Below are 144179 nucleotides of genomic sequence, written 5' to 3'. Positions count from 1 at the left end.
AGCTGCCCAGAGAGGTTGTGGATGCCCCGTGCATCCCTGGAGGTGTTCAAGGCCAGGCTGGATGGGGCCCTGGGCAGCCTGGGCTGGTAATAAATGTGCAGGTTGGTGGCCCTGCCTGTGGCAGGGGGTTGGAGCTTGGTGATCCTTAAGGTCCCTTCCAAACCTGGCCATTCTGTGTGATTCTGTGTAAGACGGCTAAACTCGGCTGTACGTTTTAGTAAAGACATTAAAATCAGCTGAACATTTTCCTTTAATAAATTGACATTGACATAAAGCTTTACGGAGCTACAGATTGCAAAAGAAAACAAAGTTGAAATGATCATTGCCATTTTCTAAGGCTGCAAATGGCAAGTATAACAAGTATCTCTCGATGCAACACACTACCATTACCTCTGAAGTGATCCAGGGAGCTTTCCTGAAAAAAATCGAACAAGAAAAGAGTCCTGATGACTAGTTCAGAAGCATGGACTGTCCTTTCTCATTCACAATTTCAAAAAAATCCCTTTCACTTCATTGCGGATCAGGATTTTGAGCTCTAATTATGGAATATCATCGGCAGAATATTTTAAAGGATTTTTCACTGTGATTTTCTTTCATTCCAAACAGCTTTGTTGCAAGCCAGCTATTTACAGCACATGTTCAGAACAGCAGTTTTGTCATTAAAGCAGTGGTAAATAAACAAATGTAGACACAGAAGTGTAATGAAGTGTAGCCGTAGTCTTTTATTAGATTAGCTAGAAATTAGGCCATATATAAAAGATCTTTGTTTTAAAAAAAGTGTTTTTTCCCTACCACTTGCCACTGATGTTTACTAATGATTCAATTCAAATATAAGCTGCTTTGGTTGACAAAACAACCAAGCTGGCCTGCATTCTTGGTCTGTTTAGACTACTGACAATCACAGGGAAGGAGATTCAGCCAGCTCTGTTTGTTGCTGATTTCTAGTAAAAGATGATTCCTAGCTCTACTTCTGCTTCCTTCCTCCGTCCCAATGGCAGGCCACACAAAATCAAGCTGTTTACTTTGCTTTGGGACAGAATTGCAATACTTATATATCCCAGCAGTGAATTCAGCTTATAAGTGAGATGAGGTTTTGCTATTTCCTGGATAAATTTGAATCCTGAATAATGATCTACTCTAGACAGTAAAGAAAAAAAAGGAAAAAAAAAGCAATAAAAAAGGAGAAAAAGGGAAAAAATGAAGGAAAATGGAAGACAAGAAAAATAAAGGAAAAAGAAAAAATCCTTTAAACAAAGGATTCTAACATTTAAATGAACTCTGTATACATGCTCATTTTCCATTTGATTTGACATCTGTGGCTGTCCATACTAAGTGGGAAGAGAGACTCAGGTCCCTGGAAATCTTACCTTTCCTGTAATATTCACACATACTTTTGATACATTTCCATAAATCTGGTTTAGATCTCCATTTATGTGCGTGGACTTTTCTGAGATTTGGATTTCTCTGCTGGGCTGATTCAAACTGGAACCATTCGTCAGATATGTTCTTCACTGGCTGAAGATCTGATCTTATCTCAAGGGACACAAGAGCTGCAAGACTCTAACGGTGAGTGCAAGGCAAATCCAACCCCTCTGGTGCAGTAACTCACAAATGTGCAGCCATTCTTCCCCCAGAGCAAAATGGTCATTTTGAATTAACTTCATGTAAGCCACTTACTGTCAGTAGAAGAAAATAACAGTTCTTTATATGCTCTTCCCTCGACTGTGGGATAGGAGTAATCTATTAGAATTCTACCACAGCTAATGGCTTTCTCTTCCAAGTTAGTGTACTACAGTGACTGATATGTTGGGAATATAATCCCAATCTTTGTGAACACTTTTATTTTTCTCCTGATGGATAACTAAGAGACACATCATGCTTTTCCAGCAGTGTTAGTCAGTAAGAAAAACATGAACACGCACAGACACTAGCTTCATTTTGAATTAATTTTCAGCAGATTTGTTTGTTTGGAATTCGTATTAAAGTTGTGAAAGTCTGTGTTTCTGCTCTATAAAAGATTTTATCCTTTCTAGTTTATATAGAAACTGTTACTACCCTAACACCAAACTCATTTTTCTTAATGGGCTGAATCCACTGTCAGTGAAATCAACGAAGTGCATTTTTCATCAGCCTTAATGGGATCTGGACAAGGGCCTATGTTTCTAAATAAAGCCAAATTCTGGGCAGATTCTATATTCAGTTATATCCATGTAAACTGAAAATCAACCGGTTGTCGATTTCTTTCTTTCTTTCTCTTTTGTGTTTTGTTGTAGAAAAAAAATCCCACTTCATTGGGGTGAAAAGGGTAGAATAGCAAGATTACAGGGATGAAACTTGCAGACTTCTTTATAAGTGATGTTACACTTGATCTGTATGCTACAGCTCAAAAGGAACTTTATAAATTATCCTGAGTTCAGCATCTTGAATAATTTACAGCAGCCTTAGGCTTGATATGACTTAAATTCAGCTGCCCACATATTAGAAGAGACTTCTCTGTTACTGACTATTGACTAAGTATAACAACATTCAAACTATACGTCTTACGTGGCACCTATGTAGGAGGCAGGGAATGTGAAGTAAAGCTATCACATCTGTTCTACTCACCCCTTACCCTCAGGGGTTCCCTTCATTTATTTGCTTTGGCAAAGCAAAGACGTTTTTGCAGTCTCTGGCATCTCTATATATCTGAAGATATAACACAATTCCTGATCTTGACATACGGGTGGATTATGACAATGGTTTATACAGCAGACAGCTTTAAAAGCAATGACAATATGTTTAGTTTTCAAATAGTGGCAGTTTTCTATGCAACTCCTTACACATACAAATGAGAGGGGAAAAAAAAGAGGAGAGGAGAGGAAAAAGGAAAGGAAGGAGGAAAAAGGAAAGGAAGGAGGAAAAGGAAAAAGAAAAAAAAGAAAGGAAAAAGCAAAGGAAAAAGAAAAAAAAAGAAAGGAAAAAGCAAAGGAAAAAGAAAAAAAAGAAAAAAAAAAAAGAAAAAAAAAAACCTGTGACAATGTGAGAACACATTGCCAGTCACCTCAATTCAGCTACCTCAAAAAATTGAAAAGGCAGTCCAGTGCCTGGTGAAATTTGTTTTCTCCTTTACTCTCTGCCAAAATTGCTTCTCATCTTTTTCAAATGTTTAGTCATCCCCCATTGCATCTAGAAAGCCCGATAGTAGGTTTCCTTGCTTTATGAAATTATCTCAATGAGATTAAATCATTAGCAATAGACTGATAAGCTGTAGTTTCATTAACTCCCCTTCATCCTTTGAGTTCTTCCTTGAAAAATGATGGTTGTCACAAAAGATCTCATGTCTCACAGGGAAACCATGGCCTTTATGCACTCCATATTGTTAACCCTTTCCAATGTATGCAGATACAAAGACCAGTTTTGACTGTCTCCTGCATAACGTGCAGCTTATAAAATAGGAAAAGTTGAAGAATTTAAAGAAATGACTACTTACATGAAAGAGGATATAACAGAAATTGCATTTAAGGTGAAAACTGGTGAAGGAGATGGGGGAGCAAAGAGGAGGAGGCCTCCCAGGCTGGCAGGCACTGATTAATCCTGTAATCCTTCCGCTCAGCAGAGGGCCAGGAAGAAATATTTTTTTTACTACCCTTAAGACCCCTATCTCCCACAGCAGATTCTCTCTGTATTGTTCTGCATTTATCCATTAAAATGTTAACAAAGCACAATATGCTAAGGTCTTTTTTTTTTTTTTTTTTCCTCCAAACAGGGCTAAATAAAGTAAGATAACAACTAGCCCCTGAAGTATTCCCTTTCTGCACTGTTCCTTGCTCCTGAGCTGACAGGGAACTGCTGTTGGTTTCCATGGAAGTTGTAATCATTGGTAGAACAGCCAGAAATAGCGTGCGCAGAGGAAACGACCTTTTCTTCACCACTTTCCACAGCTTCAGTCTTTTCTGTGGGCACAGGGACCCATCTGCTTACAGGCCCATAGCTGTGCCTGCCTTAACCTCCACTTGGCCCCACTCACTGCCAGTACCCATCACCTCCATGTGCCCCGTGCTCCAACCCAGCCCAGGGAAGGGCTTCATTCTAATCTGTCTGGCTCCAGAAGATCAGGTTCTGACATTCTGGCAGCAAACACAACCTCGTTTTAATTATTTGAAGAAGGAGCTGCACTAGGGACTCTGCTGCAACGCTTACTGGTGACTTAGAGAGTTGAGAGCATGTTTGACAAAGCTCTTGGAAAAATTTTTTAGTTGTGTTTCAAAGGATTATAATAATCAAAAAAGTGACAGAAACATCAGTATGAAAAAATCAGTCTTTTTTTCCCCCTCAGATGTTAATCACTATTTGGATAAACCCAGAGGAATAAAGAGCACATACCTTTTCCAGTAAAAGAACGAGAAAAAGTTTCAACAAAAGTATGTCCTAGAAACACTTCCTGAAATACCTGCCTAGAGGGCTGCAGGCTGAGAAAGATCTTTTCCAGCAGTTGTCACAATGGTGATGAGTTATGCCATTGACATACAGAAAGCGAGTTTTCCAGTTCAAGTTACTGAATTGTCTAACTTCTGTCTTGCATAGAATTCAAGAGAAACTAGGTTCCATTGAGAAATAAGTCATACTCAGGTGAAAAGCACTACTGTTTGGACTTGCATTCAGGCTGATGGATTTTGCCACTTGCAAGACCTATGTTTCATCAGGTAGCTTAATTCTGTGTATTCTATGTACTAATCTATGTATTTGAGGCATTAACCTTACTCCTTCTTCCTATTCAAAACAATAATTTTTACTTCTTTGTTTTCCGCAGAAAAAAAAAAAAAGCAATGAATGATGCAAGATCCCACAAGTGACAAAGCTTTTCCATACAGAATTCTATCTCGTGCTAGTGCTTTCTAGTCTATAACATTTTCACTGCCACATGATTTAGCTACACATTTTCCCTGTTTTGTAAGGTAAAAATGGTCTTGAAAAAAATGACAGTGATGGGCATATCCATTATGAAACCTAATTTCATGTATCGTGATTTATTTTCTTTATTCAAAAGCTCACATATTCTGGAGAACAGGTGATACAGAAATTTGAGGTATCTGTTTTTCCTATATTTTACTGACTATCATTAACTGAGATCACACCACTAATAATTTTTTCTTTTTAGGAAATTAGTCCTTAAATTCTATTGGGATATGTTCTTTTTTAGCAAAAAAAAAAAAAAACCAACAAAAGAACAAACCACAAAATCACTCCAGTTATGATTTCTATTACACTGGAGGCTGGCTGACTTTGTAACTGTGCTAAATAGTGGAGTGTACAAAGCAGTCCACTCTACTATTAATTATTGGTGTTGGAGCTGGTGCCAAGCATAATCTTCAGTCTGAGCTGAAACGTTGTGAGGGACTTCAAGGAAAATTTGCCAGGAAATTTTGTCCCAAGGGAACATCGTGAAAGGAAAAGGATGTGAGAAAAATGAAAAACACTACCCAAATTCACATCACTGCCGACTAAAATCACATGTACTCCTGATAACCATATGCATGAACACTCTACACTTCCCTACTTTTACTACTGAACTCCTGCAGCACTATGCTTATACAAGTCTTTGTTATTTACTTTCAGGTTGTAAAAGAAGAAAGGATTAAAAAAAAAAAAAGAAAAAGAAATCACCCAGCCATGTTTTGCCCTTGCAGAAGAAACACCAACCACATGAAGCCTCATGAAAGGTTATCATAAAAGCTAAGAAAAAAAAACAACAAAAAAACCAACAAGGATTACTCAAAAATGTTATTGCTTAGCCTACCCAGAACTGCCAGGGGCAGTTTCCTCTTTAGGCAATTGACTTCACAACCTTACCCAACCCTTCAGAAATTTCCTGGTCAACAAGACTTTTCGGAAGCTTTGTGGAAAAAGAAAGAACAACAAAAAAGCATTGGTTTTAGTCAGTTTCCTTAAGACTGAATCACTTCACAAGAACTCAGACTAAACAACTGTAAATGTTACTAAAAGTAAATTGGTTTATCCCTGAAGAGTAATAAAAACAAACAACCAGACAGGAAAGCTTGTTGGAAACAACCCCTTAGGGTTTCAACCCAAGGGAAGATTCAGATATCAACTGAATACATTTCTCTCCATTAGTAGAAATGGCACTGCAGAGCTTTTTTTTTTTTTTTTTTTTTTTACCTTCTTTTAAATTTCTTTCAAGTTTTCAGAGGTCCTCAATGGTATAAAATATTTCAAGGATTCCTTTTTTAAATTGAATACTATATTTACAATTCTGATAATTTAGATTTTTAAGTATTTTTGAAAGAGTTTTCAAATTAACACAAAAAAAAAAGGGAATATATTCTGTGAGACTACATTGACTCTACGTTTACAGCTGTGAGTATATTCTCATCCTCAGGGATGAGGTTGGTGGCATTATTTACAATGACAAGCTCAGATAGATATTAGCATTGGAGAACTATGTGTCCACAACAAACAAGGCTGGATCTCATATCTTGTTGTAGGAAGTAATTCATATTTGAAGGGAAGATGTAACTTAACTTACTTAAGATGTAACTTAAGTAAGAGTTGAGAAAGTCAGGCTCCCATTTCAGTAAGGATGCTCTCACCCATTTGCTTACACAGCAGCGTGGATATCTGGCCAGGCTGCAATCTATTTTGGAACTTTAGGGCACACAGTACAAATCACATCCATAGTTTCAGACCTGACATTATGAGGTTCAGTGAAGAGGTCTATATGGAATAAGACACAGGAATTACCTTCTATTTAAAGCATTAAATTAGTTTTAGACGTTCTCCAATAAGTGATTGGAAACGAGTAGCTTGTATGTCAAGAACTCTGAGATTCTTCTTAGTTCTCAAGCCTTTAAACACAAAAAACTGAAATGTCACTGTTTTTTTTTTTAAAGTTGCAGAAAAATTGCCACTGAAAATGTTTGTAGCTCAGAATGTCTAAATGAGCATTATTTTCTCTCAGCAGAGACTTAAAGACCTTCAGGCATGGAAGAAACTTCCACAGTGCTGCATAGCAGAAAAGTAACAGAACGTAGCAGAAAAGACACTGTCCTACAGTACTTGAAGCCTAATGAAGACCAAGGATCATTTTCAGTCTTCTACTATTTTAGTAAGTTTTTAGAAATATCGCAGATGAGCCAATAGCTTCATAAAGTGCTGAGGGAGATGATGCAGACCTTCATTCTCTGGAGGGCTAGCTATGTGGCAGCTGATAGAAAGCAATATGAAGTGTGGACTTGGCTATGTGTTTATTTAGATATAAACACATGCAGAAACATTTGCTTTCACCTGTGTGCTCACAAGTGATTTCTGTTGTTTTTTCATTACTGGTATTTACTACTTCCTATATTATTGAAAAGAGGTTCGGTTGTATTTATGCAAATAAAATTATAATAAATGAGGCAATATCCTACCAGCAGCTTAATCTAAATTTGTGTATTTCCATTAAAAGTGCCTTATTCTGATTCGGGTCTGTCAATTGCAACCTGTTAAATATGCTTGTAGCCCTTTAAAGTAAATCAATTAGAAGAGCCAAGTCTGGTGCTACGTTTCATGTAGGATTTCCATTTTAACAAATATTTGACATCGTGGCTTGAAAACACAAAGCATTTCATATTGGCATTTTGCATGAGAGACTTAGCTAATCTCTCCTTCTGACTTCTCACAGCAGGGCTGCAGAGCCATCGGCAGATGATGGCTGATTGAGCTGTAGTAGGTGCTGCTCCTTAAAAAGCATAAGTTTTGTTTTTCTTTAAACTTCAAGGTCTTTTCTTGCTTCTCGTGCTTTAAAAGCCTATTGCAGACTTCCTGTCTACCTGCCACCGGCATTTGATTATAGCTTTTCCACCCATCTGAAGTATAATGAAATTCCTGCTCTGAGAGTTGCCGGTTGTGAAACGAAGGAAGAAAACAAGCTATTGTTCAGCCTGGAAGTGGCTGGGGCCAAGAACAACAAAGATTCCTCTGCTGCCACTTCTGTCACCCACATTCACGCTCCTTCCTATTCCAATTTGCAATCATATTTGGAATGCAGGTCTCCAAAATACATAAATAGAGATAAAATTGGAGGGCCAGCACTGACAGACAAAGGTCAGGGAATGCTCTCTTGGCAGACCAGACAGAATGGGAACAAATAAGAATAAACAGATTACATAACAACAGTTTTTCCTAAAGTCATTTCAGCAACACAAGGAAGAACCTTGGAAGTTCTAAGACATTTAATCAGTCAACCTTTCTATAAACAAATAGATAGTTTAATTTTAAATGCCATTTCTACCCGATCACACCGACCTCCTGAGAAAGATGGTTTTTCTGAACCCCTCCTTCCTATCTTTTTTCCATTGCCCGTCTTTCCTTCCCCACATCCCTAAGCAACTAGGATTTGTGATACACTGCTTAGGCTAACTTTTGACCTGTTGTGTCTTAATCTCGCTGTCGGGTATACATATATTAAAGAACCTCCTCTCCCTCCTATAAATTGGAGTGAGACACTTCATCAGGAAAAGGAGTTTAAGGACCATTTCTGAATGCAAGAAGAGTGAAAGAGTACAAAAAATTCACTTGATCCTGTAAAGCACAGACTGGTTTGGAATAGTGAGCTATGAGCAAGAGGAGGACCAGGACTTTCTTTTTCATAATGATGGATTGAACAAGGCTAGTCCCAAAGCCAGAGAAGTCATGCCCCACATAACTCTTAATTCACCAGGAAGTGTATATTTTATAGTCTTATAATTTTCTATTACAGACTCAAAAATCTGAGTATTTGAATTACACAAGCTGGAAGTGTGCAATAAAACACTGCAACTTGAATAAAATATCTTCACATACTGTAGAACAAACTTGGGAGTAGAAGCTGAGGAGTTACCATCCTTCTCCCTGTGTGCAAAACAAGCCTATTTCTACTGAGGCATTTTCATCTCACAGGCCCAAGATTAGAAATGTTAAGACTTTGTACTGATAACAGCCTTCTGCTTTTTCTTACTGTTCAAGGACATCACAAAGAAAAAAAAAAAAAAGTATTGGAGAGAAAAATAGCTTTGGTTTCTTCAGACAACAGTGTAACAGTTATCTGTTGTGTCACAAGTCTATCCATTATTCCTTTACTTGACTTCTGGAACAACTCCTTCGTGGCAACTAAAATCAGGACAGCAAAACTTACATCTGAACCCAACACCTTTAGGGTCAGTAGGCAGTTTGTCTCCATGCATGGCACCTGGATGAAACCATCCCCAGAAGCATTCCTCATGCCTAGGTTAAGTTATCCCCTAATACAGTGTGACTTTTTACCAGACACAGCTAGAAAATAATAGATGTATTACTAATCCAGCTACATGAAAACATTAGGAAAGGCACCAGGGAACTCACTTGCAAATTTATGCTCAAGTTTGCTAAATTACATAAAGACTGTCACATCCCAGCAAAGTTTCTCAGTACAATTGGTTTTCAGGCACACTTCTGTCATGTCCCAAAGAGAAGCAAATGCATTTTCTGGGCATTTTACCATCTTTAGGCAAGAAGGTAAAAAAAATCTGCCTGCCACATCTATTAGTGCTTTCTTTTTACATTTTGATTACCATTAGCATGTTTCATATGACCTCATACTTTATCCAAGGGGTCAACACATAACTGCAATTACATTTTATGGCTTCTCTAGGTATCCAGTGTGACTTCCTTATTGATTCCTTTGGCAAAATTAGCACACATACAGACAGGATTTAAGAACACTGTAATTGGGTACATTCCATGGATGGAAAGGAAGGAAGTCAGAAGATATTTTTAACATATACTAAGTTGTTGTGAGTGCAGTACTCCAACTGTAGTCATGCTTGACTTGGAGCAGAGCAGATTAGAAGTCATACTCCTGGATATTGGTCAGTGCAATTAATACCTTCAAACACAGGATCGTGTAGTATTAGTTTCCAGGATAAGTTTTTCTAGGCAACTCTAAGGAGGCTCAAAGTTTAAATTTAAGTTGAATAACTGAGCATATTTGAAGTTTACCCACATAAGTCAAACGCTGTGCAAATTGATGCGGGCTGGAAACTTGGAGGAGTAACCTTTTTTCCTCTCTCCAGCATTTATACCACATTTATCTGCCACAATTATAGTATATCTTTAGCTTTTTTCAGGATAACAAATTGCGTTTTTAATCAAAGTGCAGAAGTAGAAGGTATAAAGAATATGCTAAAAACAGATTTGTAATACAGATTTTGTCTGTCTGTAATCTAAAAGAGTACTTAGTCTTGGAACCATTGAATATAAAGACATATTCTCATGCATAATCAGAATTAAAAAAAAAAACACAACTCTACTTTTCTGTCACTATGTTAATCTGTATCGGTACTACAGACAAATCTGAGAAAAAACTAGATTATCCTTTTATCTCTTTCTTCTGGCTAATTTAGCTGCATCACCACGTTTACCAATGATCTCAACTTGGAGATGTTATTGTTTTATGCTAACTAGTGTTGCCTGATCCAAGAGTACCAGTTGACCCAAGTTTTTGTAAGATCCATTGGTAGAATTAATGGGAAAACTCCCGTATTAGTATTGCACATGAAGCCACTGACACAGCACTTCACTGTCAGATTTTGACTCCATTCAAGCATCCAATTTTGCAGAATCCTCAGCATGTCAGAGCCATTCTTGCTGAGGGTGTTGCCTTTTAGTTCGTTTACTAGAATCTTCCTGAGCTAGAAATATGAGCTCGACCATAAACAATGCTTTGTTCTCAATATAGGACAAAGCCTATAGACACTCAACAGTGCATTATAATGAATCACATATATTTTACTGCAAATTGGTCATACAAGCAAGTAATTTCTTTTTTACACATAGAAAAGAGTGACTATACATGCATTTCAAATTTCCCAGGTGTTTTCACTTTCAAAATGTGAAAGAAACATGCATCTAAATCAAGATTTTTCTTTGTAATATAGCTGGTGTTGTCTTAAAGTGCTTCTGTCCAAAATGAATTCATGGTTCTTACGAAACCTATGATGGAAAAAGGCAGATTTTTCTACTTTGAGACAGCCACAGGTTTTTTAAAGCATGAAGTACCAGAATTACAGACTGAGTGTGGTTTTGGAAAAGACCTAGCTTAGAAAGATGTCATGTTAATAGCAACCAATCAAACAAAATCACACATTTTTAAAAGTCTTTAATACTAATTTTAGTCTTTCTCCTCATGTGTATTTAATTCTGAATAGGCCTGCAGATAATTGTTGTAGATCAAGATACAACTAATGCTAATACTTAATCTCTAAAGATCTGTAATCAGATCTTTACATCTCTACATCTCTAAAGACTGTATCAGATGCCTTTTAAAATGTGAGAGGGCCTTTTTCCCCAAGGGGAGCAAAAAGCAGGGCCAGTTTGTATTAGTTATGATTCTATTCTGGCAAGAAGTTAAACCATTTCACTCTGGATGTCTCTTTCTAGCTCAAGTAATAAAGACAGGTCTGGAAATTCAATTACCGTCTCTTGTCTGAAATTTTTAAAGGAATCATTGAGAGAGAGACTCAGAAAGCATATTTAAGAGGTCTTGCTTTTAAAGTTTATTATTGTATCACTACTGTTTAGAGTTCAAATTTTAAGTGATGTAATTACCAGTGTAAACACACTATATTTTAGAACTGTTAAGCCAGTTACTGATTTTTTTTTTTTTCTGGCTGCAGTACCAGAGAAATAATTTACAGCATCTCTTTCTGCATTTCTTTGCATCTCAGACTGAATGAGAATAGAAACATTCCATGCCTACCTAGAGGAAAGAAAGGCTGTTCTTCTCTTCCTGTTCCTGTTGTTTTCACAATATTAGTTTTGGCCACGCATACATCCCTTTTGATTTTATTCTCTCTAAGATGAGAGTGAAGGTATGTGACAAGAACAGGTGCAGAAGTCCAAGTTTCTAAAACAGGCCTGGAAGGCCAGTTTCAAATCACAGCAGAAAAAAAAAAAAAAATCAGTTCTTGCTTAGTTCTTGCTCAAAACAAAGAGGTACATTTTAAACACTGAGTATTTACAGTAGCAGTTTCATACATGACCTCAACAAAAGATCACTGGATAAATAAATTTAAAGAAATACAGTGTGCACAGAAAGTATGGGAAAAAGAAATGAAGGAAAAAATAATTTCATGGATGGTGAAATTTATTACATTGAACATCTTAAAGAAGGAAAGTACACAGAAATGGTAGCAGGACTGATATTACATAACTACAAAACCAGAGAATAAGAGAGCTAGGACTCTAAGAAGTAGTAGGTGGTCTACCAGTAACGTGGTTTCTGCCCATGAGGTAATGGCATTTCCAGAGTTAGCTTGGTCAAAGGTGACAAATGGATCTTCATGTGAAGCCTGAAACATCATTTATCTTTCATTTCCAGGTCTGGATGTTGTATTTCTATGCATCCGTATTCTGGGTAATTTTTTTTTTTTTTTTTTTCCTGAGATCTGCTTCTTTTGACTCAGAATGTGAGTAAGACTGGGAATTTCCCATGTTTTTTGACTTCGATTTCCTTACAGTGATCTGCAACCAGAAATTCCAGGAAAGTTCCCTATTGGAAACTATGCTTGTGGTGATTGAAACGCCCCGTGCGGTGAGCCAGCTGGACTCCCTCAGCTTTTGGTTCCCTGACTTGAAGGCCACGTGCAGGTTCAGGCTTTCAGAATGGTTGCTCGTGGAAGGAGCTGGTGGAGTCATCACATTTCTCCTTATCCTAATGAGTCTGCCTACTGCTGAGAAACCGGACCTTACGCAGAGCTACAGCTGAAAACAAAGCTGTCTGTAAGCTGACATGCCTGCACTGGGGTGACAGATCTTCCTGATATCCCCCTTGAAGCCAAGATGTTAACAGCTGTGGACAGGCCACGGACTCTCTAGTTACACAGCTCTGCAGCAACGGTGCTTAAACAAAGCCTGGCAGATCTGCTTCAGGCCTCTGGGCCCTGGAAACCCAAACACCTTAAGAGCACATGAAAACACAGGGGTGTAGCTATTGCCAGCTGCCTTGCTTATCAGGTCCTTGGAAACCCTACTAAGTCTACCTACTTGATTTACCAGAGAGGTGAATACAGTTTTACCAAGAAGTTAGGAAAATTACTTCATTTTTTTGTGAGAAAATACCAGTACCTTGAGCAAAAGTTAAGTTCCCTGCTCACACTTGCATCACTCTTCAAAATACTGGATAAAATAAAATTCGGTCACTCAAATTTCCCAGTTTCCTTCAGCTCCCACTAAAACACCTTTTCAGTAAAGCACAAGCAGTGACTTGATATTTAGGCAGATGAGTTCATTATTGGCTTGGCCTGTTAAGAATGACTGTATCAAGCAGTAGTTATAACACTCCTTTTCCAGACTTTTGGAAAATCCAGTTTTGCTCCCTGTTGAACTGTGAGAACATTAGGAGCAACGATTTTTTCTTCTTCTGTATTTGTTCAGCTATGCATGATTTTAACATAAAACTGTTAATGGAGAGATATTAATTATCTATAGCTCATTTAACAATTCCAAGATATAGTTGTAACCAATCTGATCACATCCAGCCCATAACTTGAACATAATCAGCTAAGTGACTAAGAATTAAAATGACAATTTTTTACCCTACGCTGTCATCAACTAACTTTGGGTATGTACTTCAATCAAGTTGTTTAAGGAAAATATTCATTTCCCTAATGTCTTTGGCTATATGTTTCCAAAATTTACTAATGAAGTTGGGGGCAATCACTAGGAAAGGGCAGAATAACGTCTTGTATCTGAAGAAGAACTGTGGGGCTTAGCAAAATAATTATAAAAGGAAAAAATAGTAAGAAACTCAGAGAAAAATATATTAATAGGAATTTCTGCTATGATCCTGTTAGGATTAGGCATATTAGGATTTGCAACATGGAGAGATCTGAATATATTAGTGGCATAGAGGACTAGCTTCTTTTAAGGTTAAAAAAAAAGTTTAATATTTTAAGCAGTAACAGCAAAGCGTTAATAAAGGAAGCAAAAGATTTACCTGGAATACTGTGTTTAATGTTTCAGAAAATTAACACTAAAATACATCTGTCGGATCAGGGAGGTCTTGATGATGCAGGAAGCCTCTTCCAGGTATACATGTCTATGGCTCTTGGCAAACTTTACTGTGTAACTTAATTATTTCATGAAAGCCTGTCCAGCCAAACAAGGCAAAATGGATTTAGCCTTCTGACTGGAGCTAGAGAGCAGGCAACACTGATGTTAAAATAACTCCATTTTTCTCACACAGCTCTTTGCATATCTAAGAAAAAAAAGTTGTTTTCTGAGTTCTGTAGATGTAGTTCAGCTAATTAAATACTCATCTGTCTGGATGCTGAATCAAGCACACTTTTTCTGTCTGTATCTGATATCATCGCTCATGAATGAGGGACATTACAACTGAAGTAAACAAGAACAGCTAGCTTTAGACAAGGTACTAGCAGTGCTTAAACTTACAATTGTCTCCTTTAACGAGTTCTACAGGTACTGGAGGTGCCCAGGACACAGTTTCTTTGTGGTACCATTCTGGACTAAGCATATTGCTGTCTTACAGAAGAATGAGCAAGAGACTAACTGTTTTGCCTACAAAATCCTCATAAGGAACCCAGTTTGAAAGATAGTGTCAGTCATTGGAAGCAGCGAAATTGCTTCTGGTAAGCTTTTCACCATACCAGGCAAAACATCATTAAGAATATCAATAATCATATCTAGGAAAAATTTGAATCACCTGATTGGTCATAGCATCCATAGCTATAGAGCATTCCTCCTCAGGAAGTGACCTTCATACAGGAGAGGTTCTCTTGTTGGAGGCTAACCCTTAAATGAGCTCAGTGAGGGGTGGACCCAGGGTCATGTGGGAAGCACAGGTGAAATGCTTGCATTTCTGCTTCCTGGGCCAATCATCAGTTCAGGCCCTGACATAACAATTCACTCACAGATGTTTTCAGGGGATTCCTGGTCTACATCTACACCTGCAGTATGGCTGGGGAAGGGGGCAATGAAATGGTGTGTTATTTACTTGTTAGGGCAATGAAGAGAGAAAATGGAGTTGGGAAATTCCAGCTTGATGTTCATTTTCCTCTAAATTGTAGCAGGAAATATGCAATCCTAGTAACAATGTGAGTTTAGTATTCCCTTTTCCGTACTACAAAATGTGAACTAGACTGTGGGAGCCAGAGCTTCCTTTCTCATCTGGTGAAACAGGGATTTGTCACTTAATGCTAACATCATTTTAGAAGTTAGCGTAGAGAATGTTCTCATCCTCATAGCCTGTCCAATGGGGAGATGTGATTAGGACACCATCAGCTTGTGAAGACAATTAAACTCAGTTTTTCTGTTTACTAAGTGCTCGCGTTGGCAGCAGCAGAAGCTCCCTATGGGACCAGCAAGTCAGACATAATCCTTCACGCTCATCCTGTGAGTGATTCACATCACAGGAGGACATTTGAAGTACAAGGGATGGGTCTAATACACTGAGACAAAGAGCCTGAAAGTTGAGAGTCTGTATGGTGTCTGTTTCCTTGAGCACTTAGATAGAAAACATGATAGGATAATCTCCTGAATGAATGGTAAATTCGTGAGTCACTTGACTTTTTTTGCAATTTTCCAGACATCCTTTTGGAAACTTTCCAGTCATTGGAATGTCATTGTACCCCAAAATACCACAAAGTATTAAGGTGATTGAGAAATCCCCTCTGCAAAATGGGAATTTATTTTTAGAAAAACCTTCAGATGTCAGCTTTAATAAGTACGTGATGCCTGATCTCCATGGTCACATCAGAATGAAACTTACAAGGATCTGCTCATCGAACCAAGTATTTTTAGGAGATTCATAAGGGGAGTTGAGTACTGCAGCAAGTAAGTGCAAAGGCTCCCCTGCATGATGTGTGAGAGGAACTGCTACCTAAAATTTGGATCCCCAACAGTATGTATTCTGAGAAAAAAATTGCTGTAGGTAAATCCACAAAGACAGGTAAGATTTTCTTTCTGCCCCTGTAGGGCATGTCAGATATGCATGTCTAGAGTTGAAAGTATTTTCACATAAAGAAAGTCTCCCTAGGGCCTAAACTCTCTTTGTTTATCTGTATATGCATATAAATGATCAATGGAAGAGCACTTGCCCATACTTTCTACTTAGCACATCAGTGGTTATGGCCTCCACATACCACACAGAAGCCCAGCTCTACCATGTTTCTCAGCCTTACTAAGTTTTGATCTATGCTTCCTACTACACAGCTTTAATTACCAGGTAAGTCTTTTGGGGGAATCATATCTCATCATAAAGATGTTCTTGAGAGGTACATTCAAATCCTAAAGGGCTTTGTAGGTATTGTGAGAAAGGGAGCATCAGGACACTGATTTTTTGAATTGTCCACTCATTCTTTGAGTCCAAACCTGCAAGATTCACCGCCCCACAGCTTGTCATATTGCAGAAGTTGGAATTTCACTGAGTTTGTAGGACACAGAGGTGGTTTGTCATAATAAGCCTGTATACAGGTGTTGCAGTTGTCCCTCCAGTCACTCTCTTGTTTTATAATTCTTAGTTAAGAAGCCTCAGTCGATTATCCTCTCACAGATAATGAATGTAGTGTAATATAATTCTAATTTGAAGGCCAGTGTGATTCCAAGTAATTAAAATTTGCTAGTTTGTTGGACATGACATCTCTTCACTGAACATTCACATTCTATTGTTTGTGATATGCACATTCTGTCCTCATTTCAAAGCTGTAAATAAAATAGTTCTAGCTTTAGTAGTGTTAGTGAAAGCACTACCTTCAGTGGTAGAATTTTAAATGGCATCATTTAGTATTGTTCCTCTGAGTTCTGTACAAAGGTGCAAATCAGAAAACTGAGCATTTACTGTAAGATGCTGTTTTGCCTGCAGCCCCAAGGCTCTAAACAGGCCTGCTTTCCATTCTTCGTTGATTTTACATTTCAGACTTTTAATCAAAATGCTATTTGTACTACATCATACACTCATTTTAAAATGAGGCATTTTAAAACAACACTGTTACTTTTAGCAACTAAGTGTGTAATCTCCTTAAAAAAAAAAAGAAAAAGTCCAATTAGCTTGTCAGGCTCTATCTACCATAAACAGTGTTGAACAATATCAATTAACAGACAGAAATATAATCATCTCCATTCTCTATTTATTCTCCAGAGCCAAACTGACACATCTCTTCTTGGTTGGATCACTCCAGTCACTCCCTTTTAAAGTAAGCAGGGATTTACTGATAAGGATTCAATTTGCCATAGGACACAACTTGACAATAAATATGCTACATCCCTCTTCCATTAAAACGGAGCTATAATCACTTGCTTTTTCCAGTTTTCCAAAACTCTTCTATCAGTCCAAGCTCTACCAAAAATTAACACAAGCATTTATAAGCCCTTGAGACAAGTTTCTTGGGTTGGGTGCAGCTCATTGAGATGTGGTTATTTTTAGCTCTGCTCAACAGCCTCCTCTGTTGCTGTTGGAATAGAAAATACTTCTCATCATAAGAGGGGATGCTGTACTAATATTTTCCACAACAGCAGAAGCATTTATTTTTCTGCTGATGTGAATATCAGGAGAGTTCAGTAAGCTAGCATATAAGCATTTGAAAGCACGATTTAGACAATACTAAAGTAAACTCACACTGAATGGGCAGAATGTATGATTTTAAAATTCTGTTAACAGAGTGCTATATAGGAAAGCCTAAACTAGAGCCCAAAAGTCAGCTATCAGATGAACAAATACAACCACTAGAGCAGAATGCTCTTCTCTGGTCAATTTTCTCAGCAGACAAATGGTTGCTAGCTCAAGCAAAGTGCTGGGCTGATTTAATTCTGTCGTTCCCAGAATTTTAGACAACATCTTAGCATGACGCTTCAAATTCCTGTATTGAAGAAGTTTGTTACCTCTCAACACAGTGGTGCCATGTACCACGTGGGACTGCAGTCTGCCCGGCAGTCGCTTTATCTCTGTAATCTTTAACCTGAGGATCCGTGGGAATGCAATGTAGGGAGGCATGTGAATGGATTGGATTGAAGCTGAGCTGGACCCAATGGCAAAAATTCAAGCTATGTGATAGGACTGATACATCCATGAGGCAGAATGCAGTACTGCAAATATCAGCAAGCTCACATCCTAAAAGTAGCATGGTTATGGTAGCACAACTTGGCATGCAAATTGGTTAGCCTTTGGTTAATTCCCATAGTGATATCTCTGGGCTCAAATTTTCAGTTCTGCTTTCATTTTTGTAGCTATTTCAGCAGTTCTTAGTGAATGTATGTCAGATGTCATTTGGCAGGTATTACACTTCACTCACTTCACTTTTTGTCCCTGATATACCAGAGATGAGTGATGAGTGACTATGGAAAAGAAAATGTGTTGCTAGGAGGTTTTTTTCCTTCTGAGTGTTGCAACCTCCTATGCATTGAAATGAACAAGTTCACATCTGCAAAATGAGGTGGGGATGTTTATTTCATTCACCATTACTTGACAGATTCTGAAGCTTATTAATTTTCAAACTGTTGTATGGTTTATTATACTGCTTACTGTCTGTATGTGGTGTCATTGCAAGTTAGAACTTGAGTTAATAACCTTGAAAATCAAAATGATATTATTTAAAAGCAGTAAAAACCATTCTTTGAGTAGATTTACCAACAATAAGTGGTAATACTGCCCTAAGATATTAGTGCACTTTGTTCTAAAAGAAGAAGGAAAAAAAGCTAGGTATTAGATAAAGTACTACAAATCAGAGAAAACAACTTTGGAAAAAAAATGGAGGAGATTGCCAAGAGGTGTTCAGAACTTTCTGTTGTTTCAATGTGAGTAGCCATTCCCAATGCCATAACATGAACGTAGAATTAACAGATACAACTCTGGCTTCAGTCTGATGACTGCATTAGCAGTTTTGAATGTCTATACAATGAATAACACTTTTTTCATCTATTCAATTAACATTAAGCTCTCTAAGTTACCCAAAGTAATGTATTATTCTCAACTAAGACTGCAGATGTTAAAAGTACATTTACAGTAACTGGGTTCTTGTAGTATAAGATGTTTGACTGGCCATGATTTGCAGGAAGAAAAAGAACAGTGACTGAATTATCTTCTTTCACATAGTGGCTAGAGAAGTCCTAATTTGAATGTCAAATCTTCCTTAATGTGAGAATCTAGCCCTGCTGGAAGCATGCATATTGTCAATGATAAAACTAGAAGAAGAGATTGAGCACGACCTTAAAATAGATATTAGTCATCTAGAAAGTCAACACTGAATTCTCTGTACATCAACAAAATTCTGTTGCGCACTGGGATAAAATGGATAGATAGGCTACTGGCTGTCATCTGCTGTCTTTACCACGGTAAAATTTCTGTTGTTTTCATAAGATTTAAGACACTGGTGGAAAATACAGAACTGTAATCACTTTTGAAAAATTACTGCACAAAAATTTTTCTTCTCAAACTACAAGAAACGTAGCAAATAAGTTTACATGACAAAATATATAGGGAGTAATAAGCCTATAACTATGCAGTTAATAAGAAAATAGAAAAAAAAATAGAAATGCACGTGTCCTGATGACTGAAGAAGGAGATGCTAACTTGACAAGAAAATAAGGCAGTAACTTCTCTCCTGTAGCTCTACCCAGCTCTCAGAATGATCATCCTGTTTTACTAGGCTTTACTTGGTCATGACCAGGTGTTGCACTGAAACAAGAGCTTTCATTATTTCCTTCATCAGAAAGGATCAAAACCTATTCATTATGCTATAAACAAAACTGTTGAAAAGAATGCAGGGAACCCACTGTTGAACTGTCTTTTTCATTAATTACTAATTAGATGAGAGACTGCACACTCTTTCTTAGCTTTGTTTTTAATTTTTTAATGAATATAATGGAATTAACATTACTCAGTTCAGTGGTTCCCAGAATTGAGAAGATATGTGCTGAGCAAGAGAACTGATTCTTATTTCCTTTATTTAGGCATGAACAGGCTTATTGATTCTATGCGTGTGATAGGACTCCTCGTGCAAAAGTGTGTTTAGGCTTTCATCTAATAGTGTGGGACAGAAACACAGAATGCCAGGATGGCTGAGGCTGGCAGGGCCTACCAGGTCCATCAGGCCCAGCCCCGGCTGCAGCAGGGCCACCCATAGCAGCTGCCCAGGCCCATGTCCAGGCAGCTTTGGGAGATCTCCAAGGAGAAGGGGACTTCACAGCCTCTTTGGGCAGCCTATGCCAGGGCTTTGTCACTTACATGGTGTATAAGTGCTGCTTGGTGTTCAGAGAAAATGTCACGTTCCAGTTTGTGCCCACTGCCATCTGCTTGCAAATTATCCAAGCTCCCCCTTTTGAACACATTAACTTCAAAGTGTGGCAAAGGAAACCAGGCTTACTGCACTTATGATAACCATCTCTCTTATGCAGAACATACGCTGAATTTCAGCTTTCTCTGATCACTTCATGCGGAAGATGTTGCAATTCTTTGAATGTCCTGTGTTTTACAGCCACTGGTGAGTTTATCAAGAGCTGTAATTCAAGCTGTAACTAAAAAAGTTCCAAACTGCTAACTCCTGGAATTTGGAAAGTGTACTTTACTTACTGTTCTTCATAAAGATCAACCAATACCACAAACGGAGACAAGAATGCTGAAATAGATGAACAAGTGGTCTACAGCAACACAAATCTTTTGCTTGATTTCTTATTCACAGACTCCATAATCTAGAACCTTTTTTTTTTTTTTTTTTTAAATAGAAGCCAGCCTTCTATAGAACCGATGACCATACACTGATTGTATCCCTCAGCAACACGTACAAACTGTTCCCCAAAGAGTCAGATTCAAGAGGAGACTTAGACTAGACATTAAGGAAGAACCTTTTCTGTCAGAGAGTGGTCAGGCACTGGAATGGCTGCCCCAGGGAGGTGGTGGAGTCGCCGTCCCTGGCAGTGTTCGAGAGGATGAGGAGCTATGAGATCTGGTTTAGTGCTTGTGGTAGCAGTGGTGATGGGAGGATGGTTGGACTAGATGATCTTGTAGGTCCTTTCCAACCTTGTGATTCTATGACGATGATTCTATGATGATGATTCTATGATGGTGCCATAAAACAGTTGAGAAAAGATCCCCTCTCACTCACAAGATCCCCAGCCCCCACAAGATGTGATTTTGTTGTACAATTAAGAGAGCTTTCCCGTTTCCTTTGCCTCTGATGCTTGCTGTTTCTGCCTATATCAGAAATTTGTGCTTAAGCTCTGAGATTTAACTATACAACATAATATTGCGTGAGACTTGTTATGGCTTACTGAATGAATCAGAGCTCTGGTTGCTTAAGTCTCTTTCAGCTCAGATATACTTTGTCTTTCAACACTTATCTTCAACATCAGACGTCAGAAGTGACTGAGTGGGTTACAGGAGAACAGACTTATTTTTGAGGCCTTCCACATGGCGCATATCTCTTCTAAAGGACAGAGGTGGAATTTTGTACATTTGGATTCTGCATGCCCTTCAGCAATATAAAGTCTGCTATGACTTCACAACTGTGTGAAGCTCCTAGACCACCCAATTTCTGCCTAGCACCCCCTCAGCATAGCTATATCGAAAATCTGCTTAACATCTTTAAAGAACCACACAAACACAAAGTGATATATGGTAGGTAGATCACCACTTTTCTCCACTGAAGAGTGTAGTCACAAATTATATACAGTCTGCCTGAAGAAAGGAGTAATTTGGGATATCCACCCTTATAACACGAGGGACATGTTTATTTCACTATTTTTGATAGAAATTCTCAACTTATGACACAAGGATACGAAATTAACAGTTATTGAGGAGGAAAAGCCCTCTCTCCTCATCTGAAATTGTGGAAAACCTTGAATTAAATCAAAGTTTAAACGCTGTTTTCTTCTGGTCACTTTCTAAACGGAGCCTTTAAAATTAAGCAATGTGGTTAATTGTGCATTCAATCGACAGTTTGCAAAATGCTAATTGTACTGATCACTGTGATGCTGTTCTTCAAAAAGATATTCCCTAAACATCATGGCCTTCACTGGCTGCTCATAAATTGAGTTTGATGTAGATGCTATCATAGGTCCCAAAGCATATCCTTTGGGTGTGACTGAAGCAGGAAAACGTGAGATGGATAAACATAATGTATTGCTAACCTTGTTATATTGCTAGGATACTGCACAGCGAAAGAAATGCAGAGTTTACTACGAAAGATGCAGTTCTCAAACTCCACTCTGAATGGGAGAGATGCCATAACCCAGCTAGGGGGAACCTGTCATCAGAGCTGCAGAGGAAAGCAGTGTGGCCTTCTTAAGTCGAACTGTTAATTCTGTCTTTAGTTCACTAGATAATGTAAAAGCTTGCCAAATCAACAAGGAGGAAAAGCACTCCAGGCTGCAAAACTTCTTGGGACCCTTCTTTGAGAAAGGGGTTTTTCTTTAGTTACTTTGTTTGCAGAAAACACGCCTGTAAATCTGGTGATTGCATTACTTGAATTCATGCATCAGAGATGCCTTAAGTGAGAGGGACAGACTCTGACTCTACTTAATGAAGACAGATGAGCTCAATAAAGACTGACACAGAGCATGATTCAGAGAAGCTTACGTGCTCTGAATCACACTTGCAAAGATGCTGTCATCTTTCTCATGGGACTTAGCTGCAAACTTATTTTTCTTTTAACAATCTAGGTGAGTTTCAGTGAAGCAGTGGGCAAACTATGTCTTTTCTGAACAGCTTTGTCCAATTTATGCTGAAACAGTAGTCATGCTTTTCCTGTTTTTGGCAGACAAACCGAAAAACAAAAACACTGCCACTGGGTTTGAAAGGTGCATGAAAGGAGTTTGAAAGACGAGCTGTCTGATGAAGCATCCCATGCAAAAAATGATAATGAAGAGCAAACTTACTCACACTACTTTAAATATCACATTGACTCCAAGCAGCACCAGAAAAGTAAGTTGGACTACTTAGCATCAGAGTGTGGTTTGAATGTGAATTTTGCAATTGTCACTCTTCAGGCATCTCTGCACGGGATTTTCTGACAGAGCCATAGCATTACTACAGTATCTTCAGAAGTAAAACAAAAAGTGAATGTTTCCAAAATTTAATTCCAAAGTTTGCTGCAGTCAAAATGAGCAGCAAGCATCTGAATTGCAAACTTAAATGCTTTAACTGAGTTCTCTATTAAAAAGGAAATTAAGAAGCAGCACACATTAGCTGATGCAGTATCTGCTCAATAAGGCAGCTTTGTGCTTCTCTCTTTTCCCTCCACGCACTCTGTTGTATGAGGCAATTTTTTTTTTTTTTCTTTTTGCTGAAAAATTGTGAGCCTATGCAACCAGGCAGAGAAAGAGCAAGAGAACTCACAAGAGTTTAGGAAGCATCGGATCTGCAGTTAACATCCTCGGTAACTGTAGTTTTGGTGCTGCTTCCCATCATCCCCGTGCTGACAACAGCTGACGGAATGGTTCCAGGAATGTAAATAGCTGCAGAATCCATAAAAACAAGGCTCAACATTGGTCAGCAACTCCCTGCTTCATCTGCTTTTCCAGATGAAAGCCCAGGCCACCAGGGCGCATTATCTGTGCTTGGGGCAGCAAAGGGAGGTCAAAAACCAAGGAGGAGGCAGATGAAGTGAGAAGACACAGCTTCAACATGGAGCTGAGGACAGAATGTGCTCCGCAGTGATAGGAACAGCAAACGGAAGCAGTGGCAGTTTTGGATTGGGTGAGAGTTCTGGAAATGGTGCTGTAAAGAGAGTTCAGATGCTGCACTGCGGGCCTGCAGAACAGAATTACATTTCTCAATTCTTCTGATGAACCAAAAGCGATGATTCCTGCTTTTATCTCCACTTTTTAGAGGCTCTTGACATCACAAAGAAATCACATTATTAATATAAAAATAAAATAAATCACCGGAGGACTCAGAATTCAAGAGAACCAAGTTTCTTGTGCGTTCTCTGTTCTGCATTTGGAAATGGGTTAATATTCAGACTGGAGAATTGTATACTGCATTTACAATAGACATGTCTTGCTCTGTAGGTAACTGAGGGTTGGGCAAAACAGAACAGCTGAGAGAATCAGATTGTACCTGACAATTTGCTGGAAGTGATAGCAGAAAAGAATACCAACATGAAAAATGCCCACGTCCTCAACAGAACTCATTTTCATGACAGAAAAAGTAGCAAATGTTATTTCAATTTGATGGTTTCAAATCCACTCATTTTTTAACATTTTGAGTGTTTATACGAATACAATCACATTTCTTTCTTCTTTTTCTTTTTCTCTTTATCTCCGAATTACAGCTAAGCAGAACCAACTAAGCAAACAGAAATCTCAATAACAAGAGAGTTTCATTTTTTGATGACCTGCAAAATAAGTAGAGTATAAATCCTTTCCGCTTTCTTCTGTTTTTATGTATTGACCAGATACAAATATGTAGTCATACAAACATTTCTCCCAAAATTAGCATTATTACTTTATTTGGTGATTCATTACAATCTGCAAATCCAATAGTAAAAAAAAAACAAAACAAAAAAAACTAGGCATAACGTTAAAGCATTTTACAAGCAAAATATTTTACTGTTTTCTTTTCAATTTGAATAGGTTGGGATAAGTGTATTGGTTAGAGGATATAAAGTACAGAAGAAACAAAACCACAGTTGATCTAACTGTACTGAAGAATGCTACAATCCCATGAGTGAACAGGATTTAAACAGCGACAGATATCAGTGGAAAACCATACACTTCAACATTAACAAGGCTGCCTTCCCATGACAATGATGCATCACGAAGGCTGTAAGCCACCGAACTTACTGTAGATCACCCTACTTCAAAGAAACTAAAGAGTTAAACAAGCCACGATGCATCTATCTATGCTCATCTCTTTTCTACTGGAACAAAGGCTAGAATGGAGAGAGGGAAATTTTAACATCAGCTTCTGAAACCACTTATAGTAATGTCCATCTCTTGTATATTCAGTATCATGGAGCTAGCAAAGCTTTGAGCTTTTTATTATTATTACTGTGCTTGCAGGTTAAAAAAAAAAAAAAAAGTACTTTTTCACTGTGTAGCAACAAAGTAAAAATATAGTGCTCCTATCCCATTGTAATCTCTTCTACGTTCCTCCAGCTGTACAAATCCGTCTTTAAAGTTTCATAAAACTAAAAAATAGTTGATCTAGATTGTAATAAAAAAGAATATTAAATACCTTTGGTAAAAATAGATATATTTAACAAGTTTAGAAAAGCAAATAGTTATATTGTCAAAAGGAGAGTATAAAAATGTACACAATAAAAATAACAAACAAACAAAAAATCATCGGCCATAGTATTAAGAATAAAGGCATTGTTCTTTTCAACGTTTTCTTCCTTAGCTCACGTTATTGTCCAGTCTTCTTTCTAAAAGGCAGGAGCTTTGCTAGAGCATATGGAAAAATCCAGTCTTTCCTACCAGCGTTAGACAAATTAAGTTTAATTCAGAACAAGACAGTCTGGTATAAACCAAATTTATAAAACAGAAAATGCTTTGAGTACATAGGAGTAGTTGAACACAGAAAGAAAGATTTCAGATGTTTTCAGCCAGAGGCCAGATGTTCTGGAGCTGTAGAAATGAAACAGCCAGCAGGATCGAGTCTCCATGATGCGAGCCTTCTAACTTTATTTTTACTCCTAAATTATAAATCCATGTATTGTCAAGAAAACTGTAGGGGACAAAACAAATACATGTATTTTAAATCTCTCATTGATGCCTTTCTCCCATCCTTTCACTGGGCCTCCAAACAGAGCTGTCATACATCACATAATCCCAGTTTTGCTTCTCCTCTCTTTAGAGCTCACTGTAAATCTTGAAGATGGAAGTTCCCCAAAGCAAACAACTGAGATTACAGAAGGAGATAATGCACAAGCCCCATAATAGAATCAGCAAGGATTGAACGTGCTTCAAAGAAAACAGCACAATTAAATCATGTTTATCCTTCAGTATTCCCTTTGCATACACAGTCACACTCCTCGTGGTGTTCCAAGGGTACATCTGTCAGTGATTTATGCAGTCCCCGGACACCACTCCTTGGCTTCAGCTGAAGAACCTGAAGGAGAAGAAGTTAAGCATCAAGAGAACAGCAGGTACTTCATCACACACCTAGGCTATGAGTTACACTGTACTGGAAACACACTGGATGGCAGGAAACCTATTAAAAGAAATAGGCTTTCCTCAGCTGAATTTCTTCATTTATTCCACTCACTCATTTTTACTTTAGCTTTTACACCAAATCCTTCAGAAAAGTTATTAAAACATATAGTTAAATCAATTTAATTATTAGGTAATTCTACAATAAATACTGTTAGTTAGAAATTTATCACAATAGAAATGGGACAGATCTCTTCCTTCATGGAATATGTACCTATGACTGAAGAAAGCTGAACAAGGAGGTATGGTTGTCATGTGCCCAAACTGCACTAGTAAACAAATGCTTCAGAAATGACTCAACAGTTTCACAGAAAAGCATTTTAACAAGGAAGGTATTTTTTTTTTAATGTGATATATCATTAAAAACGGTTTAAATATGTATATTTACTGTAAGTGCACGACATGCAATATTTAAAAAAAATTTTCTATAGTAAAAAGAAATTCTTACACTGGCTTTCAGTACTTCCAAACGTGCAAATGCAGAAAAGTGCTTACCTCGTGGTATTTTTTGGTGACTTTTGTAGGTATACACTGGCACTCATTGCAGTTCTGATGACAACAGGCACAGTTTCCACCACAACGCTTAACCAGAAGACACAGTGGCCAGAAAATGGTGTCAGTTCGCTTCAGCTCCTCCCTCAGTGAGACTGAGAAGTTGCGAGGAGTGCAACTATACAGCCGCACTTCTTCCTTTAGCAAGTTGAGATCAACCACTGCAAAGAGAGAAACAAACTGAAAGATCTTTGCTGAGGAGTATTCAAGTTTTATAACTCTGGAGGTGTTAGTTCAAATTAAACAAAGCAAGCCTTGGCTGCTCTGCTCCAATAAATGCTTTACCACTTCAATCCTAATGGAGTTCCCTTTGCTCACGCTGAGTTTGAGTGTTGCTGCTCCATATTAATAGTGGATTGGAAAAATGCTCACAGCAGTTAAGAAGACTACAACTCTCCACACAAGTTTTTGAATTCATTTGCTTAAAGCATTCAGACCTCTCTCCCACTACAATGTCAATTATTGCTTTTCTGCAGGTGTGATGCAAGTATAAATAAGAAACCATTTCTCACTTCTGTGGACAAAGACTTTAAAGAAGTCCGTAAAGAGTACCGTAGAGACAACAAGTAAGTGCACAAGCATGTTTTTAATTGCAGTGTATTCCATGTTTCAGAGGTCCCCTCTTCCTCCATAGCAATTTAAATCTGAATCACAGAATCTCAGAATGTCAGGGATTGGAAGGGACCTCAAAAGATCCTCTATTCCAATCCCCCTGCTGGAGCATGCACACCTAGATCAGGTCACACAGGAACACATCCAGATGGATTTTGGATGCCTCCAGAGGAGGAAATCACACAACCTCTCTGGGCAGCCTTTTCCAGTGTTCTGTTATCTTTACTGTGAAGAAGTTTCTTCTCTTATTTACGTGGAACCTCCTGTGTTCCAGCTTGTACACATTGCCCCTTGTCCTATTATTGGGTGTCACTGAGAAAAGCCTGGCTCCATCCTCCTGACACTCACCCTTCACATATTTATAAACATTAATGGAGTCATCCCTCAATCTCTTCCAAGCTAAAGAGACTCAGCTCCCTCAGCCTTTCCTCAACAGGGAGAATCGTGAATCCCTACTGATTCCCTAAAACTCATTTTCACTTGATGTGCCTTTAAATATAGTTACTCTTTCCAGGCATCCACCTTGAAGAGCAAGTTAAAGTTATTCACATAGGGAACCTGTTTTCCTATAATCTGGTTCCACTGTATCACAGTAAAGCTTTACTATGGCAGTGGTTAAACAGCTAGCTCACAGAAAGATCAGACACAGGGGACACTGCTTTAGGTTCCCCTCAGCTGCACAGCCAAGAAATAATAGAGGCAATTAAGTCTGAAGACCGAGGATTGATTTAGAGAAAAAAAAAAAAATTAATACATTTTTTTACTTTGGTGAAAAGCAATTTCATTTCATTTCTTTCAGAAGAGCCAGACTATAATTATCATGTTCTGGGATATTTTGTCTACGCTGCTTCTCTCCAAACCCACCCGTATTAAGCAATATCAGCAGCATTCGGTTCACAAACATATTCCAACTGGTTAGTATTATTTTATCTTTCTGAACAAAAAGAATAACTAAAACCCTGTGGTAATATGGCTTTTGAGACTGTTGTAATAGAAGTCTCAAAGCAGCACAGAGCTTCAAGCCGACTGCTTTTGAGCTAACTCAAGAATAAATTAGGAGTAAAAATATCTCAGTACAGTTAAAAAATCAGATTATTAACATTACTTCACAAATCTTTTATATTTACTGCTAGTAGTTTGTAAATAAATAAATAAAAAAAAACAAACTATAACATAAAGCTGAAATATGTTCTTGATCTGAATGGTTCACTAGAGAAATACCTTTTTTATTATCATGTAAGGAGTCTGCAGAGATCACCAAGGAGATCTTATGTCTACCAAGGCAAGATATTGCCTCTCAACTCTACTGAAACATGTAGGAAATTAAGAGAATTTAGAAGATTCACTTCCTAAGCAGAAATGCTCACTAGTTTCTTCAGAAACAGATACTGAGCAGCAATTTCATTCTGTGTTTCTTAAAATATTTCCTTCGCAGACCATATCCATACACTGGTATCCCTAAGGCAGGCCTTGCTGCTGGGAAGGGTCAGTTAAACACACTGAAGCTTTTTCTCTGCTTACATTTACAGTGAATGCCAAGTTGGGGCACTTCATTCCTTTACTATCAGGTTAACATCGGGTCCAAATAAACAACCTGATTTTAAAAGTCAGGAGTGTGTAATAACTCCAATAAAGTTACTGACAGGATGCCAGCCTGCCTCCCACACTGTAAGCACATTCCTTGGAGAATGCTGAGAAGGGAGCAGAGGAAAAGAGACAAAAGTTAGTGGGGAGAGATTCGCTGTGGGAAATTAAATATTATTTAAGGTCTTCTGATCAGCTAATAGCTCTGGGCTGAGTCATTCAGAGGGTGGACACGTCTACCTTTATCCATTAATCGAGGACTGTGGAAAGGAATCTAATACTTCTTTCTTACATTTTCAAACATACAAGAACTGAATAGTCAAAATGAGAATATAATGCCTAGAGTGCAAGAGAAATAGTAGTTCTGCTCATGCTGGAAGATTTCCAGAGAGACTGAAATTTGGTACAGTTTGGCTTGTTGCAGTGAACTTGAAGACACTTATGCATCCTAACGCAGCCGGATGGCCCTTCACCATGAGAAACTGAAAACAGAAATTGGGCACTGATGCTTTTTTTCCCAGCAAAACCATTGACCCACAGGAGAGAGATCCCTGTGTGGCATTCAGCTTCCCTGATAACTCATGCCTACTCGCAACAGCAAAGGAATGCAGCCACTTCCTAGGCCTAGCTGAAGTTACATGATAGAGAAAAGAGCTGTGTATTAACATGAGCAGTAAGGTATTGTACATTTTACCACAGAATCTGACTGAATTTCAGCTGAACCCTTCAGACGTGCAGGCTCCAATTTAAAAAGATTCTATGCAAGAACTCATTCAGCACTTGGCCAAAAAGTTTTAGTATGCTTTGCTGTAACAGCAGGGGTCTGGAGAGATAAAAAATGCCATGTTTGGTTTCCATGCTTTACAATGTATAAAGGTATATTGCTATTATACCTTGCAATGAACCCTTGCCCTACCTTATGTAATTCAATTTCATTAAAAGGTCTGTGGCAAATTTATCTAGTGCTTATATAATCACTTCTTTGAAGTGTGTGAATGAAGCTGTTATTTTTTCAAAGAGTATTTGTCTGTCCAAAATTTATTTTAACGCACTGTGGGCATGAAGCTAGATGAGAGAATGTATATATTCCCTTAAAAGTGTTTACTTAACCACAATAAAAGGTTATGTGGATTTCCCAAGTGCACTTAGTTACAATACCTGTTATAATGTGAACATTTAAACACTCTTTCAACTTGGCTGCCACTCATATATCATGTTTGACACAACAGTCAAAGTTCTTTTGTTTAGCACTAGCTCAGGAGGAATGGAAGGTTCTGTAGTAGCATATGAATGGGAAATACTATAAAATAAAAATAAGTGAAAAGGGGAAAAAAAAGGAGAAAAAACACAGATACAGGTAAAACCTACAGTAAAACCTATTTCTAAAGTGCACCTTTATTAGTATACGTATCTGAAGTACTCTGTTCACATCTGCCTGAAAGTATCTATGTTCTACAGTTGGCATTGCAACTGTCTAGCATCTTAAATTCTCGTTGGGACACTTGTGTGTAGGCACAGATAGGAGCAGAATGGTTTCAGTTTCTAAGCACTGTTGGTTACAAACCTTCAGTTTTTAAGGCATTCCTGGAAGTGTAGTTTCCTATAATAGGTCAGGGCTTTTACAAAACTGGTTCCCATGCAATTTTTGAACTGCAAACAAGGATAACAGGAAAAAAAAAAAGAAGCAAACTCATAACTTTTACACTTGAAAAGTATCTACAAAGTAGCATGCTTGGATTATGACTGTTCTTAAGCAACCTTCTCAATATGACCTGATGATTAAACAAAAATTTATGTGGGAAGTGATGGGATCACTTTTTTGCACAGCAATATGTATTTTATTTTTAAGTATGTTTAATATTATAAAAGAATTTGGGACTATATTTAGACATCAAAGCCTCTGAACTTGGTGTTTCTTTTTTCCTGGCTAGTTTTTGGAGGCATTTTATCCAGAAAAAAAAAAAACAAAACATCAGAGACAGAAGTTCTGTGGAATTTAGGTTGTTTAAATATAGTTTTTTCACACAAACTATTAAGTAGGAGTAAAGGACAGTACTCTTCACAAACTAACATACACTTTTAATTAGATTTATATTTTATCTTATGAAAGCAGGACAGCAATTTAGTTTTTACATTGGAATACTCCAAAACCGAGATTTACCTAATTATGGAATCTGAGAGTTTGATGGAAAAAAAAAACCAACAGAATAAAACAAGCAAACAAAAAAACTATGGTATGCACATTCCCAAACGTTTCTTAAATACATTTTTAAATGCAGCAAACCTTCCATTAAATGGAGTAACATTTTAAAAAAAAAAAAAAAAAAAAAGTTTGTTTTCCATGTCTATTGAATAGACCTAGCAGTTAATGTTGTGTCATCCCAACTGGACACATTTTCTTCTCCAAGCTATTACATTACACCCTCAGTAATGCAGTCTGAGGGTGGTCTCCTTAAGATGAATGTGGCAATACTGTCATATGTTTATTCAGTGGAAAAAATCTATTTCAGCATCTAATTAGAAGTCTTTAAAAGATTTACTGTCATCATTTCTTTCAAAGATATGTCTTCCTGAGAGTCACCTTCTTCTACATAGATGTTATCTAACACATGCATTTTAGTTTATGTAAGGTTTCACAAATTACTTTTTTTTTCTTTCTCCCGCTTACTCAATGCTTATGGCATATATTTGGCAAATACTGAAACTCTTTAATTAGGCAAGTGCTAAATGACTATCTGAAAGACATGGTTCACTGCTGGAAGCTTTTAAAGAGACTTCCTCCTCTTTGACTCTTGATTTAGTTGTTGTGTGCCAACCTGTAGTACTAGAGGTAAGTTTGAAGGGTTGGTTTTTAGGCTCTGATCCAAAAATCAGCCATCAAAAACTTAGATTTGAGTTATGAAAAGTTCCATCTCCTCCCTTTTCTGACTGACCAGATGATAATCTAGTTTAAATTCACTGACAGAGGACTCTGTTCAGTTACTCCTGTAGGTCACCATTTTCATACTGTGTAATGGGCAAGGAAGGAGATATTATGCTGTCCCTCAATGTGGAATCACAGAATGGCCAGGGTTGGAAGGGACCTCAAGGATCACGAAGCTCCAACCCCCTGCCACAGGCAGGGCCACCAACCTCCACATTTAATACCAGCCCAGGCTGCCCAGGGCCCCATCCAGCCTGGCCTTGAACACCTCCAGGGATGCACGGGGCATCCACAGCCTCTCTGAGCAGCTGTTCCAGCACCTCACCACTCTCTTGGTAAGAATTTCCCTCCTTCAACTTAAAACCATTTCTCCTTGTCCTGCCATTATCTACCCTTGTTAAGAATTGGCTCCTCTCTTGTTTATAGGCTCCCTTTAGGTATTGAATCCCTTTAGGTACATGGAATCCGTAAACATGAAATCGAGGGCAGCATCTGGACAATATGTTGAGAAAAAACTCATGAATGCCAAATTTAGATGGAAGAAAATAACTTGCTGAATGAGAAACAGCTCCACAAATCTTAAAATACATAGTCTATCTTACATCTGATTAATGCAGTTGAAAACTCCATGTTTAAACCAGACATGGACTTAGGAATTTCATGAGGTATTATGGAAGAGATATTTAGCTAACTGCACCGAGTTCACATGGTGTAGATGCTGGCACAATTCTAAGGAAGTAAACCTGTGATACAGTAAATGTATCTATAAGAAATAGAAAGTTTTTGCCCTTTGTAAAAAAAAGAAATCCAGAGAGTTAGGTTATGTGACTCACCAGGATACCCTGCCACTCTGTGAAAATGAGGAGCTCCCAATTCCCTAAGTAAGGCACCTTACCTGCTTCAAGTAGTTTTTCCTTTCTTAGTTTATACTGCTAAATTCCTTTAATTTCTGACTTTAGTTATTGTTCTTTTCAAAAAAATATAATTGTGAAGATAGCTAATAACAAATATCTCCAATTCTTTTCTTGGAATCAAGGTGATGAATACTCCTAATTACTTTTTACTGCCACGAAAACAGACCTGTAGAAAGCTGCAAGGCCAAATAAAAGAGTGATTTACCTCTTGATTTTCTCCCATGAATATATGCCTTTCCAAGAAGTTGCCACGTTGGCCTGTACAAGTCTTCCAAATCCAGCTGCCACCGATCTGGCTCCAGGTACCGGATAAGTTCTTCCACAGTACTAAATCCAGCAACAGCATTGTTTAGTACATCTAATGGCAAAGCTGATGGGGGTAGTGATGGTGGGCTAGGTGCTTCTGTGTGGTGCTGCAATCAAAGCCAAGAGAAGAGTACCAGTCAGAGGTTTAATGGATCTGCTTTGATCAAGTGTTGTACTTTCTGAGTTACATAGCTGGGAAAGTTTATATGTAGGTAGTTTGTTTCCAGTGGACAAAAAGACAAATGACAAGAGTCAAAAAGTATCTAATTATTCTCCAGCCCTAAGTGTAAACAACTTTCCACCAGACAGCTTTCCCATTTCTTACATTCCTTGCCTTAAAGATAGCATGTTAACATACCTGTTCTTCGAAGAAATTCACTAAGTGATGGACAAGATTTTCAAAACAGAAAGAATGATTTGCAAATACAACCCCATTACAGGCAATTACTGCAACCTTACAGAAATCTGGAGAAACAGATTTCACGTGTTGCCTTTCCTATCAAACTTAGCTACAGTCCTTTTGTTCCCAGTTTTCAATGTAAAATTTGAACATCCCTACTATGAAGACAGCGAATATTCATGTTCTCATCTATAAACAAACAAGCAAAAAAGCAGCAGTGTTGTTATATATTGTGCTAAAAATTGTATTTCTAGCTACGTAGTAGCTAGGTAACATCTGGCATGACTACAACTCTTTCCCCCTTAAGAAAAAGGTATTCCCAAGGATTTTAAAAAAAATTTAGACACTGAAACTTAGCACTGAAAAAAAATCACTGTGCTTTCCTGCAGCACAAAACTCCAGAACCTGCACTTGCTGTTCAGGGCTATCAGTAGAAGGCAGTTCAAACAAACTGAGACTTCTCATTTTGTTCTCACTACAATCTGTTTAAAAATTCTGCACTGATTTGTATTTTCAAAAGACTAAAAAAAGGCAAGAAGGGAAATCTAGGCAGGAAGTTCTGCAACACCATCATGAGTTTCTTTAGGTTTTTATATACACAGACATCGCTATGGACACTAAGTCCACAGCACTACACCAAGGCAATTTTCTGGACCACATAAGAGTATAGACTTGAACCTGATTAGAGGACAGGAAGGACAAGAAATCAGCAAGCTAAGTGCATTATGTTACATGGATCGCTGCATTCAAGTGTGGTGCAGGTAAGATTTAGGTAACACATCACTACAAGCACATTCAAGCTTTGGAAAAGGCTGTCCAGAAGGCCAGTGCATCATCTAATATGCTTTGTGGTCAGTGTTGTGCAGCAGGGAAATGGAGTAAGATCTACACTAGTTTATGTCATTACTATGTTGTCACTATATGCATACGTACATATACATACAGCAGACTTAGTGTCAAAATGGCAAACACTACTGCAACGTGAAATGTAAACATAATTTCAGTTTTTCCATCTGTAATGACAGACCAGTTGTATTTCTTTATCTTTACAAAATGAATGCAGAAATAGACCGATGTCCAGCTAGGTAGAAAAAAAATATATTTAATAAAATAATTCTTGTAATGCTACACACTATGGAGAAGTTTTCTAAAATACATAAATACATAGCTATATTTCATACAAATAATTACATTTTCCCTTCTGTGCTCTCAATTCTATTAAACATATTTTTGCCTTCAATATATCTGTGGTTGGAAGGGCAGCAAAAAGGGAAGCATCCACCATGCTCTTCCTATTTTTTGCTTCAAGGGCTTTGTCTCTCTCCATCTTCAAGAACTGCACTCAGTAGAGTGACCTGTGCTGCTTTTCAACAGGGAGCCTTGTAAAGATAACAGAGAACATAAATCTAATGTACTAATTACTAACTTTACTGTATTTTCATTTTGCTTTTCTTGCTCCATTTCCAATAGAGTGAGTGAAGTAGTTACTTCTCATTCCGGGTGGATGTGGATTTCTAAAAGTTAAAGCATTTCTTTCCCTCTTCTCTCCAATGGCCATAATAAAAATAATAACATACTGACCCATCTATTAGGTTATGATAACAAGGCAGCAGATTCTGGTCTGTAATTTAGATATTTGCTCTTAGCAAAACATGCTACTCAGCAAGTTTCAAAATAGTGCTGTGACACTGTAATTCGGATGGTTAAAAAAAAAAAAAATACAAAATTTTTCTTCCTGTTTTTAGCCATAATGATGTATTTGTTAACTTCCCTGGTTTGAAGGCGGAGGAGTTTGCTAAGGGAAAAAATAAACTAAGCCTCAAATGGTGGAAGTAGTACCAGAAAAAAAGTTCTTCTATTTGTTTCTAACAGGAGAAAGTATTTCAATTTCTGACTTCTATTGAGATCTTTTGCTTCCAAGTGAAATAGATGGACTTCAGATAAAAATCTGTCTGTCTAGAAACTACTTCTACATTTCACAACCTGGAACATGCACACCTAGCAATACATATATTGGAATTCATTGATTAGTGCTGTTCTGGATTCAGTAGGCATTTGCCAGTTACAATGTTATGAAGAAATGGTGAATCATTGTGTTCAACAGTAGCACAACTAAAGTTGTCATCGCTTTCTAATCATTCTCATAGCAAACTAAAACATGAAGAAAAGTAACCAAAATAGCTGAATTGCATAACTTTTTGAATAAAGTGGTTGAAATCAAGATTAATTATGTGTTTTCCAATAATCTCTTAGTCAATTTAAATTCCATAGTTAACATACATCAAAGATTACAGATAATCAATATCATAAAGTTATGTGTTGTAATTCATATGTATAACAATTTTAATGAAATCTCAAATCAATAAACCTAAATAAAAATGTCAATTAAAATTATACTCTCCATTACTATTCCTTGCTAATAAGTGTTACTTAATTTGGAAGTTAAATCTTTTGGATGGAAAAGAGCAGCAAACTGGTACTTCCTCCTTTGACCAGAATAATCTGTTGGAACTTTATCAATACATAATTTCACTCAGTTTTCCCAAACTTTTTCTCTGTTCCATGCATCCTCAAATAATACTGATGTTTTAGGCTTGAGCCTGTTTACGCATGAGGATGTATAATTTCCATTAACACAGATATTAAAATTACCTCAACAAGTTCCATATGTCAATGTGACCCCTCCAATTAACCGAACACTCATTGGATTTTAGTTTTGTGTCCAGGGAACAACTTCAACTTACTTTAATAGGAATAAAGACACTTAAAAACAAGATAGAGCTAAATAGTTGTATCTTTAGTGTTACTAAAACTGATTCAGGATGAAAGCCAGAGCAGAAAACTTAGGACTTCTGCTGCCCTGCAGAATAGCCAAGAATGACAATTAGTATTGGATCAAACAGAAGTTTCAGAGGGTCTTTTTATACCATATTTCTGTGTTTGTACTTGACTCTGTCAAAACAAATACCTTCTAGAAATTCTCAGAGGTGTTCACGAGCATTAAAGACAAGCAAAGAGATCAAATTTAGGCTACAGTTTTACTTATGGGCTTGGAAAAAAAGAAGAAAATAATACAAAGGCTTCACAGACCTATCCAGCCCTGAAGGTATACATAACAGCAGTACTCAGGAAGAAATCTAGGGAGTAAAATGCATGTTAGTGTTCTCAGAATAGTAGTGGTGATCTGCTGGAGTAATCAAAGCTGCCCCACCTAGCCTCTTTCCCAAAGGGGAAAGGGTATGACACATACATGGGACAACGAAGGTGCCCATTGGTGAAGCAGTAAATCTGAATAAAAACTACAAGACATGAATATGAAATTACCTAGTTGAAGATAAGACCCAAGGTAAATGTAGCTCGTAGCCTAACTTGAAGACTTCATTTCTTTGATTCATTTCATTTGATTGATTCATTTCTTGCTCTGACACACATTTCCTGTACAATCCTGAGAATTTGACTTAGGCCACAGCTTCCTGGTGCAAAGCTTCTGGCAGCAGCATCTCCTTGTTGCGTCAGCATGACTGTGTATGCAGCTGCACCATTAACAAGAGCTAATCTTTCTAAAAGAGAACATTGCTCCTCTCCATTTTTCTTTAAACCCATGTTTGTTCACAGCCTAGACCTCCAACAGCTAAACCATCCCAACCAAAAGTACAGTGGCCAATAAGACAAACATTGTCAGATTCACTATGGCATCAGGATCTTCATGCCATGACCACGTCAAATAAGCGTGTAAAATAAGCAACATGTCAATTCCTTGATATCATAAGCTCTATGAGAGAATGAATACAATAAACATTAGATTCATAGTTTATCTGAAGAATACGTAAGTATGAAGAGCAAAACTCTGGATGTGAGACAGCATTTTGCTATCCATCTGTTCTCTTGCACAGAGATCCAAGGACCAACTATTCAGAGCAGAACAGCACTCGCCTACCAACTACACAATATAAACTCTTACGCACAACTGCAATCTAAGCAAAGCTTACCTTTTGCTCCTGCCTCTCAGGTACTGACTATCAAGGTACTGACACTACTCCCTTCCAGTTAAAGGAGAAGAAAGATGCAATATTCTTAGTGTGCTGCTGCCAACAGTGATGAATTCCACATTTAATAATGCAATCACTGAGTTAAGACTGGAACAACAAAAACCAGGGAGTCAAACACCTGGCATGACAGCACATTTACAACTGTCTTGAACAAAACACTGTCTAGGTGTTTTTGAGTGAAAGCTCATTCATCAGCTGGCACAGTTTGGAGAAACTATTAAATATCAGTGTGGTTTCATCCAGCAAGAAGGCACTTTTGCAACCAAAAATCAATCAATCAATCAATTAATCAATCAAACTAAGGGGACATCTCTCATGCACAAAGATTAGAAATAGAAAGAAATTTGAAAGATTTCTTCTAATTAGATATTCTTATAGCTTTATTACCGTTATTATAAAATAATAGATTTAGAGGTGTGCTGTTGGAATTGAAAGCACACGTACATTATTGTAACACAATGAAGAAAGCCTATTTTGTACCTTTATAGGTAGCCCTCCTATCAGCCTCTTTAGAAGCTATGAGGAAGAGCAGATATCCAGCTCAGGAGTTTACCCTGAGGACATAGAAGTTACTTGGCATAACAATAGCTCTTTCTTTTCTCCCATTAACAGATGCAATAATGACTCTTAAAAGCCCCAACAAATCAAATCATTACCTACCTGCAAGCACCAACGTACTTAAGCACATGTATGTAGCATAAAATGCTAATCCATCTGAGAGAGCCTGTGACCTCCAACGACTCACACTCCCTGCTGTATGCGGGAATAAAGCTGTGCCGCCGCTACACAAAATGGCGGACCTCTTCAAGGGAGAGATGTGAGAAGGAAGTGAAGGTGCTCTGTGGTTCAGACTGTGGGCAACCGCCAAAGCAGACAAACTAGATTCTAGGATCTCTTGCCTCTGGCAATGAAATGGAAAAACAGAAGGAGCAAAGACAGATAATCCATTCAGGCTGCCAAAGCCATAAGGCTTTTAAATGAAGCAAGAGTGTTTCCTTGCAAGTGACAGAGATGTAAGCCAGGAAGGCCAGCACTGTTCCCATCCACTGCAGAACTTGCCTCTGTTGCTGAAGTTCCTATCACAGCAGCAAGGATGACAAAATAGGCTTCAGTGGCACTGAAGTAAAAACGTGCACGTTGTTCAGCTATCCTTGCTGCTGGGATGCAACTCCTGCCAGTCAGTTTCTCATGGAGCCTCCAGCTCTCTGCCTTTTGCACACTCCCTGATTTTTTTCTTATCTAAGCCTCCCTTTGTATGCATCCAGGATTTCCTTTTATCTCACCAATGACCTTACTTTCTTAGCATCCATGTCCTTGCAGTAACTTATATCTTGAAGCCAGAGACAGCTTTCTAAACTCTACATCTCTTATTTTTTAAAGACCCTTCCCAAGTTGTACAGAATTTCTGCTCTCCTGTCTGTAATCCCCAACAGGAGAAAGGTTACAAGGGAATGTGAATGTGCTGCTTCCTTTCTGTCTTTGCCTGTCACAGATATTAATAAAGGATTAATGACATGTAAGAGTAGTGTTGGGAGCAGCCTAACATTTCCTCAGGCTACCTTACAGTGGTGAGATAAAATATATCCAGAAATATTCTAAATATTCCCCCAGCTAGACTTTCCGTGCAGTTCACAAAATTCTAATGGAGCTGGAAACAACTGGGAGATGCTCTCAAGGAAATTGGCAGCAAGAAAATTGCACAGGATGTCACTAATCATCAGATTTCTTCCTGCAAATCACAGTTTTTTGCCTGAAGCCTGTGCACCATCACACACGTTGAAAAATACTGGTGAGAATTACTCATCTGAAGCCAGAACTGACACCTATCTAGAACAACTCCACGAATTCTCAGAAGATGACATTTATAGCAATAATTTCTGGACCCGTTTTCAAATAAATTTTAAAAGTTAATGACCTATAATGACATGTATGCTTTTGCATGTTTATATTTGTATGAAAATGCATTTTGCTTTTTCTTATGGTCCCATGTGTCAGCAATAACCCACAGTATTCATTTAGAAAATTAGAAGGTGGTAAAAAGAAAACTAATGCTCACAGTACTGTACTGACAATAAGGTCTTCCATACTCTACTCTTCATTTAAAAGCAAACATTTAGTGCTGCAATGAATTGGGCCTGGTAGTATAGACAAACTATGACAAATACCTCTGTGACAAAGGAAGTTCCAAAATAAAATCAGTAAGTCAGTTTTCAATTGCAGTCCATCCATCAAAAACATTCTTTTTGTTGCCATTTTCAAATTAATTTAGGTACTCAAACTAATTTTAGGAATACAGTCTCGGGGTTTTGATTCCTATAAAGTACGTTTGTGGAATATCTAATAATATCTAAACCATAACTACATCCAAAACCATAATCCTCAATGAGCACTACCTTCTTGTTTATAAATCTCTCTTCTAAATAAGACTTTACATGAAATATAGAGTAAGCTCTCCCCACTCCATGCACGCATCGAAAGAAAAAGTAACTCTATCTTCTGTGTCCTAGTAACTACTACAGAATATTTTCATTTCTGAACTTCCAAGAGGCTTGAAACCAAATGTGCAGCACATTTAAAATGAACTAGATACGCAGTAGCCTCCTGTAAGTACAAACAGGACTATAACTGAAACTTAGGAGCTAAAATCTAGTTGATTATCGTTGTTCTTGTATTATTTGAAAACACAATAATAAAAACAAACAAACCTGAGTCTAATTCAGACAACAGGCAATACTGATGTATCTATACACATTACAAAGAGTAATGATGCTGGGTGTGGGGGGATCCACAGTGTCTGGCATCGCAGGACTGGATTGCTATTTCTGTATCTGTGATAGGCTGTGCCCTGGAGTATCGGTATACTGAGGTCATGCACAGCTCCTTGCAGATTCTGATCACGTGTGATGTATGTTTCTGTCATATTAAAAATGAATGGACTCCACAGAATCACCAAGGTTGGAAAAGACCTCCAAGATTATCTAATCCAGCTGTCCACCTGCCACCAATATTTCCCCACTAAACCAGTCACTTAATGCAACAAGATTTTGAGCTACACACTGTATACATTCATTTTTTAAGCTATAAATACATGGTCATAACCTGATTACAATATCAGGTGAATAGGCTATACGTACAAAATATCTGCAGAAAACAACTGAAAATAGATTATGTATACACAAAACAAAGTCCCAAAACAATTTTCTGAAGTACAGTTTCTCTAACCACAGCCTCACAAAATCTTCGTTTGGAGAAAGTCCTGCAACATACCTGCTGCTTACAGTATGGGGATAAGTCTCTAAGTCTGATAATGACTCTGATAATGACATTTTCTTTATATTCATAGAACATTATTTTTTCCAGTACAAATCAATATCTGCAATTAATCATTTTAATGTGTTAAAAGAGTGAGGAAGTTTGTGTCCTTTGTATCCTTGCTAAATTTGGCTGAACCACCTGTAGGATATATCAGCAGTTTTCTGCTTCAATAAACCTCTTTTTCATGAGAGAGTGTTAACTATTGATGTCAACTGCTGTGATTTCTGCTTCCTGGACACTAACTTTTGAAAACAAACACTATTTTCCTGAATGATAACTCTGTCCTCCCTGTTTTACCAACTTGCTCTTCCTTTCCACACAAAGTACTTGTCGTAGTATTTAAGAACATTGAACATTTGTCGTTTCATAGCTGTCATCTCTCACTGTGACAAAGACCATCAGTCCCGTGTGCATCTCCGGTGTAGAATTCTACTGATTGCTTGTTGTGTTTTCCAACAAATACACTGCCTTCTCATTTTGTTTCACTGAGGATCTCAAGTCGAACTCTCCAGAGACCTTTCCAAAACTACTTCCCTATTTCATTGCTTTGTAGCTTCAATCCATTATCACCCTTTATAGTTCAAATACAGACTTGAGTGATAACCAGCTTTTTCTTTTGTTTTCAAGTAGTGATTAAGACAGCAGGATATTTTGTGACTCTTTATAAGAGCAATAACACTTCACAGCAGAGTATTTTTTCATAGCCATACAAAGATACTTGAATGCATGCAAGAGTAGAGAACCAGATAAGAAGAGTTTTTCAACACTTGAATAAATAAACCCTTTGTAAACCATTGGTACCCTTATAATAAACCCTTATAATAACCCTTACAATAAACACTCGGTATATTTTTGTTCATTACGTATTATTTTCTGGAATGTCCTGTTTTGATGAATGCCGTCTTACACTTGCAATTCCTTCCTGGAAGAGAAGTCTTATAAATTATATTACATATCAAATACTGAGAGATTCTTATGAGTACTAGGATCTCATTATGAGTAAATTCTTTTTTCATAGCTCAGACCAAAAGTCAAATTTAGTGCACAGAGAGCCTTGGCTCCAATATTTAGCTGAATTTTATTGCATCTGTTGTGGACTGAAATGTGGAAAAGCTTACACTTCAGTTAAGAGAAGATTTGCAAGAGAACAATCCAAATTATGCTTAAAATGAGAATTTATCCTCTATATGGAGAAGCATCATTGCTGGACAAGCAGTAATGTAAGAGCCTCAGTCTACAAATGAGTCAGTGCAAAAAATTCCCACAATCACAAGACTACAGTGAACATTTGGACATAACTTAAGAAATATTACCTCAAATCTTACTGCACATTGGGTCTCCATAATTACTAACAACCTCATTTACATACACACACAAAATTCATACAGAAAACACACTCGCATCGGCTACATTTATGATTTACAGAAGGATTTTTTTTGGTTCTGTACACAAAGCTCTATTTCTTGTTTGACAGACAGTAGTTCATAGGCAATAAACAGTTAATGCAAGCACAGCTGTTCTGAACAGCCATAAGTTTCTGAATGCATGCAGTCAGTCATAGTGCAAAGGCATCATGATTGTGGGTCTTTTCCTTTTTTTTTTCTTTCTTTTTTTTTTTTTTAATTAACCATTTCTGTCAATTACTTTTTAAAAAATACTTTAAAAATTAATAGAAAAACAGCCAGTGTTTGGAGTCAGGTAATGAAGCGCTCTGAATTCCCTCTAGGTATTGGAAATGGGTAGCTGTTACAAAAATGTTTACTTTTCCCAGTAAGTTCCTAGGTAAGTTCATCAAACGTTAAACATTAGGAACGACTGTTTATCACAACTGGAAAGTGTATTTGGCAAGGCAATGAAAATGTCTTCTAAAGCATATGCAATTTTAAGGTGCTCCTATGGAATACAAGCTAAATTGCATTCCACAACAGCTTTCTGTTCATTTCATATCACAATAAAAGGAGCACACCCCAAATTCCTGCGCAGCAGATATTGCAAATCACAGCTTGTCCTGCCTCGAGGGTAGAAAGTCTTTGAATAAAACATCACTCTGAGAGAAAGGAACCTCAGCTCTGTCCTCATGTATCCATTCCCTAGCATCATCAAACATGATGGAAATTTACTATGTTAAGATCTGTGATTAAAATATATTTTCTATACATTTGCTTTGTATACAACATACACATCATAACCCAGTGACCATCTATCCACAGGCAAAGGTTATGACAGCATTGCCCACAAAGAGATTCTCATTCTGATTGAAAAAGCCAGACTTCAGATATGTGAGCTAGCTCCTACTGCCTGTAGTGTTAGCCATAATGTTCTAATATACTCTTAATGTCCAGCTGGATTTCTCTTACCTTTGCATTTTCTGCTGTCTTCATCTCCTAATTCCCATCTCATGTGACCTCAATATAATTTCACATAAATATATAATGATAAATTATGCACAATAGCAGAGTATATGAGATTATACATGAACTAAAAGGCAAAATGAATGGGATATGGAATGCATACTATAAGAAATTTAGAAAACACATATTCCAAATCCACGTAAGAGGAAAGAGTTAAAAAGTGTTCAAAATCATAAGCACTCAAATAGAGATACAGGAGACCAAAAACTGAATGGGAGGCAATGTGATCCTGTTCAGAAAAAGACAAATCTCAGGCAGATGCACTCAGAACACACTGCTAGGCTACTGAACTGCTAGAAAGGTATCAGCCAAAGTGCTATGTTTTTACCTCCAGCACTTTTAAGATATAGGCAGACAGAGAACAGTCAGAGAATAAAGAAGAGAAAGAAAACACAAAACATGATAAGATTGAGCAATACAAGTTTTTTTTTTTTTTAACCTAGACTGACAGGAGATGCAATAGCATGTAACAGAGCAACAGATGATCAGCTGTTCCCCAGTCCATCAATCACAGGAAAAAAATGCATACTATGTTAAGCAGTGCAACAGATGATCAAGGTCTGTGAAATCTTTGTCCATGAACTTCAGGAACTGCACAGATATCTAGCAAGAATAAACTCTAATCCTTTCTTGGAGTGGGACGATGGCTCAGAAATACCCTAGCGAATTCCCTTTCAACTCTGCACTTTTGCATCTGCATTGCACAGAAGTTATCCAGCTACCTCACCATGTAAGCTTATGCTGAGAAAAATTCTGAATTCTGGAAATGAATGTTAAATCATTTTGCTATCTGCCGTGTTGACTTGATATAGCACAAACTCTTCTGTAAGCATAAGCAAGCTCTACTACTCCCTCAGCGACTACTTCTCCATTGGTACGTTAACCCTTTCTAACCCTTAAGATTTGTTATATTATTATTGTAATAAAACATGATAACTAAATGTCTGTATGCCTAAATATGGAATATCCAGAAAAAGATAGATAGTTTTGTTTGCAGGTTAGCCCAGAAGCCCTTATTCACATGAGAATATGGAAATTAATAAAACTACTTCCTATTTTGGAGTTTACTTCAGTTACTTTCTCTTGAAGAAAAACTAGGCAGTCAGATGTTACAACCAGGACTTCGGAGGAACAGGTTTTTGACAAAAGTTGCTTATTTGGGTGCAGCAGAAGTTCCTTTGGCAGTATCATTTACAATTTCTTTGAAGCCCCGAAATAGTATGCAATATAACCCACTTAACAAGATGGTTTTACCATCAGCCGTAAAATAAAAGTAGACACATTTCTGCCATGCTCCATTTTTCAATCTCTGCGGCTGCTATTTAAAATGGAGCCTTCAAAGACGGTTTGAAAGCAGAGCGCTTCATTCTATTTCAAGTAGTCTCCCATAAAAATGTTGTGCTGCTTACAGCATGAAGAAATCCATTAAATAAGAACAGGTTACATTTTAAGACACTACGTGCAAATGCCTCAGTCTGCATCTTGTTATTATTTAAAAAATAATAATCACTGCAACAAGTAGTTTAATTATTTTTACTACAATGCAGTAATATATTCCTACTTTGTACACACATCTCTTTCTCATCCCTTTCCTTTATATGTATAAACGAAAAGAAAACTGCCGAGTAATAAGCCCACAGTATGGACAAATCCACTGTGTTTTATGGCAAGATCTGATTCTCCTGAAGACTGCTAGTAAATCAAGCAACTTTCATGGAAGCCTGACAGGTTTGGTTATAACACTGTCTCTGTCCACAGCTGTGATCGAATTATCTCCAACTGATATGGTCAACTACATCATGTCTGCTGATTATTTTTAATTGAAGCTTGCTGACATAACATGAGTAAGGCTGGTGCTCTCTATCAAAAATGATGGAAAAATCATGGTGACTTTTTTTTTCAATCAGCCCATTGATTTTCCCTACAATCTTTTCAAAGAGGCTATTTTGATTATGGCAACCAGAACTGCCAGCACGACCTTCAAGGGATCTCATCTGTATGCAGAGTTGCACGCTGGTTCAGTGTAGCTCTCCATTCTTGCACGCTCATCCTGCCCGTAAAGCTACAAGCTCAGAACCAGTTCTCAGCACAAGAAATGTGGTGCTGTATGCTAACACCGTAAGCTAACACTCCTAACTCTTTTACAGAGCATCCTTCTTTACCTTATCATCAACTAAAAACAGCAAGTTCTTGTTGTTTCATTTTGCTTTGTTTTCCCAAAGGCATAATTTTAGGAAAATCTGTTAATCCTTCTGCAGAGTCTCAGCATTTACTTAATTTTTCATGCTCTCATTTTATACATTCAATGTAAATATCTATTTGAAAATGAGTACTTATACGCTTAAACATACTCTTCTGCTTCTACTTTTTTTTGCTGGAGTTTGTTTAGATTTATAACATTTTCTTCCTCAGCCTCCTTTCCTGTTCACTGAATCAAGAATACTGTGCGTTTCTGGTGATTTCATGGAGAATACATGGAAGTGATTACAGAACACAGGCATCAAAAAATGTGGTTTTCCAAGCTTTAATGAATTGTGGCTTCATGGGCTGCTATTCATTGCAATCTAGGAAGTGGTTGGATATGGGGTTTACTATCAGTTTAAATAAAGAGTCAAAGTGTAAGGCATTGGCTTCACCTGGATTTTCCAGCTCATAAAAAATATGATTTTCTGTGAACTGCAGATGTTGTTTACATTCTGTAGAATCCAACAAGACATAAAGTTATTTACTGCATTAGCCTATGGTCTGAAAGATCTGGTTGGATCTTTCTAACCACAAGACATCTGTTGATCCAGACAGAAAGTGTGCTTCAAAGATTGCAAAGGAGACCAAACTTTTGATTCGACATCATTTGAATACTTGACAAAACAGTTTCACAAATCTGGCAAGGAAGATAAATAAAGTGAGAGTAAAAAGATATTATTTAAGAAAGAAGCACTTATCACTCACTATGCATCTCAGTGCATATCGCAGTTGCTCTGGGCATTTATGACAGATGCTACAATGTGCTGCAGAAGAGGAGAAAGAAAAAATTTTGCAAGGGAATGAAAGAAGACTCACTGAAGATACTTTTGAGGCTACTGCAAGTGGGATTTCTTCCACATGGCCTGCACAGTGAATCCAATTAGACAATTTCTTTGTACAGGTAACAGAAACCAATTCTGGAAGCTTGCAATAGCAATTGGCATTGACAATCGTTCCAAAAGTAATGCCTCTATTTATCTACATAGAAACTAGAACAAAGAGCACAACTCTACTACTTCACAGAGCAAATTCTCTTTCTTACTATTTTCTTACGCTGTTTTTCAACACAGGCACCACCGTGAGCTATGTATTTTCATCAGTCATGAACAACAGCTTGCATGTCACACTCATAAAAACGAGCACCAGTGGAGGCAGCCCACCGTTGCTGTTGCCTCCACTGAAAGGCACCACCGCTGCCTCACTGTGCTCACACCCACTGCTTGGTCTCCATAAACGTTCAGGAAGCATTGATGAATGTCAGTGGGTGCCATTTTTTCCTCATGGAAGAATTCAGTGACACGCCACCGCTTCATCTGCACCTCCACCCCAGGCACCATTTTGTCAGACTGCTCCTCTGCTGCCATCTGCCACACAGCACCAACATGTAATGGAATACTGGTGGGAAGGTTCAGCCTCTGCTGGCATACCACCACTATCTGCCTCCGACACTGTGGGCCAACACAGTAAAATAGGAGGCATTAGTTTCTCATAACAGGTACCGCAGAAACTATCCTTAAGAAGAAATGCCAAGAAGTCAGCTAAATTGACTACAATGACTGCTGAAGATAGAGCCAATTAGCTATTTTTCATTACATCCTTTCTCTTTTTATAAGGAGTTATACAGGTAAGGCACTTAATTGCCAAGGTGACATTATTAGCATGCTCTTAGCTTTCTTCAATTATATACTACTTCATTTGAAACTGTTTTGCAATTTTGTGTGTGCAGTCCCACTAAACAAAAGTGAGGATTTGCATGAATTATAATTAATAAATGATCATGTCAGCATTTGGGAATGGGATGGAAGAATTATCATTTAAAATACATCAGCATAAACAATGTAATTTGACTGAATTCATATAAGTAAAAAATTCCCCCTGTAAAATTAAGTTCCATTTTAGGAGAACATTTTGCTGTTTAAAGCTGTAGTGTCTGCTCAAACAATGTCAATATGAATTATCTTAGCAGTTATGTACTGTAAAAGAATTCTGAGGAGAACAAAGATTTTTAGTAAGAAACTAAAATACATACTGACATTTTTTTTTCCTACTATAAAGTACTCTCCTACAGAAAATTAAAATTAAACTGATTGTGATCTTAGTAAAGCAGTTTCAGTGCTAACTTTAACACAATTCCCAACAAATTTACAATTGTGCTGGCAATCTTTACTTTTATTAAACCAGTCTCTGGTGTCTTATTCAACTTGTTTAGGAATTTTGAGGAAGAGGTAGCAACTATAAAATCTGATCACATAGAGCAGAAAATTGTTCTCAGTGCCATAAATACATAAAGGGACAATTATTTGCCAATGAATTTATCAATACATGTATACTTTAAATAATCTATTTATCCTTGGGTAAGATGGCCATTGATTTGATGGGCAGTATTTTTCTGAGTCCAATACCTAACATTTCCTGTTGAGGGCAGTGGGCTCTGTTTCAAAATCTCTGCCTGTCAGCAATCACACCACCTGAACAACAGAAAAGAGCTAAAATGAAAACATCCAAAGATTTCAAAGGCCTATACAATAGAGAGAGTGGTATTATCTACCGCTTCAATTTCAATTGTGTGCTCATCACATTAGAAATAACGAGCATTAAAACTACATGCAGCAGTGAAACGAAAGTTTACACAATATCAGAATAATGCTAAATAAAATTGTTGTCCCTCTCAAAAACTACAGGAATACCATTTGTAAACAGAATGATTCAATCTGTCAGCATGACAATTGCCCACTGTCCCTCCCCAGGTAACTTGACTACAGCTTCCACTTCCCACCTCAGCAGCCAGCAGTGCTCCCATAAAAAAGCTGCCATCCTTTCCGGCAGCAGAAAATATCAGTGAAAGCCACCAGTGCCTTTTTGCGAGGAAGGAACGGCCCGTTATGTACCATGCTCTATCTCCACTAAAGCAACAGACTCAAAGGAAGGTATAGAATACCCATATTGAAAAGTTCATGTGCTGTGCATGTGCTTGATAGACTTGTTCTTGCATCTCTTTGGGAGTTCTCTAGTTGCTAGACCAGGGCAGAGCTTTTTGTGAGGGTTTGATTAAAGGAACAACAGTGTGGAGTCCTTCAAAAGAAAACGTACTTTGATATCATTAGGAAATTGGATTTAAAAAGAAGTGAAGAATGGAAAGGCGTTGTTTTTCTTAGAACTATGTTGTTAAAATGAGTTGCCTCTGGTTTCAGATTTTTGTGGTATCACTTTACCATTTTGCCACTCCTCCAAGCATTAACCATGAAATTTAGACCAGCCTCTAACTATAAATTATCCTCTGGCACTTTTGTATAGCACTAGCTTTGTACAGCTTAATTAATAATGTTCCTCAGACTGGCATCATTTTAGGTTTTTTAAATTATCATTATTATTATGTTTTCTCTTTTGAACACCCTCAAAAGCAAAGGTATTGTCTCTGTTCACACTCAGGCAGCTTTTAATTTGTCAATGTTTTAAATTGCTCTGCAATTTGGAAACACTTTCAGATATTGAAATAGCAAACTCTCTTGTGGAAATGTCATTTGTTTGTTTATTTTTATGGCAGCTTTCTTCTAAATTAAAGAAACAGCTTCTTAGCACGATTTTTAAAATACTAGGTGCACAAGTAAGAGATACAAAGTTCACAGAAAACGATGCAAATAAATGAGAAAAAGTGGTGTGCTTAAAACAATGGTCAACAGCCACAATCCCACAAAATAATCACAGAAGACCCTTCAAGTGCACTGATTATCTAAATGAAAACCTGCAAAAAAAAAAAAAAGTCACTATTTACTAACAGCGTTAAACACAACCATTATGGTTTACTTCCTCCTCTTCTGTTTAACCTTAATTCTAAACAAACGTATAAATAAATCCTTACCTACACAGTGATATGGATTATCACAATTATCACATGGATTATCAGCAACAGCTGAATTTACTTTGCTCTCCCCTCATGACATTGGTTCAAAGATGTTCTTATGATTTTAAATTAAGTGGGATTAGAATGCTGCTTTGCAGTACACACCCAGTTTGGTTTACTGCAGCAGAGCAGAGGGTTGACTAAACAGTGTTCTGCCTCCATACAGTGGGCTGTGAGCTCAAGTTCACCCATATACCCACATCTGTAACCTATCAGGCATATCTGTCCTCTCTATCACATCATAGATGTGCTGCTTTGCCCCTTAAGCTCTCCTACTTTTTCACATGCTTTGTTAGCAAAGCAATAAGCTACTTCCAAACTAACGTGCCATCTTTCATCTATCTAAATATTTAGTACTAGAAGTAATTCAACTCTTTTGTTCTTAATGAAACATAATTGAAAAACCGTCTGACAATTTTCCATTTGTCTTTGCATGATGGATTCCACCATCTGTCTAGTTCTCTGTGAAACGCCAGGCTCTATTCTGAAGTGTTTCATACCAGCAAAGTGCTGGTTTCAAAGTTTCTTATGAACCCTAACTCTACCTCTATGTTGCATCAAAAGATGTACTGCTATTTTGAACAAGTAATTGCTATAGGGTGTTGGGGTTTTCCCCACATGAAAGCTGCCCGTAACTATTTTAATCAGAAAAGCAATTTTTAGAAGTAAATACAGTATTTGAAGTTACAAATATTGACAGAGTGCAAACAGGAAGAGAACAATGACAGGATTTTCTTTGACTAAAATATATGAATTCCAAGACAAAAAGGCATTATGCAGATGACTCAAGAATGGTAAGTATTTTATTATTAACTTCTGATTGCCAGGTACAACTCACACTGAAAAGCCAGAAGACAAATACGCACATGCAAATCAGAAGATCAGAGTGATTTTTAAAAGCTAGGCAAGAGCAACCCTATTAACAACCTACATATTAAAATCCTACATATATGAGGCTAACTGCCTTGCCAGTTAGGATGTTAAAAACATTGTGGCATTTGCTCCTGTCTTCCAAAGAAGTAAAGGTGATGTCTGAATGAAACTCTCAGATGCCTTACTCTCCTCACCTACCTAATCATCTTGGTTTTGAGAGCTAGCAGAAAGTTCAGGAAGTTCAAGTTGCACAGAATCAGCAAAATTTGTCTATGACACAACTTCAGAGATTTCTGAAATTTTAAAAACACTGTCGTTACTACATTCATATATGTATAATAGCATAAACAATCTTTTCAGTAAAGATCCAAACTGAAATGTCCCACTGCCAGATCTAGACAATTACTTTTGACACAAAAATATCTGAAATAAACCTACTGAAACAATACATTTGCAAATTCAGTTCTAGGGAACTGTATTTACTATGCCAACTATTCACCAAACCGTGACTACACGGACTTCTGCAAGAACCACCTTGGAGTAGGATGCCTTGTTAAAGATGATCACATTGTTAAAAGGGTATTTGTCATGCTATTTGAAGAACGGTTTGAACAGATCTGCCAAGAAACTTTTAAGCTAAGAGCTACCAAAAGATATCAGGGCGACATACTAGACAATAAAGCATAAGGGTGATTTAAGTATGTACAGCACTCCACTGAAATTCCCCCTCACCGTCTAACAGACAACCTGAGAACTGTTGTACATCACGTCAGGGCCGAGTATTATGGAGGGATTCTTATGCAGAAGAAAGAGAAGGGTTATTCGGAACTAACAGTTTCACAATGTCTTCAAGGTTATATGCAACATTGCTCCTAAAGGCTGCACCATCTGCTTTCACGCGTTCACTCTTCAAGTGCCGTCAAGCCAGGTCTTTCATGCACTAAATTGCTCCCTTCAATTTGAAGCCCAGCAGTTTAGTTCTCCTCATAAAAAAAGAAGATTTTTAGCGATTTTCTTCCTACAGTTTATTGCCCAGTTCAGAAACAGAATGCAGCCTGAGCTTCTGGAAATGACTTGCCAAGCAGAAATTGTTCCCTGCTCTCATGCACAAGGTTTTTATTTGTCTTCATTTTTTATGCAATTAATGTGTACTGGCTACCTGTAGTCAGCACAAAAGGAACTCTCTTAATTCTTTCTCCACCATCCCAGACAGAGATAATTGAAAGACCAGATTCATCAGCTTTGTCATTACGTAGATTTTCCCATGAAAACAAAACCAGAACCGTTTGAACAAAAATCCTGGCTTCTTCAGCCAAACCTTTCATCATCATCATTAAAAGTTTTGAGCACTTATGAGTAGCTAACAAATGACAGCTCATAATCCCCATCTGTAACACCAGAGGCCAGGTACTGTAAAGACAAGACAGGTGCAAATTTTGGTATTCCCACAGTGCTTATTATCTATCCCTTTTTAGAAACAAAAGGATTTCTCTTAACACTACCACCAATACCCCACATTAATCTTTCCTCAAGCAAACTCTTACCCTGAAGCTACTACACAGTGTTATTACTCTGTCAAGAATTTTTTCTCCTAAATTTAAAAAGCTGCTTCCACCGGTCTATGTTGTTAGGCTGTGTTGTCAGTCATCTACAGAAGCTGCTCCACCATTTCATTCTTTTTCTTGCAATTCTGCTGTCCCTAAGGGCCCTATCAGATCTGGAACATATGTAAAAAAAAAAAATGGTCAGAGAAACTGCACTAAGGAACTCTTCTTTGTTCTGTCCTCAAAATTTCCCTTTCATTCCTGATTTCATCTTTCCCTACCAGAATTATGTTCACAAAACTTAGCAGAGTACACACCACCAGAGTTTTGTTGTTTTGTCTGTTTCGTTGGGATGAGGCAATGTGACTGTGACATAGCTATTAGAAAGCATAGGGAGATGACATGAATGAAGCTAAAATAGGAAAATTGAAAGTTATGGTGCTAACTGAAACCTAGTATCAAATGTACATTTGCTTACTTTTTTTTTTTTTTACTAGCAAGCACGTCAGGAAAAGTCCCTTTGTATTTGAAAGCACAAAAAACCTAGGATTGTGCCAGTTACACGGGAGATTACTTTGAGAATGAGATAGAGTCCCTCTGCTTTGGGATTTGTAGAGAAGCCATCAGCGTGCTTTCTCAGAAAGGTGTGAATAACACGCTGATCCTGGAAACTGGAAAAGGGAATGTCAACTAGACAGTTATATAATGCTTGAAACAGAAAAAATAAAGATAAAAGTACTCTTGGAAAAAAAAGAAGCTAGAAGGAATCTGGGAGGAAAGCGTTTGGGTTAATTTTTAAAAGTATCTTGTTAAACAATTTTTTTTTAAATTAATTAAAAAATCATGAATGATAGAGAATGCAGTCTTTAGAACAGATACGACCAATAAAAATGAACAAATATATCTGAGCCATGATTACAGAACAATTTTAAAAGGTTGAAGGAACATTCGGAAATCAATGAGTAACATTTATTTTGAGGTGACATCCAACAGCTACAATTACAAGGGACCAGTGTCTGAGTGGCATGTTTTACACACGCATTCCTTTCAAACAAAGGAGTGTTTTGATGTTTCTTTTATATGAGGTGCCCATACAATCTCCACATTCTGTCGGGAAAGAAGTATTGAAGAAGTTAATCAAGTATTTAGATACTCTCTCAATGTGTACAAAGAAGAAGAAATGTGTTCTAACACAAATTTGTCTCTCTGCCCAGACACTAATCTCATAATTTCAATAAACCAATGTTGCCTTTCAATACTACTTCATCCCCAGTTTTTCAGGCACTTGTCAATCTTTTCACCATTGTGCTGTGTAAAATCCTGCCAAGCCATAACTAAACAACTAGTCCTGCAACCAGCGAACTGCTAGCAATCAATTTGCTTCAGGGCTAGAGTAACCTCATACGAGTTTGTGGGAAGTGAAGAGTTAACCACTGAAAAGTGAAGCATCAACATGAGCTTCACACGATCCTGGCAATCACTCCATTTACCAATTCCAGAGGTGCTCCAAATGTAGTTTTCCATCTTACTGCCATCTCACCATCTGCTACTCTGCTGCTGCTCGCCATGACCTAACACCCCCAAAAGATTGCCACCAGCTGCCCCATCCCTGAAAAGTCTCCCTCCACGACTTTTGCTATACAACAAATTCTGGTATACTTGGCTGCCCTTCTGATGTGACTGATTCTGACACAGATCTCTTGCTATCAGCAAATTCTGTACCATTATCTCCAATGCCTTGCAATTTCATAAGGGTCCAAAAGGGCACAAAAAGAGTGATGAAAAATTTGTAATGGCTTGCTGATAAAGAATGATTGAACTGTTTAGGATTAATCAGCAAGAAAAGGGCTAGCAGTATGAAAAAGGTGAGTAGGAACAACTGTTCTCTGCCTCTCCAACTGTAAGAGGCCATCACATGAAGCTACTGGTAGCATGGCTCAAACAAAAGGAAGTGGTTCTTCATGTAAACATATGATTGACCTGTAAGACTTTTTATCAGAGGATGTTGTGAAGCCATGAATCTTGCCTGGGCTCAAGGGGAAACTGGACAATTATTGGCAAGGAAGGTTGGTTACAGATTACTAAACACATAAAGCACACAGGGAATTCCCTCCCTTCTGCAGAAAACAGCACAAGTGGAGCAGAATAGAAATCACAGATGAGGAATCACAGAATGACCCGGGTTGGAAGGGACCTCAAGGATCACGAAGCTCCAATGCCCTCTGCTACAGGCAGGGCCACCAACCTCCACATTTAATACCAGGCTGCTCAGGGCCCCATCCAACCTGGCCCTGAACACCTCCAGGGATGGACGGGACATCCACAGCCTCTCTGGGCAGCTGTTCCAGCACCTCACCACTCTCTCTGTAAAGAACTTCCACTGACATCCAACCTAAATCTTCCTTTCTCCAACTTCAAACCATTTCCCCTTGTCCTGCTGTTATCTACCCTTTCAAAGAGTTGACTTCCCTCCTGTTTGTAGGCTCCCTTTAGGCTGCAATTAGGTTACCCTTCAGCCTTCTTTTCTCCAGGCTGAACAAGCCCAGCTCCCTCAGCCTGTCTTTGTAGGGGAGGTGCTCCAGCCCTCACATCTGCTTGCCCTCTTCTTAGTGCTCCTTAATCATCCATTTATGACTACCACTGGTAACAGATTCCTTAAAGCTTTGGTTTAAGACATCCTGAGACTTGAGAAACAGTGAAAGGTGTAAAACTTAGCCTTACTTCTAACTCTGCCAAATAACACATTTTCAAATTCACATCCCTGCAAGCATAACAGATTAAATGCTTGTTTCTATTACTATTGACTGATAAAAGATCATTCTCTTTTCATCGTAGCTCCATGGATAACAGTCGTTCTCATTTTTGTGCTCTGAAATTTTTTTTATTTTTAAGAACTGACCCTGAAGCATGTCCCACCTATCTATGTATTTGTGGGTAATCTTTCATAGATTATGTAAAAAAAATTGAAGGGAATTTCTCTTCAGTCCTCAGCTTAGATCTAATGCAAAATGAAATCCCCAAGGGAAAACTTAGTCCAAAAACCTCCCCTGACTTGCAACACATCATTCTTTGCCACAGACAAAAACTGAATCAAGGGATTTACACGCTTGAGCATCTTTAGGAGTCTGTTGATTTATTTGAGCTTAGGATTCACCATACATAGTGGAAACTCTGAACACAGAGTTTATGCTTAAGAGCCTTTCTGAATGTATAAAGGATTTTCACAGTCCTCTTTCTTCTCACGTAGCCATCCAAAGCACTGCCTAACACTTATATACTCTCCTGCTGTTTCATACAACCTTAGCTCTGGCTCAAAAAAACCCCTACAATCATATTGTTTCTTTTCCAAATACTTTTGATTACTTCTTGAGATAACGCCTTTCCTTCACCTTTGTTTAGGAGATGAACAATATCCTTTGTGATGTTTCTGGATGGGTTTTCAGTTATTGCAGCCAAAATTAGGCCTCTCTTGGTCTTTGGTCTGATGTAACACATACACATCTGACATTTCTGAAATGGATGAAAGGGAAACCCAGATAAGAGCTTTCCTTTCTCTCTTATTAGTATACATTTTTCTACTACTATTTACATGTTATCAGCATTTTCTCATTAAACATTTTCAATTTAAAGAGATTTCACAAACAAAATTAACATACTCAACCCTAAAAAAGATAAAGTTTAGCCAATTCAGATGAAATAAACTAACAATTATTCCATGGCCTTAAACAGATTACCTGAGGAATATTAGCCCTTGTTCTCAAAGTCAACAACAAGTTAACAGTTCCTTATGGTTACCAGCAAGAGTACTACTGACATCATCTCTCCATCAAAAGAACATAATCTCTTTTGGATTGAAACCTGGGTAGCCATACAGGTACTGCACCAAAATCACAAAACACCTTCCAAGTCACTTTTAAACCAGGTCAGTCTTTTAAGACTCCGTTTAGATTTTGCTATTTGTCTTCACTTACAGAAAAGAGGGTTAAGTCTGTTCTTAGCAAAGATTTTTGGCATGATCTTCCAGACATGCTGCCATATGCCAAAAAAGAAGGGGAATATAGTCACCCCCAGCTTTGACTTTAACTGGAGCTGCTTTGTTTTGAGTGCCCTGAATAATTAATAACTACTTTGGCAATCAGTCATGCATTCCTTAATGGCACCTCAGGCATCAAGTATCCCATTCACCCGCTCCCCCAAGTAACAATGGGCTTTATTACATCAAGTTTTCTATGCCAAACTTGTAACTGACATAATTTAAACTAAACAAGTCTCTAGAAAGACTGAAGCCCAAACTCATATTGTAGGAGTTCATGAGGTTTCCCCTCAATTGCATATTGCATTGGCTACTATATGGATTAGACCTGTAACCAGGGGCAAGTGAGAAGGAGGGGAAAAGAAATGAAGTATGGATTGTTTTTGCAGAATATTTCTAGGTGTTTTTGGATTATATAACACTGCCAAATACACGACTTTTAGTAAATGCATAGCTGAACAGTCAAAATGCAGAACAACCACTAAGCAGCCCTTAGTGAATAAAGCAGTAAGCACTAAGTGACAGGGTATAGCATGAAAAGAGTGCCTAAGAATAACAATTGTGATGAAAGTAGCAGGAGAACTCTGAAGTAACACAAGCTAAATTTTCTTAGCAAAAATAAGCTTTTTCAACACCTCCTTGCACTTTACAGTGTTCCAATTAACTTGCAACAAAAGAACATAGTTAAAAATAAAGAGAGTTGACCCAAAATTAGAGAACGTTCTTCTAAGGTGTACCCATGATACACAATTTTAAATGGAAGAAAATCAAATAATTAAACTGCAGTTATCTAGATCCTCAAGAAAAGCTGTGTGATTATCTTAGGCAACGTTCTGCTTGTATACAGCATAACCACGGCTTTTAAGCAGTGCCTTGCAATCCTGTGTTCAATGTTTCTGTAAAGCTCCGTTGCTTTGAATGCCATTGGAACTGCTGGTAGTACTTTTGAGCAGCTAAATCCTAGGAGTAAGGTAATCAGATCAATGGTCATTCTCCTTCTACTTATTAATCATAGGAAAAGTTAGTTTGAAATATAATATACAAAGTTAAATATATATATATACAATAAATTACAGGAGGCTTAAACAAAGCTATTTCTCTTGCTCTTTAAAAGACCTGAAAATGTGTCCAGTGCCCTTCTCCGTGTGTGGCCTCCAAATACAGAAACAAGCTTGCACTGTTTTATTTCAGTTTTGCTTCATTTCTCCCCAAACAATCTCTCATTGCTAGCCTACCAGGCATCTTCCCCTCCCCCTTTTCTTAAAAAATGAAAAAAAAAAAAAAGAAATTAACTGTTTAGGACCAGTTCATAAAAGTGAATCACTAAGCAAATCAGTGATGTTTTTTGCAAAAATCACTTATAAATTACACTCATTCCTGTAGCTGACGTTTTTCATATGAAGAAAGAAGCTGTAAATTTTAATTTATCTTGAAATGTAGGATGATATAGCATTAGTATATATGCATAAATGAATAAGGAGAGAAAGACAGAGAGAGAGCCTATTGCTTGAGAACCAGAGGCAGGTCTAATCCTGCAACTTATCAATAGGGATTGCATTTACAATCTATACAGTTAATTGTGCAGTCTGAAACGTGAAACTGTATTTTCCACGGTTTATTAAAATGGATTTTTTTGAAGAAAAATCTCTCCGTTCGAAATCTGGAAAGTCATTCTCACAAACCTTTGAACAGTTGCTACACCATGCATTTTGAAGCCAGCTCTGCATTCCTGTGACACGGTGGGGATTGCTCTTTCCTCTTACAAACGTGACAGACAAAAAATAGCTTGTTTTCTGTAACAGTTTGTATGCATACGCCTTAGGCATATAAACTTTATTAATGGAGGAAAAGAAGGACTAAAATAAGGCATAATACAATGTCAGGAGTCTCCGTTTTTGTCTACTTAACAGATGTTCGTGGTTAGTGATCTAAATATTCTGAAAATTAGCGATTACTTTTGGGATTGTTAATAATTTAAAAGTTTTCCCCATCGAGTACATAGGAATAAATCCAGCCCAGCAACACATGAATATAATTATATGTATATTCTGGTAGTTTTAGGTGCATTTGTTTAAACCATTCCAGAAAAGTTTAATCAAACGTAAGTAAGATAAACATGTAGCAGGTAGGATGCAATACTAGAGCAACTGCAATGGAATCTGGCATCAGCTCACACAACATCTGTTTAGGGATCTTCTTTTACTATTTTCTACAAGTAAACATACTCATTACCTTCTGCCCTTTGGTATAAAAAGTTTAAACCTGGCCGTATTCCAAGATGGTTTGGAGACTGACTGGCATGTTATTTGATTTCAAAATTCACTCATCTAACTTACCAAAGAGTCAAGCAGACTTGCCCTTAATCCTTCTAGAAATATTACTTAGGCCTAAATAGTTACCAATACTGAGAGGCTGACAACAGCAAACAGCATGTATGTATACAGTACTGCACTGAAATGACTTCACTACCAGTGTACTAAACATATAAGATAGGAGATGAGGTGTTATCAAAAGATGCACAGAATTAGTCTTTGATTCTCCTCAATAAAAGGGGTTTTGTGAAGGACAACAGGCAAAAATGGAAAAAGAAGTAAGCCAAATGCACCGAGTGAAGTGCATGTCAGCAGGCTTACAACATGGATTCTTTTGATCAGTTTTTTTATTGAGCTTGCAGATGTTTTACACTAACCAAACACCACAAACCACAAGATGACTGAGGAGATTCACAAAGTGAATTATAAAGGTTGCAACAAAAATATTCCTTACTCTCTTTAAATATGGAATACCTATTCTAAAACAAGTCAACTCCTGTTCCACTCAATCCTGAATTTCAGCACATTATCTCATCCCTAAAAACTTACAAATGTTGTTTTGCTAGCACAGATCTTTCACTTGTTGAAAAAAAAATGATAGAACTCTGTTGATGGTGAAAGCAGCCATACTTCAAACAACAATTAGTGTTTAGTACCTGTGAGTTACAGGTGTTAAACAACATTAAGAGAAGTCTAAAGTACATTTTCCAGGAAAAATGCAGTGAAAAATGAGTATCGTGCTTCATCTGCTTTGCCACTATAATAAAACAATTCAGAATAATAAGAACTTTTTTTTTTTTTAAACTACGTATAATCATGCAGCTCTGCATGGAGTAGCTGACTTAGAAGAACATAAATTTCTTCAGTCTCGCTTGTAACTACTCAGTGCTCTTTACAGGTCACACAGCTGATTCTTATGCTGAATTTGTTCATCTCAAAGCAAGAAAAAGTGGCTTTTTCACTGCACCGTAATAGGAATGCAAATATTTTATTCGAGTTTCCATATAAACAACTGAGCCATCAACTTCCCAGTCCAAAGCCATCCAAGATCAACCACAAAAACACTCAGTTAGTTAAGGAGCAAAACGTACAATTCTGGCAGACAAATTATTCATTATTATTATTCCTAAGAAATAAACAGTAATTAACCCTAAACTACGTAAAGATTCTTTTCAGCTACCACTTCAAAGATGTTATTTTTCTGAAATGTTCCAGGAAACATGTTACTTACTGGCACAAGAAGGGTATAATGGATGCAGAATCCAGGTTGAGAAGGAAAATATTCATCAGACACAAATCTTATTCTGATCTGGTTTCCTTTGGAGATTTGTCTGCTTGGCACACTACTGGAACCACACCAGCGCCCTAAAACAGTGCCATCACTAGGTTCTTCAACTTCTACAAAGTCATACCTGAACAGAAAAGAAAATTACATGTTTATTTACTGGTCAGTTTCTACGAACATCCCATTTTAATGCATAAATCAAATTTTTTATCGTATTTTTATTATTTTTAAATGCTAAAAGCATACTACCAAAGTTAGCTCTTTTTAAAAAAAGCCTCTAACTTGCTACTGGCTTGAATACATAATAAAATCCTGCAGTGAGGTTAAAGAAATAAGAGCAGAGTTAGGTTTTGAATAGACCACGAGTATGATTTAGCCTGTTCCTTTTATGGGGAATTACAATATGCAGGATGGGGCAGACATAATTCAGATCAAAAAAAAAAACAAAAAAACAAAAAAACAACACCTGGAATTACCTACGTGTGGCACTGTAATATCATTGGAAATATACTGCATGTTGCCAGTGAAATTTCAGAGGCTTTTGGTCATGAAATCTTGCCCCCTTGTAATACCAGGGATGAGTAAGCTCCGGAAGGTTAAGGTGGTTTTGGAAGCACATTTGGAGCTTATGCATATCCCAGTGAGACACTTGTTAAGCAAAAACATAAACGCACCATGTGTCAGAAAGAACCTGATACCTCGGTAATGCTGACAGGAGATATATGAGTTGGGAGCTTTGAAAGAACAGGACATAGAAGGTTTGATTTAGTTTCATTGGTTTTTAACGTGTGGTCTGGGTATCCGTGGGGATCAGTGAACAACTTCAAATAGGTCCATGAAAGGTAACTAAGAAATGCCCGTCAGCTGTCACCCAAAATCTTTGATACAGCACACAAAGGTCCTTGCTTCCACTGGAGAATGTTCAGGGGGTTCTCAAGTCATAAAAACACTGAAACCCACTGCTCTAGAAGGCACGTCTGGTTTTAATATTTTAACCTGTTTCATGTCAATTCCCCAGCTGCCTACTGACAGAATAAACAGTAGGAATTTCTGTCGCTTTTCCCCTGCTGTAGGGCTTGAAAACCTGTGAGCAGCAATGCTCCTGGGCTCAGAAAGGTACAAGTGCAGCCCTCGGGCCTCAGCAGGCTTTGGGAAGCTTTCTGCTGCCCCAGGCACTGCTCTGCTACATCACCACAGCATCTCTGCTCTCCTACCCCAACCTGAACACACCTCTAGGAAAGCTTCAACAGTCTGGAGTGTTCTGCTCTCTTACAGCTAAAGTTGTAAACAAAACGTATTTCTCACAGAAATCTAAGTTGGTAAATGTTACTGAATCCTTTTCAAGGGTACAAACAGTCCTACTAGCCCCGGTGACAGCAAATAACTGTATTTTAAAAAGGAAAACTCACTCTCCCTCTGCCAAGAAAAATTTAATGTGAGAATTATTACCTCAAACATTTTCTACTGAAGCTTTTTCTCGATTTTTTTTTCAGTAAATCTGATCTTTATAATGACTCCCAGTTCCCTAGTTAGACAGCAGGTAATAAATTCTGGTGTTGCATGTTTGTGCAAGGCTGACTTGCACATTTATTATCTCCATTTAAAGGACCAGTATTTTATCCACTTAATTAGAAATGAATGCAATGAATATGCTCATTAACCGTGTTCAAAATGCATTACTACCACTTCCCATAGTTTTAAATCTTTGTTGAACTTATGATACTAATTACTTCATCACCATATTTTTTTTCCAGTGAAACACTAATTCCTTTAACTGATTCAAAACTGCTTTAACTTTACGATCAGGTTTACAACTTACTACGAAAACAACGTGTACATCAATTGCAGTAAGACTTCGAAGCTCACCATATTTACTACATCGATTTTGAGCACTGAATTTTATCATACAAGGGCTGCTCTGAAAGTAATGCTCTTATTTCATTCTGCTGGCTCACAGCATCAGAGACATTCAGAGACATCAGATGTTGGTGGTACGGCAGTAGAGGCTGAACGTTCCCACCAATATTCCATTACACTGTGTTGCTGCGTGACAGATGGCAGCAGAGGGGCAGTCTGGGATGCGTCTGACATGGAAGTGCGTATGAAGCAAAAGATGTGGCGCTAAATTGCTCCATGTGGATAAAAATGGCACCCACTAACATTCACCAGCACTTGCTGAAAGTGGATGTGAAGACAGTGAGGCAGCGTGCGGTGTGTTTCAGCAGTGACTGGATTACAGAATTTCCAATTTCCATCTTTTTATGTCTCCACTAGATAATTAGCCATCTATTTTTTCTGATTTGTAAAGAGTTAATAATCTAATCATTATTTTAACAACTTCAGATGTTTGTAGGGGGTCAAACGCAGAACAGGCATTAGTACTTCAACCACAACTTACACAGCACTTTCTATTGCATCTTTGTTCTCATTGTACCCCTGAAGTAAAAGTGAAACAAATTTCAGATCAACCAAAAAAAGCCCCTCACACATTTCCTGGGCATGTGGACTGAAGATAGAACTTGCTGCAAAACACAACAAAGCAAAGTTGTTCAGATGCCTTAAGCATTTACAAGACTGCACTGCACAGTTCTGAGGCTTCTTGCCACAGGGCTAAAAACTGGCAGGGACAATATCACAACCACCTAATTTCCCAGCAAGGGAAGCTTTTCCTTGTAAAGCAAGAAAACTTGGATAAATAACCAAGAATTGAGAAATAGAAACTTTTATTTCTATCCACAACAGAGTTAAAAAAAGAAAAAAAAGTTAAAATGCTCATTTAACAAAATAATCCTTTTTGTGCAGTGTACAAACCAGAAAACACAATCCTCTGTGGCACAATGACTAAAGAAATGCTCATACATATCCACATTCAGTACTTTATTCAAAAACTACCAAAAGTTCTGACTAATAGGTAGTCTCATCTCTTATCCAGGGACGAAAGGTGCATTTATCTTCAGTCAACAATTCCCACTGTGCCTTCCCATATATAACTTGTAGAATATGTATTCCTCTTCCCTATGGCTAGGTGCCCAGGACTCTGAATTGAATTAACAACCTGAACAAAGGCAATTTATTTGATAAGGACAAAGAGGTAATGTAAGGGACTCTGAATTTCAATACTTTTCAAACCAGGAAACGTATTCTCTAAGGAAATGTGTTTTCCTCTCCGTTCTCAATTTTTCTGTGGTTTACACCATTTACTAAATATTTTCTGACAGGGTGTTTACCTTGGCTTACAGTTTCCTGACCTTCGTGTGGCTTCCCTCTGCCTTCAGAATCCCACAAATGTATCAATGGATGTAAGGAACAGAAATCCGCATGGTAAAATATTTTGTCATGTTGGTGACACTGGATCTTTCCATCTTATATAGATGTATGCTAGACAGAAAGCTAGCACACTCACCATGAGAAAAGTGAAGCGCATTCTTCCTTCCCTCCTTTGATGTGCATTGACTTCCTTTTCTTTTTCCATTAAGTGACATGAAGTTGACAGCAACCCCTGACATTTTTTCCCTGTGGGATGCTGCAGTATTTCTATTCCATTTTGTTGAAAAGCATTAGGAATCTCAAGGTTTTCCCTATGCTGAGGCAGCATACAAAAATACCTACCTCAGACTTGGACCTAAAGCACCAAAGGTCCTCTGGCAGTTCACTAGACAAAATGTTACTGAATAGAATGTTGATGGTTTATACTTGGGCAGCTTCATTTTGGAAACAATAGAAATTACCAAGAACTGTCATCCTGAAAATATTTTCTAAACAAAATTTCAAAAGGACAGTTTTCTCTCCATCTTCCGTCAATATTTAAAATCGTTTTCATTTTTACTTCTGAAATATTTAAAGTTCCTATGGAATAAAACTTTAGTTCCCATCATTCAAGTTAAACGGTATTGTTCTACACTCAGAAGTGTCAAGGCACTGGCAATAACTCACGTACTCTTCACCTCTTAGATCACTTAAATCACAGCTGCAAGTAATCATGTTGTTCTTTGTGAAATAAACACTATATTTAGAGAGGAAAGAGAGGCCAAGCATTTAGCTTGAAGACGTTTTCTTTCAAAGTTTGTGTGCCTCACTTGTAACAAATTTTGGAAGCCTTCCTCTATCAACAGAAATCTCCAGCAAAACTTCGATTGGAAAATTCACATTTATCTGAGTGAAAAAGGGAACACTGGAGCACAACAGAGGCACTCAAATCCATGGCACCTGATGGCAGAACCAACCTGTTTAAGTATCCTTGTTATTGCCTATAGCTCAAGGCACTGTGTAGCCTCCAGCAAAAATCACAGGATGAGAGACGGAGAATGCAAAGTTCACGATGAAGAACGGAGAGAAAATGGAAGGATCCCAAGGAGGAAAAGAGCATAGAAGGATAGTGGCACTCTGAGTCAGAGAAATAAAAGTGGATTTCAGGCAAACTACAAACCTACTGCTGCAGCAATACAATTGTAGGAAGAGGAGAACATACTGTGCCACTGATTCCACAGGAGAACTTCTTTTCTGTCACCTGTACCGTCCCTCCATGAAGACAAGAGGAAATGCTCCTCAAAGACTAAAGCGCAGAGGAAGAGGATATTGTGTGAAATTAAAATCAAAATACTAAAAGAAATTAAATAGTAGGTAATAATGAAATTGCACTTACATGCACACTATTTTTCAACTTGTGTAAGATGAAATCTTAGTTTTGGTAACTTTTCTCCTCTGGTGTTGCCAAGCTGTACAACTGTTACACAAGTTTGCAAGCTTCAGAATATCTATTTAATTCCTTCACCCTTCAAATGCATTCATTTATTATGTAGTATTTTGTATTTATATACAAATTCACCTGAACCTAGACTAGGAAAGACTGGCCCATCAGTTAAGGCCACCACTAATAAGTAGATAAAACGTTCCTGAAATCACAGACCTTGAACACTGCGCATCCGTACAGCCTTGCTGTTAGTAACTCAACCTGCCACCAGAGGTAAGGAAAAAAACCCTCAAATGAGACAGAAAGCAAAGTTTCCTGGAAGAAAGGAAGAGAAAGGGGACCTTGGCTGAAATCTTGACCCTGTGGGCAGCACCAACAAGTACTCAACAGAGGGAATGTTTTTAAACTGAAAGAGGGAAGATTTCGGTTAGATGTTAGGAAGAAATTCTTTACTCTGACTGCGGTGAGGAACTGAACAGGTTGTCCAGAGAAGCCGTGGAGATGGAGATGCCTGGAGATGTTCAAGGCCAGATTGGATGGGGCCTGGCCAACCTGGTCTAGTGGGAAGTGTCCTTGCTCACCTCAAGGACCTTCCAGCCAAGCCATTCTATGGTGCATTCTATGATTCTATAAATCTTCAATAAAACTAAATTCATTTGACATGAACAGAAGCTTTTGACTGAGGGCTACTTTAAAAGACAGTAAAGACGAGGTATTAGAAGAAACCTGTTTTTCAAAGACTACCAAATATAAAATTTAGGATATTTTATGTTCTCTCTTGATAATGCCTTTACAAAAGGAAGCCTGCAAAAAAAATCAAAGGCACCTGGAGTCAATTGACTCCAGTTGCTGAGGTGCACAGCACTGGAAGTTTCCTCGAGCCACTTTGGGAAAACTTATCAGAGCCATCAAAGAGGATAGCAGATGAGCCAACAGTTAAGAAATGAGTCATGTTCCACTTAGCAGCTTACAATTTCTGATATGCTTGATGTTTTAATGTAAAAAGAGACAGCACTGAAACAGCAACAATTTGATGTAAAATGGATTTCCATAGCTGTAACTGTATCTGCTGATCCTACACATACTGTGTTTTAGCAGTCACTGTTAAAAAATAGCGTACCCAGAAATAACTGATATAAATAAAGTGATGAGGTCAGTTTTCGTACTCAGAAAATGATGTTTAATTATACACAAACATCACGTCCAGCAATAAACTTCACTTTTAGCCAATACAGCAAATGAGTATTATATAAAACAACAAGCATCTTTCCATGTCTACATTTTTCATGAAATAAAGATACTCCAAGTATAAACAGAGAACATTTCTAACTTCCATTCCCCAAATATGGATTGCAGTTTCTGTGCCAACCTACGTTGGATACATCTATTTTAGAATATGCAGTGCTGTACATTAGGAGCTGCCTTATGGAAACACATATTCATTCACAAATGTTATATGGTTGCCATGGCTCTCTCTATTTCATCTTTCCTCATAGTGATTAATAACACCTTGAGGCTTCTAACAGAACTGCATAATTCCTTCTGTATTTCTATCTTGTTATTTAGGATACATTAAAAAAAAAAAAAAAGAAGTTTACTCATTAGTAGTTTCCTTCCCCTTCACTCACTGTAAACAGGTTTGATAACGACTATACATCACTGCAAGTGAAAGGAAAAAATGAGACAGTTTAAACCCCAAAATGCTACTCTTCAAACAGCCAAACACTTCTCACAGAAAGGAAAAGATGCAATATGGTTGTCTGATTGGGAGAAAATAACTGTTGTGTAACTGTTCTCCTGTCTAGCAGAAAACACGTTTCCATTTTCTATTTACCTGCTGAAAACCTGAGGGACCAGCTGAGGCACCTACATTTCAAGCAGTAGCTTAGCTTTTGTCTCTTGGAAACAAAGCACTATATTAAAGAAAAAAAAAAAAAATCATCCCTTGCTTTAGTGCTAATTCATAAACAAAGTACTGCCGAATGCACATCCTTTCCCTCATGAGCAGTGCATTGGCACACAAACACAATGTGAAAATAAATCATGGCGACTGGCATTTATGTGCACTGGTGAACACTCAACTATCTCCAGCTCAGGCATGTGAATACTGCAGACCTTGAAGATAACTTCTGTCTCATGGGGAAAAAGGGGCATTAACTTTTTCCACAAAATGGGAAATCACAAACTAGATGCACTGCAAATCTTCTTCAGGTTCTAAGCCAAAATAATTCTATATTCAGACAGCAACAACACGATAAACATTTAAGCGTACTTTAAACTTGTCATACAGATAAAACGTGTAAATAAGTACTTTCAGGAATACAGATCTAGACAGTCTGTGCCACGAACCTAAGTTACACAAGTGCAATTTCTAATGGGCCTTTTCTCTCAATCACTTGAATAACAATCCTAGCATACAGAAAGATATACTATAATCATGCAGATAAAAACTCGAGGTATGAAGGGAAAAAAACTCCTTTTGTAAGATTGACTGTTAGCTTTCTGAAGTATTTCTGATGCCACCCGTACTCACACTGTTCACCATAGTCAGTGCACCTCCTTCAGCTTCTCTGAATCCAAAACTATGTTTTTATCTCTGTTTTTTGAGCAGCGTTTTAAATATTTAGTCTGGTACCCCAAATGGTAGTTTTTCCTTATATCCCTTATATCCTGAAAAGTGGCTATGGATCAAGTCAACGATGTGAAAACTACTGGTTAAGCAACTTCTTAGCAATACCCACAAGTAAATTTTAGAATGCAGCAACAACATTCCTAAGGGGTATTTTAAGCACATGAAGACCCTCGCAGGGCAGTGCAGGCAGCATCCCTCCCCTGATACACAGCAGCATCATGCACCTGGTCAAGTCTCTCCTCTTCATTTCTCCTGCTTCTTGCCTCCTCACTGGAGAGTGGGGCTCTACTTAGGCTTATTTAAATGAAAACACTTCTTTCTTTTGTTTAGTGATATAACTACATATGGTTTCTTGCCTGCTACAGTAGCACACAGGATTTACCAATCCAGCACAGTCCATTTATCACCAAATCCAATATCCTGCTTCGGGACAGGCTAATAACTGCTACCTGAACAGAAAGTGAAAAATCCCTGTAATGTAACTGAGGAGTTGCAAAACACTGCACGAGGCAGAAAAATGTGTTCCCAACCCTAGCAGGAGATCAGTTTACACCTAAAGCATGCAAAGAGTTTCCTCTCACTTCAGTTTATCTAGTTATAAATTAACAGACATAAAATTATGCAGACCTATTTTTAATCAGAGCCCAGTACGAAACAGAACTTCCTAATAATTGCTGCTCACTTGTTTTATTGTCAGAAAGAGAAAAATATCTATTTATTTTACACCCTGGGATACTCACACATGACCACCTGTCCTTTTTCAGGATAAGTAAGCCTGCTTTTTGCAGTACCTCTTCCACGTGCATCTTCCCAAATATCCTGATAATCCAAAAATCAGACCATATGATAGAAAGCACTGCCTAGATGCTTCTTGAATTCTGGCAGCCTGGGAATACGGCCACTGCCTGTAGGCAGCCACGAAGCCTCCTGTCAGCCTCCTCTGCTCTGAACAAACCAAGGGACTCAGCTGCCCCTCACGCATCTCACCCTCAAGACCCTTCATCATCTGGCTCTAAGCAGGGGAAAGCTGCTTGTAAACCTGACAGCAATTCTTCTGGCTTAACTGCACTCATACCTTCAGTAAAAACATCAGGGAGGGAGTGCTTGCTTTCTCTAGACATCAGGTACTTGAGAGACACGTGCTGAGAAGTGCAGGCGGCTGCACGGTGAGCCTAAATGCCTCAGCTCAGGTGGCCGTAGCTCACAGTGTGCATTGGTGCCTCCCCCCCAGTACTCATTTACTCCTACATTTTAATTAGCACTGGGAGCAGAGAACTCCATTAGCAGTAGTTGTTCTCAGAGCATCCCAGGGACAAGTAAGACCTAGCAGTGCCTAGCAGGAAATTATTTTATGCCGTGGAAACAGAGCCAGCTATGGTAACATGAAACAATTTTAGAAGCAATAAACTAGGATTAGGATTGTTTACAAAAATATTTTGATACTGTGGACACCGTTTACTTTATTCAAACAGCTTGCTTGAGATTGAGAGGACCAAGAAGGAGCCTAAAATGTTTTCTAAATCAATGAGTGATAGACTCTAGTGTGAAGAAAGAATAAGGGATTATGTCAACTACCCACCCAGCAGCAATCACTCTCCTAACACTCATCAGAGCTGTGAAAATTGATTTTAAATTACTCACAAAATAGGATCTATTATAACATCCTCTGGTAACAGCAGATATTAAAAATGAATGCTGGATTTACTTTAAAGGAGGAAAAAAGTCGGTAGGCAGGAATGCCACAGTAGTCCCTAAGTTTGTGCAGCATGTGCTCCTCATCATGCTGTGCAGTCCTCCATTCAGACCATGGAAGCATCTTGTCCTATTTTTCTTTCTTGTGTTGAAATTTGATTTGCTTACACTGTACAATTTTGCAGCTATAAACCATTCATACAGAACGGTGTTTAGTCTTTTTAGAAGCTTAAGAAACGTGTTACAGAGTAGTCTTGGCAACAACTGTACTACTCGAGTTTTATCTCCTTTTACTGCAATATCTGCTTTGTCACATTTACAAACTCATTATCATATAAATGGTATTAAACAACTTTTAACATTCAGTAGAGAAGCTAAATGAATGCTTATATTTTAAGCCAAATTCAGATTACAAAATCGGGTAATGTTTTTGTCTTCTGCCATGAGGTTAATCATGATCCTCTCCTTTTCATGAACCCATCTACACTGAGCATACATTGGCAACTGTATCGCAGAGTTTCATCGCAGCAGGAGCTTAGAAGAGGTTTAACTCAGCCTTCCTAAGTCTGGAGCTTCCACTGGCTGCCCTCTCTTCTGGGCACAAGACATGCCTCTGCCAGCACCAACTACTGACAGCAGTTAAAGAGCAGGATAGGACCAGCTCAAGGATGAGTTACTGTACAAATCATCATTTGGGAATTAAAGAGATGAATTTTCTGGAATCATGGAATGTTCAAAAGAAACATCTTTCTAAAGTAAATAAATACATAAAAGGAACCACATTTTTGTCCAATTCAGAACAGGAATAAATCTTCCTTGTATTTAATTTCAGAAGCGAGCCTAAATCAGACTGGCAGAAACAGATATGGTTACTGCTTCTGATGGAGAAAAATACTCCGTTGCTCTTCAAAACATAGAATCATAGAATGGTTGTGCTGGAAGGGCACTTTAAGATCACCTAGTTCCATCCCTGCTGTAGGCAGGGACACCTCCCACTAGCCAGGTTGCTCACAGCCCCATCCAGCCTGGCCTTGAATGCATCCAGGGAGGGAGCATCCATGACCTCACTGGGCAGCCTGTTCCAGTGTCTCATCACCCTCACAGGAAAGAATTTCTTCCCAATATCTGGTCTAAATCTACCCTCTTCCAGTTTAAAGCCATTTCCCCTCATCCTGTTGCTACCTGTCCTTATAAAAAATCCTTCCCCAGCTTTCCAATAGGCAAATAGGATGCATGAGTGTACTGGATTCCTGTGCATTCATTAAACTGAAATGATATTGTTAGCATGAAACTTATATGAAATAAACAACCTTTGCACTACTGATTATTTTCTTTGTATGTGAAATAAAGGTTTAGATAATCAAAAGACTCTGGTGCCAAATTAATTTAACTTCTCAAAAACTTTGATCCCCACACTCCACTCTCATCTTCCCTTTGAATCCATTCAGCATTTAAACCTCTCTTGAAATGTTACCACTACTCAGCTGTCCTGCAACAAATGGACTGAGCAAACAGAAACCGAGAAAAAAATAAATAAAAGCAATTGGAAAAATACTCCACCTTCACTCAAGCCTTGTGGCACACATTGCTCCTAAAATGCCATCTCCCTGCCAGCAGTAGGACATCAATGATGCTACCAAGAACGTCAGCTTAAATCACCTGTTTCATAATAATTCCTTCTTATTACTTAAACTAAGGCTCTTGAATACTAGAATCCATTCTGGCTATTTAAATTATATGACCCTCCTTTCAGACTTTGAATAAAAGTGATTAACAAGGAGTTTATATGTCGGGGAAAAAAAAAAAAGGTAAAATGAAGGACTCGTAAGCTTTTTGTTATTCCAGTTGTTAACAGAATGATTTCTATCCAAATGGATCTAAATGTAGAAGACAGCAATAATGGATTTTAACTTCAATATGACTTTATTTATGCTTATATATATATATATATATATATATATATATATGTATACACACACACACACACACACACACACACATATATATATATATATATATATATATATAGCCAGTGATGGAAACATCTAAGTATCACAGATGTGGAATTATCTAAGAAGAACTGAGGCCATCTATGTTCATCTCTGTTCTCAGTCTGGTTTGGTTTTGTGTTTTTATTTTTCTCCATAATTTGAAGTCTTAGAGATTTTGGGGGACTCCTCCCTGCCATTTGAGTTTTCAAAAGAAGGCAAACCCTGGAAGTTCAAAATGAGAAGAACAAAAAGAAAAAAACCTCAAAGAAACCAGCAGCCTATCTACTTAGTGACATGAGTCACCATGAACACTGACAAGCTGAACTTTGTGGTAACTTCTCTATCTGTAGCTTTGCACAGACAGTGTCACTTTTGCAACAAAAAAGTCCATGAAAAGTGTTGAAAACTGCCAGGCAGCTGACCAAACGTCAAGAAGTTACGTTTCTTTCTGAATATTTGATAGTATGTTCTCAGTACATACATTAATACTGTCTCTACAACACACTCAAGGCAAAAGGAAAACAACAATATGAATGTTTTTTTTCCCTTGTAGGTTGCAGTATAGAAAGATCCTAGAATTGTTCTTTCCTGCACATGCTCTGTTGATGCAGTTAGGTGTTATCATGACACGGGACAAACAGAAGTGAAATATCTATCATCTTTTTTACTTAAACACCATGCAGCTGCAGCTGTGCATCTGTATTTACTTCTACATGCTAGATGTTGTAATTAAAAGAAAGGAAGTTCCATGTGCTCCGTTGGGTCCTACATTACATGGAAAGCCCCCTTTAGAAAATCATGTAACATGTTTAGCTTTTATATTGTGCTTTCCATAACTCACCACTGGATAGTTTGGATTTGACATAATTTATACCAAAGAGACAGCTAAGCAAATATTTTCCTTCTTCATAGCCAATGACTACAGACAGTGTCTTTATGTTTCTTCTTAATACACTTGTTTCAGCCTTGTGAGACTGAGCCGAATCTTCAAGATTTTTAATCAACACTTTGCTAATGGTACATTCATTAGGAGCATAGGACTGTTTAAGCAGTTTGGATATGGTTTCCTGGAACCTAAGAACTTTGATGTTCCCTGGATGCAAGGGAAGAGCTTGGACACAGTTTGATCAAAAGATTTGAAGTGAAGGAGAGTAGCATACAGAAACATTAGGGAAAAGGGAGGCAATGAGCTTAGTGCCTGTGGCTTTGTACCTTAAAGCATCATCCTAAGTACCCCCAGAGGAAGACCGTTCCTGGAATTAAGATTTAAATATTTAATTTCATGTGAGGACAGTCAAAAACAGTCACAGTGCTGCTCATAGATTTTACCCCATGTTACCCCTGACAGCCCTCTTCAGCTTTACTCATTTTCTACAGGCAAAAGTTCTACATATTGCACATTAACTAGACAAGTTTTAGAGATTCATTCAAAGCTGTACAGACAAATGCTTCTCTTACATAACTGCAACAACAGATTCACATGTGCAGCTGCTAAAAGCTTCACAAAAAAAACAAAGGGAAGCCTACAGAACAGACTATAGTTCATACCTAAATCACTAGAGGACTGAAGAGACTTGTAAATGCACGTAGTCTTCCTAAAGTGAAGATGAGTGTCAAGTGCCATCGAGTATTCAACATCCATTCAGTCCCACATTCTGCTTGTGGATTTTAATCCTTATAATCTGATCTACAGTAACTGCACTTTGCATTTGTAACATATTTCTGTGTTTTGTTATATATAATAAAATTCAAACAGATTTGAAATCATCTGATAATTAGAACAAACAGCTGCCACCACCACCAAGAAATGAACAACTATAGGCATTCTGTGCACAGCAAAAGAGTGAGTTTGGCACATGTCATTAGTATAAGAAAGATTTTTGTTATTTCATGCCGCAGTGTATGACCAACTCAAAACATCAGACTGCTTCTTAATGGCAACTGTAACACACATGTTCTTCAAGGAACTTCAAGCTAAGTCTGTGTCTTCATGACTGGAGGAGTTTATGGTAAAACTTCTGCCATTGCATGTTCTCAAAGACAGAAAGCAACAATTTCAGACAACAAGCAAGAGTGGAGCAGCAGTTATTCTGAAATAAATGCATGGATTGAGTTTCATATGTAAAATGGACTTTGTGTACACTTTTGACAAGGCACAGGGGGATTCTCACAATTTTACTCAGAGAGAGGACCCAGTGCAGGGGAAGCAGAATTACTGTTAATGAATTATTAGCTTAAACATATTTAATATGTTAAACAGTGCAGAGATGAACTACAGAAATGTAAAGCTATTGCAACTGTAAAGCCTGGGCAAGAGTCACCTGGGCAATAAAATCAGATGTTTATTCTAAAAACAACAACAACAACAACAAAAACAAACAAAAAACACCCTCATAGTTAAAAGTTTTGAAAAGAAAAAGAGTCAACAACTATTCTTTACACTGGTGAATATCTGCACAGCAATTAGGACTACGGAAGTTATTATGCTTCCAGGTGAGACTGGGTTCTGATGGCATAAACACAGAATTTGCTGTAATGCAAATAATTTGTTAGCACATTTTCTGAGTTGAATTACAAGTAAAAATGGAGTGGAGAATAGCTGTGCAGGATAATGAGATTCAGATTCAGGAAACTATTTAAAAGGGAGGCTAAACTGGTATCTTCAGTGTACCTGTAAGATGTTAAGATCCTTCTAGACAAGAATAGCTGAAGTGACAGAAATGACTTTGGAGAAATCCAAACATGGCCAAGCCAGCCAGACGTTGGCTTCTAGACACAGACAAAAACACGATCCGTGGAATAGAACACCTCTCCTATGAGGACAGGCTGAGAGAGCTGGGGCTGCTCAGCCTGGAAGACAAGTTTGCGAGGTGACCTGACAGCAGCCTGTCCGTATCCAAAGGGCAGCTTCAGGAAAGAAGGGGACAGAACTTCAGCGGGGTCTGCGGTGAGAGATAAAGGGGAAATGGTTTCAAGCTCAAAAAGAGGAGATTTAGGTTGGATATAAGGAAAAAAAGCCATTACAGTGAGGCTGATGAGACATTGGAATGGGTTCCTTAGTGCTATGGCTGATGTCCTGTCTCTGGAGACAGGGCAAGGCCAGGCTGGATCAGGCCCTGGGCAGCCTGGAGAAGCTGTGGTGTCCCTGTTCATTGCAGAGGCGTTGGACTAGGTGGTCTTCAGAGGTCCCTTCCAACTCTAAGTTTCATGATTCTATATTTTATTCTGTTCTTTGTCATATAAACTTGGTCTTGAGAAACTGTTGATTACTCTTGCAATGACAGTACTGATTTGTGACCTTCATGATGGCAGAAACAGAGCAGAGTCATAAAAAGAATGCAGGCAACAAAAACCCTCAGCTTTTCTACAGAAGGTAGAAAGAAGATGAAATAATTTTAGTAAGAACAATGAGAGCTAAGAAACAAGACATTACTAATAAAGAGATATTACTCTGATAACTCAGTAACTTAACTGGGCTGTGTAACTTTATGCAGTTAAACTCTGCACTTTTATTTCCTTAACTTGTCAATTATTTGTACTGACTTCACAGAAAAAAGATACATATTCCTTTTCTGTACTGACATCGTTACTGAATTTAAATTATGTAGGAACATTATCTCTGCATTTTCTTTGTTAAAAACAACAAAATTTCTTTTTCAGAGGATTGAATCTTCAAAGTTAAGAAGACTCATGTGTCCTCAAAAGTGCACGTCAGGATTTGCATGCATCCAGCTTCCTGGTATACATGCACAAATATGAGCACGATAAGATTACGAGGGGGTGAAGATTATGAGTGACTTATGACTGCTTTTTAATTTTTGACTAGTACTTCTGCATTCATCACCTTGTTTACTTTAAATAAATGTACTCCCATTAAAATACTATTCAAGTTTTAAGATTAAAAATATTTTAACTTATCTTACTTTTTTCTTTGCAAGTGGACGAATGAGTCACCCTACCTGGATTTTCTTTCACTTCATTCTGCCACATGCAAAGAAAAGAAAAATCAAGCTAAGTTTTCATTTAGAAAGGGAGTGCATTCATCTGAGCAAACATATGCTTATTGTACTTGGTCTTTTGATATATTTACACGGCCTTGACAATTACTCTCTTCAGAATTATGAAGAAGGTATCTGTCCATCCGTGATGAAGCATAACTTCCAAAATAAGAATAAGCTCAAAAGTAACCCCTAGGAAATCCAAAATTGAAAAAAAAAATAAGAAAAAACTGATATGAGATATACAAAAAATGAAGACTAATTAATTAGAAAAACTGAAACATACAGAGTAGTAAAAGTAGTAAAAAAAAAATCTAAAATGGGGGGGAGAAGAAATAAAGCAAAAAAAAAAAAAAAAAAAACCTATTTGGAAAGGAAAAACTGCTGTGAAATACCTCCCCAGGAACACATCAAAGCAGGATATGACATTCAAATGATATTTCAAGCATGAACTGCTTTCCTAGCACTGCAAAAGAAAATCAGTAGCTAATACATTAGAGATGCATTTTTATAAATATATTGACAAGCAGGTGTAATACTTTTGCAAAACCTGAGCAACACTCTTGTTCCATCCCCCACATCTTCTTTATGACATTTTGTAAGTTAAAGCAAAAGTAACTTACTTGCAAATGTCATCTTCCGGGTCCTCAAGCCCAAATCTTTCATCAAAAGTAAGCTGTATCCATACATTTTCATCTACTGCTACTAGTCTCCACACTAGTACAGTATTGCGTGGGTATGTGTGTGGAAACTTGGGGCTGTGAATACTTCCATTAGAAGTCACAGTTATTATCTTCTCATGCTGAGGATCCTGCACTCCTGCAGTAAAGAGAGAAAACAGACGCATCAATATTGTACTTCTTTCCCTTTTCCTAAAGAGCGTAGCATGCACAGAAAAAGTCCCTTTGTTCTGATTGCTTTTTTCTTCATTTTGTCTGGAAAGTCTATTTAGTAAAAACAGATTAAGATATAAAGTCTGCTCTGCTGACAAAAAATTAATCAAACCCAAGCTCCAACTGTTGGTCAGAAAACAGAACCCAAGTTCAAGTGGAGGTAAGAGAAATGTGACTGTGTAGTTCCTTCAACTCCAACACATAAACTCAAGACTGGAGCCCTCACAGAAGTCCAGCAGCCAAAGGGACTTAATCATGCAGGCTGCTGATGGCTCCAGTTCTTTGTTACTGGAAAGCGCAGAGAAATCAGCCGAAGGTGGAAGGACAGGCCTGCTCACACCTCATGCCTACCACACAGAAGGGCTGGTTTAAATTTGTCTCTCATTACAGGAGACTTTTACATTTACTGGGTCCAGCGATAAGGATTTTGATGGCTGCATCCATGCCGAGGGCTGTACTGGCCAACGTTAGCCTGACACAGGAGCACAGCTGGGATATGCTATTTGGAAGTTACCAAGTATGTGAAATTAGACATTTACTGACAATTCCCAATAGAGGGCATCCCTTAAAATTCTTCAGCTTTGTTAGATTACAAAATACGCATAAAAATAAACGTTTTATGTGGCAGTAAATGAAGTCAAAAGACATACGCTGACTACGTTTGACTTTAAAGCACACAGAAGCACTGAAGCAGTTTCTTTGGGTGATGAATTCACAACTGTGAGAAGTTACCAAAAAGAAAGGACTCCTCTGGTGATGGTCACCGTGACTGTCAGGGACACAACTCTCTTCACAATAACTCACACAACCTCATTGCCAAGTGCCTAGCATTCCCAGGAATTCATTTTCAGCAGCTGGAATCAGTCTGTACAGAAGACTTAGCTGCAAACAGGAGGCACTGATCTAATCCGAATACTTTTCAACATCATGACAAAAAATGTTGAGATCTCTCAATGACAAAATTTAGTTCCACAAGCACATCAAAGGAAAAAAAAAAATCTTCACACTACAGCACAAGACTTCTACTGTCTTTGACCTTTTCTAAAAATCTGTATATAGTCAAGTTTGACGTAGCAGTCAGTAAACCATAGCAATCCTCAGTTACCTAATTAATAACCTTAGTAACTAAATACATGTATAGTTTTGTACTGGGGAGTAATTCACATTATTTTCTTTTTGGCAATTAGTTTTGTCAGTTAATTACTTCATTTTTGTTTGTTATATAAACAGCATGGTGATGAAAATACATTTGAAACTATGAAAAAAGTCTGTGCTTCAGTCTACAATGAAAACATGCACTGCAATCATACCTTATTACAGCAACATGTAAAGGCTGACAGCTAAATGAATGTACTGCAAGAAAAGAAACCTATACAAACAGCATTGCAATTTTAAAGGAATTAATCTATACTTAACTGTAATTTAAAGTCTGACAGACTTTTGCCTTCTATTCTGACGGACCCATGCCTTCTACTTGTGGTATGAAAATGGAATTTTTTCCTTTAGATGAATTGCTGTTTACATAAACCTGAAGGAGCGTGGTTTTGCCAGTATTCACACACAGTTACAGAAGACTGACAGCCTTGCAGACACACAAGGGAGAACAGCATGCAGTAATAAGAAAAAAAGCACAAAGGACACTCAAGAGTCAGATTCTTAATTTAGACATTTCCCTGTTTTGTTTTTGTTTTTGTTTTTGTTTTCTTTGTTAGCTAAGACACAAGCATTTTTTTTAATAATGTGTAGAATGCCAGCAGGGAGCTCCACATTAAACGCAGCAGCCAACAGTAATAAAAGTGACTTTCCCAGAGATTAGTACACCGGAGTGTTATTTCTAAAGTATGCAAAGGAACATTATTTCATTGATGACATTATATTGATTCTTTTTTGTCTTGAAAATGCACATATAGCATAACAAATCATGTTCTATTTCACAACATACTTCTTTTGTATCACTGGGACAATGATAACCACATCAATGCAATTAAGTTCTGTAAGTAGTCCAGACTTAGCAAATGAGAAGTCACTAAAGAGAGGCAAAGGAACAAAAAGGCATACTGTAAATTAATGAATGGGACTTGCAGCATCCCCAGCTCCTCCGTTTGGAAAGGAAAAATGTATTTTACACAGCACTGTTCCAAAAACATATCAAATTCTCACACATATCACTCGCTCCATTTCAAATATTTGCTCTCACACAGTGGAATTTCTTCTGCAAAAGAATTATTTTGTATGACCACAAAGGAAAGTAATTGCTGTCCCTGGAGAACGAAGCTTGTTATTTGTCTTCAGATAAGCTGCAATATTCTTTTTCATCCATTCTACATAAACTAATTGTACCACCACACTGCAAAAAAACCTAGCCTTCACCTATTGAGTTCATGCACGTTCAGAGAATTTCTTTGGGGTAACTTGTGCGAGGAGCACAGCCACCTGAATGTAACTAAGTTGAGACTACACTTTCTTGTTCTTCTCTGGAATGACTTTACAATTTCTCGTTTTATTTTAGGGTTAGACTTAAAAAGGAGTAACAAGTTCATCCAGATTTACATTGGTCAGCTGTGTAGCTCCAAAGCTATACATATATCAGTCCTTACAGCTGCGACCTGTTTGCTTTGCTATTAACACCTCATAGCCCCCTCCAAAAAAAAAAAAAAAAAAAGATAGAAAAATTGATCACGATTTTTCAGATAGCTCAGATCAACTCAGAAGCATCAGCCCAGAAGAGGCGAGGTACCACCTTAGCCCAAGTGCAGCACTACCACACGAGGGAAGGGGGACAGACAGGGGCTCCTGTGAGAAGCTTCTTCAAAAAGTGAGCAGAGATCATCTGCAGGTGAAGGTTCTGGAAATGGGGCACAGCAGATGGGGAAAACCCCTAAGCTGACCCAGGGACATGGTTACACTTACTAGGGAAGGACTGCATGAGCATCACAGGGCCCGAAGCTGAAGAATGAGTTGCCACATTCGTCTTTGATGTGGTGCAAGATGCTATCGCCAGATTTATATATCAATGTAGAAAGCCCGCACCTGAAAATTACAAGATTCCAGACATTCTGAATGCACAGCAGTGCCTAACCCCTCCACTGCAATGGTAACGCAGATGAAATACCACGGTATCACCAAGAGATCAGCAGATGCCACTGTAAACTGAAATTAAACCCACCGACAAGACAAGCTCATTCCTGTCTACTTCAAAGTAGGCCTCTTCCCCCATGGGCACAATACATTTCACAAAGATCAGTGCTGACACTTCTTAAATATAGCAAATACCTCTTCCTAGTACGTTGTAATCACTACATTTTGGCAAGGGTCAAGGGTAAAACTCAGACAAATCAGACGCAGTTCTGGAGCATCAAGGAGAAACAGCCTTGGGTGCCACTCTGAGGGCAGATTTTCTTTGGAGGTACAGCACTGGTAATGTCAGTTTTTAAAATGCTTTTTGTTAAGCCTCCACTGATTTCTCAAAGTATTTTTTTCTGTAAACAGGACAAGATCAGAGTCCTACCAATCGTGGATCGTTCATAGATAATCTTGTTTATTTCATTCTGGAGTCCTTAATTACGAAAAACAACTTCTAGGCTTTCAGTAACAGCCATATAAGGCTATCAACGCTTAAAAAAAACACGACAAGTTCAAATACAGAAAATCCAACTCTAAATATTTACAGATTAAGATTAGAGCTCCTTCTGATATACAGTAATGCAATACGTGCAAGTCTTCTGCCTTAAAACTCAGCAACAAAAGATGACTATTTGTTCATTACCACAGAACTTCAAAGGGATGCATTCTTTTATTATCATTATTTGAAAGGATTTCCTGCAACAATCCCATGCAATTTCTACAACTCTCCGCACTATGTACAGAAACAAGCTTTGTAGAAGAAACCCTTTGAAATGTAACATAATATGGTATTTTTTCCAAACTTTCGAAAAGCAGCAAGCCTACTTTCAGAAGTAATAACTAAAGGAATATGAGAATACCTTTTTCTATCCTCTGTCTCTGGTTCACTTGCCTCCAGGCACTTCATAGCTATTATCTGAATGTAGCAGCAAAATTTAACTCTTTTTCCAGGTACAAAGGAAAAACTGGTCTGTTACTGGCAAAAAAAACAGTAGGCAAGTAGCTCAGCTTGACATTGTTCACATGTACAGTGGGTATTGGCACAAAAACATTCAAAATCGTGGGACCTCCAGTCCAAGCTCTTGTTGGATCATAATTCCTGCCCACACAACAGCAGGTCACACATTCGAGGGCTGGCATTTTCTTGTCAACTCCCAGACTTGCACAGATATATACTCCATAGTGTCTTTGGATATCTTGCTCCAGTGACATATTAAATTCCAATATAAGATGTTTTTCCTCACGTCTAATCTGAACCTTTCTAGCTGAAATCTTGATCAGTTCTTTTTATTCTTTTTATTTTATTTTTTAGAGGACTGGGTTGCTTTGGCCACCAGGTCGTGCTTGTAGCTGCTCTTAAGTCTGCTGTCAGACTGCCCCTTCTGGCCCTTTCTTCTGCCCATAAACAAGGCCATCTTTGCCACCCTCCACTCACTGTCTAGATACCAAGTCTTAGAGCCTGGCAGTCAAGCCAACTTCACCCTATCCAGGGAGCAGTCTGTTCTTCCAAACCATCATGCCTCAAGTACCACAAGACATGCTTTTGAAGCACAAGGGCTTCTTTTCATTTTCACCTTTTCAAGTAGTGAGCAAAGGAAACTTCACACAGGCCTGCTGTATCTTCTAAGATAGCTTTAAGTAGTATGGCTTGTGGTTTTCTGGGTTAAATTTCTAAAACGCATCATGCCTTTGGTGGAGGTTCAATTCTGAGTTGCTTCCATGCTTTGATATAGCTACCTATTTGAAATCTCAGTGCGATTCTTCAGATATTACTACAAAATAACCAGAAAGAGAAGTTTACAAAGCTTACAAGCAATATTCACAAATAAGCTGTCAACTGTCACATGATAAATTCACTTTCTAACAAGAAAATTGCTGATTTAAACAAGTACAGGAATGTGTACAGGACTGTATTTGTTTCACTATCACTATTATTATTATTACATTTTAAAATCCTACCATTTCTCCCATTTCATTGCCTTAAGCACTGAATATGATTTAACTGCTGGTTAAAGGTCTTTCTCCTGTAGCTATGTAAAAAACATTATGTGAAGGAGTTCACAGAGACAAGATGAGCAGAGAAGATCAAGGTAGATCTTCAGAAACCCAGAGTTTTGGCAGCTGGCCATGAGGGAAGGACAAAAGAAACGGAGTGTGGGGAGGGGAAGACGTTACTGGAGAACAGAGCACAGAACTGTAGTAACAGATTTAATAAAGTTTCCAAACAACTGCATGACTTAATGTCTTGCAGAAGACATTCGTGACTAATCAAACAAGTCATATACCAAACTTCCTTTGATTCCAAATTGCATCTAGGAAAAAAAAAAAAAAAAAAGAGTTCATATTTTTTATATTTTACTTTACGAGTTTATAACCTTCAAGTATTCTGCCAGCCTTTTGCTTTGAAAATAGCATAGCAATTAAACAGTTTGGGTTTTTGTTGTGGTTTTTTTTTGTTGTTGTTGTTGCTTTTTTTAATGCATGGCAAATCTTAAAATAAAAGTAACCTCTTGAGATCTGTTTTCAGACCAAATGCTTGTGGAAGGCAAACTTAGTCCTGAATTCCTCAATACCTTTTAAAACTAGATATACAGTGTATTTTAGCCAAGATAAAGAATTCTTTTTTTTTTTTTTTTTTTTTTAATGTTAGATAAGGAAACTTTCTGTATTATCACATGCTCCAAGATCTAATTACTCGGGAGTGTTTCAGTAAGTACTTTATTCCACTGTTCACAGGTAAAGTCTTGGCTGCACTGGAATAAATATTTAAGCTTTCGTTGGCTTGAATGTGAAAGGAATTCCATTTCTATTAAATACCTAATGATGTTGAAATATTTATCTTATAATGAACTTATAATAATAGCATCTGCCTTTTTTAGGGATGATAAATGTCCTAAAATAAATACGAATATACAAAATACTAACAAACCTCTAGTATACATACATTCCAGCTTTGGACTGCACCCTACCTCAACCCTCTTTCATTAAACTACAGAACTACCACCTTGAATGACCTGAACCTTCTTGGATAGATACAGCCACACTAAGGAAAGAAAATTCTGCCTTCAACTCAAGACTCTTCAGATAGTTACTGAATTAAACCAGAATTAGGACTTGTGTTGGAGATCCAAACAAAGAGGAAGCGAAAATATTTCCAGCAAAAAGTTTTATAAGTTTTATAAGCAATACATTGCACTTGATTCTTGCGAGAAGAATTTTATTTGTGGGTGTACTATTCTACAAAAATGGACATTACAGCTGTTTAAGATGTTAAGAGGTGTTGATAATTGTAAGAGTGTACACACTGAAGAGACTTCAGACTGGATATAAAATAATTCCCTTGGCAAATGGGGGTGGAATGAAACACTGAGAAACTACTCTGATTCCTCATCTGTTCTTTGTAGGTAAGAAAAAAGCACACTAGGCAATCATGAAAGTACAAACCTTCAGCAACTTTTTTATGGTGCTGCTTCTTTCAAAGAATATTTCCTTAGTCTATGTGGATTGGATAACAACTATGTATATATATTTTATCTCTATGCTATTAGATAGAGTAGAAGAATCACATTTCATCAGCCACACGAGAAAAAAATAACTATTTTATGGACTGAAAAAGAACAGTTGTTTAGCTCTCCATTTTTCTTCACTTCAAATGCTTTATTTAAAAATTTTTTATTCACATTATTGTGATGACAAAAAAAAACAAACCCAAAACACAACAACTTAATGTGCAACTACTCAAACTTTTTGATAGGAGATGGAGGGAGAGATGGAGAAGAGATGAAAAAAGAAAAGAAATAGAAAAAGAGGGAAAAAAAATATCATCATTTCCTCTGTTCTTGCAAGGACTGGCAGATAGTAAACATCTTCACAATCAACAGAGTCAAGGGCAGATAAAAGATAAAAGCCTAAATGCCTGACCATCCCCCAGTAGCATGAGGTCACCACCCTTTTCTCATCTTTGTACAATAAAACCCCTCTTCCACTTCCACAACTTCTTACAATGGAATGTTTGTTAATATTTTTGTTTTCTTCTATATTCCTGATAATCAATATGCTAAGTAATACTTTTGAATTTTCTGTAGCTTATTATCCCCTCCCCAAACAAAAAGAGTCGTTTGACATATTCTGCACTTAAGTATCAGTTAATAAGCAAGGTGAAATGAGTAACCCTCAATCTTACTGAAGCTCAGACAAGATATTTACCAAACTCTTAAAAGTCTAATGGTCTTGGACTGGGAGAATTGCGAGTCTCTTTAGAAAAACACAACTTAATATACATGAAAAATATCAGTAGAAGACAAATCCTGTAAGGGTTAAATAATGAAAGAGACCAGGAAATAAGAACAAACAGTAAACCAGAAAACAGTTGTCCAACTGGACATACTTACACCTACTTAGAGATTACAGTTGTTTACTTACTTTAAAGGGGAAAAAAATTACATCTTGAAGTGCTTGAGAATTTGAGTGGAGAAGATTGTCAATATTTTCAAAATAAGTAATCTTTTCAACTGTTCTGCTACTCAGCAATGTGACATAGGTTTGTTGTTGCTATTTTTACAGGAAATTGACTTAGCAAAGCTATGAAAAAGGTAACTAAATTCTTAATTAAATGCAAGCAAACACCACCAGAAGTTATTACTAAAACAATACCTCTATGATAGCACCACAGAATGTGCAAAAAATATTGCACATAAGTGCTTAAACACAGCTCTTAGAATTTGTTTTAAATTTTATTGAGAGGACTTAAAAAAAAAAAATCACATCTAAAATTAGATTTGTTAGTGCTAGAAACCACAAAGGTGAACAAAAATTATTAGTCTGTCCTGAATAACTGTACAGCCTGAGCAAGGTAGGAAAAAACACAAAAGCAGCAGTATTCCCCCAGATTTCGAAACTGTGCATAGAGTGGCTACAAGTTCAATAAGATAACTTCAACAAAACTGTGAAAATAATCGGGATCTCTTTTTATGTCAGTTAAAAGCATTAGTTTCAAAGCCAGCTCTTAAAACTTCCTTGCGTATCTCATTTTCTAGTACCTTTAAAATCCATGTGATTCATGTTCTTTACAAAAAATTCCTTAATCTGACCCATTCAAAAATTTCATTTCTTGATCTCAATTTAGACTGTTGAAAAGCGAGGCTTAATTTTATTATGCCCCTTTTCTTTATGGTTCCTTCAGTTTATACTGCATGGCACTTGTTAAAAGCAGACGCTAGTAAACATTTGGGAAAAAGATTATCCATGGTCCATGTGGAATTCAGCCTGAATAAATAGACTCTATGGATATGGTATGTGTTAAGTAGCTACATCTCATTTTCAGTTTTATTCAGAATGAAAAAATATAATCCTGTCTTCATCATGCTATCGGAGGTAAAAAAGAAAGATACTACCCTAATCTTTATAAATATCAGTCCTGAAATGTTTTGCTTTGCTTTTGCCATTGTTTTGGTATTGTGTGGATTCCCCTTTTAATTCTTTATTATAGTAATAGTGATTCAAATATTTATAAAGGTCACCACTATATTTCAAATTTTGTAAATAAGCTGCTCTTCACACCAATTTAGAAAATTATTACTGCTTAGCTATATGAAAACACAACTCTCAAGGATGGTTAAGATTTTTTAGTAAAAAAATTACATTGATCAGTGCATGTAAAGGAAAGAAAACAAACCCAAAGATTTAAGGGATCTGCTCACTGCAATTGAAGGTGAGACTATACCACATCTACAGCTAGTTTTAACTGCAGAACAAGACTAACTGTAACAGTGAATCCAACGTGGCATTCAGTTCACTGTCAAAAATGCAGAGGGTCTTATGCAAACTTAAAAAGTTTGTGCCAAACTTTTGATATAGAAATAACATTGCTACTGGAAAGTCTACAAGCCAGATTAAAGCTGCCTCAGGCTTGCACTGTATATACAAAAAACATAGCTCTGGCATATACTTATGTCAAAAAGACAAGAGAAACAAAGAAAGTACTATAACAAAATTTTTGATCTATTTAGATCTTTTCAGAACTGGACTACACTATAGTCCCAAATTCAAGGACACAAACATTTACATCTTTAGTAAGTGTTAAAGTAAAAGCATTTTAGCTGGTACTAACCTGCTAAAACAAAACTTCTGGAAGAATGTAACACCTTCATTTGAGTACAATTCACTTTCCACAAAATGGTTTAGCAGAAAGTGGTTATGCAGTATCAATACTAATCTACGGGTATGTGTATAAAACAGCTGTTACTGAATTTGAAGAATTTTAAGCAGACAGAACTCAGCACAACAACCAAATTTAGAACACTTGTTTCTAGTATGTTTTAATGGGAAATTAAATCATGCAACATATCAGAAGAATGCTTGTCCAGAAAAGGATATGCAAGTCTAGAAGAAATTCAGAAAGCAAGCATAAGCACAGCTACAAAAGCCACTGCAAGGTGTAAAATAAAATGTTTTGTACAGCATAAAACGGCCACGTAGAGCAATAACACACTGTTAAGACTTCTGTTAAAACAGGACAAGATTTCTAGGAAGTGCGATCACAAAAGTGTCATAGAGCAGCCATGAAAGAACTGTGTCCCATGGCATGGGCAATACAACAGCCTATTTTGAGCAAAATCACTGCCAAAAGACCCTTTTGTTAATCTAGTCGAACAGGTGCTCTTAAGGAGGACTGACAGCAAGGCCCTGAGGACCACCACAGTCACAACTTCCTTCACTGAGAACATTATGTGCACCACTACACAGAAATCGATTGGTATACTGATCTTTAGTCCCTAGCACATCCATAGTTCCACTTATTCCATATCAGCCTTACTTATTCCCATATGATTTATTATTTATTATTCCAGACACGAAGCTTAAGCTGTTATTCCTGGGTCACCTAACATCTCCTTCTGCCTATCTTTAATACCAGAATTCTTCCAGAATGCTTACTTAGGATACTCTGAAAAAGTTGCACAACTGTAAAATGAAAAGCGAAATCTAGAAGTCTCAAACCACTCCAGTCCCTACTTAATTTGACAGCCTTTTTTAGAACTACACAAGGGAACTACCTATGGGACTCCTCATAAAGGTCTTGGCACTGCTGTACAAAGCTGTTTTCTTTCAGCAAACTTTGATCATTCACAGCATCACATCACAATCTAATGTCCAGTTTTAAATCTGGTGCAATTTGCAGAGTTGCTGCTCTTCCCTTTCATCTTCAGTATTGCTTGGAATCATGTCCAAGCAACCAATCGATCCACACTCTAAAGTGTCACTTCACCTTTTTTTAAGCCTGAACTCATGCTAAAGTGTCAGTAACACTTTTCAGCATTCATCAGCTTCTTTGGAAAACACATGGGCATGTGGCAAGGGCTGGAGAAAATCGATAGTTAAAATGCATTTTGCCTAATTCCCCTGCCATTCTAGAGAGCAAGCAAAGAGTATAAAATGAAATCAGAGCCTTGGTCTTGCTGGTACAACTTTGGAACTGTCATGAGAGGTGTAAAGGAACACGTAGTGCTCCAGGAAGGGGCACACAAGCACTCCAGGCAACACATCCTCTCTGCCTTGTTACACAGCCCAGCAGTCAAGGAATGGATTCAGAATGAAAATGAAATTCTTAAAAGTCAAAAAACATTTCTCTAAGTTTTAAGAGTATGAGCGCTCTTATCAGAAAGGCAGCAGGAACGTGTGATCAGGTCACATAGAATCTTTTGCTCCTTGTCACAGGAGCAAAAGATTTTGATAAATTAATGGTGAAATTCTTAAATTCAACCCCAATCAGCCTGTTGCAATGAAAATGCAGATTCTTCTTTTTTTTTTTTTTCATTAGTCCAGTGTCTCATCACACTCTTTTATTTCAGTGAATATAGCTTCAGTTTAGAATTGAATGGTAGAATAAAATGTAAGTTAGTAGTGCTATCTTGCCCAAAACAAGTTTTGGAAGCCTGTCTGTCTACTAATAAATAACAGCTGTTTGCTGATGATTTATTCTAGGCCGGTCAACAAGGATAGTTAGGTCAAGAAATGTGAAGAAAACCATTCCACAGTCCCTTCACATGCTTTTCAGAAGGTGCTTTGGATGCCTGGTATATGGCATCCAGTCCATATGGATATGGATCAAATCCATATCCTAACTTGAATTCCTTGAGGCTGAACATGGTACTATTAATTTCACAGGCACAGAACTGTGTTTGTTAACAGTAGTTTAAATAGTTCAATTATAGAATTATAGAATGCAAAGTTAACATCACATTGCATGTGTCTCAAGGTAATGAGGAAATTAAATTCCAGGATTATATTTGTTAAAACAAGTAAAATAAAAATTATTTTTCCCTACTCAGAATCCTTATAGAGTGATTCCACTATATTTTCAATCCCCACGTGGCAGTTAAAAAAAGAGAACTTTAAAATAGAAGAAGATTGTTATAATTTCAATTATAGAAAGGAAAGGCGGTGGTGTAGCCCTCTACGTTAAGAAAGAATGCAAACGTATGGAAACTAGTGATGGTGATGATAGAGTTGAGAGCTTACGGGTCAGAATAAAAGCAAGGGCCAATAAGACTGACATTATCATGGGAGTCTGCTACAGACCACACAACCAGGATGAAGAGGTAGACAAGACACTTTATAGACAGTTGGGAGAAGTCTCAGGGTCTCAAGGACGCTGGACTAGCTGAACAGAGACTTTTGGCTGGAAGTCAAGAGCAAAAGGAAAGTTTATGGTCTTTGGAAGAGTGGGCAAGATATTTATGATGATTACAGGCAAATAGTGAAGCTGTGCAGGGAGAAAATTAGAAAAGCCAAAGCCCAGCTAAAACTGAACTTGGCCACTGAAGTAAACAACAATAAATATTTCTGTAAATACATCAACAGCAAGAGGAGGGCTAGGGAGAATTTCTATCCCTTGTTGGATGCTGGGGCAACATGGTGACCAAGGATCAGGATAAGGCTGAGGTACTTAATGCCTTCTTTGCCTCAGTCTTTAATAGTAAGATTTGTTACTCCCTAAGATCACAGCCCCCTGCACTGGTAGATAGGGAGGGGGAGCAAAATAGGCCCTGCATAATCCACGATGAGATGGTTTTGGACCTGCTCCCAAAGCTGGACTCTCACAAGCCCATGGGACCAGATGAATTGCACCCTAGAGTGCTGAGAGAGTTGGCAGATGTGGTTGCCAAGCGACTCTCCATCATCCTTCAACAGTCCTGCCTAACCGGGGATGTCCTGATGGACTAGAGACTGGCAAATGTGATGCCCATCTACAAAAAGGGCTGGAAAGATGATCCTGGTAGCTACAGACCTACCAGTCTCATCTCGGTGCCCAGGAAGACTATGGAATGGATAATCTCAGGACCAAACAGATAATCATGGACCAATTAAAAGTTAACCAGGGGATCGGGCCTAGTCAGCATGGGTTTACAAACAGTAGATCCTATCTGACAAACCTGATTTCATTCTAGGTCACAAGGCGACCTGCTTAGTGGATGAAAGTAAGGCTGTCAGTGTGGTCTACCTGGGCTTCAATAAAGCCTTTGGTGCTGTCCTCCACAACATCCTCGTGGAGAAACACTGGCTGGATGGCCAGGCCCAAAGAATTGTGGTCAGTGGAGTTAAATCCAGTTGGCAGCCAGTCACGAGTGGTGTCCCCCAGGGCTCGGTACTGCGGCTGCTTCTATTTAACATCTTCATTAACTATCTTGATGAGGGGATTGAATGCACCCTCAGTAAGTTTGCAGACAACACCAAGTTGGGAGGGAGTGTTGATCTGCCTGAGGGGAGAAAGGCACTACAGAGGGACCTGGATAGACTGGATTGATGGGCCAAGGTTAACTGTATGAGTTTCAGTAGGGCCAAGTTTCAGGTCCTGCATTTTGGTGTTTAAAAACTGTTTGGATGTGGTGCTCAGGGACATGATTTAGCAGAGGGCTGTTAGAGTTAGGGTAGTATGGTTAGGTTGTGGTTGGACTTCATGATCTTGAAGTTCTTCTCCAACCTGAGCAATTCGATGATTCTATGATGGTGGTTTAGTCACCACCCCAAAAAGTGTTCAAGAAAAGTTTAGATGTTGCACTAAGGGACATGGTTTAGTGGTGGTAATTGGACATTTAAACTGAATCATCTTGGAGATCTTTTCCAGCCTTGGTGATACTACATTCTATGAATGATGAAATTAGCTTTTTCCTATGTGATTATTTTAACTAAATGGCGCAACATGTAATTTTCCTGAGGATGATCATTTAAGAAAAAATAATAATCAAACAAGGTTCAGAGTCAATTATTAAATCCAAGCTTGCCTTTAGTTAACCTTTGGTATAGGTCTTCAGCAAGTGTAATGACATAAAGCATAAGGGCAGAAGAGGGTGAGGAGTAGAAAGAGGAGGAGAATTGGTATGTAATGGTATCACTTATTTCCATAAGGCTAAATCTGTCTATTCACTTCACATAGTTTCTGACCCAGGTGCAATTTATCCCACCACTTCAGCCCATGTCTATCATCAGGGTTGAGCAAATCACATTCTCTGCAAGAGAAGGGTTGCACAGATACATGGCAACTTAAACACTGCTCCTAAAAAATAGAGGCAGTGAATCTTCTCTAAGAAATAGAAGAGCTAAGGAACATTGACTCTTTAGCTGGATCAGTCTAAATGTTTTATATCTTTCCAGTGTTTCAAAACTATGTACAAGAGTCATTTTACTCATGTGAACGTTTAAATCATAATCAGCTTCTAAACTTCAGGGTTACTGTAGGTAAATATACATCTAGCTACAGCTAATCAAAACACCATGATCAACCCTATTCTTCAGCACTTTACCAGCTATCTGCTACTAGTTAAATATTTAACCAGGCACAAATGAGAGAAACAAAGCGAAGTTAAGAAAACACCTATTTATCAATGTTTCTGAGAGCATAGTACTCAATGCTGTGATCTCTTAGTAAGGCACTGCATGTGCAAACAAGTTTCCAGAAGTTTAAGTTAGCTATTGAGACAATATATTGGAACTTACATTTAAATATTCCCATATATATTACACTGCATATATCCCACATTACTGAAATGGCTCTTTTCACTACAAGTGTCATAAATCCCTGATAGTGAGAAGAACATCCAAATTAGCCTTTCAGGTGATGCATGACTTGAAATAAGAAAGGCTGAAGTACAAGGGATGAAGAAAGTGATTTCACTTTAAAATAGGAACTTTCTTTCAAACTTACAAAATACAGACTTGCTAACAGAAATGCTTTCTTTCACATGGCAATAACTTCAAGTCTCTGGTTTCAGCTCCCATTTCCATTAAGGTATTATTTCAGAATGTAAATATCTGCTTACTACAGATAATTAGACTCTTAGACTACTCATCCTGCAGTAAGATACACATGTAAGCACATATACAAATAACCCATTTTAATATATTATCATTCTAACCTACAAAAAGGAAGAAGTTCATACATACAGAACTTCTACCCAAACTACTTAAGCGCTCTTGAATGAAAACTATGAGGGATTATGAGTCGACTGTTGCACAAACCATATACATTCACATACAGGAATTCATTGGAGAATTGATGAACAAATCTTTAAGCTCTTCCATCAATTAATACTTGTTACTTCACAGTTCAGCAGAGGTAACTCTAATCTGCGAAGTTTTCATGGATTTTACAAGGTTTACAAGTCTTTTTCATTCTGTGATAGACAAAAGACTTCTAGCATAGTATCTCATCCTAGTCTTTTCAGCGTCTATGGCCTATTTTTGCTAGGTGCTCTTCCAAGAGTAATTTTTCCCTATCTACTTGTAAGATACAACGAGTTCATGGCGCAAGTGAGAAAGTAAATAAAAAGGACAACACCACATTACCTCATTTTGAAATTGGCCAAATCTGATGAAGGCTGAGAGATCATACATTCTCAGCTCATGCAAATGCAGATTGTCTGTGGAAGATTTCACTCACAATGGGATGCATAATAAGAAAGCTGCTTCTGATACCTTTGGAGACAAGCTGCAGATCTAAAGCTAACAAAAATGAAAATCTTCCTGCTTCTTTCAAGATACTGATGTTAAATATACCAAATAGAAAAGGCATAAATGAAATACAAAATGCCAAGTCACATTAAAAGCCTCTGCCTGAGCAAAGAGCCATTGACCACAAACCTCTGGCTGCAACCATCCAATCAATTCTTTATCCACTGAGTAGTTCAGTCTTCAAATACATGTAACTCTCCAATATGGAGATAAAGATGTGGTGTGAGGCCTTGTTCAGGCAGACAACAACAGTTGCTCTTCCTTTGTCCACAGATGCTGTCACGCTATCACAGGAGGCCACCAGATTGGTGAGGCACAATCTGCTCTTGATGAAGCTGTGCTGACTGTCTCAGATCACCTCCTTATATTAAATGTGCCTTAATAGAGCTTCCAGGAGGATCTCCTCTGCTTCTCATATACAGAGATGGAGGTTCAGGCTGGTGAGCCTCACAACTCTTCCTTTCTCCCTTCCTCGATGGGAGGGATGTTCTCCTTTTTCCATCACTGGAGATTTTGCCTGACAGCCATGACTTTTCAAATACAATGGAGAGTGGCTTGGCAATCACATCTTTTTTTGTTTCTTCAGGACCTGGGATGGGAGTTATCTGGCCCCATTAGACTTGTACATACTCAGTCTCAGGAGGTGGTCTCAAACTTGCTCTTCTTGCTGAGTACCCCAGCCTTCTCCTCCTATGTGCTGAAGCCAGTTCTCCCTTCTCATTTATCATCTCTGACACACTCTCTTTCGCCTTCCTCTCCCGACCAACAAACCTGTAGAATCCCTTCTTGTTATTTTTCATATCCCTCGCCAAGCTCAGCTCCATAAATGAAGGTATCCTAGGATATTTCAGACATTTACTGAATTGATGGGAGATTTTCCACAAGGACTGAAAGTTTCCACAAGGTTCTGTGTTTGCACTTTGTCCAGAGTTGCTTATTATCCTTTCTACTTCTAGAGACCAATCTAGGAAAATATTAGGCAAAAGCTGAATTGAAACAAAGTAACCTTTGTAAAGTAAAAATAGTATAGATTAATAAAGGGGCTGGAAGCACAGTTTTTCTTTCTTTATTTTGGCAACTTTTCATATACAGCTCCCTCCAACCCCCAACAATCGGAAAATCGGGTTCCATTCCATTTGTTGTACGTCCTGCAGACGACGGCAAGCCTGCTTTATCCATTTACAGAATCACTTGCTTTCCTTGCAATTGCTGTTAAAATTCACACTGATAACAAAAACACTCACCCACTCCCAGACACAGATGCACTATTCCCCTAGCTGCTAACCTTTGGTACAGGACCAGACCCCCAGTCATCACCAGGAGCAAGAAGCCAGCAAATCTGGACTTCTTGCAGCTCAGCCCCAAGTCGTTCAGCACAACAGTATTCCCAGATTCAGAATCATTTCGTCTTAACCATTAGGATTTCCTGTTCTTATAATTCCCTTCCCAGTAGTTCTACTGGAAAATAAAGCCACAGAAATATCAGGTAATCCCAATGCTTATCAGCACTTCACAATTAAATAGCCCAGGGACTTGTTAAATTCATCTTTTACAGCCTTCTTACAGTTAGTGTAAGAAGAGGAGAGAAAAACCCACTTCCTTCTGTTATAAACTTCATTTTAATAGTATTTATTCATATTGTGGTTTCGAGACAAAACAGTTCCACCTCCACGTTAAAAATCAGGAGTTAAAGGTTTACAGACACTGTGTAAATACAAATGAAAAACAAACTGGCGATAAATACTTGCTGTGCCTATCCACTCACAGAGATAAATCCTGAAAGCTGATGAGAGGCACCCCCTTCTCCTAACAGAGCATGTAATTATCTCTTCAGTGGGCTCAGATTACCAACTGCTCTGGGCTAAAAGACCAGTTTTAGATTGTTCACATAAATCCAGTTCTATCAAAGGTTGTTAAGTCAAATCAAAATATTAACCTAAAGCATTTGGTGACCTCCAAAACTAAACACCACCCATAAAACTGCTCTTCCGTGTGTACCAAAGAACTAGTTCAGCATTAAATCAGCATCTTATCATCAGAGTATCAGAAATTAATCCTCCTTTTTTCAGTCTAGGGAAAGAGAAGGAAAAAAAGGGGGGGGATTGAGGCAAGAGGGAAACAGAGTTGTTGCAATCTTTTATTATTATTATTAGAAACATAAATTCCAAGACCTGGAATTAATTCACTATTAATACCTGAAAGTCCAAATTAGCCGTGGTCATTTGATGACACAGGCTACCAGAATCCTTCTCATCTGCTCTTGCCCTTTTTTATTCCATTTACATTACAGCTGATAAAGTGAAAACAATCCAAACGTTATGTAAAACAGCTGCAAATGTGCTTCTCAGCATCCAGTGCTTTTACTCTAAGAGAAAGTGCTTATACTGTCAATGTCTATAAGATCAGTACACTAAGGAAAAAAGAAAAGTCAGCTGCTACTCCTTATTAACAAGTCAAAAAGAATCCCCAGCCAAACACAGGTCTCGACTGAAATTTGGGTACCGGTTGGTATCCAGTTATTTATTCAATAACAAAAAGTACTATTTTGTGCATCATTTTGATGGTTTTTCCTGTGAATTTCATGTTGCACTGCATCTTTTCATTTTTATCCCTGCATAACAGCACTACAAAAGAGTTGATCAACTCTAAGCCTCTTCAAAAAGCCTTATCTAAACTGTAATACACTTAAAAAGTTTACAGAAAAAAATGCCACATAAATGCCAGACTTGAGAATCAGAAGTATTAAACAAAGTTTGTATACATATTAAATATGAAAAATGGTGTTTGACCAATTGACTGAATTAGAAAGTGAACTGATGACAGATTAGGAAATGGTCCTGTTAAACCTGGAATATTTGATATCTAGATAGTAAAAATTATTCCATCCACCACACACCAAATGTGAAGTGATACTTTAACTGTCATGGCTCTACTGCTATGAAAGAAAAAAAAAAAAAAAGGAACAAAATCCATCAATGAATAAGTAATTTCATCTCAAAAAACACTGTTGAGTCCTCTCAACTTCCTACAAATTTGCCAAATTTTAATTATTAGCCACCACATTTGTTCCCAAGACTGGAGTCCTTGGGATGAAGGCAGAAGAAGCCACCAGCAGAAACAATTCTGCCATTTATGTGGAAAATCCCAGATACCCTCATTTCGGAGTAGAGGTCAAAGACCATTTATTTTTAACCAAGTCAATACAACTGTCTTCATTTACATATCTTATCTCCTGCAGATTAACTATATTTTCCAAAATTACAACAACCACCAACACAAAGAAAAAAAATCCTGTTGCTTTCCATTCTTTCAGCACATTCATTTAGTTACTTTCACCTCTACAGCAAGATAAAAATGTAGACAAGAGCAGAATATAGATTAAAAAAAACTTCCCGTCATGAACAACTCCAAATTATGGCTCACAATAACACTCCAAAGTTTATTCATTATATCTTCATTTCAGAAAAGCATTTTTAGGCATTACCCCTACAAATTCACCTTTCCTTTTCTTGTATAACAGTTGTCACGTCCGATGAGTCTGAAAACACAGAACCAAAAAAGTTTGAGAGTTGCAGAAATAGTAGCACAACTTCTTACACTATCAGGACAGATATTTATAAATCATGGGCACAGGTGTTTAACGAGTCTGAATACTTAATCATTTAGTTTCTTTTTCTTTTAATTTCTGGGCATCTGTGCACCAAATAAGAAGGTGCTTTGAATGCATTTCGAGGAGAAAGATGAAAGATTTTGGTACCCAGTGAAGCCTACAGAAGGACAGGGTAGCATGTGCATGTAGTTAGGAAGCTGACAGCTAAGCTGTAAAGCTCAGTCTTGCAGCTGTCTTCATTCTTATTAGAGCTGCACAGGCTATGAAAAGTTCACATCATAATTAACTACGTTTTCACTCTTCCTCTATAAGAGACATAAAATCAATCACTTTTATGCTGAAGCTTGTATTGCATGTAATTACTGCCTTAATGATCAAACAAAAGAAGTGATACTCCGTCAATCATAATGGCACTTATAGTGTTAACTAACGTGTCACTAGGGGCAAATTGTTTGCTGCAGATGTTCCTTACAACAAATACCATTTCTTTTTTTTTATTTACTTATTATCTGATAAAGAGATCTTTTTAAAATACTTCCAAGCAGGCAAGCTCTCAAACTTCAGAGATTAATTATAGGATACTTTTCCCCTATAATGCATTGCTGCTGTTTCTACTCCCTGGCAGTAGTAACTTAGCAGGACTAACATCCTGCTGTTACCTTCTTTTTTCCTGACAGATTATAAGTAAATACTCGTAATTTTTGATAGCTGTATATGTAAACACACTTTAAATAAATTTGTATAAAATATCTGAGAGCTTATCCAATCTAAATACTACCCCAGTATTTATTCTCACTATTTGTGAGGTCTCCAATTTCTGTAATCACTCTTGCAACTTACAACCCTCAGAATAATCTAAGTGACACACAAGGAGAGAGCTTCTGCCACTTCCCTTGGGTCTGCTCTCAGGATAATGCGTTATTCATGAGCAAGTCTACCAGGATGTGCTCTTCGAACCATCAGAGCAGCTGAATTAGCATTTTCAAAGTTTAAAACAAACAAAACAAAAAAAAAAACAATAAAATCTTAATAGAAAAACATTTTTGAGACTACATCTGTCCTAATTCCAGCACCAGCCTAACAAAAAATACATAAATAAAAACCTGTGTCTGTGTGGCTCACAAATGGAAGGAGTCAGTTTTTGTTTCATAACTTCCCTGACTGTAAGTTGGATCCTGTTATGAGCACACTTGCCATCTGTACTCGAACCCTAACGGCACAACTGAATTGACTGTATATGGACAGAGATGGTCTCAAAAAGATTTGGATTACAAAACAGATAAAGTGTAACAGATGTGCTCATCAGCGGGCAGGCTGGCATTCACTCCACAGCAGCTGAAGCTTCCAAGATTAATCAGACTGGAGCAACTCATCTGAGCTTGCAAGTCACCAAAAAAAAAAAAAAAAAAAAAGCACGAATTCATAAACACCCTAAATATGAGCAGGGGGGAAAAAAAAAAAAAATTAAGAAAATGTCTGTCTCTGATAATGGATGATAAAGCCACCACTCTGGATAGAATCTCAGCTGACCCCCAGTTCCCACAGGTGCCCCTGCTGTAGGTATCAGAGCTCCTGAGGGGACTCCAGACCTGTCAGAATGAGGAGGGAAACACAGCTATACCAGCCTGGGACTCCTGCATTACCTGCACTGCTCACAGAGTTTTAAGCATCGCAGCACCCACAGACACCCAAGATAAGAAAATCAGACTGCTTTGGTTGTGGTCCTCTGCACAGGAGAGCGTTGCCCAAAGGTGGCAAAAGAAGCACTGAGCCCAGATACACAGCCAGACCACAGCTCCTGCTTTGAGGGAAGCTCTTCAACTAAGCGTCAGGCACTTCTATTAGAAAAGCAACACTTCCTTCCTGGAAATATGGTGATGTGGAAAAATCCTGGGAAAACCTCCTTGGGCTCAGAACTGATCTGTTTACTAATACCATACAAGTTTGTTAAGCATAGGGAAGGGAACTACCATCTCTTTCCAAGTAAAAATTACTAAAGTCAATAGATGATTTATACTAGTCTTACTTTTTAAACTATGTGCTCCAGTGGTTTGTAAAACCATAACTTACTATGCATAAGAATGAGGTCAAGGAAGAAGAAAAAAATCTATCTTTTTGTATTTGTGTAGCTTCTACCAGAGCAGCGTGCACGTCTGAGTATTATCCTATTTTATTAATTCTGAAGGGAATTAAAAAAAAAAAAAAAATAGTGTTTCTAACTGAAAAATAGAATCTTGGAAGAAGCCCCGTTTCCTTCCACTCTACTTCATTAGGTCACGTCATTCTCAGATCAGCAGACTGCCAAATACTTCTGAAGCATACTTCAGGAGTGCCAGGTGGCATTATTCAGAAGGTCTTACAGGCCTACAGTATGGAAAATAACATTTTAAATGCCACCTATATGAAGCCCTACCTCTGACCAATGGTATGTTTCCTTCACAAAAAGTCTGTGTGTAGAGATCACAAGGCAGACTGGTTTCTGTTTAGTAAGCCTCCAATCTTCAAATGAAATTAATATGTAGTTAGGTGGCAGAATAGTTAAAAATAATAATAATAATAAATCAATGCATCCTCTTACTTAAGACTTTAAATGAATCCAAAATAGTTCTCAAAGATTTAATACATCCTTATGTAGTCTGACCAATTCCAGCTCTGCAAAATTCAAGTCCTTGGCTCATTGAGTTTAATGCCAATTAAGCTTCTAGTCCTGTGTGTGAACACTTTATTCTACCTGCCATACGCAAGAATAATTTTAAGAACAAGCAGCAAAAATTTTACTAAAGACTCTCCACAGATACTGTCTAGAGAAGAATAGAGTATCAGAGTTTAATGACAGAATTCAAATGCCATAGGAATATGCATGTTGCAGGCATCAGGACAGAACAGAATGGATGCCAATATCCTACATGAAGGAAGTACTTTTACAATTGCTCTCTTCCCACTACAAAAGGGAATAACATATAACACACCTTGATGTAACTGGAACTGAGCTGGCAGAATAAATACCAGGTGTAAAAGTTGCAGTGTTTGATTTTAAATTGTCTTCTCAAATGATCTGGTCAACAGCTCAGGAAAAAAAAATAATCAGCTAATAATGATGCTGGCTACTATCACTGCTAAGGATACTGGTATCATGCTGTATATCTTTATATCTACAGAACTAGACTCTGAGTGTACCTAATTTACGAAAGTCGTTAATTAGCAATTGATGTTTCATAAATCCATTATTCAAAGGGAGGGCAAGAGGAATGGTGATCACCATCAGCCTGGCTATGAAAGAATTCCTCTACTCCCTTCTGTGTCAACTGGGGTAAAAAGTTTTAGATTAACGTTCAAGTTATGTTCCCATTGATAAAATAAAATAAAATGGTGAGCTTCTTTCAATGTTCCTAATTCTATTTCACTTAGCTTTGGGGATGGGCATTTATAGAGCAACATAGGCTAACAGCCCTGATCAGAATTAGCCAGCTATCTGGACAAAATGAAAATCTCCTCTAACACACGGTCTCCAGGAGGCTGCACAAAAAGAGCTGCCATCTGCAATAGCTGCCACTTGTACATGGAACAGATTGCCTTCAACAGCAGTCAAACGTCAGAATCTTTAGAAGCAAATCAGCAATATAATGTCTCCAGTGTAAGATAGTGATTATAGTGTGAGCAAAACACAGTCAAAAAACACTCGGGCCTAAAATATCCAACATTACTAGAAATGTTTCTCCTGTATAAACACCCAACAATGCCTTTGAAAGTTACTGAAGTAAATTAAGATGAAGGCATGCAGCAGCTGGAGAAAGTCTGGCATTTAGTAGGGGATTCTCACTTGCAGGTCTTATTTCTCTAAAGCCAGCACGAGCAAAGGTCAGTGCAAGTTTTTGTTCTTTGAAGATTATTCTGTGCTCTTAATTTTCATCATTCTGAAATAGGAAAACAATGTTGCGACACCTTGGTATGTTAATAGCAACTTTAATAGTTAGTTATGTGGACTGTAAATTTACAAAGTCCCTCAAAATAAACAAACAAAAAACCACATCAAGGAGGCACATCTCTCCCTGTGAAACAGCTCATTATTTACAACCTCAGCTCTGAAAACACTTATTCATGAGCTTAATGTTGAAAACTGCACTCAGTATACCACAAGGGCCAATGAAATCATGCAAGTAAATTTATAGCTACAAAAGGAGCTTGCAAATAAATGAATAAATTGTTTTGAATATGCTTTTGTTCTAATAGAATCTTTGTAGAAACAACCTTTATTTTTTAATACTTTTAGATGACATTTATAAAAGAGTGCCTCGGGTCAGAAATGGTTCCCTTAAAGGTTAATAACTGGTAATAACTAGAAAATGAAGGGTAGGTATTTGTATTATTACTACTATTTAAATTAAGAAAGAAAAGGAGAAACGGCGTTGGGACCACTGTTGCCAATGCATTAATGATTTCAGAAAGCAGGATAGAAGGGGAACGGCAAAAATGTTAATTGGAACAGTCAATTCTAAAAGAATAAAGTAGAAAACCAAGAACAACAACAACAAAAAAATATATACAAGAAGCTGAGAATGGAGTTCACAATTCCAACTGATAAAACTGCATCTGAAATAAGCACTAAGGCACAGTCAGGAGCAAAGCACTGGTATCACTATGCAGACCATTTGAAAATATCAGGTCAAACTTAAACTGTGACCAGAAACACAAGAAGCAAACAAAGAATGTTGTGCCAAAACCAAAAATTGGAATAAGGCAGCTAGGAGGATCCACAGGGCTGCTGTCAGCCCCAGTCCATCTCCCAGGAAACCAACAGAGATGGTCCTAACAGAAAGCGTTCCCAGATATAAGGCAGCAGAAACTCACAGAAGAAACCTCACCCTAAGGCCACACTGCTCTTGAGCAATGTCTTCTCTGACAAAATATGGGTTTTAAAAACAAGCAGACAGCAGCCCAGTTCATTTGCTCGGGCTATGGCAAGGTTCTCAACACGTGCCAATATGGAAGAACACAGCATTTCTCCTTGTGGTCAAGATGAGGAGATGCTGGATGAGCAGATAACAAGGAATGTGAAAAACTGACTGGGCTTAAAAGGTAGAGGCCAGTGAAGAAATTCCTTTCAGAGCTGATAGTGCTATAATATTTTCTCCAATAAGCTAGGCAGAAAGTAGTGCATCCTGAGCAAGTCCAAAGACAAAAAGAAAGGCAGCAGTGTGGACATGCTGGAGGGCACGGCTGCCAGCCAGAGAAGCCTCAGCAAACTCCAGGGGCATGCAAAGGGAAATGCAGCCCTTGAAAGACCCAGCCCGCAACATTAAAGCAAGTTTAAGGGGAAAGCACCTTAACCTTGAACTTCAGAGTGCTCCCTGCTTTCACCATGTAACACAATCCTTTGCAGAAAACTTGGTTCAAGCTTTAATAAAACAGAATTCACAAATCCTACATTTACAGGCTATGCCATGACAAAAATCAGTAGAGTAGAACAATGCAGTTAACACTGAAAATTAAGGTGAAACAACAGCAATAAGTTATAATTACTATGTATGGGAAACGGGAAATGTATGCGTATGTATTACTAATGCATGCAACTATCAAGATTAAGACTGATTTTATTGCGCCCAACTCCCTCCCCAAACCTTGGGGAAGGGGGAAAATTGACTTTCATGTTTTAACAGGAAACCAGAAAACCCTTTATATATAGTCATTAGTAACTATAGCTGCCCTTCTGATAAGAAAAAATAGGTGCTTATATAATACGAATGACAGTTAAACACTATTTTCTGCATTAACAGGATTATCCTTAAATAATGGGCTCTGCAGTTTTGCACAAACAGGATTTGCTGTAGGACTGAATATTGACAAAATCTGAAAAGGATGAATCATAGGAGGACAACTTTAAGACCACAAATACAAGACAGCCATTCCAGTTTCAGGTTATGCTGCCTCATGAAGCAACGTGCATTAGTCATGCAAGATAGCCCATAAAGTTCTACTAAATAGTAATGAAATTGTTAAAAAATTACTACTGAAATACACTGGCTTTGAAATGAACAAATGCTTGCACGGAACTGCATACAATAGAAGAATAAGAAAACATATCCTTAGAATTTCTCCTTCATGAACTCAGTAACGCATAATAGAATTTTGAGCGTTTTACTGTGTATGTTCAAGCATAAAAGTGAACAGAAACCCTGTGATTACATTCCACAGAATTTTTGATAGACGTTAACACTTTGATTCAGAACTCTGATTGGTTCTACCAACTGACTCTCTTAACAGGCTTAAAAAGCCATTCGGAAAACTTTCAGAAGGCATCATTTAAGAATACAGCATCTTCACTTGAAATGACAGATTTACTGAAAGCTGCAAGAAATTAAATGTTTCTTGTACTTACCATGTCCCAGAGCACGTTGCTTAAAACTAATGTAGGTACATTAATCACTTAATATGAACACTTGAAGCTGGGACAAAGACAACTTTTTTCCCCCCCTCATAGAGAATTCATGGACTTGCTTTAGAAATACTTGAATGAAACAAAAGGATGGATATATTGGTTCCACCAGACCAAAGATTCCTTAATAGCCTTCATAACCATACTCCAACACTTACTAGTGGCTGGTTATATAGATAAACATTCAGTAGAACTGTTGAAGAAATTAATGCATCTAACCTCCCTTTCTTGTCACCACCCCAACTCCTTCCCCCCAAAACACAAGTGTATAGTTGAATAACTAAAAAAAAACCACCATGCAATGTAATGTGATCTAGTTATGCTTTTTCTTTAACGTATTTTTCAGCTTGTTCTCTACATGGCTTTCACATTTAACTGGATCTTAGTACCAAAAGCATTGATTGCATGTAAAAATATCTGAAACAACATAGTTGTATTTCTTTCTCAACTCAGGAGGCATGCAGCTTCTTGAGCTGAAATGGAAAAGAAAGTCAGCCTGCATGAGCTGTTATCTTCCTAAATTCAAATTTCTGTTGAGAAATTGGAAAGTGACATTGCAGGCATGAACTGACCCATTATTTTAGTTAGTCGTTAGCAGTGACTAATGTTTATGGGCAAATCCAGTCAAATATTGACTAAATCAACTTCAAGAAATGGATTATCCATTATTTTCTGCCTTGTTCCACCATTTTATCTTACAACCTTCAGTCCCTTGTCATATCCAAGTTTATGCCTAACACCACAGGCATTTCCCGCACTGCTCTCCAGTTAATTTCTATAAGAATGATAAATTATAAAGCTATTGTATGGTGCTGCAAACTTTGATTCTGTAGGCAGTGCTAGAAATAAAAATCAATGCTAATGTAGGTATGAGAATATACAAGAGGGCTGAAGAAACACGGGCAATGAAAATACAAAATAATAAAGATCTTTGCTAATTCAGAGGAGTCAGTGGCAGCTGGGCAAAGTGCTCTAGATTAACTATACCAAATTTGCTGCTGTGCACTGCCAACCAGAAACAGCATCTCTCTTAGGGTTCCTCCAGTCTCCTACGCTACGCCCAGTGAGCTGGCACTAAAGCAGATTTATAGAATCAAAACAAATGGGTATTATTTCTTCCCGATTCTTGCTTTCTTCCGATTATCTTCTGAAAGCTCTGTAATTGAGCCAAAGATAATTTATAGCCGAAGTTAAACGAAATGAACAACAGGAAACTGCAAAGCATTGCATTTCTTTACAGGGTTGTACTCCAAAAGGTAGACAAAACAAACCAGCTTAGGGAGGCAGCTATAGTAAACTACGCTCCATTAAACACATGAAGACTAATTCCGTTCAGTAAGCTTTTGTTAGATTTCTGCTTCCTTGAAATCAAGCCGGTTGTAAGAAAGAAAAAGTGACTTGACTTTAAAGGATTAAAGCAGGAAAGCATCTGTTGTTCTACAGACATTCAGTGCATCCATGCTGTTAGCAAAGGGCTGACAGTTCCTCAGTGCTGCAAAGCAAAGAGCTATGTAAGCTGTCCTGCAGTAGGATGGCCAAAGGGGTTCAACGAGCACAGCTTGGAACAAGCTTCTCCAAAACCGTGCTGTGATCATTGCTCCTGGAACCAGCACTGCAGAAAAAGCATTTCTACCAAATGTACACCTATGAATGACTGAAGAAATGGGCAAGCCAACAATTCCGTGCAACAGCCCGCACAAACTCTTCATAAAGAATTTTATTCCATTATGTGCATTTCAAACAGGAACTTCACTCTCCAGCATGTTAGCAGCTCACACACTGCTGGAAGCTCTCAGGGACTTTATTCCTTCATTCACTCTGCACAGCACCTTCATTTGCTACCTCAAAAATAAAACCTCTTAAACTAACATACTTCCAGTCACCTCATACATACTCCATTTCAGGATGCCACTGAAGAGATTCAGTTACGTCTGCATGCCTAATTAGATTGACAAGTGCACCTGCAAAAAAAAAAAAAGATTGAGTGATGTTTTCTCCTTTCAGGGGCTGCACACACTAGTTTAGTCACTTGTAAGGTTAGTGGAAAGCATCCAAAATTCTGCAGACCAGGGCCAGACAGATTGGCAGCCAAGAGGACAGCAGGGTTTGTGTCATTCAGGTGCTCCTGTCTGACCAGCCACAGTCCTCAATGGCACCAGGGGCTACATTCAGCCCACTGGCTTGTCCTGAACATACTGCAGCCCATCTCTTCCTTAACTGGCATTTAATTGCCAGAACATGAAAAGGTCCTAAAAAGTAACTACAGACTCTAGGCTAAGCAACATTTTATTTTTTTTCTTAAAAAAAAAAAAAAATAAATAAATAAATAAAAAACACTCTTTATTTATAGCCTCTTATTTTCAGAGGGACTGCCCTGGATTCATATTTATACTATTTTTTTAAAACTGTTTAAAATAAATTAATTCCAATCTTATTAAAAATAAATTACACAGGTTTGCAACCTCTGCAGCTTTACTACTGCAGCACCAGGTGATCGGTAGCAACGTTAGGAATGCAGGTGTTCCAGAGTGCAGATGGAAGAAGGGGCCTTCAGACGGTTTGCCTCAAATCCACTCCAAGCTTTGAAGATAAGGGTATTTCAAACTGCCGCTGAAGGGGGAAGGGGACAGCAAACAGTCTTAACTCTTCCCTTTCAAGAAGTGTTTGACTAATAAGGGTGACGGTCTCCTGTGCAAACTTGATGTTTGAGCCTGCGTTCAAAGTATCCTCGGGAACACACGGACTCTTTTATACAGAACAAAATAGGTCTAGTCCAGCAGTTCCCCACACAGAGCCCTGTATTAATTTCTCAAAAGAACAAACTAGCCCACACAGAAAATCCTGCTCCACAGACTACCAGTTAACACTGCGCAGGGTGAAAATAAAGCCCTCGTAACCCTGCTGAAGAGCTCTCAGATTCTCCACAGAAAAGAACCACCCCCCCCCTTCCCCCAAACATTCAGTGCTGCTGAATATAAACATCTTCCTTACAACCAGTAAGGATGAGCATGCCATTTCAGATGCAGCTGTATGTTCGCCCTAACTGCAAGTGCCCATCCTTAGCCTGGGCTGCTGAAGCTTTTCCTCCCAACATGGGCAAAAACTACAACTCTCCTACCTCAGCTCATTCTAATTAGAGGACAGAACTGAGCTGCTGTCTAAATTTAACAGGGATGGCTGGAGCTGGGAATCATACTTCTCGCCTCAAGAGTGCTCAGGGCACATCCTCCAGCCAGAGCCCACAGCTCTCAGATCCCCCAGGAATCTAGGAACAGAACTGCTGCCTTCCCTCTCTGCAAGGAGCTGCTGAGCAACAGCACTGTTCTCATAAAGCTCTTCGAGAGCCTTGCAGTGGAATGCCATCTCGTCAGAAAGAGGATTCAAGAAACATGCATTGCTCCAGCTACCATATTCTACAGCATACATGAATCAGAGCATTTTAAGGGAAATGAAAGCTGAAAGGATAGTGTCAAGCATTGCTTTCCCTCTGTGCCCTTCCCTTTCTTGTCATTTATAGCAAAGAATTGGGGGAAGATAGAAGGGGAGAAAAAGGAAAAAGTTCTGTTACAGGACATACAACTGATGAAGATTACTGCATCTTATGTTTTTATAACCTATCTGAATGCAGTTTTCAAGTTCCTCAGGAATTGTGTGTGGATGCAAGTTAAAACATGTTTTTTCCCCTTATATATTTAATCAGCATGATTTGTGATATGCTGGGCTCAATTTAACAGCTGCAGCCTCACTGCCACTGTATCACTTACCACATACCAGACAAAGAAAGTATTATATAAAAACCTGAATTTGTATTGCTGAACTTTGTGAGATAAATTCTGAGAATATCTGCAAAACATTTAATTCTGACAGAAAAGCAAACCCACTAGAAAAAGGTGCAGACTCGTTGCCTGGGTCTTGTTCAGTAGCTGAAACATGGCTGTATTACAGATGAATAAAAGAACAGAAACATGGCACTGTCAGAAGGTTTGGAATTGTGAACTTCACACCATCACGTGAGGTTCTCAATACAGTGCCTTTCACACTGCTAGTTTCTATATGGAGTGGTTGACCAATCCACTTGTAGCCCATTTTGTTATCAGTCTCTTTGTTTATTCCTTTTATTTCATCTGCTTTGAAGAAACGCTCCTTGGATGTTTTCTAAGGATGCTATTTCTCCAGCAACAGCTGTATTCACTACCTTTCAGTCACTGTATATTTAAGTGTTAGATTTAAATTTCAAGAAGTATTCCCAAATGCTGTATGTATTAAGAAGGAAGGAGCCATTCCCAACACTCCAGGCCTTACCCTAACGGCACACAGCCATTACACATTGCCTAACTGAAACAGCAGGAAGCAAGGTCGATTTCTTTAGCTTCACTGCATCATTACTAAACCTAGGGAGCAGTTATGGGGAAAATACAGGAAAGACAGATTGATTTTATAGTTAGTAAGTCTTCAGAGATGACAAAAGATTTTCTTTGAAGTTTGAAGAATCAGGTGTCACTCCATTTCTGACTTAGCTAACTCCTGCTTTGCTGTATGCAACCGTACTTGTCTCACAAGTCATCCTTAGCATATTTAAGCATTTTACTGATAAAAAGGTTACCTGAAGTTATTCAAATTAAATGTGAATGATCCACTGAACCCTCAATGATGTCTAATCTCTTCCTTTCTTGAGAATTTGCATTTTCCAAGAGGCTGTTGAAACGACTCATCAGATGAGTCTGAGAAACTTCTTAAGTCTCAAGGACATTTGGATCAAGAGAGTAACCAGATCCAACTTAAAGACAGGAAATAAAGCTGTTAAATGAATAATCCCACTTAGCAAGTTAATGTAAAACCCACAAATCCCTGAGTTGTGAAAATGAAACCCAGTATGCTGTATAATATGAAGTTTGTGCTGTTATTTCAAATACTTATTTCTCAAAACATTCCCTTGCAATAACAGTTTTAAAGACATTGAGATTCTAGTAATTATTTAAGAAGCTTTCAGGTTGAAAACCTTGAGAATAGTTTTGCTGACTGCAATGCCTAGAGTCACTGCATTCTCTTAGTTCTAGCCACAGACTGCCTTAATGCTGATCGTTAACCATCTCGTTTAGAAACTTCACATTGAAAAAACAAATTTGTGGAGAGATTTGAATTCATGTATGTACTTTCACATATAGTACAAGCAATAAACTAAATTACACATGGCTTTACAGGCAAAACTAAACATCCGTACTCCAACAGTTAACAGCTTACAAGACTAAAGAGTACACCACTAAACAAATGCAATACATACATTTTACTAACTGCCTAATGATATTGCTTCATGACATCCAATCAGCTCTTACTTTAATGCTTTTGGAGAGGCAAATTAAGAGCAGCATTCCTCAAGAAAAGAGAACACAGTTATTACCCAAGCTTATTTGGGTGCCGAAGTAATAAAATAGCCACAGCAGAATTTATTCTAAATGACCATGAACTCAACTGCTCTTAAAAAGAAAGAAAGGCAAAAAAAGACAAAAATAGTTGTTGTAAGCATATGCTTTGCAATGAAGTTTCCTACAAGGGAAATCTTCACTAGAATACTAACACATTTCTTTCTTGAAAGCTCCAGCTGGCTTAACAGAAAGTAAGAAGACTGCATTATAAACAGATACTACACTCCAAATGTTAATGCACACCTACCTTAGTGTGTTATGCTAACCACATTACTTAATTCACTTCATAAACTTATTTTTGAAGGATTGTATTTACAAGAGCTACAGAATATTAGTTTTATAAATAATAAGTATATATATTTGTGTATACAAATGTATGTGTGTATATAATATAAATAAATCAATGTATAAATGTACATAATTTTGAAACTATTTCTTCTTGATGGAAGGAAAAAGGTCTCAGCCCTTCTTAACCAGGTTTTAATGCGCAGCAGTTTGTCCCATCATCTTCAAAAAATGGATTTATACAGAAGGGTAGACTTATTTATCAGAATAAGAATATGAATTGAGATTTCAAACACTCGTGAAATCATTTTAGCCGGCTGGACAGTGTCCCACTGTCATTAGAAGGCAAGATTTCACACAGTGTGAATTCTAGGATAACTGCACTGAGCAGCAATGACTCCAGTGCCCCTCACGTTTAGTTTGCTGCTATTGGAGAGAGGTCGGACATCCACAAGCTATCCCGGCTGCAGTTTTCTTATGAAAAAGGCAATGCCTGATCATGCTATTTTTTTTATGAAGATTTGATGTGATTTATCATAAAACAAGGATGAACACCATCAGCACAGTATTTTGTATTTTCCAGTTAATGTTGAGTGATATGAAGTAAATACAGAGTTGTAATTCTTAGTGCTTTGGGAACCAAGGCCTCAATGGCATCTTTTACCAAATCTCTCACAGGGATGGGCTAACAGATGCTCTACTTTCTCTCTAACAGGGTTCTTAATGGGTTTTAAATACCATTCTGAACTGTACTTAATAAAAACCACATATTTTAGATTTTTTCCCACTCTGCTTCCTTTAGGAAGATAAAGGTTAAAACATCTGTCTTAGAACACATGCCAAGCTCTTTGTAGGATATTGTGTTTTTGTAGCGTAACTGTACGTATAAAAAAATATTGCCTCATTCTGTATTTCTAAAATTAACGCAGAGGTAGAAAGTGAAGTAATTGTGACAGGAATCTCAAGAGAAGCATATAAACCAGCAATCTCTCAGATTACACCCCACGGTCCTACTCAGAGGTCTTTAAACAATTATCAGCAGCTTCACTGAAAGCAACACTTGATAAGAGAAAGCTGATGTATATTCTACCACTTCTCACTGAAGTAAACACTCTGTAAGGTCTCTTGACAGTTTTCATCTTAAATAGCTCTTGCTATGGATGCATAACAAACAGATTCACAGCTTTTACCATCTCCTTAACATACTTTAAATTCAAAGTTCTGAACAGAATACACAGCACAAGATATGCCTTCAGAACAAAGATACAAGACAGTACTAGCTTAAAGTTTTCAAGGAGCTAGTGCACAAGTTCAGAGAGCTGGTGGTTACCAGTTCTATTTCTTCTTAACCAAAGGGAACTCTGAAGTACTCTCACACGAGCAACTTTGAATTTCAATGAATGCATAGCAGTTAAAAACCAATGGCAGTGGGAGAGGAAATCACTTTTAAAGGTCTGGCATGGCCACAGAAACCTCATAGCCCAACATAGGAAATGAGTATCAAAAGTTCACCTAATCAGTCTTCTCCATCTCAGTACCTTCTGAGTGGATGCAGCACAGGTTTTGTCTAACATTACACGAAGTTCAGCAGAGCACCGAACGTTTACTGTTTTTCCTTATGACGCTACTCACACCTTCTGCATTTTCCATCTCCCTCCCATCTTTGAACAGGAACTTGAGACAAAAAGAGTCTTTGCATATAGATATGAAAAGGTAATCCTTCCAGAAGAAGTCCGAGTTGTTCTGTACTTCAGTTAAAAACATCAGCTTTGCACGTGCATAATCTATCAGTGCTCTGCACAAAGGAAAAATAGCTCATGAAAATTTCAGACTATGAAACTTTATCAGTGTTACTATTCTAACATGCAGCTAACAGAACAAAGGCAGGTTTTGTACGTGCACTTCTGTTGCCACCATTTGAAGACAGTGATGTCCACCTTAGTGAATCTAGTCACTGTTTTCTACTTACTTCAAGAACTGAAGGATACCAACACATGGGCTTTTTTTTTTTAATCTATAGGTAAAAGTTGGACTTAAAAGAAAAAGCATCACAAAATATCATTATCTCATTTTAACACAGTTAAGAAAATATTTGTCAATCGGTTCACTTCATGCATGACTGCATGGCATTAGGCCTAAGCAACACTTACAGTGGTCACAATTTTTCCCCATAAACTTAAAATGCTGTTGTCACTGACAATGTTCCACCCAGAAACCTGGCAGAAGCCATCATAACATTTGCATAACATCAAGTTTCCTCTCATGCAAACTGTAGATTCCACAGGAGGAAAAACAAACAAACAAAAAGAACCGACAGTTTAAGATATAGCAATAACATGACTTCTAGAATACCAACTAGGGCTTTGAAGGACATCCTGTGGAAACGTTTCTTTTTAAACAAAATTTTACACATAAATTTTAATATATATCATTGCATAAAATACTATACAGCAATGTTCTTCTAAAAAAGTTGCTGTTTTTCCTATTTCGGTGTGGGATGTTTTCCAAATCCTTTTACTTTATATAAAATGCTTCAGCCAAAAGATTTTCCTGCAGTATAGATGAATGGTTTAAGTCAGTTGGACTTTGGAGCTTTTCAAGACTAACACATGCATTCACTCTAATCCACTCTAAGGGAATCTTTTGCCATAATCCAAGATTAGGACCTGCAATTCAAACATAATATTGAATAATCCAGAAACTTGCTCAAGACTCCACATTTGTACTAAGGCCTTATCCCTGGCCTACAGAATTTCCTTTTGTGATTTCTGGACACCTAAACTACAGAAAGAAAAAAAAATTGTCAACGGAGCAGAGGAATACACAAATCCCCCCATATTCAGAAGAATTCAATACAAAAAAATCATAATATCATTAAAATAATACGAGCACTGAAGACAGCAGTTAACCTCACAAGAAATATCATTCAATACTTGACTGAAATATCTTTAACAAGTCTGTTACCTTTTGTTTCTGGAGACATAAAAAAGAAGTAGGTTCTTTCCCAAATCACCAAGAAACAACTCCACAACAGAAGTTTACAAGAAGGGAAGTTATTCAAGTTTACATGTCAAGCAACGTGCTACACAAGCACATTTCCTCCATATACCATGTGTATTTAGCAAAAAACGCAAGTAACTGCAGTACAAGTTGGTCTGCCTTAGACAAAGCTTAACAAACTTGTTCCAGTGCCAAAACGTGATTTCCTGATGCTAAGAAAAACTAGTTTGTATTTGACATTCTGAGGAAATTATAACTCACGTTCTTAAGATGCGAGTTATTCAGAAAACTCGTATGTATGTACTATTTTACAGAAAAATACACGTATCAGTATTTACTGTTTTGCCTTACCCGAGAAGACATCTTTATGTGCATCTTTTCTTCTGAATCTACAATTTATTTCATTCTTCCATTCCTCCACAGAAGTGGAAAGAAACCAATAACCTTCTGTTTTCTCTTATTCCCACACTCCCCTCTCACTAGTTCTTTCCATTCAAGCTTTTATTATATTCCCTTTCTTACCCTTCTATATCTGAAGGCACGGAAGCCACTCTCAACCACTGCAGTACTTTCTAGCACACTACTATTTTTCAGAAATTTTTCAGCTTCACTTTGAGATTCAGAATCAAATCTCTAGTAAGCAAGCTCACAGCATTCTTCAAGCAACAACCTTATTGCTCATATGGACTTCTCAAGATACTATTTGGGAAAACGAAAACACAGAAGACAGATGATTCATAATTTAAGCTAGATATAGCATAACAAATAGGCTGAGAGAGCTGGAGCTGCTCAGCCTGGAGAAGCAGCAGCTCCAGGGAGGCCTTTCAGTACCTAAAGGGGGGAATGTAAGAAGGAAGGGGACAGTCTCTTCAGCAGGGTCTGCAGTGATAGGGAAAGGGGAAGTGACTTCAAACTAAAAGAGGAGAGCTTTAGTTTGGATATAAGGAAGAAATTGTTTTTACAGTAAGGATGGTGGAGTTCAATGTCCTACTTAACTCAACTGGTGATCTCTAGAACTTCAGATTTTTTGCAGTGATGAAACCAATTGAGAACATGAGCACTGCTTCCCCACAGGAGGCCCATTAGGTGCACGCAGTGAGGCTCGTTGGTGGAACTAGTAAGTTACAGCAGGATGGTCAAAAGCCAGCACTAATTCACTACCACAGGAAGCCAAGCACCATCACATGGAGACTGAATATAGACTTCAGTTCTTTCCCTTTTTGTTTAATACAAACTATCCCTCAGGGTTCTCTAAGGACGAAATGTTTTCAAGAACTATTTTCTATGTCTTTGCTCCCTCCTCAGTGAAAGACACGTTTTCAAAGATTTCAAAAAGGCCCCAACGTTGGACAAGATGCACCACTCACTGGTTTGCTGGTTCTTAAATCCTTCTATGAAGGACTGCTTAAGGGATAGAGCTGAGAACGATAGTACTGGCTCAGAAAAGATAAATATCCATTATTCAATCTACCCATGGTCTGCAAATTTGTGTTTTGTTATACATATATATATATAGGGGGAGAGAGAGAGAGATTAAGACATTAGATAGGAAAGCCGTGATTTTCAGGACACCTAATTAAGCCTGAAACTTAGTGCAGTATATCACAGTGACTATGTGATGACGTAGCAGGTGTTCTGAGGTCACTAGGATAGTTTGGATGCTGTGAAAACATCCCCAGGCAGAACCCATCCGGAGCACAGCCACTGATCAGAGCAAAATCAGAACTGAGCCATGCAGCAGGAGGCCATGCTTCTGCTCTGTGGACATCGTGCAGAGACCTGCAGTGCTGTCTTGTGTTGGCTCTTGAGACCTCACTGCAGCTCTGACCCAGCCACAAAGCTACAGGAGTCAGCAAATCCAAATAGTGCAACTGCTGCTGCCTGGCCAGAGCAACTGTAGCCATGCAGAGCAGTGGGTGAGAAAAGAAGCTATCCTTGAATTTCCTGGGAAAGAATCCTCTCTATCTTTTCCACATTAAATCAGTATCGGCTCTAAATCCCAAGTAATTGAGTACATAATGCAATAGCATCACTTTTCTGAAAGCTGAGATTAATGAGGACATAAAAACTTAAAACCAGTTAAAAAAAAAATTCAACAAGCCTCATCCTATTTCACTGGATTTGTGGGGGCCAGAGAGGGACCCCCACAAATAAGCACTACAGCTTCTCATATAGACCCTTTCCCCAAAAGTTAATCAGATTCAATGTTTGAATTGCAAAGCTTTGAATAGAGCAACTTTAAGCTGATAAGTGTGTGACTAATTCATGGATTATTTAAATAGCATGCACAATTTTATACAGACACTGCTCAGATTTCTAGCGCTAAGGATTGGTCCATGCTCTTTCAGTGAATTCTTGCTTTTACAGGGATAGACATTAATATTTTGTAACCAATCTGGAATGGAATGGCTTACAACATTGAATTTCAAAAGCACTGCTAGTTTTGTGTGTGCTTACATATTTATGGGCCTAAAAATTCAACCATATGCACAAATTTAAGATCGTTACCCAAAATATATAGTAAATGTCAGCTGTCACTTCACTACATTTGTTGCTTCTGAAAGCTTCGCTTGGTTCTAGAGATGCTCAAAGGCTTTTCTTCAAAGTAGTCAGCCAAAACACACCAAGTTTTGCTGTTATGGCATTTTCCACAGAAATATATATACACACACATACATGCTTGTACATATTTATATATAAATACACACAGCCATGGAGGAAAAAAATTCTGAATCACTTCTTTGCTTAGCGTGGTCTAAATCTGCAGGGTAGACAGGATCTTACAGCACACAGCAACACAAATGCTCTTTTAGATAAATGGACATAGCATAGGACCGTGGTTTATCAGTTTAACCTGATCCTATAAGCACTGAGTCAGCCATTTCACTGGTATTAGCTCCACCGGCCATGTAGGACCCTATTACATGTGCACATCTGTATGTCATGGATCAGAGGCTAACTGCCTCAACATGTATGCTCATAAGGACTTTGTTCTTGCTTTCTAGGGGACAGAAAGGCTTGGCTGGGCAGCACTGTGCTGTTTTGCCTCCAAAGACCAACGTTCACTTGCCTCTGGTGCCAATGCAGGATTGACAGCCTGTCTTTGATGAGAAACTAAATGCCTTTTTAATTTTACATTCTTTTAATCACTCCAGTTTTGACTTAAAGCAAGAAAATTCTCCTTTTACAGTACTGTGCAATGAGTTTACATAATAGATGGCTTCCATGAGAACCTGGCTATAGTGGCCTTCAAAGAGTTGCTTACAAGAAAACACAGGTTATCGTAGGCTTGTCCTGCAATTAGAGATTTGTGGCACTGGAAATCGACATGTTCATCTACACTGCAATTCTTAACAGGACCATCACACTAACAGTACGCTTTTCTACTTACAGAATGGCCTGTGTTAGAAGTGACCCCAAGGATCATGAATCTCCAACCCCCCTGCCATAGGCAGGGCCACCAACCTCCACATTTAATACCAGCCCAGGCTGCCCAGGGTCCCCCCCAACCTAGCTTTGAACACCTCCAAGAGCACACTGCTGGCTCACGTTAAGTTTTTCATCTATTGAGACCCCCAGGTCCTCCTCCACAGGGCTGCTCCTTCCAGTCTGTATGGATGCCTGGGATTCCTCCGGCCCAAGTGCAAAACTTGCACTTTGCTATGTTGAACCTCATCAGGTTCACCCGGGCCCACCTTTAAAGCCTGTTGAGGACTTACAAAACAGGCTAAACAAGACAAAGATATGGAAAGATTATTGAGAAAAAAATAAGAATTACAAAAAGGAGAAAAACACATAAAAGTATTTAGAAATGGGGGATATTTACATCAAGGCAAACTGAAAAACTTGTTAGCGTAACTCTGATTTCCAGTGGGAACATCACCCTCATATATAAGCTGCAACTCCTGTTTGAAAAGATGTAAGATAGAAAATTTGTGACAACCAATTTCAGTTTTAAATTGGGATAACATCGTGACAGTCATTGCCAACCCTCAGCTGGTTTGGATTCTAACTTCACCCAGCCTACAAAACCCAACATTTTGAAAGCCCCAACCAAAACTGATTCCATTTATTTTCTTTCTATTTAGGTAAGGCCAAAAAAGCTATTTTTGTGAAATGAAAACAGATCACCAGAAAAGCCATCAAGTTGCAGCTTCCAGCATGTCTCTTTCATAGGCCTGTCCTCCAGCTGGTAAGAACATTAAAGCTGTTAAACTATAATGTTGTTTATCCACATTTACATTTAGGAGTTTACAACAGTCACACATCACATCATACTGCAGTATGCTCATACGACAGAAAACAAGTCCACATTTGCTGCTTTATCTCCACTGGTACACTAGATGTCAAAATATGAAGGAGATTTTTCATTACTTAACATCCACATTTGTAGTATATCTTAAAAAGGTCCTACACATTTCACACAGTAAGTGTTGAATTTTTATTTCATATTCTTATATTAGAACCCAAGCTGTTACAGATATAGTACAGTTTACTAGATATAAGATTTATTTTGTTTGCATACTTCTAGAAAACAAATCTATATATAGTAGTAATAAATCAAATTTGAAATACAAAGACAAATATGTAGGCATGACTATTTCTGCAATGTCTGGAGTAAAAAAGACAACTTTAAGTGTTAAGTAGTGCTTATATGTATTACTTGCTGCACTGGAGAAATCGTCTGTTCTGTACTTCAGTTTTGTTCTTAATAAAGGACCCGCTGTAAAAAAGACTCCTGAGAGCCTCCCAGTCAGTGGGCAACAGGTTCACAGTAGGCTTTATTCAAGCAAGGAACAAACAGGGGCTGGGGTGAGGAAAACAAAGGTTGAACAAAGAAGACGAGGCTGAAATGACTAACTCTGAGCAGAGTACAGCAGTTCAAGTTTGTATTTATCACATGCAATTTGACCATCAAAATGCAGCCCATCAGCAGCAATACTTCTATCTGAAGTCAATATACTGAAATATATCAGACCAGCAATCACTTAGAGCATGGCTGTCCAGCCATTTGGCTTGCCTGGGCCAGACTAAGGGAAGAGAAATCATCTTGGGCCACATATAATGACTATCTATTATGTGTTTTATAAGTTACTTATATAAGTTCACTATATAGTGTAACAAAACTTAATTATTTTATATTAAAACATAAAAAAGGGCAACAAAAACAATGAAGCCATGCTGCATGCTGGAACCAAAATATGACTAGAGAAGCAACCATTTATTTTTATAGCACTAGCAATGTTAAGTAATTATAACAATGAGCAAAAAAAAAAAAAAAAAAAAAGCAAAAACCAACGTGATACATTTCTGTACTTCCTACACCATGCTTGTTAAAAACCTATTGACTGCAGAGACCACAACTGTTGTGGTAATATTTTCTGTGCCAAAGCATGGATACCGCAGATGTGGTCACTCTCACCCTTCCAAAAGCTACATTTAAAAAACTCCCACGCTGCACACCACGTATTTCATTTATTATTAGTAGGCAATACCCTGATAGTCTGTGCTCAGAAGTCTTATCCATCGGTTATTTTTTGGCAACTTTATATTTGGCCTTGTGTCTCCGGGTGCCTCTCTTGCAGGGATGGCAGAGCATGGCCCCACCAGCCCACCTCCCCTTAATGCTTCCCAGTGCTTCTTCATGCTTCCACCTCCTCTTTTAGCTGTACTAAGCCTCAGCCTCAGCTCGATTCTGCTGCTGGAGATGATTTTGTGCTCATCAGATGCCACTTTGCTGGAAGGGAGCTGAAGTGCCAGCCTGAGCTTTTCACCAGGAGCGTTAAACTCCAAGTTGGAAATCCCTCAGGAGGAGGAGAGATCTCCTGCTTCTCCTATCTGAAGATAACTGACAGCAAGAGGCACTGCCCTGGTTTGCAGAGATCTTATGCATGTAAAGCATGCATTCAGTACAGCCCAATAGCCAGCTAAAGCCCGGGTGAGAAGGTCAGCGAAGGAGGCAGGTCATGTGCAAAGCATCACCTCCACTCACTAGAAGGATTTCTGGACATCCACAAGAGCAGTGCTTTACACAGTCAGTGAATACTGCTACTACCAGAAAGTCATCTCAAGCTATCTCATCTCCAGATGGTGAAGGTGACGCTGAGAAGCAACCATAAATCAGAATCACAGGGAAAACCTCTGGGAAATCTAGAGACTGAAGCAGGCTTCCAAACCAAGGGCAGATGCCTTAAGCACAACCAAACCTTACCTTTCCTCATGCTTAGACTGTGCCCCCATATAAACTTCCATAATGAAATAAAATGCTTCAATTGGTTACATCAACTTTGAAGTATGTGAGTTCAATAATATTCTTGCTTCATCACAATTCTAATGAATTTATAACGTTAGCCCTGAACATGAGCAGTTACACTAAGTGTAAAACTGGCAATAAAATCTGCTTCAGCCGAGTCTAAGCTTACTAATATTGCCTTGGTTTAACAACAGTACTTCAATTTTCCCGTCCAAAAGCTTCAAAACCCTATTTTCACCCTGCTTTTCTGCATCCTATCAGAAATAGTTTGTTGGGAATTCAAGAGGTTGATTCCAAACAGACAAAACTGAAAGGAGGTGTCACAGCAAAGAACACAACAGTTCTGACCTTCAGAAGGACCCAGCTCGTTAGCAAAGATGAATTCTTTTGCATTGGAGGTGAAATGGCAAATATTTTCTGTTATTAAGGAAGGTTTTGGATTACTTTCTCCTCACCCAACTGCAAGACTTCTGATAGCTAATCATAATAACAACAGAAAGACTGTTGAGAGTATCCTAAAGCTATAATAAAAAATCAGATCATAGCAATCAGAACATTGCTATTGGAAAGAACAATAAAGTAGCACATATAGCCACCACAAAAATTGCATTAAGGTTTTTTGATGGTGCAAACAATTTCAAGACTCTGACAGGAAAGAGTTATTCATCTCCTAATTTCAAGCAAAAAAGAAAAACTAATGACAGCTACAGAATATAAAAACTAATGATATACTGCTTTAAAGATGAAGAGACCTGAAAACAGAGAGATTGAACTTTAACCCTTTGGTGTCACTACAACCAGAGCTCCTACAGTTACAAACGTAGCTGAATACAGCAGGTTAGGTGTCAACAGTTTACAGGGCTGGTATAGACATAAGTAGAAAGAGCCCCAGAATTTCTAACAGGGCTTTAAATTACAGAAAAGTTTTGTCTTCGTGGCAATTTCATTGCATTTCTTTGTTTTATTTATTGATAATTCCATAGCAGCTGAGTTTTGTTCCTTTATTTTCCATCTACAACAACATTCCCAGTTTCAGTGGTAACAAAGGATGCCATCTAGTCTATCATTGATCCAAGCAAGAGGAGGCCTCTAAAGTAACCAAACCCACTTCTGTGTTGTTCAGAGCAACAAGTGATGTTGCAGGTAGGCATACCATAAATTGCCATACAATACAATGTGAGAACAAGAGGGCTCTCCAGTTCAGTAAGTACAGATAGGTGCAAATTACCTCCACTTGTGATTTGACTGTGTTAGAAGCTCAGCAATATATTACATATTAAAGCATTTTGAAATAGAAGCACATAACAAACCTTGGCATTTTAAACATCACTGCTTGCTAGATCAGAAGAAACAGATATGAACCTACAGGATGCTCAACATTTTGACCCTGATCAAGAAAAGCACCTGATCAGCAGCTTAACTTTTAGCACAGAGATCTTCCAGAGAGCTTCCAGGTCAGGATCAAAGTGCTCACTGCATCTTACGCAGAAGACTCCCCCTGTTTAGTGAGTCAGAGTTGTGATTCTCCTCTGAAGCGTTAATTGGTTCCATGATGCTGTGTTAAGGCCAATGGGAGAGTAACTTTACTAGGCAATTGCAGGAACCAAAGAGAGATCAATGTCACCTTTCAGGAGTCCTCTGATCCAGCCTCTTGCCTTCAGCAATGACATCATTAGACATCATCAGCGACAAGAGTCACAATGAACAGAAAACTCAATGAGCTATCAAAAAAAAAATATCACAACAGGTTAAGAGCGGAAAAGCAGTACAAAAGGAAACTAGTCTGATATGCAGAATAGGGAAAAAAAAGAAAAAAAGAAAAAAAGAGCAAAATGGTGTCCTGGTTGGTTTAGAGGGACTTCACAGAAGACACATTCCAGTCTAAGGTTTTTATTTTTTTATTTTAGTTAAAGATGCCTTTTTATTAATATAGATTTGCAGACACATGGCACATCTTGTGACTCAAGCAATAATTTAGCACACTTAGTAACAACAATAATCGAGCTCTGGGAATACAGAAGATCCCCCTGAGGCCTGGCTTTTTCTCTGTTTTGATCCTGCTCACTTCTTTCCACACTTAAATACTAGCTTTGCTTCTTGCCTCTAGCAGAAGAAAGTTGAGGATTAAGCCACTAATTAACTGGTGGCTCTGAGACTTGTAGCCTAGCAGAGTAATGAAGAGCTAAATTGAGAAAGTGCCCTGGGAAGCCTATTATGTCAGTGATTCTCACTTCTTTGGAGAAGGAATTATTTTCTTGGCTTATCTTAAGGCAGGAGATCATCACATAGTTGTTTTCTCCCTAATAAAGCCTTCCCAGCCTCCACACATGTAAATTAGACAAGAATGTGAGTTACCAGCTCCTCCACAAGCAAGACATGGCAAGCTGCAGGTGAGAGTTCACCTGGATGTAAACCAGCATAGGATCGATTTGGCAAACTCGCTCATCTTCGGTGTCATGTCATCATTCCTCCCACTGCCTGTTTTTGATGATCAATAAACCCCTGGTGCCATGCCACCCAAAGGAGTTAATTTCACAGCCAAACCTTTATTCCTTACAAAGCTAAAAGATGAAGTCCCACAAAGCTGAGGAGTTTTTGGCCTGTGCAAGAATAACAAATACAAGTACTACCTAACTCTTAAGAAGTGTTTAACTACATATTTTCAAAGATTACATAAACACTGGGTAATGCAATAACACGACCTTGGAGAGAAAGCTCCCTCTATCATGAAAGCATCTGCAAGGTAACCTCAGGAATTTAATTCTTGCCTGAATCCCCACTTCTACTGACTGAATCAAAACACACACACGGCAAATTTAGACTACTGTGGTCTAAACTGAAGCGTGCACCAATGCAGCACTTGCAGGCTGATATAGCCAAGGAGCCATGGAACAGAGCTATCAGCCTAAAAATAATAAACTGTGATTACAACAGCGCTTTATCTCAAATCACAGCTGAATATTTAAAGTGTGTAAAAGCCCTACAACTCAAAATATGTTCTTGTCACTTGTGAAACACACTGCTATTAAAATCACAGCATATTGAACAGTGTATTTTGACCTAATTAAATGAGACAGAAATTGGAAAAAAAAAAAAAAAAAAATGGCAAGTCTCCCATCTTCCAGTGTAAAGCAGCTTTGGGAAACTGATTGAAAATTTGGAAATCTATCCCTTTTAGCATCAGCAGCCCATTACTCTTCCTCCTCCAGTCTTTCTTCCTTCTTTTCCAGGAAGAATTAAAGCTTCACAGCTTTATCTGAGGACAGCAATTGTCTGATTTAAAGAAAAACTACTTGAAGCCTTTAGGGTAGAAACCAGATTAGTGTACTATCTGCACCACAACATTAGTACTAGAAATATCTTTAATAGCTAAAAGAAAAAAATTAAAAATTCTGTAGCAGTTGAAGAGTATTTCAAGTGCTTCAAATGATCCACTCCAGATTATGTGCAGTCCTCAAATCTGTGATTCTCAAAGTCATACAGTCAGTGGAAAAAGAAGCCCAACCTGGACATATTTTGTATTACAGAGTACCTTCCCTAAAACAGATCACTATTTCACATCAAAGAAAGAAACTGATTTGCAAGTAAACTGCTGTGGTTGTGTCTCCTATTAAAAAAAAATCAGAATAAAAAATACTATTACATTAATGACAGTGACAGTTAAGTGTTCTGCATCAAATGCAAGGGATTGGATATCGCTCAGTCAGAAATGTCTCCAGTAAGTGAAAGTATAGACTTGGTAGTAGGTAGTACTTAATGAAATATTTGTCATTTTTTAAATTACTACTTTAAACAAAAATCAATTACTCTGAGAATATTATTGATCTAGTAGGTTGATCCACTATAATCAGCTGACATTGCATCTTCAGGAAGAGTTCAACCCCCCAATGAGCTGTTATCAATTGGGTATCTCCTGATAAACATTTTGAGAAGAAGAAATACGGTGACAGGAGCTTGATCTAAGCCTTATTTTAAGTAAATAGCTGACTGAGGCTCCTGTGTTAGCAGGAGTACAGAGTGAAAAACCTGCTTATTTTTTCTAAAGTGTATTTCCACTGGAAAAAGAAAAAGACTTTTTGTTTTCTATTGCCCGAACTTCCTTATTTAAACTCAGATTTACACAGTATTATCTACAAGTTTTGGAGCAGCATACTTGGAAACTTGCAGCTCTCTGGCAGCTTACAGGCAGAAGGAAACACCCCTTCCTAACCATAAAAGGGCTGAGTGCATGTTCTCAAGCGGAAAATGTGCAGGACCTTATTTACAAATGTATAAATACATGCCATTCCTTTGCGCTCACAGGCACAGCTGAAAGCCAGCCAGAAAAGGAAGTACCAGCAACTCAATCTGAGATTTCCAGTACATTTCCCCTCGCATGGGATCACTCTGCCCTACGTTTTCATAGAAGTCTGATTATTTTAGTGAATAAAACCACATCACAGTCTCCAAATCAAGAAAAATATGGGAGGGTTTCATAAGCATTTTTTTCAGTTAGTGCAACAGACATCTATTTCTTCTCTTTCCTTCCCCAGCACCCGCAGCCCCTCCTAAGACAGACATGGCAGACTGGAGGGGAAAGAATCCCAACTGTTGAGCTTTGGATTCTGAATCAACCATGGAACATCTCCCAGCGAGCATCTTCCTTCTGAAAGGTTCCCGAAGGCAGGAGCTGCTGGCAGGCAGCCACTGACCCATCCTTGGGAATATCAGCCATGCTCCCCACTAGGATCTGGGCTTGCCTGGCTGCAGGAGCTCTGCCAATAGATTTGCCCAATGCTAGGCAAAGAGATGCTTTCAGCAGAGCGTGTGTTAGGCTGTGCATGACTGTGGACTTCATCCCTCCTCTAGGAATCCATAAAATAACAAACAATTGCCCTCACAAAAGACAGCCTATCAGCTGAATTGTGGGTTATCTTTAAACATAGAAGACAATCCTGAAAAACATTTCTTGTAAGTCATCCCAAATAAGAACACGCTTACCAAGTAACTTCCTGGTGTGAATTTAAAGCTGAGCTTTCAATTCTACAGTCTAAACATAACAGTGCTATATCATGAAGTCCAAGTCCAGAACATCAGAATTAAAGAAAACACAACAACAAAACAGAAAACAAGTAGCTGTTGCTACCTAGTGCTTATCTTGTCACCTCTCCCTGATGTGGTTAATGGGGATTATCCATTAAGTAGCTGTTATTTATTGTGTGTGTAATGATCAGAACTTCAGAGCACAAGACATCAGATACACAGCTTCTCTCTTTAATATATTTACCTAGTAGCAAATATTTTTGTTTTGGTTGCAATGAAAAACACATACCTAAGGGCAGAATGGCTTCCAAACACTGATTCCAGAGAAACTAAAGAGATACATTCTGGTATATACCTAGTACTCTGAAGTGTCTGCTTCTCTACCTTTAAAAATGAAGAAGAAATCCTAGAAAATTTTGCTGGGGGGAGTGGCAGGGGGCAGTAATTCACTATCACACACAAGCTAGACAGAAGACATGTGGCATTCACTGTTAAACACTGGAAAACTTTCTTAAATGTGTAAGACAAGTAGGAAAGAGGACAAGGGAAAACAGCAGAAGCACCCCCTTTGTGAGATGTAAATTCCATTGCCTCTATCAAGGAACCCACCTACTTCCTCACTAGGGAGCCGAAATAGTCAGCAAGAATGATTTAACAACATTAAGACAAACATCTCTGGATCTTATGCAAAAGAAAGTTTGCTACACCTTTGTGTTAGCAAATGGGTCACAGTTCACATGTCACTTCCAGGCTTCCTTTAGAAAGTTGTGTTTTGCCAACAGCACTGAAAAGGGCCCTTCAGAAAAATTCAGCCACTAGCTCTATTCCTTGAGCTGATAAGGTAGAAGAAAGTCTCTGCAGCTCTTACAGAGAGGCTTCAATAGAGGAGTAGATTCTGGTCCTGATGGTATACTAGCCAAAGGAAAAAAAGTCTACGGGAAGAAAAGCAAAGCCAAAGCAAACAGACCGCTTCTTGACATAGCAGCCTAGTGCTTAAGAAAGAATGCTAAAGAGCATTTGCTTCTCATTTTTACAGTCACCACCTGAATACCAACATCTCTTAACAACATTAACAATGTACTTGAAACAGAACATGGAAAAAGCTTGCTGCAGTGAAATTTATGGCTCTGTACCACTGAGGTTCCCAGCATTCCCAGGTCTGAGTACAGCAGAAAGAACTTTCCCAGCATCGTTCCCACGTGCAGAGCTTCAGTGACGGGATTGTACAACACATACCTGTTACCATTGGAAAGATTAACGTGGTGGAAGGATGATAGAGGAGTGTAACAGCAAAGGGACTAGCACGGATAGGATGGTATTTCAAAGGAAAAATAAAGGTGCTCACCCATCTCCAAAGATACCAGAAGGGAAGGAGCTCTGGTTGGAGATCCTTCCCCAGTGGTAGTCAGCCCTTAAATGGAATCTAAGAGAGGCAGTCAGGCTTCATGCCTTCCAGTCACACAGCTGAACTGCCTTCACCTGAGCTCCCAGGGCTGACTGGGTCCTTTCCTCAGGTGCTCAATCAGTGGTTCAGGCTGTGACTCAACAGTTCCCAACAGTTCCCATACACTCCACCCCTTTACAGTGTGAACCAATGACTGAGTTGACTGAAGGGTGAGCCTTCCTGATATTAAGATCCAACGCACCACAATACTTGTACAATTGCCTATTGTGATGTAGGTTGACATAGCATAAGATGACTGATGGTTGATTTGCAATTGAAGAACCCACAGAACCTGATGGGGGTCCAAACAGAACTCTGGCATTGCCACAGGCCCCAGCCAAACCCATCCTGAGTTACATGGACTTCTAGTTCAGCTGGAAGGGTGGGATCAAATACACCCAATGCCAGGGCTTGTTTAACTGCCAGTTTGGCCTGTTGGAAAAGCCTCGTGTTCCATTCTCCCCCAGTCCCACAGTTGCCCCTTTTTCATGAATCTGTATAATGGTCTCAGCAGCCGTGCTAAGTGAGGTATAAAGGAACACCAATGTCCCAACATACCTAAAAACTCCTGCAGCTGCTTTGGTGTTGTAGGGACTGGGAATGCCTGAACCTTATCTGTTACAGCACTGGGCAGTACTTTGGTCTTTCCTGACCAAACTGCCCCCAGGAATTTCACAGACAGGCCCGGACCTTGCACCTTCTGAGGATTTAGAGCCCATCTTCTTTTTGCAGATAGGTAGTTAATGAATCTGCCGCCTGTCCTGCTGCCTCCAGTGAGTCAGACGTCAACAAGAGATCATCAATACAGTGATAGAAACTAACATTAGCAGGTTTTTCCCGATTAGCCAGATCACACACCACTAGATTATGGCAATATGTTGGTGCATGCACGTACCCCTGTGACAGGACCTGAAAGGTCCACTGCCTGCCTCCCCATGTAAACGCAGACTGGTCTTGTGATTCTTCAGCAATTGGAATACTGAAGAATGCATTTGCCAAATCTAGGACACAGTGGTAGGTTTTTATCTCAGTGAGTCTATTAAGGAGGCAATATGGGGTATGGCAGCATGAACAGGCGGCGTGACCTTATTTAATTCTCTGTAATCTACTGTCATTCTCCATGTTCCATCTGACTTTCACACTGGCCATACAGAGGAATTATATGGACTCTGCGCAGGTCTTATAATCCCAACATTTTCTAATTCCTGCACAGTCCTTGATATTTCATTTTGCCCCCCCCCCGGGAGTCTATAATGCTTCACATTAGTAATCCAGTCTTATTCTGGCAGACAAATAGGCTTATGCTTCACATAGCCTCTCAATATTGCCTGCACTGCCCGGACACTAACGCACCTCTGTCGGAGTTTGAATAATCCCATAGTTGTCTGGAGAGCCAGACCCCATAAAATGTCAATGCCAAGATGTATTCTGGGGCAATAGTCACTTTATGCTCCCAGGGCAGGAGACGCCCAACCCCAATTTCAACCACGTTTGGGTGACGGGAATGGTCTGTCCCACAAAACCACCAATCATTACTCTTTCTCCTTGAAATTTAGTTGAATCACTGTAGACAACTGAAGTTTCCGTGCCTGTGTCCACCAATGCCATAACTCACTGTACATTTTTCCAGGACCAAACACTGTTAGTTTGACATAAGGCCTCTGGTCTTGTCTGGAGGCCCTAGGTACAGGGGAACTAACATCCCCTGTCACACCATAAATCGTCCTGTGGCCAGGTCTTTTTCTTCAGGTGGCTCAGGCATCGTAGCTCAAGTCACCTGAGGAGGCTTTTTCCTTCCATTAGGGACTATAAAGTCCTCTAAATTCCAAGTTCTTTTTGGTACTTGTTGAATTATTCATACTCCTGATCTTGTGGGAGTATTTTGAAATTTCTGATCATCTTGTAGTTGTTTCCAAAATTGAAGTAAAATATGATTAGGCTGCTGATCAATCTTGGCAAAGGCCACCCAGCCCATATTAGATCATTAAACATTTGATTCCAGGACACCGGTATGGGGCCTGATTGGAGTGCCCATGGGGCAGCTTTTCTGGTCTTAATAACTGGGAGAACCTCGGCTCCTTCTACCACCCTAATACTACACTTTGTTCTTAGGTGCTCTGTTTCCTCCAAATCAGCTACCAACTGGGCAGCCTGTTGGACAACGACTTCAGAGGTCACTAGGGGGTTCAGCATAGAAACTAAGGTTCCATAAAGGTGGGAAGGAGCCTGTTGTCAAATCCCTTCCCACACTGTTGAGAAAGCACCAATTCACAATACTTAGGAGCACTGATAGCCTCACACCGACCACTTAAGCTTTTTTTCTGCAGAAGATGATTCCAGGGGTTACAGGACTGTTTACAAACAGAAGTTATTCAAGCTCCCCTTCCTTCTCTTCTTACCCCATCCATCCATAAATACACATCTGATCGTTTCTGAAAGAAATTTTTTTGGCAGGTGCAAGACACTGACCTTTCTCACCAAAAATCAACACTGTCTGGATCACACCCTTTTCCTTCCAGGCTCAGTTTATTTAAACACAACATTATTTACTTTTTTTTTTTTTTTTTAACACAAGTCTCCAAGTCTCACGCACACAAAATACAACAAAAGAAAGAACACTGTCAACAACGAGAAGCAGAATTAATTAAAGCTAAAGTCACTGGTTTGCTTTTTTTTTTTTTTTTTAAGAGTCTTAAAATGGTTTCCCTTGAATTGAATTTATTTTTCTTCATTTTCCTTCTCCCGGCATCTTACCACAGGAATGCACTTGTTTTCCACAACTCCCTCCTTAACCAAACCACCCACTGACTTTTATGGTCATTTGCTGCATCACAACTAGAAGACAGCTTGCAATCCCAAATGAAGTCAGGCTCAAAATGGCACTTCTTTTGAGAGATCAGAAATGAAGAAAAATCTGTTCAAAGTTCTTGTTACTTTCACATAAGCAAATATAGTTTTAAAACATAATACAGAGAGTTAGACCAAGTGTCCTCCTATTTATCTAGAAACTCTGGTGTGCAGCAGCTCTCAATGCTCACTGTAAAAAAAAACAAGTACTGTTTGGACCAAAATTTTTCAAGTAAATAGTTTACCTTCTCATAGAGCTTCCCTGCAGCCCTACAAATTGCAATTACTATCCACAAAGACTGCCTCCCTATGATTTATGAATATAGACACTCAACTGTAACCAATACTCTTGAAAGGGGGCATAACATTGTGTTTCTGATATTTCATAATTCTTCAGTGGGTTTTTTTGTTTATTTGTTTGTTTGTTTTGTTTTTTAAATATGTACACTTATAACACAAGCTCTCTAAGCAGAGCTCCTCAACCCTCGCAAGTAATTAACAGTTAAAGGAAGGAAAAAAGTCTTGGTGAGAACCTTGTTTCTCCTCAGAACTATTTCAGGAAATACTAAATTATTCTTTTTTCTTAAGTGCCAGGAATAACAAGAAGACAAAACATGGTTACTCTAAATCTACTTTTTCAACAAGGTACCATTGTTTGTTGTCTCTTACTGCCCCAAGTGGCAATGTAAGCATGTGCCAAAGAAGGTGACCCACAATTTTCAGAGAGAGAAATATTTTTCTGTTGACATACTTTTTTTTTCCCCCCAGTACTTGGATCCTGATTTTTAAAACTTATCATTTGCTCTAAGCAATGAAAACCATTGGTACGAAGCTGTCTCTTTAAAGCGCTCTTAAAAGACAAGCAATTCAAAAGGTCACGTCCAACATTTTGATTTCGGTGCACAAAGAGACAACAGAGGAAAAATGAAAATTGCTCATGTTGAGAATCTAACAATCCTAGGAATCTGCCTCTTTTTCTGTGCTTCATCAGACTTATAAACACATTACATGAAAGCAAGTCTCAGTATAAACAGTAAGAGCCAAAAGTATCGGTTTCTCTCTACTTCCTGGATATGAACTCTTTGATTAACATCAAGTGAAAGAAAATGGCACAGGATTCATTTCTTCCTCTAAGAAATCTCCACTCAAGTTGATCATTACATGGACTAATAACTACAATGCCCATGTATCACAGAATCACAGGAACATCAAGGTTGGAAAAGACTTTCAAGATCACCCAGTCCAACCATCCACCTGTCACCAATAGCTCTCACTAAACCATGTCCCTCATCATAATGTCCAAATGTTCCTTGAACACCTCCAGGGTCGGTGACTCCACCACCTCCCTGTGCAGCCCATTCCAGTGCCTGACCATGCTTTCAGATAAGTAGTATTTCCCAATGTCCAGCCTGAATCTCCCCTGGCTCAGCTTGAAGCCATTCCCCCTAAGTTCTGTCACTGTTACATGAAAGAAGAGGCCGAACCCCAGCTCACTGCAACCTCCCTTCAGGTTGTTCTAGAGAGCAATGAGGTCTCCCCTGAGCCTCCTCTTCTCCAGACTGAACAATCCCAGCTCCTTCAGCCGCTCCTCATACATCCTGTGCTCCAGACCCCTCACAGCTTTGTTGCCCTCCTTTGAACACGTTCCAGGGCCTCAATGTCTTTCTTGCAGTGAGGGGCCCAAAACTGGACACAGTACTCGAGGTGTGGCCTCACCAGAGCTGAGTATAGAGGGACAATTATTTCCCCATTCCTGCTGGCAACACCGTTCCTGATGCAGGCCAGGATGCCATTGGCTTTCTTGGCCACCTAGGCTTCTATGTCTTGCCAACATAGAGCAGCCTCAAGAGACCATTGGAAGCTTGTGTACCGAAAGTTCAGCAAGACTTATCTGTTCAAAGAGCAACAGTCACACAAGGAACAGGGTCTCAAAAAGAGTTCTCAGCTTCCCATGCCATAGAAAAACAAGCTAAGCCAGGATTTTGCACTCTACATGAAAACTAGATAGTAATCTTTGCTATTTTCAGCTTCGTGTCCTTACGGTGAAAAATTTCCCAACTCTCCTTTTCAGTACCCTTACTAATGTGCTAATCAGGTGGTAGGTCTAATAGACTTGTAAAGTAAAAGTTATTCATGCACAACATTAGGAAAAAATGTTCAACCACATTTGGGAATCAACATTCGGCCTTCTACTTGTAACAAAAGGGATAGATAGACAGAAAGACAGGTTCAGAAAAACACACTAAATTTTTTTATTAAACAGATAGCTTTCAACACTTATTTCTTTTCCACATCTCTCTGTCTCAATTTTCAGCATATACTGCTTCTCTGTGCTATAATGCATCCAACAATGCTCAGCTATCCTGCAAACTACAGAAGAGACCGTTTTCTTCAGATAAGAAAGCAATTCATATCCTGTAAATGAATTTTATAGCTAGGCAGGAACAACCACCATAGCAAACATGAATACAATTGCTGAGCTTATTTAACTTCATGTTTTATGAATGTAATCAAGTCTGAAAAAGAAGTCACCTTGCTAGATGTTTCCTTTTTCCAGGCTTTGATTAATGACAGTGGCTTTATCTTGCAGATGTGCATCATATAATTTTCTCCTAGTAATGAGAACTAATTTCTTCCCAAGTTCAGGGCAACTCCTTATACACAGAGGAAACTTTTTGGGTGCGTTAATGAAAAGCTCCTCATTATATCTTTGTATCTTTGACACCTATCCAAAGTACTGTCATTAAACAAATATAGGGGAGTAGAGGTAGTCAATACACTGTTTGTCTTTGTAGTTAAGTGAGCAGAAAGTCCAATAAACTACTAGTGCATGGATAGAGTGCACTACATTAAGCAGCACTGTTAGTGCTGCCTTCATATTAATGATTTGACTAAAGTGGGGATGGAAGAAAATTAAATGCAATCATAAATATTAATTACTTTACAAAATCTTTGTAAAGTACTTCAAAGCAATGAGTATTCTTAAAGCGAAGATGGAAAGGAGGTAATGTAACCAAAAAATCAGTGTGACTGAACTGTGACTAAAATCTAACACCAATTATTTTTGTATTTGACATTGTATTGCCAACATAAGTCTGTAGATACACACATACAAAAAAAGGTGCTCTGACTTATAAGACCACTCATTTAAAGAACAACAACTGTCTTCTGAGATCCTATAGAGGCAGGAGTACAGGATTCAGAAATAAATCGCTACTCTATTCCATGTTCAGTAGCAACATCTGGGTGCAGATGCAAATTCCAAAAGAAAATGGCATGAACCAGGAGCAGCAACAGATGAGACGGTATATCTTTGTGTCTCTGTGGATCATACTGGCCACATCCAAACTACAAGCTGGGTATGGATCCACAAATTCAACAGCCTCTGCTGCCTGGAATTAAATAAATGTATGAACAGCTGACATGTAGAAGACCAGGAAAGAATCCTTTCTTCTTTAATGTTGGAAAATGAGAGTGAAATAGAAACACTATTCGTCGTTACCTAGCATTACGTGATCTTCACCTACACATACATACAAGCCTACTATTTAGCCCATAAACAACTTCATTTATTGTTTTGAGGATCTGCTTAATATAAGGTTAAACCACTTTTAATACAATCTAAATAGTTTCAGATCCAGTGTTTTCACTGCTTGCCTAAGTCAACCAAAAAAAAGAGATGGCTGCTTTTTAAAACTACGAGGAATGTGTTCTTTTCTGAAATTCAAATGCTGAACGTAAAGATTAATAAATACTTCCCAAAAGTGAAAAAAAGCTGAACAAGTCAATTTAACCTGAGAATATTACCTCAATAAAAAGAACAAAAACAAACAAACATTAAGCGCCCACGTACATAAAAATGTCAGAACAAACCACATACAAGTGCACATAACTATAAATTCAAGTCATTAAAGACCATCCATTAAGCAACTGCTGCTAGGAATGAATGCTTTGCTGTTGCCATTTTCCATAAAGAAAACTAAACACCTATGGTGAAACATTTAAAACGCTTTCTAATGAATCAGAATCAGTAACAAGATAAGGGATTTTCTGTGTTTGTTTAAAATACCAAGCAAAAGAAATCAGCTTTATGCATGGGCATTATTCCAGCCCTGACCCAGTACTTTCAGTGGTAGCATTTTAGACTCAAGGAGAAGCTATAGATCCTGTAAAACTATCGCTTGGCATTAGACATACCACAGCCACAGCATCAGTTTCTTTAATGCAAAGAAATCAAGCCAGACCAAATTTTGGCAATGTAATTATGCAAAAAGCAGTTACACTGCAGAAACACACCACAGCTCTTTCACTTGGTATCATTACACAGCACTTTCAAGCTTGATTAGTGGGACAAATCAGTCCTGATAAAGCAAGCACAAGGTTTAAAAATGTGAAGTAGAAATATAAACACAACAACACAAAACCATCTTTCCAGCTACAAGCAATAAGAGAAGTTTGCAAAACAGACAAATAATGAAGTAAGAGAGCTTTCTTTACTTTTATACTCCAGAGTCCCAAAGTGTGCCACGCTCGAGGTACTAGACAAGATTGCAAGTAACCACAGTGCTTTCTCTCAAGAAGAAAATGAACTTAAAACCCCTTTTCCAGCCCTGGCTAAATTCAGAACAGCCACTTTCCCAACCCCACACTGCTTTTTGCAATTTTTTGAAAATCAGTTATAAAGTAGTAATCTCCAGTTAATAAATAAATAAATAAACAAAATTAAATAAAAGTGGCCATTCCCAACATCTCATAACAGTCATCATGTGGTCAGCAGATCAAGGGAGGTGATCCTGTCCCTCTACTCTACGCTGGTCAGATCTCACCTGGAGCCTTTGTCCAGATGTGGGTCTCTGACTAAATGAGTTGGGTGTCTTGGTAATAGGGGATGCTGAAAAGATGGAGAATCTGAATACTTTCTTTGCTTCAGTTTTTAATGCTAAGACTAGCCCACAGGAATTCCAGACCCTGGAGTTAGAAGAAAAGAGTCTGGGTAAATTAAGACTTTTCCTTTGGTCAAGGTCGATCTGGTCAGAGAGCATCTAGGCAAAATCAGTGCACACAAATCCATGGGCCCTGATGGGATGTGCTGAGAGAACTGGCAAAGGTGACTGCTGAACTGTTCTCTATCATCTTTGAAAGGTCTTGGTAAATAGGAAAGCTGACTGAAGATTGGAGGATATCCAGTGTTACTCTAGTCTTCAAAAAAGGCAAGAAGGAGGATCTGGGAAGTTATAGGACAGTCAGCCTCACCTCCGTCCCTGGAAAGGTGATGGAATAGTTCTAGATGCCATCTCCAAGAAACTGGAAGAGAAGAAGGTTATCATGAGTAGTCAGCATGGGTTCACCAGGAGGAGGTTATGCTCTACCAACCTTCTACGATGTCATCACTGACTGGGGCTGATGATAAAAAGCTGGGAGGATTGGCTGACAGATCTGAAGGCTGTGCTGCCATTCAACAAAACCTGGGCAGATTGAAGTGCTGGGCAGGGAGGAACCTGATGAGATTTAACAAGAGCAAGTGTAGAGTCTTGCACCTGGGGAGGAATAACTGCATGCATCCATACAGGTTAGGAGAGGAGACCTGCTGGAGAGGAGTTCTGCAGAAAAGGACTTGATGGACAACAAGTTGGCCACAAGCCAGAAATGCGCCCTTATGGCCAAAAAGGCCAATGATATCCTGGGGTGCATTAAAAACAGCATGGCCAGCTCATCGAGGGAAGTGATTCTCCCCCTCTATTCTGTCCTGGTGAGGCCACATTTAGACTACTGCATTGAATTCCAGGCTGTTCATTCAAAAACAACAGGGATCTCCTAGGAGGAGTGGGCCACAAAGATGATTAAGGGCCTGGTGCATTTTCCACGTGAGGAAAGTCTGAGTAACCTGGGTCTGTTCCGCCAGGGAAGAGAAGACTGAGATGGGATCTGATAAACATTTATAAATATCTAAAAGAAGGTGGGAGGCAAATGGACGAAACCAAGCTCTTCTAGGTGATGCATAGCAATAGGATAAGAAATAAAGGCCTAGAACTTGAACACAGAAAGTACCATACTAACATGCAAAAGAACTTCTTTGTGGTATGGGTGACAAAGCACTGGAACAGGTTGCCCAGAGAGGCCGTGGAGTCATCTTTGATGGAGATATTCAAGACTATCTGGACAGCTACCTGTGTGACCTATTGTAGGGAACCTACTTTAGCAGTGGGGTTGGAGTCAATGATCTCTTGAGGTCCCTTCCAACCCACGTAGTTCTGTAACACTGCGAGAAATATGGTTTTGGAGTGCGTCCAGAGGAAGGCCACAAAAATATCCAAGGGAAGAAGAACCTTCCCTGCAACAGCTGGCTGAGACAGCTGGGGCTGTTCTGTTTGGAGCAGAGAAGGCTATATGGAGACCTGAGAGTGGCCTTTCAGTATCTGAAGGGGGGCTATAAGAAGAAAGTGGACAGACTCTTTAGCAGGGTTCATTGTTGTGATAGGACAAGGGGAAATGGCTTCAAACTAAAAGAGGAGAGACTTTGATTGGATATAAGGAAGAAGTTTTTTACAATAAGGGTGGTGAAGCACTGGAACAAGTCCAGAGAGTGGATGCCCCATCCCTGGAGACATTCAAGGTCAGACTGGACAGGGCTCTGAACACCTGAGCTATAGGTGTCCCTCTTCATTGCAGGGCAGTTGGACTTAAATGGCCTTTAAAGTCCTTTCTAACTCAAAAGAGTCTATGATTTTAATCCATTAAGGACTTATGAGTGTAAGTGAAAAGATGTACTGTTCCCCAAAATATTCAGATCCTTAATGATATCACTCATCACAAATTCAGTCTCCACTTCATAAAAAAAAATAAGTACAAGGCTGAACCAGCACTTCAGGCAAATACTTTGTGAATTCCTATATCAGCACGTACCACAGGAAAAACAGGGACTGATTAGCAGAAGTTTCTAGAGAAATTAGAGTTGCAGGTTCTAAGCTGAATATAGATGTGCCATGCTCCCAGGGGTCAGGCATAAATTGTATGCAATGCTGGTGTACATAGAAGTACACACCTTCATTACATTTGTGAAAGGAGAAGAAGGTGAGAACAACACAGGATCACAAGAGCTGAAAATCACTTCACTGAGAGTTATTTCATATTTCAAGAGCACGTGTATTCTTATAAAACACACACTTGTGTATTCTTACAAAGCAGCCAAAGGCTACTAGCTATCAATCCTTCCAAATACAGAACAAATTACATTATCTGGTAACAGATGTGAGTGATTTTAATATTTGGAGAGAAACTTCACAAATGATTGGCTGGAGGGATGAGTAGGAGACATTTCTTCTAGTAGATGGATTTTAAAAATAAATGTGCAACTCTAGAGAGGTTGGAATGATGAAAGTATCTAGCAAAGAGATGAATCAGGAAGACAGCCAGTGAGGGAGTCAGTGGACTTTTCCATAATCATCAAACATGGGATGGAAAGAAACAAGTTACAATGGCAATGCGTGACGCTGAAAACTACCTTCTTTTTTCCCCTCCTAAGGGAAATACCTGAAGGAGATAGAAGGAATATGTCCACTTACCACGGAGACTGAAAGGCTATTTTTGTGGATGAGACTTATACTAGAAATAAGAGTACAACTATTCCTGTAAGTTGTTAAAGACTAGGTAGTAAATGCTAATGAAAAAAAATCATGATTTTTTATTATTATTTTCCTGCAATCTTGCTGCAACAAAAAAGAAAAGAGCACATCCAACAAGAACCCTGAATAATTTTCAGAAGTAGCTTTTAGGTGAGGTCAGATATCACAGTTTTATTTCCTTTCAAGAAATCAGGTTTATTTTGAAATCATTGCCTGTTAGCTCTCAATTACAAGGCTTTACTTCACTTTCAGGTCTACCATAATATTGAGCAAGAGACATATTTACAGGTATGAATCTCCTTGCATAACATCAGACACCCTACACAGTAAGACACTTGAAGCCCTGAGATATATTTTTGAGAGGTAGTCTATTGTAACGTTTTTGAAATACAAAGTGCCAGTAATATGAACACCATGAACACGAGTGTTTTACAATCTGCACTGCACCATGAAACATCATCTGATTCACCTTGTAAAGGACTATATAAATACAAAATGTCCAAGGAAGTTATTTTTACAGTCACGTTATTTTGGAGGTAGCCTCACACATGTACAGTTAATTGCAACTAATGCCAAACTTTAGCAAGGTTTTCATCCTGAAATTATTTTCACCTTTTAGTCCATGAAGAGTTGTGAGGGGTAGCTGAAGTTACGTTGGCAATAGCAGAGCTGAGCAGCCACATCTCATGACAAAGAAGGCATTACAGTAGCTGACACCAATGCCTCTTCACCAAACTTACAAAGTTCTCCCTACATAAGTTCACATTTACACTGATGAATTATTGTATATAGAAATTCATTATTAAAAAAAAAAAAAGCTACTTATCCTCTTTTGCATTCCACTTTCTGAAAGAATAATGAAATGAGTCATAAAGGTTTTCAGTTGATGTGCCACAGCTATGACTCCCAATGCTTAAATTTGGTCCAATGTAAGTTTCCATAACAGATTTTTAACTTGGATCAGAGTTGCTGCTTTTCCATAAAAACCTATTTATATGAATAGAGCACGCAGCCAAAACGGTTGCTTTGTAATTAGTTCAGGCATGTTTAAATCCAGAAGGGAAACTGTTTTAATTTATTTCCCCCTGGAACACTACAAAGTTCCACTACAGCTTTACAGTGTAACCACGCATATCAAGAAAGAGCCTTCATTGACCTAGAAAAAGGATCGAATTATGCTGTTGAATTGTTCTTCTATTTCTCTGCTCCACTCTGAATGCACTGAAATGTTTGAAAATACTGTTCCTGAGAATTTGCCATCTATAGTGTCAAAGACATTTTGGCAGAAAAAGAAAGTCTTGTTGAGGGCAAAATTCAGTCAAGACGACTGTAAAACTTAATCCACACCTTCAAATTTGGACTGAATATCCATCACTTAAACATCTTGTAAATGACCCAATTTGTTTACACGGCCCTGTAGATTTTTAATGGCTTTTCCATAAAGAAGTTATTGCATCCATTCCTTTTATTTTGTTTGAGAGCATTTGAATAAGCCCCAGAACCACAAGCAAGTGAAACAGACTCTCTGCAGATGGAAGTGGCCTCATATAATTCACCACTACCGGTAGAAGAGTCAGAACAACACTTTCTGTTTGGAAATACCTTCACACACAGCAGAATAATTTCCTGTGCCTTATGTCTTCTTAAAATGTTCAACTATTGTATAAAATGAGTTCTGGTTTCCTATCCATCAGAGGAAGAACACAAAGCCACTTGGACTTGCGTTCCCCATTGCTTTCAGTGAATGTGAAGGCACTCAGATGGTTACACAGTGAGGTCCCCCAAGGCAAGGAGAACAAACAATAATAGCAGTAATAAGAAATAAATAACCCAAACTTATCAGTTGTTCTACCTGCTATCATGCCCTGGTTCATCTGACACAGCTCCACAAATAGAGTTTAATAAAAAGACTGGACAACTGCTTTTTCTGAAAAAGACCATAGCCAAAGATTCAACTCAGCAATGTTATTCATTATTTCACAAAGTAGAAGCTCTTTCAGTAAACTTATTTCTCCCCACTTAATGTGCTTTAAACAAATGATACTTAAAAAGCAGCAGAGAGATTAAAAGGACTAGACTGACATGGACAGTATGGTAGGAGTGCCTCCGAGTACTACTTTTTTTTTTTTTTTTTAAACTCTTCAAATATAACATTCCCTGCTATTTTACACCTGGATTTCTCTTTGACAGAGATCTAGGCCTTTGTTGATAAGTGCCAGACCAAATTAATTCTCTAAGGGTGTGTTGCCACTACAAAAACAAAACCAAGATAAGTTGTTACTGGGTGCTACTCCCTTCCAACTCTCTCATTCTCACCAGTATAAAACGATGCATCTATACAGTGAATAACGCTTGAACATTTTCCTATTTCATGAGCAAAGCTTTTCCTGCTTGTAATAGACGTAAGAGGATATTTCATATTCTCTTATCCCAGCTCCAAATACTTGCATATGAAAATGTCCAGCCTGGAAAAGAGAAGGATCTGTGGAGACCTGAGACTGGCCTTTCAGTATCTGAAGGAGGGTTATACTAAGGAAAGGAACAGATTCTTAAGCAGGATTTGTTGCTGTGATAGGACAAGGGGAAATGGTTTCAAACTAAAAGAGAGGAGACGTAGATTGGATATAAGGAAAAGTGTTTTTAAGAGTAGTGAAGCAGTGGAACAGGTAGCCCAGAGAGGTGGTGACTGCTCCATCCCTGGAGACATCCAACATCAGGCTGAATGGGGCTCTGAGCAACTCGATCTAGCTGTGGGTGCCCCTGTTCATTGCAAGGGGGTTGGACTAGATGGCATTTCAAGTCCCTTACAACTCAAAAGATTCTATGACTAGAGAACAAGTGGCACGCAACATGCCAAAAAACTTCAAATCTTTGAGGTTGGAAACGATCACTAGGTTTATCTAGTCCAACTGCCAAACCATCACCACTAAAACTAGTACCTAGCTGCCACATCCTCTTGAAAACTTCCGAGATGATGACTCCACTACTTCTCTGGGCTGCCTGTTCCAATGCCTTACCACTCTTTCTGAGAAAAAATAAAAAATAAAAATCTTCTTGCATTGCATTTTATTGCAGTGTTGAAGAACTTCTCTAATTTGTCATAATCACAAGTCAAAAGAGGATGTGGTGTACTTCTTCACTTTCCAGGAATAGAGCTTTAAAGTGTTTCAAAACAAGTGTTGGATTAAACAGAAATATATTAATCTTAGAACAAATTGCATCACTATCATGTTTCCTTTTAGATGACACGTTCATATTTTGTTCTTCCTTTTCCTCTCAAAACAAGTGAAATTTCTGCCACCCAGCAGTAGTTAGACTGTACCAGCAGTTGTTAATTCAGCCAGACTCAGCAGAAGCAGCATTGCTTCCCACTGCTTTGAAGTAGGTTCTTTTGTCAGAGATAATTTTGCAGTCACATTAATGCACTTAATAAAAGCACTGACATTGTCACCTCCAAGAATTGGATGACCTGCATCCAATCAACAGCACCAACACACTTCAAGTGTTGCAAGCCCAAGTTAAATGATCTCCAGCAGAAATTTCATATCGTGATTCTGTCCTTATCCATGGATTAGCTGCAAGCTCCTTCAAAGATGCACAAACAGGGGAATCCTCTAGATGATTATGATGGGACACGTAAGGCCAGGCACTACCTAAAGAGAAGACAGAAGCCATTTCTGTCCTTTTGACATTTTGCTGAATTCCACCTGCTCCCACCAAGTCTTCCCAAGAATGGTCTGAGATAAACAAGTCTTCAACTCCAGCTTGTCACTTTTCTTTTTGTTTAAATGACATAACCCTTCCCTTTCCAAAAGATTTAAGAAATACATTATAAAGCGATCCATGATCAGATCTTTAATATTAAGGGTTTCTATTCAAAAGCATAAGAAAAGAAATCACTTAAAGGAAATGAGCTATCAAAACATTGGCAAATTACTTATGCTGCAGGAATGACAGCAGTCTAATGAAGACTATGGTTCAGCAACTTTATTCATCACCATTCATTGATCCTTCCTTCTCCTCCATTCAGCATTGGTGAGGCCACATCTCTGTGTACTGGGGGTGCCAGAATTGGACAAGAAAGACCTCGAAAGACTTTGGAAAGCCACCAAGATGATAGAGGGATCAGAGCACTTGTCCTGTGACGAGAGGCTGAGAGAGCTGGGACTGCTCAGCCTCGAGAAGAAGGTGCTCAGGAGGATCTCATCCATGTGTACAAATACCCAAAGGGAGGTTGCAAAGACAACAGAAACAGGCTCTTTTCAGCACAAAACGGAAAAGACTGTATTAAAGCATTAGGAAGCACTTCTGCACGCAGGCTGCCCAAAGAGGCTGCCTTCCTTGAAGAAAGGAAGAGTCCCTTCCTTGGAGATCTCCCAAAGCTACCTGGACATGGGCCTGGGCAGCTGCTATGGGTGGCCCTGCTGCAGCCGGGGCTGGGCCTGATGCACCCCAGTGGACCCTGCCAACCTCAGCCATCATAGGATTCTCATTTGAAACTGAACGCAGGAAAATTAGTATTTCTGACTAATTGGTACTGGTGAACTGCTACCTGACCTCAGCTCCTCAGCCTTCTAAAATAATTCATTACTACTTTCCAAATGTACATACCTCATTAGCTATATGGCTTAGGGCACCTGATTTTACATTATTTTAAAGACATCCTTATATTTCTTATAGAAATTGTAACATCTGACTTCTGTAGCTTAGTAAAGTTACCATAAACACTTATCATATCTTCCCTAAAAGGGAAGGAAGAATAATTTAGTTTCTCCTACCTCAAGTTGCAGTTAAATCCAATCTAAACTAACAGTGTCACATAAGCAAATGTACTCAGGCCACTAGAGTTAAGTCATTCTCATTAAATACTCCACCAAAAGCTCCCCCAGACACTGTTGAAACTAAAGAAACAAGCTGAAGATGATAGAAAAATAGTATAGAAAAGTATAATGAGAAGTACACAGATCATTAACAAGAAGAAGAAACAAGTAAGCCATCCAAGTAATCAAATTCAGTATGCAAGAGATTGAGTTTTGTTCTCCCAAAGGAAACTGAGATGCCTTTCTTTTGACTCCTTGTTACAATATGGAAAAATGGTAAGAAATACATCAGTCATAAGAGAACTGATAAAGCCAACTATACCTGAAGATCCATTCAAGCATAATCTGTTTTTCAGCATAACAAAGTATGCTGAAATTAAATTGAAATTAAATCCATGTAAGTAAGTGGGAGCCATCACTACATACACCACTTGCTACTAGTTCCATCTCCAGAAGATGGTTGTATAAACGTCTTTCATCCTTCAGATGAGTATTTACTCAGTTGAAATGAAAACACTGAAGATACGATTTTTCCCCCCTCCAAGAAAATCACAAACTCCTTCAATGTTAAACACAGTTCACAAATAAATCTTTTCTTAAGCAAAACCTGGCCATCACAGAGGTCCAGCAAAAAATGAGGTAGTTGTAAGTCATTCCAAACGGAGCTATACCAGCCTTGCAAGGCCCATCACACTGAACTCCTGGGAGGTAATAGCCAAAGGTTGTGTTCTAAGAATACCTAATTTACAAATACAAAGAAGTACTTTCCCTAGGAAATGACAACCTAAAATGTCACCTTACAGAAACAGAGGTTCTTAAGCACTCTTTCATTTCACAAATAAACCCAATTGAATCCAACTGCAATTCTGACAACATTAACGCTCATTTAGCAATTAAAAAAACCCTCCACTTATTAAAAGGTAAGTCCATAAGCAACTGCTTACCTTCTGTAACACAAGCAGTCCCATTGATTTAACAACTGGTCACAGACATATGCAGTATCACCTTGACCCACCAGCTGCATCATCCACACATGGAGGTGAGTAACACTGTAATCCTCACTGCATCAGAACTACTTGGCCACGCAGCAGTTTTGCAAGTAGAGGACAGAATTTTTATTTGTAGATTGCGTGAGTGAAAAAGCTCTCTCTCTGCTGACCAACGATTATTTGGCACACGAACAGCAATATCTCATTCTCCTACTCCAGGCAGCTTGAACCTGCCTCTAGCTAAAAGCTATACAATCTTTAGGTTGCAGCAGAGTGTAAAAACCGCTCTAATTAAACTAAGTAAGAACTGGTTTGACCAGTGTTGCTGATCCCCCAAATAATTAAAATCAGGGAAGAAAAAAAAAAAAAAAAAAAAATCAGGAGTTGGTACTTAGTTGCACTTAAGCTTGTACTCATTTTTGAGAAAAGTTTTGTAACTGAACAACTAGAGAACAGATTTCTAGTAAACAACAACAAGCTGTAACAACAACAAATAAACGCGTTGTAAGTATAAACTACCAGAGAATACAGTTCCACAGCACTGAAATCTCCTGGATTCGCACTCACTATAAGAGCACTGACTGTACCTCACAGCATGCCAAATCGCACAGCAAACCAGTTGAAGCCTGACCCAAGGCAGCTGCAATTCGGCTGCATGTGAAGAGAATTCATCTTACGCTGTCACGTAGACTTACGTCCACTTACACAAGTTGTGTTTGCACGATCCACCTCTCACACCTCTCTGCTGGATCCCTGCCATTGTACGGTGCCCTGCATTAACAAGCACTACTATGGAAAACCGACCCCACAGCAGGTTTTGAGCTAACAAAGTTGAAGCATAACAATGGCATCTGGGCATCCTGCTGCAATCACAGATTGAGCAGACCATGGCACAGAAGTACCAGATTTTAGTCTATTAGTGCCAAGCTCCTTTTCTCGCAAAGTGGTGCCCTAAATTCTCCAGATGTCAGGTAAGCCAGGAAGGAGCAGAGGGAGCAATTTCTCCTCTCACACAGAGCAGATAATTTCCTGTACCGTGCACAGAGTCTGATTGGCTTCCTGTCAGGGCAGTGGGTCCCGGGGTCTTTTGATCACTTTCCTCCGGCCCTCCACAACTGCTCTGATTAGAGATTGATCCCCACGCCGCGCTTTGATCAGCAGTGCTGGCAGCCCGCAGGTGCCATACATCATCACATTAGCGGGCCACAGCAGTGTGCATCTCTCATGCTGTGCTCGCCAGCACTTTATGGATCCTGCCAGCGCACAGAATGCTTGCTGAGCTCCCCATCTTTTCTTTCTATTAGAGAGATGACGTAGAATTCTTTTATCAGGGGAGTCCCAAGTTCAAAGCTGACTAAATCACGTTAGTCCTAAAGCTGCATTTTTGCCCTATTTCATTACAGCACGCAGGAGTTTGAGAGCTCTCAGCTTCTCCTTTTGTCCTGCTCTGTGCCCAGGCATAGAGCTCGTTTTAGCTGACACGCAAAGGACTTTTTTTCCCCCTTTTTCCCTTCTCACGTTAAGCACCACGGCTTCTGTAAGCACATGCTAACGGCCCAAACTTCAGATATCGTGCACCACGCATGGTTTCATGCGGTACATAACGCATCAGCTTGCAAAATACTCTTTAAAAAAATGACTTCCCAACAGCAGATCAAGAGGAAAGGCGCTTAGAAATCTGAATAATTTAAATCACATGGAGTTCAGAGGCTAAGCAAATTACACACCCCGGAGCCGCCCGCGCTGAATGAAAGGAGCCTTTCTCCAGCCCCGCGCAGCCCCGGCCCAGGGGGATTCCTGTCTGAGAGTTCTCCAAACACTTCAGGTACACATGAAAGTTGGAAGTAATTCCCTCTTCCTCCGCGGGATCAGCCCTCTTCCAGCCCGCCCCGGACACCCCTCACCCACGCACGGCCCCGGCTCCCCCCCGGCGGCCCCTCTGCGCGGGGGGCTCCGCGCCCGCCCCGCCGTTACCGTTCTGTTCCTTAGCGCCGGGGAAGGCGAACTTGCTGCCGAGGTCGGACTCCGCGACGGCCCCGTGCCTCCGTCCGGCCAGGGCGGATGTCAGCAGGAGCAGCCCGAGGAGGAGCATTGGGCCGGCGGGGCGAGGGGCTGCGGCGGAGCAGGCGCTGGCGGAGCGGCACCGAGGCCCGGGCGTCTCTCAGCGCCGCCAGGGGAGCAGGCAGCACTGAGCCTGCTCTGGCAGCGGAGAATTGCAGGGTAGTTTCCACATAATCCCATCCAAAACTTTTTCCTAGAGCCCTTGTCTGCTTCTTCAGCTTTTGTTTTTCTTGGGGCTTTTTTTTTTTTTCTTTAAAAAAAAAAAAAAAAAAAAAAGGATCAAAGCAGGATCTGGACTCAGACCAGTTTCTCGAGGACTAAACAATCCGGGCCGTGCCGGGCGGGGGCCGGGATTGCTGCTGCAGGCGCGGGGCCGCCGGGGGCGTGCGGGCGGCCGGTGCCGCGGAGCAGCGCGCACCTGTCAGCCAGCCGGCCGCCCGCGGCGGGGCGGGACGGGACGGCCGCGCAGCGCTCCGCACCGACGCCTTCCGCCAGCCGCGGCTCTCGGAGCGCCCCGCCGCCGGGAGGGGCACGGGCAGCGGCGGCAGGGCAAGCAGCCGGCAGGGCAAGCAGCCGCCAGAGGCGAGCGGCGCGGCCCCGGGAGTCTCCGCCGAGCGCCCGTCCTCTCGCCGGAGCCGCGCAGCCCGCTCGCCCCCTCCGCGACTCTTTCCCAAAGCTCCTTTCCCAAGAGCCCTCTCCCTAAACTCCTCCCTTCTGTCTCCCCCCGCTTTAAACTCGTCCGCGTCCTCCTCGCTTCCCACTTTCGCCCGCCCCCGGCCCGCAGCCGGGGCAGCCCGTTACGGCGCAGGGGGAGGACGAGCCCCCGATCGGCAATGGCATTGCGGCGCCCCGCGGCGGCCCCCGCCGCCGCCCCGCTCGGCTGCCGGCACAACAGGTGCCGTCGTGGGGCTCGGGGAGGCCTCGGACCCAGCGGGCTCCTGAGCTCGGACCTTGGGGTGAGGCGCCGTGCTGACTTACCGGCTGTGCTTCGAGAGGTGGTCAGTAGGCGATTGGTTTGGTGGTAGGAGATCGATGCTCTCCTTTGATGCTGCGAATGAAGCGCCAAGGGAACGCTCTGGATGCGGCTTGTTTTTCTTCTGACTGAAGTTGGTGTTGGAGTGACCTTGAAACGAAGTGCCCGGCATGCACATCGATCGGCTGAGTTGCCGCCGTGTGGTGCTTCGCAGCTCTGTCCTGTGCTGAAGCAGGACAGGGTGGTGTTAGGTCTGGGGGAGCTTTCTTTTTGCTTTGGAAGTCAGAAGTGAACGTGGCAAGGAGTACCCCCCACACACACTGATTTATTAAGCACCATTAAAACAGCGCCGTGCTCAAACTTCTCTGTTTTAGCTGATGACCTTTCTGGTTTGTTTGGATGTGGTTTGAGCTACAGCTACGTGATGGGTGGGGTAACAACAAAGAGGCTCACTGGCAGGGCAAGAGGAGCAGTGGGAAAGATGCATCTTTTCTCTCAGCTGAGAAGTTTGAGCAGTGTTCTTTAATAGTAACTTCAGCCCACAGAGCTTTGAGGGAGCTTGGGGAGATCTGTGTAGCCGTGGTACCACACTCTGTGAAAGGCACAGGAGAGAGAGACCGAGTCTGCACTCCTGGAGTCTTGAGTACACGCTATATAAATGCCTCATCCTTTGACCCAGCTCTTTCCATTATATAACTGAGCTATTTCTTTGCCTCAGCCAAAGTAACCCTTGAGATAGTGATAAACATCCCCTCTGTTCCTAATAAGTGACATATTTCTAGTAGCAACTGAAAGCTGTCCAGCCAAGCTGGGCTGCGTCCTGAAAGGCAGACTTGGAGCATTCCATAAATAGCAACCCTTCCCTTACAGAGGGTGAAGAAAGTCACTGCACGGAGCAGACTGTGCAGTTATTTTTATTATTGCTGTCATTAAAAGTAGTTATTTTTTGGCTTCCATTGTTGTTATTTTAAATTTGAAAGAAAAATATGAAGTGCTGCTTTCCAGGTCTTGTAATGGTACTTCTCGTAATCAAGCAAATGAAGTATTGCTTGGTAACTTAACCTTCATTTCCTGATGGTTTGGTTTTGTTTGTTTCTTGTATTTCAGGGGATTGAGAACAAGTTTCCTCTGAAAAATGTAGACCTAATGTCTCAATCTATACATGTGAACACAACATTTTTCATAGCTTTGGAAGCTTTAGGCTGTGTCAGACCAGCATTTCATCTGCCATCCTGGCTCTGGCCTTTCAAAGGAAAATGCAAGAACTCCCATAGTGGGTGAATATGAAATAACACTGAAGAGGAAGCTTTTTGTTTTAATCATAAATCACAGAATTGTAGGGGTTGGAAGGGACCTCTAGAGATCATCGAGACCAACCCCCCTGCCAAAGCAGGTTCCCTACACCAGGTCGCACAGGTAGGCGTCCAGGCGAGACTTGAATATCTCCAGAGAAGGAGACTCCACAACCTCCCTGGGCAGCCTGTTCCAGTGCTCCGTCACCCTCACCGTCAAGAAGTTCTTACGCACATTCGTGCGAAACTTCCTATGCTGCAGCTGATGTCCGTTTCCCCTCGTCCTGTCTCCACGTACCACTGAAAAGAGACTGGCCTCACCGCTATGGCCGCCACACCTCAGATATTTATAAACCTGGATCAGGTCCCCTCTCAGTCTTCTTTTCTCAAGGCTAAACAGACCCAGTTCACTTAGCCTTTCTTCATAGGGGAGATGCTCCAGGTCCTTCACCATCTTTGTGGCCCTCCGCTGGACTCTTTCCAAGAGATCCCTGTCTTTTTTGTACTGGGGAGCCCAGAACTGGACACAGTGCTCCAGATGAGGCCTTACCAGGGCAGAGTAGAGGGGGAGGATCACCTCCCTCGACCTGCTGGACACACTCTTCTTAATGCACCCCAGAATGCCATTGGCCTTTTTGGGCACGAGGGCACACTGCTGGCTCATGGCCAACCTGTCGTCCACCAGGACGCCCAGGTCCCTCTCTGCAGAGCTCCTCTCCAGCAGCTCATCCCCCAGCCTGTATTGGTGCACGCAATTATTCCTCCCTAGGTGTAAGACCCTACACTTGCTTTTGTTGAACCTCATCCGGTTTCTTACTGCCCAGCTCTCCAGCCTGTCCAGGTCTCGCTGAATGGCAGCACAGCCTTCAGGCGTGTCAGCCAATCCTCCCAACTTCGTATCATCAGCAAACTTGCTGAGGGTGGCCACTATCCCCTCATCAAGGTCATTGATGAAGATGTTGAACAAGACCGGACCCGGCACAGACCCCTTGGGGACACCACTGGTTACAGGTCTCCAGCCAGACTCTGCACCACCAACGATGACGCTCTGTACTCTGCCAGTCAGCCAGTTCTCAACCCACCTCACTGTCCACTCGTCTATCCCACACTTCCTCAGCTTTGTTATAAGGATGTTGTGGGAGACAGTATCAAATGCCTTTCTAAAATCAAGGTAGATTACATCTACCGCTCTTCCCCCATCCACCAGCATGTGACAGCATCATAGAAGGCCACCAAGTTGGTCGAGCACGACCTCCCCTTGGTGAACCCATGCTGACTACTCCTGATAACCTCCTTTTCTCCCAGTTGTCTGGAAATGGTATCCAGCACAAGCTGTTCCATCACCTTTCCAGGGACAGAGGTGAAGCAAAAACCTCTCTCTAATTAAAGATCAGGGTATATGTTTGATCATTAAGACCCTACATCTTTTCCAAAATGCTTGTGTTGTTAATCCTATCCAAAATGCTGTGTGATGATCCTTATAAATGTCCAATCTTTCCTGAAATTCACGCTGATCATCTGTCATCAGCTACTTATGTTTATTGTATTTTTTTTTACTTTCCAGTTTCATTGAATGTATCTATTTGTTTCAATTATGAAAGCGAGTAAATAGAAATGATTTCACTTCTCTGTTCATTTTCTGTGTTAAAGACTTATCCTTTCCCA

General features: G+C 38.9%; 1 protein-coding gene across 2 annotated transcripts; it reads right to left on the bottom strand.

Moving 5' to 3' along the window:
* Positions 1-24423: 24423 nt before the first annotated feature.
* On the bottom strand, positions 24424-141567 carry PDGFC (platelet derived growth factor C). 2 transcript variants are annotated; one of them, XM_085221995.1, is made up of 7 exons: positions 141228-141567; positions 140163-140499; positions 75042-75237; positions 59362-59542; positions 32948-33155; positions 26653-26870; positions 24424-26056 (listed from the first exon to the last, which is right to left on the bottom strand). In XM_085221995.1, exons 2-7 carry the CDS (start codon positions 140278-140280, stop codon positions 25940-25942), a joined length of 1038 nt encoding a protein of 345 aa, XP_085078121.1. In that variant the 5' UTR covers positions 140281-140499; positions 141228-141567; the 3' UTR covers positions 24424-25939. The 2 variants fall into 2 exon arrangements, with proteins under 2 accessions (XP_085078121.1, XP_085078122.1); XM_085221996.1 differs by lacking the exon at positions 141228-141567 and adding an exon at positions 140668-141161.
* Positions 141568-144179: the final 2612 nt, after the last annotated feature.

The sequence above is a fragment of the Meleagris gallopavo genome, chromosome 4 (genome assembly GCF_905368555.1).
Source record: "Meleagris gallopavo chromosome 4, MGAL_WU_HG_1.1, whole genome shotgun sequence".
Taxonomy (NCBI): Eukaryota; Metazoa; Chordata; class Aves; order Galliformes; family Phasianidae; genus Meleagris; species Meleagris gallopavo.
Note: the sequence above shows the minus strand (reverse complement) of the source record. Positions and strands in the feature narration are given on the sequence as shown.

Excerpts from the sequence above, each read along its gene's own strand:
- PDGFC (XM_085221995.1), bottom strand. The coding sequence starts at position 140,280 with ATGCTCCTCCTCGGGCTGCTCCTGCTGACATCCGCCCTGGCCGGACGG. Across the intron at positions 26,871-32,947 it reads TCATGGGAGAAAATCAAGAG|TGGTTGATCTCAACTTGCTA; the intron begins GTAAATCACTCT and ends CTCTCTTTGCAG. Across the intron at positions 26,057-26,652 it reads TCACCAAAAAATACCACGAG|GTTCTTCAGCTGAAGCCAAG; the intron begins GTAAGCACTTTT and ends CTTCTCCTTCAG.